This window comes from Pistacia vera, unplaced genomic scaffold (assembly GCF_008641045.1).
Source record: "Pistacia vera cultivar Batoury unplaced genomic scaffold, PisVer_v2 Contig602, whole genome shotgun sequence".
Classification (NCBI taxonomy): domain Eukaryota; kingdom Viridiplantae; phylum Streptophyta; class Magnoliopsida; order Sapindales; family Anacardiaceae; genus Pistacia; species Pistacia vera.
The window spans coordinates 41909-160156 of record NW_022196449.1 but is presented as its reverse complement, the minus strand read 5'-3'; the positions used below and the strand labels follow the sequence as shown (position 1 = coordinate 160156).

Here is a 118248-nt window from a genome sequence, read left to right as displayed (position 1 = left end):
AGTAGTTAGAAGTGATAATATTAGAGCTGTTTAGTTCCGGGTACCTTGCATTTTTTAAAGAAACCAAAACTGACGGTTCCTTGAAATTTAGAACCAAAATTGGAACTGATGGTTTCGATTCCTAGGTACCCAGAACCGGAACCTGTAACAATGGTTCCGGTTCTGGATACCCTGTAAAATTTATGACCCCCTAAAAGTTTTTAAAATGGCAAAAAAAACCCATAAAAACGTACAAATACCCCCACCTGGAACTTGTTAACAAAAATAAAATTACAAATTATAAATTCAAAATTACAAACTCCATTACTTTGTGAAAATAGATTCTCAAAAGTCAAACCAATTTACTTTAAATTTTATGAAATATAAATATAAATGTATTCACATTACTTTTTCTACAAAAGTTTTTATTAATTCCCTACTCTTTAATTTTATTTTATATTAATCTCGATTCACGACCCGTTGATGGTAGGTTCTGGGTAAGAATGAGAACCAAATCCCGCATACCCATCGGTTCTTTTGAACACCCCTAGATAATATGTTATTTTGGCCATTCATCAACCAGTCAATAAGGCCATAGTTGTTCAAGTTTAATAATATTATTCAAATGTTAGTGGGCTGTTTTTGCGATGGGAATATGTTTAGGTACAAATATCAAGAGAAAGGAAAAGTAACCCTAGATTCCTGAAATATCAGGCGAAAACATCGGTGATGCCCACCTACTTTCTACATTTTAGTCTTGAATGTTTGACTTCATTTCCTTCACTTTTGGGAGACTTTAGATTCTCCTGTCCTCACAACTACCAACTCTTATCATTGTTTCAAACATTAGTTGTATGTACAATATAATGGTATTAATATGATTTCTTATAATTATAATTAAACGATGTGTTCTCTAATAGCGTTTGATGTTTGTTTCAAAAAGGTTTAAAGAGGTTAAACCCCTCGTCAAGCGCTTATATGATCAAAGGTCATTGATTTTTGCTTCGCTTTGTGATTGAAGTCTAATGTGCTGTAATAACCCAATGACTGAATTGTAATGCTTAGTTGTTATAGTAAAGGGATTCTCATTTTTTTTTTTTTTTTTGGGTTATCAAGGGTGTTTAAGTCAGCTTACGAGCATCTTGACTAGTCTCTCAACCTCGAACAAAGCTTTCGAAACAAGGCAAGTACTGCGGTCCGTGACCAATAATATTAATAACCATTATTGTGATTCGAACCTGAGATCACAGGAGGAGCAAACCTCTTGACCCCAAGTCTTTACTACTCGACCAACCTAGGGGTGTTAAAAAAAACGCAAAAACTGAACCGAAAAACGGTTCGGTTGCGTTTTGAAAAATTCAAAAAACCAGATTTCCGATTCGGAAAAAAAATGAAAAACGTTAACCTAAACTGGTTCGGTTTAAAAAACCGTTTTTAAACACCCCTAGACCAACCTATTGTTGGTTGGATTCTTATGTAGAAACTCCTTGAAAACTTGGAAGATGTGCAATTTACATTATTTTGACAACCCAATGGCTGAATTGTAGGGCTCTTTGCGTGAAGTGAATTGGTCTTGGCAATGTAGTTCGCATCATTTTGCAGCCACAATTCCTGGCTTTTTGTATGGATTTGAAACAATGAATGGTCAGACAGAATGATCTTTCCCTCATTATAACACTTGATGCTAATTTAGTGGTAAAAGCGCTCCCAACTTTTTGGCTTTTTGAGAAAGTTCCTAGAAGCTAACAAATGACCTTGCACGCCACGGGATCCACATCTCCTCCTGCTTTTTCCTTTTTGCACCCATCTTTGATATTGAAATTTCAAAGGAATGAGCCTGCTCAGTAACTATTCATTTACACCATGAAATGACAAGAGAAACTACAGGTTACGAAAGTGATTAATCATATCAACAATCAAGTTTTCCCATTAGGTAATAGTTTTCATCCAATCCATGTCCCCAGTCCAGATGGGTGTGCTGCAAAAAGATTTCAACTTGCATGAATAAGCTTAATTTGCAGTGGACAGTACACAGAATTGGGCAATCCTGGATTTTTTTAATTAATAATGATAGTGTCACATCTTATATCCCAATGATGAAAAGTCTAATAAGTTAGTGCAACAAAAGCAAGGTTATGCCGGAGGGCCAAAACAAACCATATTTGTTTGGTTGGCAGGATTGTTACTGTTACTACAAGATTATATGCTGGAGTTGGAGTTTGGACCCAAGATTGGGCTTGGATTCAGCTTCTGAACTGTGCACTAGCTACTTTACTGTATCAAAGAGCTCAGTTGACTTTCTGCAGATGTTAAAAAGTGAAAGAAAGTTTCTGAGAAATTAAACCAGTGCCATCGTTGTCTTAGAACAGTGTGATAATTCTGATTTCTCAATAGTTCTTTCTCTATTTCATGAAACAAGTTTGATATGAATAATAGAAATTACAATTCAACAAACAGCTTTCGAGAGATCATTACACAAGAATTTTTACATAGTATTGAAGAATGAAAATAATCTTTTGCAGGCTAAGGACATTCAAGACAAACATCCAAAATCGGCACAAAAGGCCATCTTGATCTCATCAGTAAAAGAAACCTCCATCCAGTTACTTACACTTGTTAACGAAGACAGCAACCAAGAAACGAGACCGTCAAGCTTAGGAGCTGCCTGGCTACAAGGGACATCAGCCCTGCAAAGAGGACATGTTGAACTTAACTTGAGCCAAGCATCAATGCAGTGAACATGGAAACCATGGTGACATGTTGGTAGAACCCTGAGTGGTTCACCTTTTAACACCTTGTTGAGGCACACCGTACAATCAATTTCAACATGAGATTGGCTGCGGCCATGGTTGTCACCTCCTGACAGTGACTGTCCAAACCATCTCTTATATAAATGGAATGAGCAAACTATAAGCATGGCCATGAACATCACTGCTGCAATAATACTGATCATCATTGTCTCAGTTGCTTTGATAATCTCTTGATGATATAATACTGAGAGATAATGTGAATAAATTATCTGCTGCTCTCCCTCAATACATGCTCTATATATATTCTGCAGGTTTTGACTCGTAAAGCCAAGGTTAGCATACAGATCATTGACTCCTAGATGAGTATGGAGCAGACTGGGTTTAAACTTTAAACGTTTATGAAGAATCTATGACAGCAGGCCTAGTTGATAAGAAAATTCAATACACAAAAGATCAGTCAGTCATGGCTGCAAACTTCTTGATCAAAGAAGGCTCGGCTGCGGGCAAATGTTCTGACAAGGTAGCTAACTGTCCCTTCTTAATTTCTCACATTTGTCTCTTCAGGCCTATATTCATATAATTTTCTTCTCTCATATTAACTCCATTTGACCAAAAAGAAATATACATTTATTGCATAACATCTAAATGCCTTATTCAAAGGTGGACTACTGCCTTCCAAAAATACTTTCTTCATACAATCATTTTAAACAATTTCACTGGTTTTAAGTTTTAAGCTCGCCCAAAATCTAAATGGTTAATAATTAATAAATAAATAAGAGAGATCGGCTGCAAGCAAGTAGCTGATTTGTCTCTTTCGAAGAGATTATGAAGCTCAGCCCACCAACAATTAGGGAATAGTTGGGCCAGGCTTTAGAAAATGGAGTGAAGAGGTACATGGGCTTTGATTCATTATCCATGTTCTGCAGATATTACAGAGAGTATCGGTTTGTGGTTTATGTGGCTCTCTCCCTCTCAGAATTTTTCTGACTCTGAATTCCTCTCTTCTCTACTACCACACTACTACGCTTCAGTTACTCACTTTCTCCTCCTCTTAGTACACTTATCCATATTATTCATGTTGTTTCAGTGAAACTCAGTGACCCTTTTGCTTTGGATTCTGAATGAGCTCCTATCCATGCCTTTATTAGGTACTCTCTTCATTCTTCATTCTTCTTTATTTCTTTCTTCATACTTGTTCTAATCTTTGCGTTCAATTTTCATTTCAATTAACAAGATAAATTTACAACCTCATTCCTTGTGAGTTTTAAGCATAATATTCAGTAAATTTAAGAACTTGCAGCTTACAGTTCCTTTTTTAATTTTTTTTTTTCTTGTTTCATTTATAGTGGAAAGTTATATGCCTGTTCTCCAGTATTCGCCAAATTTTTCATTTTGGTTCGTCTATGTAGCTTTGGTTCATGAGTTTATGTGTTTACGGTTGTGGGTTATTCGTTGCTTTGTACTTTCCTAGGAGTCATTACCAAAATAATTAGCTTGTTACTGTTAAGCCCTTGGCCTTAATTAGCTCCTCTGTAACTTGTTAACAGATATTGCTACTTGTCAGCCTTGTTTGCAAAATCATCTGGGTCCACCAAGGGCTCAAACCCTTACTCATGCTAAACTTTTGTCAAGTAAATTTATATCTGGAGATGAAAAGAGACTGTGCTTTGCATCGAAATCATTCCAATTCCCTAAAAAGACAAATTATAGCTTCGGACACCTTGAGACTCGAGGAGGTAAACTCCTGATCACTGCTGTTGCTACCCTTGAACCTGAGTGTTTGGTTCATAAAGAAGATGGACAAAAGAATACAATGCTGGGTGTGGATTCAAGTCCATCAACAACTCAGCTTCAGTCATCTAATGGAGACTCTACTGAATTGGATGAGAGAGAACGGTTGAGACGGATGAGAATTTCTAAAGCAAATAAAGGGAACACACCGTGGAACAAAGGAAGGAAACACAGTGCCGGTAATAACATACTCATGACATTTTATGTGCCAATTTGTCAACTTTCTCAATATTTTTGTGTAACATTCACTGTGTATCTTTGATTCATGTTCAGAAACCCTTCAACGGATCAGAGAGAGAACAAGGCTTGCAATGCAGGATCCAAAGGTGATGTCATGTAAGAATAATTTTATGTTATCATTTGGTATGCCCTTCAAATGCTTAGCAGGAAACCAATCACACCACTATTCAATGTTTGGACCATAATTTTGAGATGATCCCATTTGATTAATTATGAGAAACCTAGGTTATCACTTTGAGACAGTAGTGATGTATGGCCTGCCCCAAACACAATCCAAATTATTTGTAGTCCAGATGATCAGTACTTACACATTGCAATTACTGCTGCCAAATATCAGAAATTAAATGACTGTATTTTTTCCTATTAAAATATCATGTCCATTTAAATCATCGCAGCTTTGGAATGGGCAGTTTCAGATGTCCATAATCTGGCTGTAGAAACTAATTCTTGGAGTTGTTTCAAGGTCTCAACATATTGATTAATGTTGTAGCCGGGACTTTGTATCTAGTTATTTTTCTCGTGTCTTTGATGGACTGTTTAGACATGGTATCCTTTAGCATTTCAAAGAATAAAACAACAGTGTTATTTAATAATGGTGTAGCTGATGGATAATGTATATGATGAGGTAAAAGAAAGGTTTCCTTTTTGCATGATTAAGTGTAGTCACAATTTCAATTGTTTGCATGATTAAGTGAAATCACAATTTCAATTGCATTTACAATTGTTTGTTCTGACAACATAATTTCGCAACGCAGGTCAAAATGAAGTTAGCTAATCTTGGACATGCTCAGAGGTGGGTACCAAGCTATTTTACCTTGATAAGATTTCTGTTTACGATTAGCATTGGGAGTTCTATATTGTCCAATATTGACTTCTACTTGGGATTCCAAAGAATGCTATTGAAGCTGTGAGATTTTGAACTTTGATTTTCACTTTATCTTCATACCTCTGAACAAATGCTTTTGCCCCCTTCCAAATCATTTGCAGTGCAGAGACTAGGAAAAAAATTGGGGTTGGTGTACGTATGGGGTGGGAAAAGCGCCGAGAGAAGTTGATGGTGCAGGAACATTGCTATTTTGAGTGGCAAAACTTGATTGCAGAAGCTTCTAGAAGGGGTCTTGCGGGTGAGGAAGAGTTGGAATGGAATTCTTATAAGATATTGGATGAACAGCTTAAGCAGGAGTGGTTGGAGAGTGTTGAACAAAGGAAATCTATGCCTAGGCCAAACGGTAGCAAGAGAGCTCCAAAGTCCCCCGATCAAAGAAAGAAAATCGCAGAAGCAATTGCTGCCAAATGGACTGATCCGGTAATTAACATTTTGCAGTGCTTGCATGACATATTTTCTTAATTGGCAAGGCAAATTAAAACAGTGTCTGTACTCATGTACCATAAGCACATCTTTTGAGTTCAAGGAACATAATAACAAAGTGTGAATACAGTTGAAGAAACCCTTAATAAAGGATTATATGCTGTTGAATAATTTTGAAAAAATGGGAAGGAACCTCACTCTAGTCAGACCTAGTCTTATCTGCAAAAACTGGCTTTGGGCACATATTCCTATTCAAATCGAAGTTGGCTCTGAACATGAATTCTTTTTTAAACTGCCAAAATGAAGCTAAAATTTTACTTGTCCAACATTGTCTAATCTGGAATAGATGGTGAAAACAATATATTCCCTTCCTTGCAAATCATTCTTCTTATATAACCGATTTTCTTGTTTCTTGCAAAATAAAATATATTTGGGTAGGTTTGAACATGGTAAGTATGATTTATACTCTTATAGTCTGCCTTGAACTTGACAAGGAATTTGCTTCCTTTGTCACGTCTACTTTGTTAGCTCACACTGATACAAATCAGCTGAGTATGTTAACTGAAGGCTGGTAACATGTGTTTTTAGTTTTTATCTCTTCTGATAATTTACTTTCTTTCTCCCCTAGACGTACCGGGAACGGGTTTGCTCTGGGATAGCGAAATATCATGGCATCCCAACTGGAGCTGAAAGAAAACCTAGGAGAAAGCCAAGTGGCGATGGGCAATCTAGAAGACGAAACTCCACAAAGAAAAAAGATATTGATATAGATATTTCTCTCATGATGGAGCCTCCAAGCCGAATTGAGAGGTTGAGAGTGAAGAGAGGTAATACATCCTTGTATAAGGATCCTTCTGCGAGTTCCAAGCTGGAGATGATAAAGAACATCAGAGCACAAAGAGCAGCTGCAGAATCGAAGAAAATTGAAGCCGTTGAACAAGCAAGGTTAGTTTATTCATGCAGTTCTCTGTGGTTTTGGATTATATGGGACGCAGATTATGAAGAGAAATTGAAAATGAACTTACTTGATGGTCTGATGTTGCTTCACAAAGTTTAAACTAACTTAATTTGGCAGGTGTTCCTGACTTGCATAATGCAGTGTCACCACCCTAGAAATCTATGCTAATGTTATATGAAATTTTGCAGATTATTAATTGCTGAAGCAGAGAAGGCTGCAAAAGCCCTTGAGGTTGCTGCCATGAAGAGCCCTATTGCTAAAGCTTCCCTCATGGAAACCAGAAAGCTAATAGCTGAAGCAGTTCAATCAATTGAATCCATAGAAATGGGGCAGGTCACATCCAACAATGAAAATGGTGGATATTCTTCTGTTGATTCAGCTGAAGTGGTTAGCGAAGTCAAAGAGGAAATAGAGACACAAAAGGGAGTGTTGAGCCAAGCAGAACATATAAAAGTAAATGGAACTCAACCGCTACCAAGTAAAGATGAGGCTTTTGACTTTGGTAGCTTCACAATGCCAGATAAACTGAACGGGGAGGAACTTCTTCCTAGAAACTCCAACGGATATAGTTTGCAGACACTGAATTTGGAGAGCCTAATAAGAAAGCCAGATTCAGCAAAGCAACTTGGCCATTTGGAACCAAACGGAAACGCCAAATTTGAAAAGAATCCTCAACCAAATGGAGCAAGGGTTCACAGTATGGAAGAGGAAACCGCTAGTAAACCAGAGAGTGTAACTAAAAAATGGGTTCGTGGGAGGCTTGTTGAAGTGACAGAAGGAGCATAATCTCAATCTCTGAAGATAGTTGTTGATTGCAGATGTTTTAACTCAACAATCTTGCCTTTTTTGTTAATGTAATATTTATAGAGCTTTTGGTGAATAATACTATTATACATGCACCATTATTAGTGCTTGTAAGCCTATGTAGTATGTGTTACTTCATTTCACCATTCAATATTAGCTTAGTTTTAAGGTCGTACGAGACGATTGTCAATTGCCTGAAAGATTAATTTATTAAATGATGTTGCTTTACAAACTCTTATAAACTTAATATCGGATATCTGTGGTAACATTTCTTACATCCCGCATGTTAATGGCCATTCTTGATTGTTGATCACATAACATTATTATTGGTTGAATATTAGAGTTTGACCTTGTTATGGGGCGATAATCCAGTAAACACTGTTGAATAGAGATCTATATGGTTTATTTGGTCCAGGTGGGTGATAAACAGTAGAATCGGGTTGGGCCGAATGGGTTGGGCTGGACGGTAACGGGTCGTTTTCTCCTCACCGACTGATATTCTTTACTCACTAACAACTTCTCCCTCCTTCAGATCTCTCTTCTTCCTCTTAACCACCGCATAGAGACTGAGCAACTAAAACTAAACCGTTACAAATACCGTTCCTTCTCTTCACAAACAATCATAGCGCAATCCAAAATGGACCGGGATTCATCTGACGAAGACGAGGATCGCGAGAGTTTGATTCATCAAAACGACACCAAGCACAACCATCAACAACAACTCCACACCATTGTCCATGATGAGTTTGACCACCCACATTCTACATTGCACATTGACGACTCAGCCCCCTCTAGCCGACGTCGTGCCGGTTTTAATTTCAGCAATGTTAATAAAAGGTACCTCTTTGCTATTTTCCTCCCTCTCCTCATCCTCATCCTTTACTTCTCCGTCGATCTCCGGAGTCTCTTCCCCGCGAGTATCGCTAAATTCAGACTCGATTCCATCACCGACTCCATGCGCGAGTCTGAGCTACGCGCCTTGTCTTTACTTAAACAGCAACAATCTCAGCTCGTCTCGATATGGAACCAATCATTTTTTAATATTAATAATTCTAATAGTAATAATAATTCTAATCCATTCTTTCAAGACGCTAAATCGATTGTTCTCGATCAGATTTCGTTGAACAAACAGATCCAGCAAGTTCTTTTATCTCCTCATAAAGTTTCAAACTTTTCTCAAAACGATGATGCTTGGAACCCGCTTTTTGGTTTCAATAGCTGTAGAAAGAACGATTCGTGGGTTGCGAATAAAAGAACCATTGAATGGAAGCCAAAGTCGGATAAGTACTTGTTCGCGATTTGTTTGTCGGGCCAAATGTCGAACCATTTGATTTGCTTAGAAAAGCATATGTTTTTTGCGGCTGTGTTAGGTCGTATTTTGGTGATGCCCAGTTTTAGGGTTGATTATCAGTACAGTAGAGTTTTAGATATCGAGCATATAAATAATTGTGTGGGTAGAAAAGTAGTGGCGTCATTTGAAGAGTTTGAGGAATCGAGAACAAATCATCTCCACATTGAGAAATTTATTTGTTATTTCTCTTCACCACGGCCTTGTTATATTGATGATGAGCATATGAAGAAGTTGAAACAGTTAGAACTTACTATAGGCAAGATTGAGACTCCTTGGAAGGAGGATACCAAGAAGCCGAGTAAAAAGACAATTCAGGATATTAAGGCAAAGTTTAAGGCTGATGATGATGTGATTGCCATTGGGGATGTGTTTTATGCGGATGTTGAGAGAGATTGGGTTATGCAACCAGGTGGCCCCATTGCTCACAAGTGTAAGACCTTGGTTGAACCCAGTAGGCTTATTTTGCTTACTGCCCAGCGCTTTGTTCAGACCTTCTTGGGGAGTAATTTCATCGCTCTTCATTTTCGTCGTCATGGATTTTTGAAGTTCTGGTATGCTTTTCTACTTTCTCGCCAAAACTGATTTGCAAGTATAAGTCTCTGATTATTGTATTAGAATCATGTAAATTTAATCTATCAAATCGTGTGAACTATTAATTACATTGTTTATGCACAAATAGAGGTTGGATGACCTGGTGTGACCTAAAACTTGATGTTTTTTATATGAGACATGTAATTGTTTGTAATTGCATGGATAGAATGTGTGGAAGAAAAGGTTTATATAATTTATCCAAATCTAATGCTCCTGAATGTGTTCATTCTCAGTTGCACTCATGGTATTAAAGATAAGTCCTTTTCTTAAATAGATGATGCTATTACCAGTTTGTTGTAGATGGAATTGTTGTGTGTATGTCTTTCTTTCAATGGAAACATTTTCAATAATGTGTTTCTATGAAATTATCGAATGAGTTGTTATTTAAGGTGGTAAATTTTCTTTTTTCCGATTCCAGTTAATGTGCATTTTATTAATTGGGTACTTGCTTTGTGGCCCACGAACAAATGCATCTTTGTTTAGCACTTCTGTATTTTCTTGTGAGTTCTTATTTAAGGTGGTAAATTTTCCTTTTTCCTAGTCCAGTTAATGTGCATTTTATTAATTGGGTAATTGCTTTTTGGCTCACGAGCAAATGCATCTTTGTTTAGCACTTTTGTATTTTCTTGTATTTGTCTGCCCATGCTGAGAAGTCTTTGAAGTTGTTGTTTCTCTAACTAGAGTTACTTATTTTGACAGCAATGCTAAAAAGCCAAGTTGCTTTTACTCCATTCCTCAAGCTGCAGATTGTATCACTCGGATTGTTGAAAGGGCCAATGCACCGGTTATATACCTTTCAACAGATGCGGCAGAAAGTGAAACTAGTTTGCTGCAGTCACTAGTTGTGGTGAATGGGAAGACTATACCACTTGTTAAGCGGCCTGCACGTAATTCAGCTGAAAAATGGGATTCTTTGCTGTATAGACATCATCTTGAGGGTGACGCACAGGTGAAATTATACTACCACTCTTTTTCTCTATATATGAGGGTTTGTCCGAGAGGATTCTTTCTGGTCTGAATTTTTCTTCATGAGTTTGCCCTCTTAATTTTTATGTATATGTGCACATTCTTTGGAAAGGGTTGTTCTTGATGTGAGAATGAGCTTTGCAGTGATGCCCTTCCCCAATCGTCCTTAATTTCAATGACATCTGGGTCTTTTAGGTTTCTGATCAAACCTCTTGGAGAGTTAATTATCAAGCTAGGGTACTGCTTTTCCCAGTTTTGGTTTGAGCGATCTTCAATATGGGGGCAGTACTCAATGAAAAATTTACCAATACATTCAAAATAATATGCTTTTTTTTTTTTTTTTTTTTTTTTAATGTTTAATCATATAAATAATTGATATTATAATTTGTTTACATATCTTTATTGGATTTTTGTATTGAAGGTGGAAGCTATGTTGGATAAGACAATCTGTGGTTTATCTAGTGTCTTTATTGGAGCTCCTGGGTCTACCTTCACTGAGGATATCTTGCGGCTGCGGAAGGGTTGGGGATCAGCATCAGTGTGTGATGAATACCTCTGCCAAGGAGAAGATCCAAACTTCATTGCTGAAGATGAATAATGAAGATTGAAGAAGATACAGACATTGACACATTGTTATATTCTGGGAATCAAGATCTTTGTTCGTTTGGCGCAGAAATTTGTCGAAAAATATTGTAGTGATGTAGTAGTGTATAATAATAGCATTTTGTAATCTGAAATTTTGTTCAATCTTTCATGCCTTCATTGTATCATAATATCGTTTACAATGCCTGTTCTGTTTTTCATTTGTAAAGAGTTCATATTAATAATCTTTAAACCTCCAATTAAACGCTACAGACTATTTTGCTGGTTTCCATTTTAGATTCCTAAAATAATTTCATCAATAAGCAATCTTCTGTAAATCAAAGAATCGTTCAAGTTGCAGAGTTGTAGTAGTGGATGATAGTATAAACATTAACATCATAAATGCGTATACAATCAGCAGATTCTGATTCAGAAATTGGTAGCTTAATATAACCTTTCATGCCTTAATTATACAAACGACTTGTCCCAGGCAGGTTCGTGACATAAAAGACACGTCGTATGAGGGAAGGTGGGTTGTGCAGAGGCGGCAAATGGTCAGTGAAAATCCACATAACTCGCCACTAATATAAAGAGGCTAAACAGTGCTGTTGTAGTAGTAGTGGACTAGTAGTAGCAGCCCGACGTTTCAGCCTCTGAATTGACTTGGTTGGTTGGTTTATATAAAGAAGGGAGTTTTCTTTTGTATTTGTTGAAGTTAGAATATACGGAGTGATGAGAGCGAGATTGGTTGTGTTCCCAGTAAAAGGCAGGAACTGGTGCTTTAGCAGATCCATTGACCCTCTCGTATCTGAACCCGCTTCCTCTCTCACTCCCTCCACTTTCAAACAACTATGGCACCGCGTCTCTTCTTCCAAAAACTCCAACCATCTTGAACTCCTCACCGATTTCATTTCTCTCAAGGTTTCCATCTACCATTCTTCTTTTCTTTCTTTTATTCAAATGCTCATCTCATCTCATCTGTGTTTCTTTTTTTATAGATGAATAGAGCGTGGGTGGGTCTGGAGACGGCTCCTCAAGGGTCTTTAAAGAACAAGATTCATGGGTATATTTCACAGTTTTATTCTTATCTTTTTTATTGGATGGTGGTTTATATCTGATTTTTTGTTGGTGTAGGTTGGGATTGAAGCTGTTGGCACGGGTTAAGCCGTCTGAGATATTCTTGAAATCCATATCCAAGGAGGTTTCTAATCTTGAAGTTAATTACCCTTCAAGGTTCTTTCTCCTCTCTTTAACTCACCTTAATATGTATAACTGTTTATTTTCTTTAGCTGCAGTAATCAAACGAAATAGCAGTTTGATAGTTTATAAAATATATGTATACAGAAAAGAATTGAATTTGTTATTCGACTATGGAACTTACAATATTTTCACATTCAACCTACATTTGTTGTATTCAAGTTTTTTATGCCCAATACATGTTCTTTATTTCTCTATTCAGTCATTTGAGAAAGTGTTCAGCTGATGCATGTGATAGACTCTTTCTAGCTTTAGGAAAGATTTCTATTCTAGTGATAATGGCATATCTTGCACATGGCACTTCACTCTAAGAAGGGATACATGCATAGAACGATTTATAATCAGCATTCCAATTGCTTCTAAGTTTATTTTGGTGTCGTTATATTAAATTTCCACAACATTGCAGCTTAAATGCACGGCTGGTGCGTCGAAGGTTACGTCATATTGCCAGGAGGTAATGGTTTCTCTCATTGTTTATTTGGAATATTAATTGAAGTTGAGAAGGTGTTACAAATTTATCATCCTCTGAGGCATCAGATGCCTGAAATGTCTCAGTGGAATCTTTGTTTGTGAACCGTGTAAATGTACATCTATTTGGCTAATGGATCATTACTCAACTGTTGATCTTTTCCTATAAGTTGTTATATCTTTTGGAAGGAAATGACTTCAATTCATAGCCAGAGATTACTGATGTCTTTCTTGCTATTATTTTCCACGAACACCTTTGGCCATATGTGCAATGAATGATAATGATAGACATAGTAGTTTTTAAGCTATAGAAAAATTTAGCTAAGGTTTCTTTTAGCTGGAAACCTATAGACAGTAGCTGATTGATTCTTTATTGTTGTTAGTGTTATGATTGTCTTTTATTCTTACTTTTTTCTTTTCTTAAAGCTGAGCTTAAAGTTGCATTTAATATTTATTGAGATTGTATCAGATTTTTAAAAGTGTACTGTTTCTGTAATGTATCTGATTATCAGGGGAACCATCATTCACAAGAATTACTTGTATGGTTCAGTTTCTTTGCTTCCATTGACATTTGCATTTTCTGTAAGTATGTTAGTTTCAGAATTTTGTGCATTTTTGTAGTGTATATTCTTTGTCAAATGTGCTTTGTGACACTTTCTCACTTGTTCTCTCTCTTTATAGGTTTTGCCTCTGCCTAACATCCCATTCTTTTGGATCTTATTTCGCACCTACTCTCATTGGCGTGCTCTGCAGGTGTGCCTGACATTCATCATATAATGAATTTTGGATCATTTGCAAAAGTTTATAGTCAGACTGTGATATTTTTAAATGCTAACATGTAAAAAAAAAAAAAACTTACGTAAACCTCTAAGAGAACAGGTCATTCTTAGTAAAACTTTAACCCATAACAACACTTTTTATTTGGGTCCTGCATCACATTTTTCTTCAGCTACTAACACTAATTAGGGCAAGCCTTTATTGAAACGTTGGATGTGGTTTGTTCTCATGCTCTTTCCCATGTTTCCTAGTGTTTCTGTAACAGGTAATATAGTTGCATGTAGGCTACTCCAAGAGCCTTTTTTTTTTTTATTTCACACTGAAGTTAATTTTTGTCCTCCCTGTTTCTTATTACTCCTCATGAATCCCATTTTGTCATCTATTCTTCTCTCATACATAGTTACTTTGTTACTGTAGGGAAGTGAGAAGCTGCTCCTATTAGTCTCGGATCATTCAAAGTCTCAGAACTTGGTTGTTTCTAATACGAAGGCAAGTGAAGATGAGGGTAACAAATCTGAGAATGAAACAAACAAATTGCTTGCTTCTTCATGGGTAAGTTCTGCTGTGATCATCTGCCACTAATGGGTATCATTATCACATATTTTTAATTGTTATGTCATGACTCATGTTGATCTTAATAAGCACTCTGGTAAAGGTTGACTATTTATTGGGATTGTATGAGTTTTTAAGTTTTAAACTTAACTATGCATTTTGTCAAAAGATTTTTTTTTTCTTACTTGGAGCAGACTATGAGTTTTCTAGAGTCTTGAAATATTTTTGTTCAACAGGCTCATGGGCACAAATGAACTATACTAATGCTTATCTTCCTTTTATTGTTTTTTTGAATCTCTTCAGTCAAGCTGAGAATCATAGGGGGAATAGATTAGGCAAAAAGAAAATATGTGGTAGTTTTCTTCATTTAAATCTGTATTTTGGGAATCTATTTTTGGTAGAGTTATATCCCCTGTATAACCTTAAAACAAAAGATGTAGTATATTTTGCATACTCCATATGCTTATGCGGGACCATGTTCTATCCATTTCAAGGGATTGAGTTTAGAGTTTGTCAATTCTGCGTTTTTGAAATTGCCGACTTTGTTAAAACTTTTCGATATGTAGTGATCTCCATTCAGCTTCTTTCTTTGATAATTTGTTAGTTTGGAAGATGAAAATGGATATAGCATTGAAGTAGTTTATATTTTTGTGTGGCATATATTTCTCATTGAAGTAGATACTGAATGTGAAATGGCTTCTTTCTGCATTTCTAATCTATTTCCGTCTGTCTAAATAGGTGTTGAAGCCATCCTCAGAACTTGATGAGCTTGTTCGTTGCGCAGTCAAAGACGATGGCCTGAGTAAATGTGTGATTTCAGAAATCTGCAAGATCTATAAGTTGCAAACAATTGATGTTCTTAAGTACAGGGATTCAATGTAGTTGACAATGTTTTGTTTTGCCATCCAAGTGTAACATAACTGGGTCAGATTTCCATGAAACTAATACCAATTCATTCTCTCTGGCTTTCGCCAATTTATGCATCATTGGAGATTGGTTGCATAAGATAGTGTCATTTTGGGATATTTTGGAAGAATTTTTTTTTTTATTTTTCTTTTCTTCTCCTTATATTATATAGACACTTCTGTAGCTGAAGTCATTACTTCTCAGTTCTCCCTTGCGGCAATGAAATTAATTATTCAATCTATAGACCAAGTTAATGGAGGTTTATGTGAATAAATATAAATTAACAAAAGAAAGAGAGGGATCAATACTAAAACTAGGCAAATAGATATTCAACGTGACCCGTCCTTGGATAGTCTAAATGATTAGAGCGAATTGAGGATTAGGCATGGCAATGGGCCCCAAAATTTTGGGGCTCCGTCCTGACTTGTCCTGTATGGGGTGGGGATTCTTCGATTTTTTCGGGGATAGGGGCGGGGACGGGAGGAGTTTTAATCCCTAGCCCCAGGGATTGGGAGGGGGTAGAGGTTGCCCTTCCACCACCCCGCCTCGCCCCGTTAATATATATATACTTTTCATTAATACTCCTATATATTTTACCTAATTACACAATTATTCTTCTTATATAAACCCCATATTTTTCCAATTTCTCACAACCTAAACAATTGAACAAAAATAAACCCTAACCCTTAAGTCTTAAACTTGTTGCCAATGCCATTCGCCCTTAGCTGACTTCATATTGCCATTCGCTGACATTGATTTGATCTCTCCGATTCGGCCAAACTTTAACCAAAGGTAAAATTAACGGGCGAGGACGGACCTCCAACATTCCCCATGGGGCGAGGATGCAAAATTCTTGTCATCCTTGCAATGGGGACAGGGTGGGGGTGCGAAGTGATTTTGAGGGTGGGTATGGGGACGGTGAATGAAATCCCTGCCCCACCTTGCCCCATTGCCATGCCTGTTGAGGATAGTGTAAATATGTATAACTTTGCTTTAATGGAATAAAACAACAATAATTTAAACATAAGTAATTAGGATATTAATTAGAATTAGTAGTTTCCTTTAATTGCCAAGCCCAAGACTAAGACTAAGCCCAAGCCCAAATCAAAGTCCAAGCCCAAGCTCGAAAGTCGGTCCACGTAGTCTCTTTCTTCTTTCTGCTTATTAAATGGAAAATTTAAGAAGCAGGACTTAAATTTCTCTTCTCGCTAAAAGGAAGCTTTGGTGACTCAACTCCCAAGCAATCTGAAAAATCATGGCACCGGAACCCGAAGATGAGATCAAGGACGAGAAGAACCCTAGACCTCTTGATGAGGACGACATCGCTCTTCTCAAAACCTATGTATGCACTCCTTCTTTCTATAACCCTAATTTTCTTTTAACTCATTTGGTGGATCTGGTTGTCTTGCTTTATTTCGTTAGGTAGTAGACCGTATCGGTCTTAATATGTTGATATCTCGAGTAGTGATAGCACAGGATAGTTGAGAAATTTGGGAAATTTTATATGAATTTTGTTTTGCGTTTTGCGTTTTGTTGTTTAATGTAGGGTTTAGGACCTTACTCGAATAGCATTAAGAAAGTTGAGAAAGAAATCAAGGATATGGCTAAGAAGGTGAACGACTTATGTGGTATCAAGGAGTCTGACACTGGCTTAGCTGCACCCAGCCAGTGGGATCTTGTTTCTGATAAGCAGATGATGCAGGAGGAGCAACCTCTTCAGGTTGTTAATTTGTATATTATATTTCACTAATTTCATTTCCCTCTTTCTTGTGTTTCTGAAGTCTTAAAGCTCCTTCTTTTTGCCATCTTTTTGACTAGGTGGCAAGGTGCACCAAGATAATCAATCCTAACTCTGAGGATGCCAAATATGTTATTAATGTTAAGCAAATTGCTAAGGTATATTTTAGCTTTTGCGGATTCTTTTTCTGTCTTGTTATACTGAATACCATATGTGTTTGTCCAGATTGTGTAGTTTTTGTTCTATGTTTACTTTTGTTTTTACCTTTTTCCGTTGAAGAATGTAACTTTGCTGAATTCAGTAACTCTTTTNGCTCTTCTCAAAACCTATGTATGCACTCTTTCTTTCTATAACCCTAATTTTCTTTTAACTCATTTGGTGGATCTGGTTGTCTTGCTTTATTTCGTTAGGTAGTAGACCGTATCGGTCTTAATATGTTGATATCTCGAGTAGTGATAGCACAGGATAGTTGAGAAATTTGGGAAATTTTATATGAATTTTGTTTTGCGTTTTGCGTTTTGTTGTTTAATGTAGGGTTTAGGACCTTACTCGAATAGCATTAAGAAAGTTGAGAAAGAAATCAAGGATATGGCTAAGAAGGTGAACGACTTATGTGGTATCAAGGAGTCTGACACTGGCTTAGCTGCACCCAGCCAGTGGGATCTTGTTTCTGATAAGCAGATGATGCAGGAGGAGCAACCTCTTCAGGTTGTTAATTTGTATATTATATTTCACTAATTTCATTTCCCTCTTTCTTGTGTTTCTGAAGTCTTAAAGCTCCTTCTTTTTGCCATCTTTTTGACTAGGTGGCAAGGTGCACCAAGATAATCAATCCTAACTCTGAGGATGCCAAATATGTTATTAATGTTAAGCAAATTGCTAAGGTATATTTTAGCTTTTGCGGATTCTTTTTCTGTCTTGTTATACTGAATACCATATGTGTTTGTCCAGATTGTGTAGTTTTTGTTCTATGTTTACTTTTGTTTTTACCTTTTTCCGTTGAAGAATGTAACTTTGCTGAATTCAGTAACTCTTTTCTTTTTTTTTTTTTTTAAATGAATTTTTACATAGTGTAAGTATATTTTGGTGCTGTTTCATCTTGAATCAAATTTGAGTATGAATTTATTTGATTTTTATTTGTCATAATGTCATATATGTGCATGTTGGGCCTAATAACTTTTACTAATTTGGCTGCAGTTTGTTGTTGGGCTTGGCGACAAAGTTTCTCCTACTGATATCGAAGAAGGCATGCGTGTGGGGTAAGTTTCCAACTTATCAATGAATAGCTCTAGACTTCCTTCTTACTCTACTTTATGTTGATGCACATTTCGAGGTACTTGTACTCTTTTACTCATTGACTATATATCTCTTGTTAATTTGACCAGTATTCTGTCATTGCAGGGTTGATCGGAATAAATATCAGATTCAAATTCCCTTGCCTCCAAAAATTGATCCAAGTGTGACCATGATGACAGTGGAGGAGAAGCCGGATGTGACATATAATGATGTCGGGGGTTGCAAGGAGCAAATTGAAAAGATGCGAGAAGTTAGTTTTGTGTTTTTTAATCTTGTTTATTACCTTTATCCTTTTTTTTTTTTTGGTTAGAACATTGAATGAATATAAATTATATGGCCAACATTAAAAATATAGAATGAATTTGGAGTTGTATTCAGAGATAAGTTAGATATAACTGTTGCACATGGTGCTTATAACAGTGAGTTTGGTTTTGTCTAGGTTGTTGAGCTACCCATGCTTCATCCTGAGAAATTTGTGAAACTTGGTATTGATCCCCCAAAGGGTGTTCTCTGCTATGGCCCTCCTGGTACAGGTAAAACACTTCTAGCCAGAGCTGTGGCTAATAGAACTGATGCATGTTTCATCCGTGTTATTGGAAGTGAGCTTGTTCAGAAATATGTTGGTGAGGGAGCTCGAATGGTTCGTGAGTTGTTTCAGGTTAGAAGCTGCTCCATTACATTTAAATAGTGTCTGAAGGCCTTGAAGTTATCTATGATTCCTTTTGCTTGTTACCTGACTACTATGTTGTCCCTTGCAGATGGCACGTTCAAAAAAGGCTTGTATTGTGTTTTTCGATGAAGTTGATGCTATAGGAGGTGCACGTTTTGATGATGGTGTTGGCGGTGATAATGAGGTCCAGCGTACAATGCTTGAAATTGTGAATCAACTTGATGGGTTTGATGCTCGTGGAAATATCAAAGTCCTAATGGCGACAAACAGGTTAATTTTGCTAAACTTGCATATGATACTTGTTTTGTGAGTAGTTTCAGAGCGCCTATATATCCTTATCAGCCTTGTTTTAACCCCCTCCATGAATGTGCATACCTTTGTTGTATACGTGGAGTCATATACTTTCTTTTGCTTTCCTTTATTTGTGTGTACATGCATGTATTCTTTAGTGGGGTTTTGCAGTTTGGAGGGCAGCAGATGGGTTGCTCCTCCTTCAAGTCTGCATAATTAGTGAAGAATTTTAAATTGAGCATCATAAATTTGTTATTTTAACTAGCACCAGTATCTGTTGCTTTCCATAATGCTTTGCTTACAATGGGCTTGATGTTCTCTTTTTCAGGCCTGACACTCTTGATCCTGCATTGTTACGACCAGGACGGTTAGATCGTAAGGTTGAGTTTGGCCTTCCTGACTTGGAGAGCCGAGCACAGATATTTAAGATCCATACACGAACAATGAACTGTGAAAGAGATATCCGATTTGAACTCTTGGCTCGGCTTTGCCCAAATTCAACTGGTAAGTAATCTGTCTTTGGGGAATTTTCTCACTTTTCTAATAGTATAGTTATGTTGCGAAAGGGATTTATGTTATGTGCGTTTTATTGATGTCATTGAGATATAATATATTCCACACGGCTCCTGTTGATGTATGTTTGTGTTTCTCATTTGGTCAATTGGTATTCTTTCTTAGGAGCTGATATAAGGAGTGTATGCACAGAAGCTGGTATGTACGCCATCAGGGCGAGAAGGAAAACAGTGACAGAGAAAGACTTCCTTGATGCAGTGAATAAGGTTATTAAGGGATACCAAAAGTTCAGTGCAACCCCGAAATACATGGTCTACAATTGATTCTGCGGCTCACATTCTAGACCGTCTGCTTCCTGTTTCATCCATTTCAATATCTGTTGTCTAAACTTGTGCTTGTGCTACATCCTTTCTGCTTAAGGAACATTTTGTATTTTTCTCATAATTGTCCGGATTTACAATTTATTGGAACTGTATTTAGTTACTTTTACCTTGACTCTTTTCCATTGGAGTTTACTTATATGAGCATTTATGATTTCTAGGTCTGTAAACGAGATAAGCCGAGTTTTTGGCTAATTGAGCCTGACTCATGTTGTACAGGACCGAGTTTGAGGTCAAGCTTGGTAGCTTGAGGAAGCAGGCTCGAGCTGAGGCTTGAAAACTTTTATATATGTTCGAGCTCGAGCCGGCTCAACAGAGAACAAAAGTGAAAGGCAAATTTCATTTACCCAACAACATAGTAACCCAAGCAAAAATTCATTACACCACCAAATTTCATTAAAAATACACATCAACGGAGAAAGGCAAAAGAGAGCGAAAACAATATCCAACAACACAATAACCCAAACAACAATTAATCAAAACAAAAACAAATTTTAACCAATCAGAGAGAGATCGGAGATTTAGAAAATATATCTTTAAAGAAGTCATAGGCTAAAGCCACAAAAGCGCAAATAGATTACACCCGTACTCGTGGCCTCGTGGTGACTCTAGAATCATGAATTGTCAAGATTGGAGAGAAAGTCGTCGTCTTCAGCGAAGGGGACGACGAGATGAAGCGGTCAGCGTTGAGATTTGCTATGTGTCAGAGAGAGATGGGAGATTGGGGATTTAGGGATTCCATGTTCTAAGGTTCTTACTTCTCACGTCCTCTCGTTATTTAACTTCAATTTAGGGGTTTCAATTTGAAATCGTATTTATTTATTACGTTATGTGTTATATTTTAGGGATTAAAAAGTCATGATAACGAACATATACCCCGGTACTTTCTAAAATGGCCTATACACCCTCAAGAGCCGCTCAAAGCTCGCGAGCCTCTCGAGCCAAGTCGGCTGCAACTCGAACTCAACTCAAGTTGTTAAGTGAGCAGCTCGTGAATAGACTTGACTCGGCTAAAGCCAAGTCGAGCATGAGCTTTCGCTGAGCCTAAGCTGTGGCTCGACTCGTTTGACAGCCCTTTTATCCCTTGATCTTTTTGGTTCCCCCCCTGAAGATAAGTGGCTCATGTTGCAACTTACAATTAGAGAGAACCGGCCCAATAAATCTCTGTTTTAAAAACCGGACCGAATCGACCGGTCGGACCGGTTGGATCAGGAACCAGTAGCTTCTCCGGTCCGGTTTAGGTCTCACGGCGGTTTTTGAAATATTTTAAAATTATGAGGGTTATTTTGTAATTTTATAGGGGTTATTTGAAGATATATCAAAGTTTAAAGATTAATTGGTAATTTTATTGGGGCATTTTTAGAATAAATAAAAATTTTAGGGACCAATTAAACTTTTTAGGAGAATTTTTGTAATATATTGAAATTTAAGGGGTTAATATATAATTTTTTAAAAATAAAATATTGCTGACGTCATCGGTCCAACCGGTTGGACCGATTGAACCGTGACCCGAACAGCAAAACGGTTTGCCCTCTGGTCCGGGTTTTAAAACAATGCAATAAATATCATCACAAGCAATTACAGGGAAGTAAGGATTATTTTCTTTACGTGATCATTAAATATTAAACATATCTATAATTATTAAAGAATATTATATATTTCTTAAAATTAAAAAAAAAAAAATCTCTAAATTATTAAAAACACTCGGTAGGATTATTAGAAAGTCTCAAAAGAAACACTACCAAAGGGTAAAAAATTGTAACAGAAATAAAGAAGCACCATCAAATGGTATTTATTATTATTGTTTTTTTATATAGGGAGTGTGCTCAATCTTAATTAATTGATAAATCCATCCTATATTCGAGTGATTCAAGCTATTTCAAATATAATAATAATGAGAGGCAAAAGTAAACATAGCAAGGGGAAAGAATGAATGAAGGTGCAATTATTGAGTATTGAGCAGAGTCAGAAGTAGAAGTTGTTCAATCATGTAACATATTATTAACACATGGAAACAACTGGGTATCATATGGCACAGCAGCAAAAGGACTAACTAAGAGAAGTAGGATTATGTTCCACAGTAAATGTAAATAAGAACCATAGCATAACAGAGCAAAATTATCTAAGACATGTAATCCTGTGTATCTTGATTGTCGCCTCGCTGGGATCCTCCTTGCTCATTTCCAATTGTTCTTCTGCTCATGTTAGCTCGCTGAACTAACCGAACCAATGCTTGTACCACTTCTGACATTGGGGGTCTAAATTCTGGCTCCGGCTGTTGCACATGAGTGTATCAAAGGATCAGAACCTTGTTTCAATAAGTAGCTGATGCAGTAATAAACCTAAATACTTATGCATTACCTGGACACAAAGAGCAATGACATCTGCAAACCGGGAGAGAGATTTGACTGGATAGAGCCCTTTGAGAGCTGGATCGACCATTTTAGCAAGTGCATCAATGTCATGCAGCTGAGGTGTTGCCCATCGAACCAAAGATTGCTCAGATCTTGGCCTTGAACTGCCAAATTTAGTACACGTAATAACTATTAGCTAAAAAGATGGAAAAATTGTACTAAATAAGGCGACTGCCACATCTTTTGCATGTAATTACTTTACCTGTCAAATGGTTTACGTCCAGTAAGAAGCTCCAACATGACAACCCCAAAACTATAGACATCACTTTTTATGGTATATTGACCAGACATGGCAACCTCAGGTGCACCGTATCCAGCACCTGCATTATTGTTCAACAACTGCATACAAACAAAGGAACCAAAAGTTTTGGCATCAGCAGAGTTGAAATTAAAGACACAATACAAAATTCAAAATTACGGTCAACTCAATTATATAGCCGGTGAGATTAGCTATTTTCTATTAAGTAGTGAAAAAGTAGCATAATGCAAAGACCAACTAGCATACAAGCACATGATGAAGGGGGAAAATTCACCTGATCTGCATTAGGCATAAAGCTGCCCATGCCAGAGTCTGAAAGGTGAGGATTGAGCTCGGTGTCCAGTAATATATTGGCTGACTTAATATTTTTGTGGACAATTGATGGGGAGCAAACTTCATGCAGGTACCTGAAAAATCCCTTCTTGAGTTCGAGGCGGTTCAATCACAAACAGCAGAGACAAAAACAATATTTGTGAAGATCTGATTGATCTGGGAGATGGACTATCAATCTAAATCCCACAGAGCAGTTTCTAACTTCCAGCAACTAATTCTAGTAAAAGATATGGAATAGACTTTGGGGAGTCACAAGCTATAAATATAACAGTTTCTTGCAATATACTGATCTACCCTCAGCAGTTATTAGGTCTACAATGAACTAATTGATAAGACTTTTATCAGGGAAATTATTAAAATAGAAGGGACTAAATTGGAATCCTATGGTAAAAGATAAGAAATAGTTCTCTTCCAGTTTCAGCTTTTTCAAAAGGAAAAACAATTATTGTTCAACTTACTCCAATGCACGTGCAGTCCCAAGAGCAATCTTAACACGGGTGTTCCATATCAGAGGTTTGCTGTCTTCATCTGATAGATGCAGGAAGTCATGCAGGGACCCATTTTTAAGGAACTCATAGATTAGCAGGTGCTGTCCATACTCTGAACAGTAACCCACCAGCTCCATTACATTTGGATGATGCAACTCAGAGATGTTTGAGACAATCTCTGGAAAATCTTCGGACATTTCACTGGGAAAAGCAGATGAATCTATTTTCTTCACAGCAAGAACCTAAACATTGTTAAAAGGATGTAACAAGTTAAAACATTTTCAATACACTTGAGCCATCAACTGAGACAAGACAAATAAAAATAGAAAGTCAACTTATTGATTCATGCAGCATATTGTGGCAAAACATTCAGCAAAGTTAGTATTCCATCTTTAAAATGACATGGGAAACTGATAAAATGCCCTCACCAAACTGATAAGTAAGAAAAGTATACCTTCCCATCATCAAATTGTGCTCGATAAACACGTCCAAAAGTGCCCTCACCAAGAAGGTTTTCGACATTGAAGCTTCCAGTAGTCATCTGCAAGTCAGCTATTGAATATGCTGTCACATTTGTGGGAGTTGTAATAGCTTTCTTGACAACAATGGGCTTCTTTGAAAAATCATCTTCATCAAATGATTTATGACGATCAATTGGAGGGGGTCGCAGATTTATCGAGGCAGAAGTTTCAAAGGTTTTCGTGTTGATTGCAGAGGAAGTTTGTATAGACTTCATTTCTGCATTACAATGGAACAAATATTAAAAGCCAAACAAGGACCTGGAGGCAAAAAAATTAGCTACAATAGACATGAACATGGCAAGATCAGAGAAGAAAATATATACATGATAACCTAGAATATTAAGTTAGACTAAATCTGAATGCACTGCTATCACTACCATCCCAAACTCCATTAAGTTGAGGTGTAATTCATTTATGAATGTCTTGGAAATATTTTGTTACTAATTATATTAAAAATAAAGATCCAAAGTGAAACACTCCTTGTAAATGGAAATCAAAGAGAAGAAAAAAGAAAAAGGAACTATGTTTCCTGAAATATAAACATCTCAAATCTCCCAAAACCATGGATAACTTGGATTTAAAGACATCAACAAATAAGCATTGAACCATGAAGCCAAGCATCAGTAAAAGATAGAATGTGTCTTCATTGGCTGTTCAATGCTTCCAGAAAGGATTGTCAGCTTCCCTGCGGTCAATTTGTAACAGATGGATGAATTATTTTAACCTCCTGGGAAACATGCAACATTGTCATTCTCATATTTTTTGTTAAGCTAATTCAATGACCGACTCCCTTGCTAATTTAGGGATATCATATAATTCTCTCTAAAGGTGAGAAGCCCTCCAATGAGTATTCAAAGAGAGCTTCTACAAAACTCTGGGGAATTTAACATTTTCGATTCCATTAATGATTTAATGGTGCCTACTTTATAATTTTTAATATTCTGTAGTGACTATGTCTAATACTCTCTTTGTATTCCTTCTTTGTTATCACTAAAAATATAACTCTTAAGAATTTGCTCAAGAAATAAATAATTTAAAGTCAACTCATCAAATGGTAGGAAACAATTCATCAGGGAGAAACTTGACTCAAGGTAAAATGTGGATCTTTTAAAAATAAAGCAAAACATAAAACAAGAGGATGTGCGTAAATATGGTTACCTTGTACTTCATTAGAAGCAAGGGGAGCAAAGGGCTGATTATCAAGCTTTTCTATATCCAAAGATGACTTCCTGGATCTTCTTTTCACCAAAAAGAATGCTATTATTGCCCCAACAACAATTATGGAAATCAGTATCCCTGCTATGCCACCACCCCCTATTCCTGATTTGCTGCTACCACCGCTATTTGATGAGCTGTTATCACCACTGTCTTTGTGTTTTGGGCTATTTTTGCTGGCTGGAGGTGTACCTGGTGGAGGTGGAGGGGCTGGTCCAGAGTTAAATGAGTTACCATCCTTCCTGTCAAGAAGATGATTTGGATGTAAGTAACTTCAATCTTAAAGGACAAACAACAATCATAACAAATGATAACACTGCCAAATGCTTACTGTAAATTAATGTTTTTCAACTGTTCAGGAATCCAGCCTGTGAAATGGTTATTTGCGATGTTCCTAAGAAACACAAACACAAATAATTCAAATGGCCATATTTCAGGACAAGTGGGAGGAAAGGATAAATATAACTTTTCTGCTATTCATTGATATACTGGATACCCACAGATTATCAAGCGGTAGATTGGCAAGAACATTAATAGGACCAGTAAACTGATTGTTCTGCAAATACCTACACAAGTATGAATAAGATAAATTAGAAGGGATCAAAACTATAAATATGCATTTACAACACAGAAAATAACCTCTTCTTCACTTACAGTGAGCTCAGACTTGAGAGGGAACTAAAACTTTCAGGCAGGTTACCTGTCAGAGAATTGGAAGAGAGATCCCTGAAGAATACAGGAAAAAAATATGGTCACAAGGTCATTCAGCACACCAATTTGAAGTATTTCAAACAATTTATTGTTCAGCTAACTGAGGAGGTAGTTAGCATTAAAAAAAAAAAAAAAAAAAAAAGATTTCAGGTCTGCTGAAAGTACTTTTTTTTACAGGAATATGGCAAAGCAGGACATGTACCCCAAATGTATGGTTAAAAGTAAATTCTTTGAAAGAAACAAAGAGAGAGAAAAAAAAGATCTCACAATGTAGAGAGAGAAGAAAGTTGTCCAAAAATGTCATTTAGTTGACCCTGAAGGTTATTGTGAGCTAGATTTCTGCAACCCAAAAGTTCAAAGATTAATGAATAAATAAATTGAAACAAAAGAGATTATGCTTTACCATGTAAGTTGTGGCAAAGCAATTATACTAAATAATCAAAAACTGCAAAGCCACTCACATGTACTTAAGGGAAGTCTTTTGGGAAAGGGAGTAAGGGAGACTTCCAGTAAATTGATTGTTTTCAAGATTTCTGCATACAAAAGAACATCTAATGTAAATAATTAAAAAAAAGAAAAAAGAAATCAGAAACAAGACCATCAAAACAGGGAAGAAAAAATATGCATGTAAGAAACATACAATCGCTGCAAGTTTTGGGGAATATTATAAGGAATGTCACCTCCAAGATTATTATTGCTCATATCTCTGCAGTATTTCATCAAAGCAAATTATCAGAGTAATCATATATTTACATCTACATATAAGAATCAATACAGACAACTAAAATGTTGAAGTTCTAGGTCCCTATGAGAATTCACCATGCATGTTAACCAAGAAAAAGGAGAGACTAGAAGAATATTAATCTTACAGGTTGGTTACCGAGGTCAAACTTGAGAGCTGCCAACCCCATTGTCCAGTGAGACCAAGATCTGATATTTTGCTGACAAAAAAAAAAAAAAAAAAAAACAGAATATATACCCAAATTCAGCACTGATTATGACATCTGAAATTCACAATCTTGAACAAAAAAAAAGGGGAAGAAAATCACATTTCTGTGACTCGCTGGCCTGAGCAAGTAACTCCTCTCCAAGACTGCCCACATGGATCATCGCCAGCCCACTGGTTGAGCTGACCAGGTGAATTTAAACTGCTGTACATGGTCTTTAAAGCAGAAGCTGTTTGCCAAATATGCAATAAATAGGATAAATATATAGTTTACCATTAGAAGCATTTTAATTAAATTAACAGACTAGTCCGAAAGTTTTCCACATGGCTGTTTTATTAAAAGCAGTAGACAATAGCTTCTAGTACAATAGCTTTCTAGGACTCTAAAGACGTCAAAGTATAAAAGCTAAGGATTCAAGTTGCCCTTCCCGGGATAAATATTCTATCGTGTGGGAGACTTACTCTAATAAGTGGAAGAAAAATTTTTAAGCAAAACATTTACGGTCATCACATTGAAAAGTTTAGTATTTCCTATCTACTTTCTTCTTTCATATGGATTACTGTAGTGCCTTCTTCTTTATTGTATAAAACTTATGTATGTGAAAAGGCCATAAAGGATGTCCCTATTTTCATAAGTCCAAAATCTCTCTCCTTATCCCTGTTTCTTCTAGAGTTGAATCAACATCATGTAATACAAATGTAGAAGATATAGCTTCATGGATCAAAGGAGTTTCTTTTCTACATCTACATGGTAGGGAATTCCTAATAAAATCTTTTAAGCGGAAGCCCTGGTGTCCTTTATCGTAGGCTTTGGGTCGTGGCTTTAGGCTCAATCTCTCTAAAACGTTCACAATATGCTTTCAAATCAAAATCCTCTAGGTGCCATATTTCATAATTAGCATCATTACTCAGAAAACCTGTGCAAATTCAATAAGCATTCAGAAGGGTGGGGGATGGAACTTACGCCTTCCCTATCTGATAGATAGCAGAATTGGGCAAACAAGGAGGCATTTTTCTTCGGAAAAAAAAGGTAAAAGCAACTCCAACAGAGAAATTTCCTTCCTAGAATTAATGTTGCACCTCAATCACTGCTTGCGGTTGTTTATCAAGTAAAATATAAGAGATTGGACACCTCCTTAATACTTACCGATTATCTATAGATATCTTCAATGAAAACCCCCATAGTGATCATCCTTACTCTCTCAAACACCCATCTCCCACAATAACGAAAAGGAAAGCTTAAATTTTTAACCCTTCAACAAACTAGTACAGTGGCTTACGTGATTCAAGGGGATTTAACAACCAGATGTAATAAGATAATTAACCGGAAAATTAACAATGTCAGAACCCAAAACTTACTGCATAACGTACAATACGAAACAAAATGAAGAGCTTCAGTTCCTTAAATCAGTTGCATCTAATAAAAGAGCCCACTTTCCTAAAATTGGAAGTTTTTAAAGCAGTTTGAACAAAAAGTAAAATGTACAAATGCCTAAAAAATGTGTGCATCAACTATAAGCCGTAAGCCAGACCATTCCAAACTCCCATCCCCCCAACCCAAAAAGAGAGAGAGAGAGAGAGAGAGATGTAAATCAGTAGCAGGTAAAAAGCTACACAGAAATGCAGATTTGTTTCAAATCTAAAGAGAAAAAAAGTAGGAAACGGGTGAAGAAAAACTAACTATCGTTGGGATTTGTAGCAGCATTGATGCAAGAGGGTTTCCATTCCAAAATGCACAGAATCAACCATACAAACACCAAAACTCTTCTCCATTTCTCCACCATTGTGACTGGGATTTGAACGGAAATGGTGATTCCAAGCTTTTTTGTCGTTAAAATGTTGATATTCGATATATTATTCTACTTATTTAGCCATACCCAAGTGAAAGCTGGCAGGCACGATTTGCCAGAAGAATCCAAAGCCACAGAATGCTTACGCTTTTATTTATATTTTATCAGATAAAGAAAAGGAAAAATACCATCTTGGTAGGTGTATCCACTGTATATACTGTAAAAAAATAAAAGTTTTCTTTTGTTCCTTAAAGAAGGTGGTATATAAACAGTACAAGTAGTTTTCAGTAGGATCAGACGTGTTTGGTGATTGAATATATTAAAGAGTGGTTAAGAGAAGAGTAGCTTTCATGATGTTGATGATGATTCCATGACTTTAAGATTCAATCATTCATTACTTCGAAGACTAAATGGTGAGATTAATTAAATTTTTTACCAGTCACCAGACTTACCGGAAAGAGTCACGGGACTTCGGCTTCCGTATATCTAGATGTTTACTTTTTCATCTACTCTTTGGACAGTTAGATCATTCTTGATTACTTTGGATCAATTTGTCATTTTTTCAAAACTTGTGGGTCGTCCAAATTTTTACCCCGATCAATGTCGGAAAACTTATCAGTATTTTTACTTTAATGATTTGGGTTTGGTTCGGCATATAACAGAAATTTAAGGGGTTGATAATTGTATAAATTAGAATACAAGGAAAGGAATCCTTATCTTGGGGCCTATTTAATTAATAAATCCTTTATTTTATTAAGTGGGGACATATCTAATTTTAGACCATTATTTAACATGTTGATTGATTACCTTCCAATAGATATATGGTCAATTACCAAAATTTTTACCAAACTCATTCTAAATCATTTTTCTAAGCCTATTTAATTAATCATATCGTGATTGTCAAATCGTATATCATATTATATATCAAAAACTTAATTTTTTGAATCGTACATCGCGTATCGTATCGTAAGATATGCTTTTTACAAAAAAAAAATAAATAAAAAATATAAAAAATTTCTAAAAATTAATATCATCTCCATGATTAATTAACAAATTTTATGGTATTATTGGTTTTAAATTATGATATTACATAATCAAAATTAATAACAAAATTAAGAATCTATATCATTTCCTCTCAACCATTCATATCATTTTTAAGATCAATGTCAATATTTATATCTCCATTTGTGTTATTATTATCATGTAAAATGAGTAACACATCTTCCTTTTCACTTTCTCTATTAAAAATAGGTAAATTTGGGCAGTTTTTAGTGAATTGGGTTGGGTGACCCAAATTCGACTTAAAATTTTTTTTAGAGCTTTGGCTCAAATTAATAAAGTTGTATCAATATTTTTAAGGATACAAACAGATACATATCGTATCTTAGGATACATATCAACGTATCGAAAGATTTATGATACACTATCTGATACGTATTGTTGGCAACCCGTATCGAATCGTATCATATCGTAGGATACTAACAACTATGAATAATATGGTCATATCTCCCAATAAATCCTTTGTTTTATTGAAGTGGTGACATACAAAACACAACCCATTTCTAATTTTAGACCATATTAGAAGCATAATAATAAAATAATTTAACATGTTGATTGATTACCTTCCAATAGATATATGGTCAATTGCCAAAACTTTTACCATAAACATTCTGAGTCATTTTTCTAAGCCTGTCATTGTTATTGTTGGTGTTGGGTATAATAGATGAAGTTGGCAATATTTGATTTGGTATAATTATAGATGTAATCAAATTCAACTATGTATATATAAATTAAATATGGGTTGAAAGGGGCTTTGGGAATTAAGAGGAGGTTCTTCATCTTTGAAGGAATGACAAAGACACCCCACCATCGATTTATAAAATAAACCATGGTTGACAATTAAGTGGAATAATTTATATCTCTCAACTATGACGTTTAGGGTAACACATCATTTTAGACCCACATATTTCTATAATAAGACAAAAGGCAATTATATAATCCTTTCATAATAAAAGTTATAGATTTGAAAATAGTTGGGTTTTAGTTTTTGTCTAAAACCTTGGGGGGGTGAGGATGTAATTATTCTACAAGTGATTATCAGTGAGTATTTAAGGAGAGATTGTTGGCGATGCCATGTGGCGTAAAATAAGAGACAGGTTGGCTGACACAAACTCCACGTAGGGCTTCTGTCGGTTGTCGGTGGCGCTTTGACTCTCTGTTTCTTTCCTCCTCCATAGTCCCAAACAATCAAATTATTAAAGATTGTATGTCTCATTTTCTTTGGTAAGAAATTGAATCATATTAAGTTAGGCCGGGTCTTTTATATATGAATGCCAGATTAAGCTTAGCTGTAGAGTTGAATGAAACATAAAGCCGCGTATTGTATTTGCTCAGTCAAAACTCTGAAGTTTCGTTTGTTTTAGTATATTAGATAGTATTTTTGAAACAGTAAGATTAATTTATTAAATATCCTTGTAATAAAAATATTAAAAATTATAAAAACACTCCCAATCATCCATTAAATACCAATAGTCGACCACCATTGAGGGTAGTTAGAGTCGTCGTATTGACGCACGATCAGCTAGATATAGTCGGTCGTGCATCGAGAGGACTTTTTTCAGTCAGATTCACTGTGGATCTGACCAAAAAATATTAGATCTACAGTTAGATCTAGCCATGTTTGGTCGTCAACAATAGTCATATGTTAGCCGTCATTGACGAACAGTTTTGGTTGTAAATCTGGCATTTTCTAGCTAGATCCACGGTGGATCTAGCCAGAAAATGATAGATCGGTGCACTACCGGCCAGATCCAGCCGATAGTGCGCCATTATACTAGATTCCATCAACCTTTTGATGGTGGTAGCCATAATTTGGAAAATGTGGGTGCATGGGGGTATTTTTGTTAATTTCTAAACTTTTTGGGGGGATATTTAGTTAAATTAACAACTTAGGGGGTTTAAAAAACTGAATAAAATAAAATAGGGCTTTCATAGAAACAAATGTGTATTTTGGGTAGGATAGGGATAGGATAGTGCAAAAATAGTTAAACAAATTTCACTCTCAGCTACCCACCTTTCTACTCTCACAAATCGATATATACATTCGTATATATGAACTTGTTTGATAAATAAACTGATGATCATGATTGTTCCTTTAACCATGGAGGCTGATCATGCATCTCATTAGTTACTGCTATAAATGATTTGCCGTTGGAGCGGCTAACTATGTGGAGAATATAAGAGCTATATATATTTATATCGTGTTACATGTTCTTAGATAATAAACAAGGATGCATAGTCACATTGGTATTATATATTAAGAACTCAGATAATTGGGAGGGATGAATATTTGACAAGGCCAGCTTCATATATATATATATATATATGGATCATGCAAGCATGTATATGTGGAGAGTCAGGGAGATACTACATATATTTTTTTGAATATAATATATATATATGTATGTATTTCTCTGCTTCCTTTTGATACCCCACAGCTTGATTAGCCAGAAACGTAGCTTCTGGGCAATGTAGAAGAAGGGGCCAAGGACAACGTGAACAAGCATCTATGCACTTGAGACTTGAGAGAGAAGAACGTCTCGATTTCCAAAATGCATGTCCACGCATTCCCATTCATTTTCAGAATCTACCAAACCATAATGATTCGTGTATATATACCATCTAATAAAATTTTAATTTATTGTCAGATATTTTTATCTTTTTAGTTTACTGAGTGTTGCTGAAGGGCAGGTTTTTATAACTGAATCGGCTACAACAATAGGATTTGTTATCCATATATATATTGGTAACGTACCACTGAACCTAAAACGTTTGTCTTGTTTTCTGCACGAGGTAGGTGTAGGAGAGGCGTTACAAACCAAGACATTGATATGTAATAGTCATTCAACATTAAGATGTAGTAAGTCACTGGAGGGTTAATTAATAATTAATATGGGACTCATAGGAATAGGATGAAGCAGTTCAAGCTAGTTTGGTCAAATCAAATGAGTATCTACTGTCATATGCATGATAATTGGTAAAGCCCTTGAAATATACTGGCTGTGCGTTAATAGTGGGATTCATTCTCAATTTACACAACCTCACTGCATGCATTAACTACTCCGCAATCTCTCTAAGCTTGCTTTGATTCCTACTCTCTTTTCATTTCTTTTTCCAAGCTTAAGCTTATTAATTGAAGATCCATTTAATATATCTGGGCAAATCAGATTATTGATACTATTGTTTGCAACCAAGGTGATAAACTGACTCACTAGCTATAGTATTTATTTTAGTTATTGAGCATGATTCTTGCTTTATATTCTTAAACAAACTAAAACCGAAATTTGATTGCGAGAAATTATGTCATGGAAATGGAAGAGATGTATAATTTGTCAAGCAGCTAGTAGATTGCTGCAGATAATTATCTACACAAGCTAGTATGAAGTTAAGGTTGTTTTATTGCTCTCTTTCATGATATAAAGGATTTAATTTGTCTCATTCAATTATACAAACAAGAATCTTGGTTATCCACAAAGGAAACTCCGACGCTTTTACAAGTACTATGTAGGATTTAGATGGTCGGATGGGCCTGTACAAGGGCAAAAAGTTGGTGGAAGAAATTGCCCATTCTACTTCTGAGGAGACAACAGTTGAATTTGGAATTCGGGCTCTCTTAGGACATCTGTATTATGATCTCTGAGTTGGCTACGAAAACGCGTAGTTATTAGATGAATTGTGGCTTGGAGGATCATTGGAGGGCAAGCTACGATCTTAATCTATGTACATTCATTAAAGATAATGGGAAAAATAAGAGATAGACATAGCTCATGCCAAATTTAGCAATCTGATTTGTGTTTGCAATTGAAGAATATTATAAGTTGATGACATCACTCCTACATGACAAAGCAGGGCATAAAGAAAATGCTTAGAAAGGAAACGATTATATTAAATTGGAGATTTATTTTGCTGTGTTCGGCTGGGTGTGTTTTATGATGTGTGTTAGAGTTGAAATAGTGTGTGTATGAACTGCATTTTTGGGTTAGTTTTATGATTGTAAGGTGGCTGGAATGTTGGTGTTTTGGGGGTGAAATTGTGCGTGTATGGAGTGCATATTTGGCCAAATTATGCAGGTAAAGGTGGCTGTGATTTTATATATATTTAAATGTGGGTTTAAGATTTGTTAGAAATTTTAATACCAATAAGCAACAAAACAGCAGCAGCAAAACAGTGGAAGAACAGCAGGAAAACAGCACCAATACAGCAGTGAGAACAGCAGGAAAAACAGCAGTGAGAATAGCAGGAAAACAGCAGAAGATACAGCAGTGAAACAGCAACGAACACTACAGCGAAACAGCAGCAGAACAACAACAATGCAGCAGCGTCAAGGCGTGCAAAGCACTGTCCTTAAGATCAGAATTCCGCCCCTACTGGAAGAATCTTCGTGGTGTAAAACGGCTCAATAGCGGACTGACCTCTAGGATACAATGACGAATCTCTTTTTAGAGTACACTCTCTAAGAGAGATTTAGAACAGTATAAGGAAAAGTAGCAGTGGTGAAGGAGAGCTGGAAAGTTAAAAAACACAAAGGAAACAATGATTTTTCAAGTGAAAATTGTGTTATTCAAATCAGAAAACCACCTCTTTTTATACTTGAAAATCTGCCCGTTTTGCGTTAACTCATTCTTTCTGTAATTGAAGTCAATCAATTGCTTTTAAAACCATAACAACCCCAGAATGATTTGAATTGCAATAATTGCAACAATTCAATTGCTTTTCATACATAACAGTCCAAAAAACAATTAAAATATTCAATTGCTTTTAACACATAACAGTCCAAAAGCAATTAAAACTTGGTATTTTGAAATACCATAACAGCAACTATTATCATAATCCCCCAGATATTTCAAAATAACTTTTCACCACTGATTATAGAATTTAATATTTGTGAGTTGGTGTCTTTCGGACTATGAACCAATCATCGAGTAACTAAATGTGAGTTACAGAAATTTGGTAAAACTAAGTTTCTATGAACCAAATTTTTTTTTTTATGTAATTCAGAGAATTGGTTCCTCACACTAAATTCTCTACATTGTATATTGTTCTACGGTTTAGCACTTTATGACCCTATGCTAGCCTGGATTTCATGAGTGCTCTAGAGACGTCTACCTAAGCTCTCATAGGAATCGACCCAATTCCACACTCACATAGATGAACCTCCATAAGGTGTGAATTGTAGTTTTTCACGCCACCATCTATATTTGCTATGGATTTCATTAAGATTAATTCTACTCAACCTTATTCACTGCAATTAATATTATCTCGCCATAGGGAGGGCTTTCTATATAAAATTCGATAATACTTATCAAGACAACAAGTGACTGTTATTACCCTTATGAACCTACTTCCTGGGATCTCCAATCACATAGGAAGGGTTACCATCACTCTTGCCTAATGCTTTAGGCATAAATCCCATCCCCCTCGACGTGTATTCTACTGACCTCCTACTTGGTGGTTTAGTCAGAGGATTGGCTAAATTTAACTCTGACTTCACAAAATCTAGGCTCATTACCCCAGATTCTACCAGCTGCTTTATAATGGTATGTCTTATTCAGATATGTCTGCTTTTCCCATTATAAATTTTGCTCTTTGCTCTTGCTATTACGGCCTAACAATCACAATGGATTGATATTGAAACAGGAGGGTAAGTTTCAATTGGAAGATCTGCTAAGAAATTCCTTAACCATTCAGCCTTAGAGCATGCCTTTTCTAAGGCAATAAGCTTAGATTCCATGGTAGATCGAGCTATGCAAGTTTGTTTGGAAGACTTCCATGACACAGCACCTCCACCAAGTATAGAGATATAACCACTTGTAGATTTTATTTCATCTGACTCTAATATCCAATTGGCATTGGAATATCCTTCTAATACAGGTGGTATACTTCCAAATGTTAGCTCATAACCAATGGTGCCCTTCAAATATCTAGCAACTCTGTCTAATGCTATCCAATGACTTTTATCAGGATTATGAGTATACCTACTCAATCTAGTGACAGCATAAGCAATATCAGGCCTTGTACTATTCATTAAGTACATAAGGCTACCAATGATTTGGGCACATCTATTTTGACTCACACAGTGTTGTGTATTTTTCTTAAGTTGAGTACTTCCATCATAAGGAGTTGAGATGGGTTTATTGTCTAAATACTCAAATTTTCTTAAGAAATTTTCAACATAGTGTTGCTGTGATAACTTAAGACCATCATTTATCTTAATGATTTTAATTCCAAGAATAACATTTGCCTCTCCCATATCTTTCATATCAAAATTTGAGGCAAGAAACTCTTTAGCCTTAATTATCACATTCGTATTAGCACTAAATATTAACATGTCATCAACATAGAGACATACTATCAGATAAGTATTGTCTTCAAATGATTTAGAATATACACATTTATCTGAATCATTAATTGTATAATCATTTGAGACTAATACTTGGTCAAACTTCTCATGCCATTGTTTTGGTGCCTATTTAAGTCCATAAAGAGAATTAACCAGTTTGCACACTTTATGCTCATTACCTAGGATAACATAACCCTCTGGTTGTTTCATATAAATTTCTTCATCCAAGTCTTCAGTAAGAAAAGCTGTCTTTACATCCATTTGATGTATATGTAATTTGTAAATTGCAGCTAAAGTAATTACCACTCTAATTGATGCTATTCGTGTTACAGGAGCATAAGTGTCAAAATAATCTATATCTTTCTTTTGTGTATAACATTTGGCAACCAATCTTGCCTTGTATTTATCAATTGAACCATCATTCTTTAATTTCTTTTTAAATATCCATTTGCACCCTATTGGTCTAGTTCCTGGAGGCAAATTAACTACTTCCCATGTGATTACTCATAATGGACTCAATTTCATTATTTACTGCCTCTTTCCAAGGGGATGCATCACAAGAAGTCATTGATTCTTCATAAGTCTGAGGATCATTCTTTGTAAGAAAGACATAGTAATCATTACCAAAACTTTTGGCTTTTCTTACTCTCTTAGTTCTCCTTATTTCTAACTATAAACTTTCTGAAGAATTTAGAAGAGTTTCATTTTGAGGAGAACTCTCCAAAGTTTTATTTTGAGGTAAAGCCTTTTCACAATTAATTTTCTTAGGAAAAACATTCTCAAAGAAATCTGCGTTTTTAGATTCAATGATTGTGTTTACATCATAGAAACCAACCTTTTGCTTTATTACCATGAATCTATAAGCAGCATTGTTCTGAGCATAACCCATAAACATACAATCAACAGTCCAGGGTCCTAACCATTTCCTTTTAGGTTAAGGAATTAGGACTTTAAACACCCCCACACTTTAAAATATTTCAAGTTAGGTACATAACCTTTCCAGTGTTCATATGGTGATTTGCCTGTTTTCTTAAAAGGAATTCTATTTTGTATGTAACAAGCTGAAAGCATTGCTTCCCCCCACAAATTAAAAGGTGCGCCAGAACTAATCAACATAGCATTCATCATTTCTTTTAAAGTTCTGTTTTTCTCTCAGCAACTCCATTAGACTGTGGAGAATAAGGAGGTGTAGTCTCATGTATAATACCATGATCTCTACAAAAAGAATCAATGTTATTTGACTCATATTCACCTCCTCTATCTGTTCTTAACCTTTTAATTTTCTTATTGAGTTGATTTTCAACTTCATTTTTATATGTTAAGAACATTTTAATTGCTTCATCTTTACTTCTCAATAAGTATACTTTAGTATATCTAGAGTGATCATCAATAAAAGTTATATAAAACTTTTTTCCTCCTCTGGTCATGGTTTATTTTAAATCTCTAAGATCATTGTGAATTAAATCGAGAAGCTCATTTTCTCGTTCTAGAACTGGTTTACAAGTCTTTTTAGTGGATTTAGATTCCACACACACATCACATTTATCAATATTTGAAATATTGACATTTGATAAGAAACCAAGTTCTTTCATCTTTTTCAGATAACTATAATTCACATGATCTAATCTGCCATGCCATAAATCTATTGAATCAATAACACAAGCAGAAGAAGATACATTTTCATTGATAATAACATTAAGTACACTGAGTTTAAATAACTAACCAGAACAATACCCCTTCCCAACAAAAGCCCTATTCTTGGACATTACAATTTTTTCACCCTCAAAGGAGACTTTCACTCCAGCCTTTTCCAATACATAAACAGATACAAGATTATATCGAATGTTTGGAACATGTAAAACATTACTTAGTGAGAGGATTTTCCCATAAGTCAGTTTGAGAAGAATTTTCCCCTTTCCCAAAACAGGAGTAGAGCGGGAATCACCAAGGTAAACACATTCTTCTCCATCCCTCACTGGTATGTATTCATAGAAAGAATTTTTATCACCACAAATATGTTTTGATGCCCCATAATCAATTATCCATTCTTTCTTTTCAGCAATCATGTTCACTTGTGAGACAACCACAGGAGCAATAACATCATCTCCTTTAGCTAGGTTGGCTTAGGAGGATGTTTGTTGTCTCCAGTTTTTCTATATCTGCATTGGCTAGCAAAATGTCCAGTTTTCCCACACACAAAACAGTGTCCTTTTTTTTTTTTTTTTTTGAAAGTGTTGGGGTTTTTGTTGTTAAATAGTGTCTTGTTATTGTTCTTAAAACTCTACGGTTTCTTGTTCTTAGGTTGAGAAGGAGCCACTTGGTCTTCAACAACATTAGCCTTGGATGTCAATTCCTTGGCCTTATCGGCTTTATCTCTAAACCTATTCGTCTCCTCAATCCTAATATGTACTATCACATCTTCTAAGCTCATTTACCTCCGCTTATGTTTCATACTATTCTTATAATCTCTCCATGAATCTGGAAGTTTCTCAATTAAACAACCAGCCATAAAAGTTTCAAGAAGAATTATTTCTTCATTTTTCAAATCATTTATCAATAAATGATAGTCATGGACTTGCATAGATAACTCTTTTTCTTCTACCATTTTAAAATCTAGGAAGTTTCCTATAGCATATTTTTGTGATCCAACATCCTCAACAACATATTTCTTTTTCAAGATTGTCCATATCTCATGTGCAGTCTTATAAGCGCAATAAACATCATAAAACTCATTTGATAATGTATTGAGAATAGTATGGCGACATACCTTATTTCCTTCCCTGAAATCCCTACGGGATGGATTTGGGGATTCCCGAAATCCCCAATTTGGGGATGGGCATAATTCGGGAATTCCCCTTGGACTTTCGAGCTGGGCCATGAGACAAGGGTCCCCGACCTCGACCCGGCCCTTAAATGCATGTCTGGCCATAGCTTTTATGAACTATGTCTATCCGATTATTATTTTTCTAAGCATTGATGACTTGAAAACGCTCAAAACGTATCCGTGATCTCATAAAAGACAATTATGAAATAACTAAATCGAATCAAACCAATTAAACCTGATTTTCCACAAATAATACTAATAAACTACTAGGTATTAATGCATTTTCCAACACTTATAAAAAATGGTTATGTTTGCAAAAATAATTGGGGTTTTAATAATATTTTTTTTAAATATTTAGGGTTTTAATAGTAGTTTTTTAACAAAATTTTAGGGTTTCAATAATAGCTTTTTAACAAAATTTTAGGGTTTCAATAATAGTTTTTAATCAAACTTTTAGGTTTTCAATGATAGTTTTCTAACAAAACTTTAGGGTTTCAATAGTAGTTTTTTAAACAAATTATTTTGGGTTTCAATAATATGCAAGCCTAACTCACAAGACACACGTGTCATTTTGTTTTAAAGATTATTTGATAAAAATTTCTTCATGTTAGAGTTTTTATATGGTCATGTCATTTTGTTGTCAATTTCAATTACATACACTCTATAAATTATAAATTTATATCATATAAAAAGCACAAGGTATAAGAGATCCTATAAACATAAAAATGTTTTCAATGACCTAGAAATTCTTACCGAGTGATTTTGAATGATGGATAAGTCTTACTAAACATATGCATACAGGTTTTATTGTGATACAAAATTGAAGATATTATGCCTTATAATAATAAAAAANATATACTCCAGGCATACCTCTCTCCATAAGTTAGAATCTGTCTGCCTATATCTTCTGAAACAATCATCTGCATAATAGAGCCATTCAATAATTATAACATGCTATAACAAATAGAAATGAAAACACAAAGCGCGTATTAGAAACAAGGATAAAAGAAACACACAAAAGAACAAGAAGAGGAACACCCTAGAGAGAGAGAGAGAGAGAGAGAGAGAGAGAGAGAGAACATACTCTAGATTCCAGATTCATCAGTACTGCAGATTTTGTCGCTTCTTTGGCACGATTTAGCTGTGCTTCAGTTACTGTCACCAACACAAAATATTAGCAAAAATTTAGAATTTAATGGCAGGACTTGCTGCAGATTCCATGAAACACACAATTGTGGTAGTTATAGAACAAACCTTGTGCAGGCGTTGCAATTGCAATTAATTCTCTTACTGACAAATCAACTGCTTTTGAAACAAAATCAGAATCCTGTGACCATAAATGGAACATACTTGAACTTAAGTTTGTTACGACAGGAGACAAACAAGAATTACTTGCAAAGCGAAAGAGATGTGATCAAGATAAGGATTGCAAAATCATTGCATCTGATTATAATCATCCAGGGATCTCAATATTAAGATGATCATAAAAGGAAAATTATTTAGATGCATACTTAGCTTGAGGTTTCTCATTTAAATCAAGATCATTTAATATTTAATCCATAAAAGTGAAGGAATTGATCTTAACAATCAGCCCATTAACGTTTGGAGAATATTTAATCCACCAACACAATAGAGAGCAATAGGTGCCTTACAGTGCTAGCATAAATGCCAAACAATCCAGTATTATTGAAGATACTGTTGAATGCAGAGAAAGAGTGAATCTGCTGATACTCATTCAAGACGCGGAGATCTGCATTCAAAATGCATGAAATAAACAATTTTAAAACTCGAGAAGAACTTTGCACCGAATAGAAAGAATATTAGCACATTTTAAGGAGTAAAAAGAAGAATGGACAAGCAAAGTGAACAGTGCAGCAATAAGTACAACTTACAGAGACGTGAGTGCATCCCTTTTCCGGGGCCTCCAGCTGAAAATGAACCACCTCCTCCCATAAGCATCTGCAGAACTATCAAAATTGTTAATTTAATACACCATAATTGGATATCAGATCAAGACGGAGATATAGTAGCAGGTTAAATTTTGAAATGATTGAACTAGTGTGAAAACGATCATGAGAAGAAAAGAAAAGTAGAAAATGCATTAAATATCTCGAAGAAGCAAAGTTGAAAATGCAGCACCTGAAGAACAGTCAAAATGACAGCTTCTTTCTCTTTCAGCCAGCCACCTGGCAATCCAAAGGCAAGAGCAACATGTGTGCTCTGAAAAAAACAACACAGTTAACGGACCTCTATAAAATTAAGAGCTGATGAGGAAGAAAAAATCTTTTCTTCCTCGCTTTGACTGGGGCAAGACAAACTCATTAACTTAAGGGCAATTAGTGATTCATACCTGTGAATCAGCTTGCTGGCGATAATCCCCTCCAACATAAACAGATTTTGGCTCTACTGGACGGGATACTTTTGGAAGGTCTGAAAGAAGCGGCTCTGCAATTGGTAAAAGCTCATCAAAATCAATGCTAGATGCCGCCAGGCCTACACGAGGAGCCGTGTAGTTCTCCTGAAATTCTCACATCAATCATCATTAAACAAAATAAACACGTATAAAAGAACAAAATAAAGATCTAACTAAAAATATGGAATTCAAATATATATATATTAACTGTTTAATAAGATTCTAATATTTTCATGCATGACTTACCAGAATGCATTATTAAGGTGAGTGTAATAAGGAAGATTTGAGAGGGCATAAAACATAGTCCAGAGAGAGTAGATTGTACAAAACAAAAGTGACCTAGCTTACAACCATTCACAACAGTAATAATAGATTATGACCATTTCTTGGTATGCATTGAAATAGTTTATGGCAGTTAGGCTGAGTGTCACTTAATCCATCTGGGTTTCAATCATGAATTAGAGGGATTAATTAGGAAGCCAAACCCAAGTACTAATCCTGATTTGTTACCAAAAAATTGCTCTACCCGGGCAAGGCATCTCAGGTACCAGCAGTGACATGATGATATTGCCATGCCCGAACCCAACATGTAATTGGATTCTACCTGCGAACTCTGACTTTCCTGTGAGAACCACTCTACAATTGATCAAGCACTGCATATGTGATTGAATCAGGTTTCAACCCCTGTTGCTTGAGTTTTGCATAAAGATCCACTGCTTCAGCAGTTCTCCCACTTCTCTCAAGACAGTCGAGTAAGATGTTATATGTGACAATGTTTGGACAGCAGCCTTCAGCTAGCATCTCATCAAACAATCTGCAAGCCATATCAACTTTGTTCGTCTTGCCAAAGCACTCGATGAGTGTACTGTATGTAACAACATCGGGATTCAACTAGGACTGTAAACGAGCCGAGCTTTTGGCTTATCAAGCTCGACTCGTTTACAATAGTACTGAGCTCGAGCCTGGCGAGCCTCAGAATTGAGACTTGAACGCGAGCTCGGTTGAGCTCGAGTCGCTCGATAAGGGCTTGCGAGCTCGATAAGGGCTTGCCAGCTCGATAAGGCTCGATCAAACCACCATTTCTCCGTGTTTGATCGAGCCAAGTTCCCCTTTTTTACAGCAATCTTCTTGCGTACAACATTTCATATTTACATCCAATGTTGAATTAACCATGACAGTTTCAAACATTACAAAATGCCTATTACTTTACAAAATCAAAAAACAGTTCTGAATATATATAAATGACATTCCAAGGTATGAAAATATAGTCCATCAATCAAAATCACTATCCACCAGTAGTCTGTAGTAGGCTTGTCTTCGACGAAAACCACAATTTCCCCCTGCCTATAGAAAATGTTCAATTTAGTAAGTATTTTTAAGGTAACTATGACAAGAGAAAAACATGTATAATCATGAAACAAAAGCAAAAGGAATAAAAGTTTTACCTATGTATGCCTCCTACCATAGCCAAACCATACACTAAATCCCAGGAACTTACGGGATAGGAAGGTTGATCTCCAACGGCTGCTACTCTTCCTGAAAATGACAAAGGAGGAGTAATTGAAGTTTAGTTAGTATGAATATAAAGTAATAACTAGATTTAATAAAAAACAATATTCAATATAAGTATATAACCTACTTTACATCGTTTCTTCACCCCATTCAATGTCCTGCTCCAATCACATCCATATAAGAGCATCTCCACTGTGTTGGGAGCATTGTTTTAAAAACTGGACAGTTCGTTGACCCGGTCAAGGGGCCGGTTCGCGGGTTGACTGGTCCAACCGATTGGACCGGTCGGTCTGACTGGTATGTAACAATCCCATCTTTAAACAATTCCATTAATTGTTATAAGTTTGAAAACTGGCAAATACATCCCTAAAAGTTACCTATAAACCCCTGTGAGTTTAAAACAAAGTAAATACACCCTCAAGTTTTATTATTAATTATTTTTTCTCTCTCCCCATCACTTCCATCTTTCACTTTTCTTTTTCTCTCTCCATCAGGCCATCACTCTCCATCAATTTCTTTCTTTTTCCTTTTTTCTCTCTCTCTCCCCATCACTCCCCGTCACTTTCTTCTTCCTTTTTCTTTTCTCTCTCTTTCTTCGTCTCTTTCTTCTTCCTCCACTGTAATTTTTCTTCACTTTCTTCTTCCCTCTCTTTCTCTTCATCTCCTCTTTTCTTTCTTTTAATCTTCTTCCTTACTCTTTCTCGTGTCTCATCTTCTCTTTCTTCTTCCTTCCTTTCCCCTCCCCTTACTTCTTTTTCTTTACAATTGAAGATGAAAATGGAAGATAATGAAATGGTGCTGAAATTAGTTTAGGAATATGAATTTTTTTGAATTAAACGAACCGTTTTAAGCCCCGAGCCGATCGGTTCAACGGTTTTGTACTGTTCGTTGGTCCAAAACGGGTTTATTGACATTTCTGATTTATGTAAACTCGGACTGGAGTAAAAGACGGCTCTTGGTTGAACCGGTTGAACCGATTGGTTCGGGTTTTAAAACAAAGGTTGGGAGTCAACGACGATCGATACGTGTCAATAACCCTACTGCCGACGCTAAAAACAGACTCAGAAGCAACCGTAGTAATAGGGATGGCTAATATGTCACGAGCCATGGTAGACAAGATAGGGAACTTTGTTGAATTAGACTTCTACCAGGTCAAAGCATCAAACGCCATAGGGTCCCCAACATATTTATGGCATCCCTTTCCCAGGTAACAGTCTAACTCTGACTTTGTTGGCTTAACCATCTCAACCACATCCAGAAACTCACTAAAATCATCCCAATCATCCGCCCTCTCTGTCGTTGCCCCTGACCCCTCACCAACCTACTGAACTCCACCCCCTGTAGATGCAGAAGAGCAGGCAGTCGTCAATGCTTTACTGAACATCAACATACTCCCTAGATACCTCATACAAGGCATCTCGAACAACATCCATATTTGCCCGCGCTTCAGGCTCAGGAAACATCTTAGGGAATGCCCATTGAATTACCCTCATCTTCAGTTTAGGGTCCAAAATAGCAGCCACACCCATCAATAGATTATATTCTCCCCAATATTTGTCAAACTTTTCTTTCATTTTCCAAATCATGGTCTGTATAAACTAATCTCCATCCTGACTCTTACTATCCAACATAATTTTTATTGTACAAACTTGTTTTAGAAATAAGTTTGATGTCAGATAATCACTCCCTGATATCAGATTCGAAGCACCACTAAACACCTTCAAAATTGAACAAATTTCTCAACTTTGTCTCAATCCTTCTCCTTGGGACAATAATGATAACTCAAATCCCTCTCCTTCAAACAAGGGGAAACACACCTAAATTTCATGGTCGTTGTCAACATATCATATGTTGAATTCCATCGCGTTTTGCAATTAAGAATAAGTTTGCGAAATGGCAATTGGCGCTGCTGAACAATCTCTGTAAATACCTTTAGTCTACTCTCCGATGAATTGATATACATCACGGTATCACGGATGTCCTCAATAATGTGTCTAATCTGATAAAGACCATTTTGAACAATCAGGTTCAAGATGTGTGCACAACACCTCACATGAAACATCTTGCCCCCACATATGAGCTTCCTCGTAGCTTGGAAATTATCTTTCAACACTTTGACTGCAACATCATTGCTTGAAGCATTAACCACCGATATCGTGTGGACTTTAGCTTCAATTCCCTAATCCATCAAACACTTGAAAATTGCATCAGCAATGACAACACTAGAACGGGGAGGAGGAAAATGAATAAGGTTTAACACCCGTCTATTAAACTTCCAATTATCATCAATCCAATGCCCAGTCAAGACCATGTATTCCATCATTTGATTGCCTAAATGCCATAGATCTGTGGTCAGACTTATCTTCCTAAAACCCTTCAATAAGGTCAACATCTTCTCCCTCTCACCTTCAAACACTCTCATACAATCATTTTTACAAGTATTACGGGATATCGGAGTCCATTCAGGAATCCCGTACTTCATCATGTTATTCAACCCCTCTTCCTCCACAATAGAAAATGGATGCTCATGCATCAGCACCCAATGTGCAATAAACTCTCTCATCTTCAGCATACTGAATTGGCCTCGTAGAGCAGGCAGGACATTAGAGCCACCCTGAGAACTGAAAGGGAGGAAATTTATTTGTTGTTGCCTCAAGTGAGCTGTTCTCTTCGCACATCTTTTCAAATGTCTATTGAATTGTGTTGTGCTTCCACTAGCAGTCATTTTCAACTTTGTTTTACAATAAATGCACTCTCCCTTCCTTATACCACCAGGGAGAACCACCTCTGTAAATTCTGACCACACAACTGATGTCTTCGCTCTCTTCTTCCTCTCTAGTGGATTGTCCTCAACATTTTCAAGGCTACTCACGCTTTGCTCGGTATCACCTGTGCTTCCATAAATGTTACGCCGATCAACTGCTCTTATCGTAACACAATCGTCGACGACATCCAATGTAGGGGTGCTTGAGGAACTGTCTCCCGATGCCATACCTACAATTGAAAAATGAATTAACCACTATCGTTAGACAATATCATACAGTTAAAATAATATATAATTGACATAATATATATTCATTTTACCAAAAAAAAAAAAAAAATCTGTTATATTTTTAATGGGTTAGAATTATACTTTGGAGTCCAAACACTTGCTTCTCTATTTATATTCTTAATACATACCATAAGGCCTGAGTGAAACAGAAACTGTCTAGTTTGCAAGAACTTATTTTAGTCACCACAGATAATAAACAGAAATAATGCCTAAATTTTGTGTTCTAATTTTGAAATCTCAATTTAAATATGCATCTTCCATAATATGATGGGAATCCAATGGTCTTGACACATCAAACTTGTCCTCATAAGAGTCGTTAACCCAATTGTTGTCTTTTAAAGATTCACAAAATGTCTTTGAAAGACGCAATATGAAAACTGAACGTGAATTCAAAATTTTACATTTTAATATCTAAAAACTCTACTCAAAGAACATGATCGACGTGACTCAAAATGCAAACTTTCTCATCACAAATTCCACTATTCTATGTCTTATTCCATCTCTAATCATAAATATGTTACAGAATTTTGATATCAATAGTAAATGATTGCACATTGAACTTGATTTGCATACTTCATTTAAAAAGACATGCAAAAGGAAACTTATTAATGGTGTGTAATAACATGAAGGGCAGCACTAAAAGATGTTTTACTTAAGCAAGAAACTTTGAACTATCTACTTTCAAGGAAAAAACCTGAGAACACATTAAAGTTTGAAATCCATGATAGGTTCCTTCACGGTTGAGAGTAAGAAAAACAAAATCCAAAAGTCAACAGCACAAAAATAATAAACAATATCCTTGTAGTGATCGCATCTGATAAGTTGAACATCAATATCTCCTTCCTAATCCAATCTTTCCTACACCTTAATGGCATAAAAACGCATTTGTTGGTTTTGCATGGAAACAAGGCAGAAAAACAGATGAAATAAAGAGAACTTTTTGAGAAAAGAAATGCTCTGTTTTTTATTCAAAAAACAAGGGCAAATATATACCCAGCTTACGGCACTGTTCCAATAAGAAATTACAATATTCAAATTTAAACTTACTACACGGTGTACACGTACAAGCATGGAGGGAGTTACACTTAATCAACCTAATACACCTAAACAAATTATGATAGGATTGGACTGAAATGGCAAAACAAAACCCAAATCAAACATGAGCCGAATCCAAAGCTTCAACTTAGCTAAAACAATCTACTCATCACCCAACTCCAACTCTAACAGTTAGACGATCCACTCATCTCATGCTTGCTTTTTTCATATAATTATTTGTCACAAACAAACAACTAACTATCACATACAGGCATAGCAAACTAACCTGGAAGTTTCAGAGTGTCTGTGATTTGGGGCCTCCTTTTCCAGTTGCCGAGATCGGAGATGGCGATGGAGATTATCGATTTCAGAGTGTCTGGCTTGCGATTTGGGATTTGGGGATCTTTGTTTACGATTTGGGATTTAGGGCAAGTGGGATTGTGAACTGAAATTGATTTGGTATTTTGGTGTATCGTGTTATAAGAATTTGCACTTTGGGGGGGAAACTATCAATTTTTAAACTTTTTCACTGGAAAATATCAGTTTAATACCAAATGGTTTAAAAAATCACCAAAGCACCCTACGTAAGTGCACAGTGCTTACGCGACCAGGCTTGCGAGCCCACGAGCCAAGCCTCATTGTGTTTGAACTTGACTCGGTTAACAAATCGAGTTCGAGTCGAGCCTTATCGAGCCGAGCTCTAACCGAGCTTTTACCGCGCGAGCTGGCTCGGCTCGTTTACAGTCCTAGATTCAACCCTTTCTCTTTCATCTCCTTAAATCTCAAGTGTGCTTCATTGAGATTACCATTCTTCCCAAGGCAATTGATCAAAGAATTGTAAGAGATGATATCTGGTTTATAGTTGTCATTCTCAAGTTCTTCAAAAACTTTAACAGCCTCGTCAATGTTTCCAGCCCTACCAAAGCTTGCGATCAGAATATTGTATGTAAATATATCTGGGGAAGGGCCATCTCTTTTCATTTTCTCATAAAGATCATAGAAGTGAGATATTTGCTTCAACCTGCCAAGAGATGATAATACTGTGTTATACATCATTGTATCAGGACCTATTCCCTTCTCATGAATCTTACTCAGCAGGTCCATAGCCTCTGTTCTTTTGCCTGTACTGCACAGGCTTTCTAACATGGACATGTAAGCATCCCGATCTCCCCTATCATCTAAGCTCCACATGTTGCAAAACAATCAATGAGCTTCACTTGCGTGGCCCAATTTGCTCAGAGTCTTAACAAGATATGCATTGATTGACTTAGTCATGTATTTCTTTGACACTTCCACAACCTCATCTAGTTTAGCAAGCTGCCCTTCTGCGGCCAGAACATTTAAAATGATACTATAAGTAAATTCATTAGGTCGACATTCTCTTTCCACCATTTTAGAGAAGAGAAGAATAACTTTGTCAACCATCCGTCCGTTTGCAAGTGCCTGGATCATAGTGTTATAAGCAAATAAATTAGGAGTGCAGTACTTTGTTATCATTTGGTCAAAAAAGTGTCAGTGATTCATCAGGTCTACCCATCTTTCCAGTCATTCTGATCATGATTGTGTAGGTGTACTCATTAGGCTCACAATGCTTCTGTTCCATGTCTTCAAAAGAACTGTAGGCTTCATCAACCTGTCAAAATACTGCAGATCAGCTAATAAGGATCCATGGAACTAACGATGGACTGCAAAGCAACTACCAGGAAAATGCACTTGTATGAATGAACTACAACACACCAATCTTAAAGAAACATCTGGATGTAAATAAATAGAATGCTAAAACCAGGCTTGCACATTGTTTCTCATCATTTGATGGAATTCCTATATTACTTTCTGGTTTACTATAAAAGCTAATCGCCTGGCAGTATCCAAACACTTCCTTTCATAGCATGCCTCACGATTTAGAAACAAAATCAAAATATTCTTCCACTTTTGACAATCAATTTTAAATTCCTAGACATTCCCTACAGATCCACTTTCATGGCTACCTCAACTTCACAGAAGATTAATGCTTACAGGAAAAGCTATAAAACATGCTTTGAGCTCCATGCATTAATAATTATAAGGCAGAATAATTAAACAAACATATAAAAAAAAAAAAATGAGTTTGGAATTTCACAACAAGAACCTTTTCATTTTTGGCCAAAGCATCCAGTAGCATGTTGTAGGCAAAGATGTCCAACTAATATCCTTTCTTCCACATCTCATTGTAAACCCTGAACGCCTCGTGCATGTCATGTGACCTCAAGTAAGCTTGTAGTAAACACTTGTACGTGCAGCAGTTCATCTTCAAGTCCCATTTTTTAACCAACCCAATACAATTTTTCAAGTCATCAAAATTACCAAAGAAAGCCAATCAAAATGTTAACGGTCGAGATGTTTCCACGTATCTTGGATCTCTCCATGTCGCTCAGTAATGCACAGACGATATCAAACCGGTCGGGGGGAGTCGATTTAGATAGAATTAAAATGAGTCGCGAGTAAGTAAAGGCGTCGTGGTAAAAATTAGGGGAAAGTGATGGACAAAACTGGAAAAAATTATATGCAAGACGAGGATAGTTTAGGGATTTGAGAATTTCGGAGGCTTCGGGTGAAGTGAGGGGGAGACAGAGAGGAGAAGTAATTCGACAGCGATGACGTGGCGGTACGGTATTGGATGAGGCGAGTGGCCTTGCAGATGATAAGGTGGCGCGGGATTGGGTAGCCGCGAGAGTCAGAAGGGATGGGCTGAGGTGTCGTGACTTTGGGCATGAGGGAATGGCTGGTCGGGGAGGTTGAGCTGATTTTGGCTATGATTTTGTGGCATAGTGACGCCATGTGATAGTGGCAGCGGCAGCGGCGCATGGTTGTTGTAGTGGCTTGGAGTTTGGATTTTCTACAAGTGAACTCATTGTGTCTCCTATCCATGACTATTATTACTATTCTAAGATATGGGATATGAGTAGCGGACGGTAGGTATTACTATTCTAAGATATGCCATACGAGTAGCGGATGGTGGGTATCCGAGAGTGTATTTTAAACCTTTTTTATATATAGATATGTATGTTGGTATTCTTAAAAATATCGATACAAATTGATACGATTTTATTAATTTTTGGCCTAAAATTTTTTTCAAGTTGGATCCGAATCACACAATCTGGTTCACTAAAATCTGCCCAAATTTATCAATTTTGTGTGGAAAAAGCAAAATAGAAGAAGTGTTGTTCATTTTACATGAGAATAATAACACAAGATATTAACATTGATGTTAAAAATAATATAAATTCTTAATTTCGTAATTAATTTTGATTATCTAATATCATAATTTATTAACTTAATTAATTTTGGTATTATAATATCATAATTTAAAGTTAACAGGACCATTTTTAAATTTTTTATTATTTTATTAATTTTTTTTTGAAAAAGGCATATATATATGATAAGTTACGCAATACGAGAATGATATGTAGCTACGCAATACACGATTTTCGATACTCATTGATACGCGGTTTGACAACATACTTCCATTTATCTACGTCCTTTGGGTTTTGTTTGTAATTTGTGTGTCATGGATGGACCTCATGGTGCAGGAACGAAGAATCCATAATTAATAATTTATTAATTTAATTATAAAATAGTAATTAAATTTTATTTTAAAAGTAAAATAAGAGTGTAATTTTTAAGTAAAATTGGATTTACCAGTTCCAGATACCGATACTGTTTGCAAAACTTAATACACCCCTATTGTTCATAAAATGACAAAAAAGTCCTGTGAAAAAATACACCCCAAATATTTACATAAATTACAAATAGACCCAAAAATCTGTTTACAAAAATGACAAATGTAACCTCGATTCCGAGTCCCGTTCCCAGTTCATTACATTACATATTATAGTTAAGACTACATATGAATAATTTGATTTGAAAATCATCCAATATTTGTGAGGTAACGCCGTAACGGGTATGATGCAAGGCTATACAACAGTTCAGTTATAATGGAATGTTTTATTGGTGTGAGTAGTTAAATTTAGATAACTTGATTGAGGAAGATAACTTGATTGAGTAGTATGTGACATTTACAAAGTAAGAAGAGGCTGATGATTACACAAACAAGGAGTGGCGTGACTTTATTTAGGATCAACATTGTAACAAACCCTGTTGATAAGTATCCCATTGATCTCATCTGCACCACTTTTTAGTCCCACAATTTGAACTACCAAAGCCAAAGGTGGGCCTAAACTAAGCTTGTTCATTAGATTGTCCATGGTGTACCTGAATATGATGATGAAAAGAAAAGAAATAATGAAAGCATGTAGTTTGAGTACTACAAAGTGCAGTCTGTTTATGTGGATAACTCCGTGAGCGGGTAATGATAAAAAAAAAAAAAAAAAAAAGCAAAACCAGTATTCTAGAAATGACAAAGATGTTCAAAATTGGTTATCAGTTGTACCGTCATATGTGACTTTACCTTTAACCTTAGCTGCCTTTAACCTTGGCTTCATATAAAGGTATAAAATGTACAGTACAACCCTTCTCATTTATTATGCTTACACATCAAAAGAAATTTGACTCAGAACTCCTCATATTTTCACTATAATGGCTAGTGGTTCAACGTACCTGATAGTGAGGCCAGAGCAAGGTGGAATTCTGGACTTGGCCAAATACTTGGTGTTGGGGGACATAAGGAGCGGTGTCAAGTTTTTGGAATTTGAGAATCCCAGTGGAGCAGAACAGCTACCGGTTGGTGATCATAGATGGGTTATTGTTGTCTCTATTATCGCGCGTAAGATTATTGGGTTTTTTGGTAAGCCCTTGGAGTACACTGGCTATGTTGTGGATTTCTTTCTTAATCTTCTCTCTCAGAATGGGAACCTTCTTGGCTTACTATACAACCTCCTCCATGGTAAACTTCCTCAAATAAACTCTCTTTCTGTATATTTATGTTTTATTTTCTCTTTTCATAACTTGCTTGATCATTTGTGTTCCAACATCAACCACTTCATTTATGGTTTTGTAACGGTTGCAATTATCTTACTTGTTGGGCATTTATGACCTTACTAGATACTAAAATATCAAAAAGTTTCACAATCCTTGTTGCATGGTTGATGTTATGGGGATGTAGGCAAGGTCGTAATTCCACGGAGAGGCACGCAGACTTTTCTTAGTACTATTGGGCATTTGGATGACCGAATAGACCTTTACAAGGGCCAAGACTTGGTGGAGCAATTGATCTGTGATTCTGATTCAGGGGAGAGTGGCGTAAATTTGAAAATGGGGAACCGAGCTCTCATGGACCTCTGTATGATGGCATCCAAGTTAGCATATGAGAATGCTGAAGTTGTTAAAGATGTAGTTCATCACTGGAAGGCAAGCTATTCTATTTCTGTTTCATCCCCTCTATACAATAATTCATTGATCTTTTGGTATTGATTGATTCATTAATGTTTTCTATGAACTTCCCATATAAATAATATGATTTATGATTTAGACATTTTGTGAAAGCAGATGCATTTTGTGGACTTTTACAACTGCTGGAATGGTAAGGATTTTGATTAGTGGTTGCATTCATTTAAGGCCATGACTGTCCTATCTCTTTCCTTGAGAAAAACTCCATATATTCAGTTGTTTTGATCAAATTTTCTGTCTTTTATCTTTTCATATTCTTCTTCTTTCTTTTGGGGTTTCATTTTATAGATTTCCAAAAGGAGATGTCCACTCAAGTTTTCATATTATGTGACAAGCCCAAAGATGCAAGTTTGATATTGATCAGCTTTAGGGGCACAGAACCTTTTGATGCTGATGATTGGAGTACTGACTTTGACTACTCTTGGTATGAGATACCGAAATTGGGAAAAGTCCATATGGGATTCTTAGAAGCCTTAGGGTTGGGCAACAGAACCAATGCTGAAACCTTCCAATATCACCTTCAGTCGAAGGCAGCAAATTTCAACCTGTCAAAAAGTGATGATGTGACTGGAAATTCTTCAAAAGGTCGTGAATCAATACCATCAAGAACTAAGTTTGGCTTAGAAAAAAATGGTAGTGATCACTCTTTTGACTCTGAGGAACTAGCTAGTACTGTAATGCCACCAGAAGCACTGGAGGTGACTGCATATTATGCTGTGAAAAGTAAGCTGAAGAGCTTACTCAAGGATCACAAGAATGCAAAATTTGTGGTCACTGGGCATAGCTTAGGTGGAGCCCTTGCTACATTGTTCCCAGCGGTGCTGTTGCTACATGAGGAGATGGAGATAATGCAAAAATTGTTGGGTTTATATACATTTGGACAACCAAGGGTTGGGAATCGGCAGCTGGTGAGTTTCATGGAAGCTCATTTGGATTCTCCAGTACCAAAGTACTTCAGGGTGGTTTACTGCAATGATTTGGTGCCCAGGTTGCCGTATGATGACAAAACTTTCTTGTACAAGCATTTTGGTGTGTGCCTATACTATGACAGCTTCTACGTTGAACAAGTACGTATATACTGACTTTCTGTTCAAAGTTTCTCTTACCTTTCACTTACAATACTTTTCATTTCGTATTTCATGAACTACTTTTCAACTTTTCATGGTGAACCTACATGATAAGCCAGTTGTCTGTATGCTATTAATATCTATATCTGAAATGGTTGATTAGAGAAAATCCTTGTTTCTTTCAGGATTTCTTTTGGCAAACTTTTTCATTTTCTTTGTTGGTAGAATTTCAGATGAATTATTTAGAAAATATATCCTTGGGGAGCATTGTATATATGATAAAAGTTTTTCTGTGGAAGATGTTATGGACAAGAATCCTCATACATTTGTGTTCAAAGTCATGTTGTGACAGCCAGAGTCTTCCATTAACAGTTTTTGTTGTTCATAGTAATGACTTGTATCTTCTCCACTGCATGCATATTAAAGAAAGTGGACGAAGAGCCAAACAAAAATTTCTTTGGGTTAAGGTACCTGATTCCAGAACATCTAAATGCTGTTTGGGAGTTAATCCGAAGCTTAACAATGGGTTACACCTATGGACCAGAGTATAAGGAGGGGTGGTTTTCCATCTTGCTCAGGATACTGGGACTGGCACTCCCGGGCATTTCTGCACATTGCCCGACAAATTATGTCAACTCTGTGAGGCTTGGAAAGGAGCGTGTTGTTCAGATGTCATCTCTTGAGAGAGCTTCTTTTCTGAATGATGGATGATTGCACTTGGATTCTCATGGAACCAAGAGATCATTGATCTAATGAACTCATCATTGGATAAAATTATAAGGTACCATTGCATTACTTTTTTATATGCTTTAGGACGAATGTCTGTTTTTGTATTCGTTTCTATTTCTGTTCAAAATCTTCTTTATCAACAACAGGATTATAAAGTCTTTGCAATATACCACCGCTGTGTCCATGGAATGTTTTTCTTGAATTCTAGTTAAATTTTTTGCCTTGCTATAATTTATTGCCGACATTCTGGTCATGTTGTGTCATACTGAATGATCATCCAATGGTTTCAGTTAAGTAAAAATTGAAGATAAAGAACATGGCAGTGAAACTTTAATGCAGCAGATAAGAGTGTTTACTTGGTTACAAAGCAAAAACCACGTGAGATTAGTAAATTCCAAAGAGAAAATTCAACTGTTTCAAAGAGCTTTATTACTTTTTGATTGCATAAATTATACATAAAGATTCTACCAACAAAAATAAGAATTCGCATACCCAAAGACATAGTCCTCTTCTGTATCAAAAAATTGAGAAACAAACTAAGAAATAGCAAGAATTATTAACCGAAGCCACCTAAAGTTATGCATTCCTGACCTTTTAGACCCTAAAGAATTGAGAACTTTCTTGCATAAATTACAAATGCCACTTTTGAATGACTCTTGGATAGAAAATTTTAACAAATTTGGCAGATCATACTCTGAACATCATTCTTGTAAAGGTAAAATACCGAGGTCAGGATTGCTTTCATTAAAAAATTGAACAATAAACATATGCATACCATGGCTTCAGACTGTATGAGCTGATTGAATCACATTCAAGTCTAGATTTTTAAGCCTCACCACTGATTCTACATGTCCTTTCAAAGTGTGAATCTCTCCCAGTCTGTCAAATTCAACAGTCATTTTAACAATTAGAATTCAGAGTATATTCATTTCATAAAAATATTTCTCAAAACATTCCTGAGGCATTTTTAGCAAAGTATGTATACATAATTTAGCTAGAAAAATAACATATTCAAACCTTAGAGAACAATAGAAGTCAGAATTACCTGGCTATTTCAGCACGCCGCCTGGCTTGCTCAGCAATCAAAGAGGATCGAGACCGCCTGCCATTGAACTCCTCTGAAGCCATTAAACCTTGAAGACTTCTCTGAGAAAGAACCCACTGAGCTGCTCTATCTTCCTTCCCGTAATCTTTCTTTGAAGTAAAAGCAGTCTGTTGAAACACAGAATTAGATAGGAAAAGCATGAAATTTTTTTTCAAGCTTATGCTTAATCCTTGATGAGATGAATGATCAAACCTAGACAAATATGAAACACTGCACTGACCTTTCTATCAAATAACAGATTCCAGGCCTCTCCACTCAAGGCGTACCGAACTGTGAACTTGATGATGTCCAGTGGAATGTAGAATATCAAGCTGTATAACCATATAATTCCAGCCCATCCCCATCCAATGCCACTGATATAAGCAAAGCTAATATGTGCGTAGACAGCAATTATGGTAGCAACCTAGATGTTAAAGAAAATAATTAACAAGGGATTTTAAACGCAGCCTGGTGTCAAGTAGAGTGTATAGATATGCACAAGAAGTGGATATCAAATATAGTGAGCTTCTCTTATTAAAAGCATACCAGTTGAGCCACCACAAATGCACACATCAAGAGAGCTCCAGGCCTTTCTACAAATGACCAACTCTGACTTCGTGTAACAAATATGAGAGCCTGGCTGATGATGCTCACTTGTAGATATACAGCAGATGACACTTGCTCACTATCGCTAGAGATGGACCTTACATGAAAGTGGGTCTGCAGCAACATATACGGTTAATATCAGAATATAGCTGAAGATAACTCAACAAGTATATTTTTCAACATCTACAGAACCAAAATCTTCACATGAGGATTAAATAAACTTGATACCTCAAAGAAAGTGGTGTCAACTATAACCCAGTAAAATAGGACTGTAACCAATGCGAGATAGGTGCCAATGACAATTCCAGTTGCAAATATCTCATTGAGTTTCCAACTGTCAGGCCTCGGAGATGGCTTCACCCGATCTTTAGAAATAGTCATGATGGTTCCTATTTGCAAATATACAATAAATTTATGAGATGGGAAAAGTGATAGAAGATAAGATAACACATAAACCATAAGAACCCTGTATTTTACTCTGGATAACTGAAGCTAACTTCAAATTTGGGTTTGTAGATTTTTTTTATTTTACATTCTTATCTGCGGTCTAACTTAAGAGATCACTAAGAAAAATGGAAAAGGCATTACATATTGAAACATTACCGTCGTTCAATATTGCAATGATCAAAACCATGAATGGTGGAAAGTCATATTCCCATATCAAAGCTAGAAGCACGAAACCAAGCTGCAACAGAATCGGATACAAAAACCATTCAAAACTTAAAATAAAATAAATCTTAATGGCCATAAATAAAAAAAAAAATAAAAAATAATCAAACATGTAAACCCCTGCTTACCACAATACGAATAGTTATGGAGACAGCATATATCTGCATATTCAGGAGGGATAATCAGTTTTTCAATTTGGTCAGCTTCAAAGCAAAATATACGCAGAGATATGATAAATTATAAAACAAAACTGAAGTATGACATGTTTAATACTAGAAATAATCTTATGTACCCTGTACCCCGACTGATATTGGACATCTGAGTGCTCCTAGAATGTCTCCTACTCCCAAATTTAGCTTGCAATGATATTTACTTTAACATGGTTTACTATTGGACTAAGAAATTTGACATATCAAAAGAGGGTAACGCATTTACAGAAGTTGGATCATTCAATCAAGTGATTCTTTATGAACTAGTAATCTGGTAGCATAAATTACATGTGGTGAGAATTTCATTGCTATCTAACATGCATGCCATAGAGACCTAAGTTTGCTATAGATTTAATGTTGAAATTGTGTTTTGAAAAAGATCAAAAATGTACCGTATAATTCTTCATTCTTTGGAATATAGCCCTGCTAGTCAACACAGCACTGACAATCACACTTAAGCCAGGCTCAGTTAAGACTATGTCAGCTGCACTCCTTGCAGCATCAGTAGAATCTGCCACCGCTATTCCAATATCAGCTTTCTTTAAAGCAGGTGCATCATTCACACCATCTCCAGTCATTCCAACCACATGCTTCTTCTCTTGTAGAATCTTTACGATTTCATATTTATGTTCTAAAAGTAGCATAGCAAGGATTACCAGTATCAGGAGATGAGCAGAAAAAAACTATAAACATGAAATATTCATATTTTGAGAAATGTTCAGTAACTTGACAAATATTAGCTCTTCCCTTATAATATGCTTTTATCTTTATATTCTATTTGTAGCTCAAAACTAGATAAATTTTAAAAGCATCCCTAATCAAATTATAACAACTGTTTCATATACCAGGAAATACGCCGGCAAAACCATCTGCCTTTTCAATGAGCTCATCCACAGGAAGAGCTTCATGAGCTTCATTTTCATGTTTGTCACGGCCCAACAGTGACGAAGAGGGGTACATGTTTGTTCCCATTCCAAGTCTTCTGCCTGTCTCCTTTGCAATTGCCAACTGATCACCTGTAGTAGCACATAGAATAACGTATTTCAATTGGACAGAATACAGAGGACGTTAAGAGTCTCATTCTCACAGTTCATTTATATACCATTGGCAGGATCAATTTTAAATTATTAACTTACACAGTCCTGATTTTTGTAGTATGATTTTGTTGGCAAGGAGTAACAGGCATAGAGGATATATGATGTCTACTATGGTCTGTAATATCATCAAAAATTCATGTACCTGTGATCATCTTAACACAGACTCCAAGGTTAAGTGCTCTACGGATGGTCTCAGCGCTATCATGTCTAGGAGGATCAAACAAAGGCAGCAACCCACAAAAAGTCCATGGACCTCCAGGACTCTCCTTAGTCTTTTCAGGAACTTCCTGTAAATGAAGATAATGAGTTAATGAAGATGCATGATTAATGAAGTTCAAAAGCATTCCTATTTGCTTGATACAATCAACACCAAGGAATAAAGGACACTGAATAAGTTATACCTGTAAAGCAACTCCGAGAGATCGTAAGCCCCTTTCAGCAAATTTGTCTATGATAGCATGCACTTTTCCAGCAATCTCGTCTCTCTCTGGGCATAGATTTAGGATCTGATATTTATGAAAAGAATACATGTTAAGAAAAAATTCTATACCTTTTGCAAATTACTTATAGGTAAATAGTTTTTGATATATCAAAATCATAAATACCTGTTCAGGAGCTCCTTTGCTGGCCCGATACCATTTACCATCAGAATCAATGTATGTGATTGCAGTACGCTTATCCACTGGATTGAATGGCAGAAAATGGACTTCTTTAATGTTTGCACGTGCCTGCATTGAAAAGGTCTTGCATAAGCATCTAGGAAAAGAAAAGAATAGACCCAGGAAACTTCAGTGCTGAGGTAGATTATTTTCCAGATTTACCTCTTTTGGATCAGCAAGCATATTAACAATGGCAGCGTCAATAGCATCCTGGTTCTCCACTCTTGCAGCTCTGGCTGCAAGCAAAACAATCATGTCTTTGTCCATATTCTTATTGAAAACCTGCAGGACATTTGTTTGATCTTAGGCTCATCTGGACATATGATGCAGTGAAAGGAAGTAACAACATCTCAGAGTTTAGAAGCTTTTCAGTAAAACTAGAAAGGACGAAACAGATTACAACAATCTTAGTTTTTGATGTCTAAAAGATTTATTTGTTATTAGAAAGTTTTTAATTGACAAATGAAATGAAGATTAAAGTAAACTAGGTGAAGAATTGCTTCTCTCATAGATATTTCGACAAGAAGTCAGTAGCCATACCTCTATAAGGTTCCGATCAACAGTGAGGCGATTCAAAGTAAGAGTTCCAGTTTTATCACTGCAGAGAACATCCATACCAGCCATTTCTTCAATTGCAGTCATCCTTTTTGTAATGGCACCCTTAAAAGTTTGAAAACAAAAAGAAGAAAGAAGATTTTGAAAGTCAAGACACAATTTGAATTGAGTTTCATGCTTATTTAAAAAAATGGAAAGGACAGAACTTAAGTTTCTTTCTGTTGCTAAATAATTCAGCTTATTATATCAAAAGCAGAAGCTTTTGGTTTATAGTCTTGGCAAGTTTGAGCATGGATTTGCCTTTGGTTTCAACTTCAGAACACTTGAAAGTTGATGACAACAGAAACCATGCTAGTATGAGATGCAGGGTAAGTTCAACATATTTTAGGCTTGTAGATGTTAAGAGTTGCACCTGTTGCGAAAGGCGATGAGAGCCAATTGCAAGCGTAACAGATAACACAGTTGGCATAGCTATTGGTATTCCTCCGATTAAGAGAACAAGAAGGTTGTTGATTCCATCCCTGTATGAGCGCTTCTGTATAGGGAACATGACAATGATTTCAAGAACCATTCCCACAGCTATAGAGCAAATGCAGAAGTTCCCAATGGATGTAAGGACCTGCAGACAAGTATATCCATAAACTCATATTATTCTCTAACCAGGTCTTCAGGTTTAATAATAATTGAAGAAATTTCAGAAATTATTTTTGATAGCCACGAATATTTGTAAATGCATCTGACCGATATTGAAGTTTGTAAAAATTAAAGAGACATAAGTTGGGGCTATTTGGGGTAACCTGCTGGAAATGCCCAACAACTTCTGTGGAGTCAACTAGATGTGCTGCTTTTCCAAAGAAAGAGTGAACACCGGTTGCAATCACCACAGCTTCAATTTCACCATGCTTACATGTTGAACCAGAATAAACCTCATCACCAGTTCTCTTGGTGACAGGGAGTGATTCTCCAGTTAGTGCTGACTGCACCCAAATTTTTACATTTTTTATCAGTATATGAATTGTATGGAGTTGCTTTAGAAATAATGCAAAAAAATTTAGTACTTTTTCACTGAATAGTACAGAACCAAGAAAGAACATTTAACATAATGTGATTAATAAAAGTGCAGGGAGTATATTATATCACAAAAAAAAAAAAAAAAATAAAAATCAATTTTTTTTTCTATATGCAAGAGGCACTAGCCTGGTCAATCTTAAGAGGGTCTCCTTCGAGAAGACGAGCATCTGCAGGGATAATATCCCCAAGCTTTATGCTAATTATATCACCTGGCACCAAAATAGATGCATCTTGCTCTTGCCAATGCCCATCACGGAGAACCTGCATAAAGACATTGTCAGTGGATATAAAATTGCATATGCAGAAGATGATTTTTTGTTTTTTTTGATAAGGGAAATGAGCAACACATTTATAGTAGAAAACTAATATGGTTTTGATTGCTTTTTACAAATGTTTTTGTTCTGATAGTTGAAGGCATCAATGAGAGGGACAAACCTTCGTTTTTGGAGCTAAACGCGCCATAAGGGCTGATGCTGCATTTCCAGCATTATTTTCTTCTATAAAACTAATTGTTGAGTTGATTATCAATAGACAAATAATCCCGACAAAGTCTTGCCAATCAGGACCCTCCCCCTGAAAAAATATCATTCCCAATAATTGATTCAGTTATGAATCATTCAGATGAAAGCAAGATGGCTATTTAAATAGAAAAGGAACCAGAAAAAAAAAAAAAAAAAAAATCTACTCACTCCACCATTGGCAAGGACTATTGCCATCACTGCTGCAGCTTCCATAACCCATGACAAAGGATTCCACATAAAACTGAGAAATTTCAGAAACTTGTTCTCCTGCATCAAAAAAATTGAGGATGTGTAATGGACTTAGAAGACAATTCAATTTCATGAACCTTGTCATTAATGAAGTTAGATAGAAACAGAAAGGGATGCTGTGGTATGATTAAGCCATATGGTCTGACGCTCCTAACCTCAAACTCCACATCAACTTCCATTACCCCGAATATTTTGCAAGAAAATATTTTCCAGAAACAAATATGTTATTTTGGCGAGGAAGGGAATGAATCATTTTAGCTCTGCAATTTCCTAGGCGCATTCTTTTGGTTCTGAAATTCAGCCTACGCAAGTAATTTTATCTCCTCCCCAAGATAAATATAAGTGAACATTCCGAACATAACTTTTCCTCACATCTTGCCAGTTTAGAATTTGTTATTTAACTTGTCATGCACATGCATATAAATATAAATTCCAGTGCAGAGAGCTCTGACTCAAGTTCCAATTGTCTACTTGCTTAAGAAACTTACAATGAATTCACACAAATTTTAAAACTGTGATTACCGTCTTCTCCTCAAGCTTGTTTGGACCAAAAATCTTCAATCGCACTTCAGCATCTTCAGAAGAAAGTCCTTGCGCAGACGTTTTAAGTTGTTCAAATACTTCATTCAATGGTAAATGTTCCTGTTAAAATAGCATTAAAAAAAAAAAAAAAATGGTTAGTACTAGAAAATGTGAAATGCAAAATGCAAAATGTAGCAACAGTAATGAATTTATAGCAGAGCTTACCAAATCAATGTTGTCACGGTTGAAGTTTTCAGGATCCAACAATGGTTTATCCAGATCCTCAGCCATGATTTAAGCTTGAAAATCTGGAGCTGGCATACAAAATCAAATGCTTCTGGTGAGTACTTAACCCAGAGAATATAAATCAACTAGTTGATATTAAAAAGACATTTATATGTTTGCAACATTCTCTTCCCTAACACCAATGCCCTTCAGATGCAGGGACAAAATAGAGTACCAAAGAATTGCATTGAAATATTTTAACTACATTTGCAAGAAATTGCATCAGTACAGATCAAATTGCATAGTTATGTATTATTTTCTTGTCACATGTTCGGATCACTAATGCTCATTATAAACTCTACTTTTAAAACATCGTAATGATCTACCAATATCATATACTTAGCAACTCTAAAAGCAGCAAAGCATCAGCGAATTTGATATGGTAAACTCAGGGCCTTCAAGTGCAACATCAAGAATCCAGAAATAAATAACTGATCAGATTGCAAATTCAAAAACCCATTTCCAGTTATGTTCATAGTTAAAGAAAGTCAGATCATGCATGCATAAAGATAGAAAAAACAAACAAAAGGATGAATAATTGACTTACTTGAGAGAGAGAGATGGAGGGAAGAGTAGAGGTCCAAGTGTAGTGGTGAATAATAGTAGGAGGATAAAGAAAGTATAGTGAAGTGAGACATGTATAAAAAGATTCATGATGATGATGATGATGATTTGGTGGCTGACTGGTGGTTGGAAGTTCACGACGAACAGCTGAAGCTGAAGCTGATCCTACTACTACTACACGTAAAAAAACAACAGGTGGCGCCATTTTCATTTCAACAAAACAGGAAAGACCGTTGCTAATTAACTACCATTCATAACTTACTCTTCCATACCTAACTGTCTTTCCCTCCAGCTTTTCATATCTATTTAAGCGTAATTACAAAAAAAATCCAGAATATATTTTGGTCTTTATAATAAACCACTCTGGTTTTGGAAATGAAATTCTACCCCTCATTCTAACAGTGAAAAGGGATTAGGCCTCTAACATTGACATGGTTTTGAAAGGAAAGGAAATGGTAATTTCCCAATTGGGCAGAATTTTATCAATGGATTTGGATGGAGTAAGGGTTAAGGTCCAATGTGAGGAACCAGCAGGGGTTATCTGTAAATTTGGAAGATTAAGGGGTTAAAATGAAATATAAATAGGTAGAGAGAAAGTCAAGAGATGGAGAGTTAGAATACATGGTCATGGATGGATGAAACTAAATAAGTGGGTAGCTAATTTTTGAATTTGGTGTGCTGGGAAATGATCAATTATGATTTTCTTGTAGTTCTGTTCATATAAAAAAAATTAAATTAAATTCGGATTTTAGGAGCAGACAGAACATGTGCTAACAAGTGTCGCTTGATCTGGTCAATTGTTTGGTTTATTAATTAATTAATTAATTTCTGATGATTATTTTATGTCTGTCCATTTCCTATAAGTGAATATTTATGTGTGTGTGAGAGAGAGACATGAAATGAGAAAAAAAAAAAAAAAAAAACATATATATATATATATAGTCAGAATTGACATGTGGAATTGTGGATACGTAGCTGCATATCCATCCCAGTATACATTAAATAAACAAATATTCAACTCTTATGAATTTTATTGAAGGAAATGGCAGAATATACAGTTTTGAGTAATGACATAATAGAAAATCAGATAGAACGACTCTTGAGAGCCCTATCTGAGATTGCATGGCCCAAAACTTGCACAAAGGAGCCCAGGACTTCATCTTTGGGCCCAACCAGCTGATCCACCACAATAGTGGACAATCCAATTTTGGATCTATTCTTTTCCTCTACAAATCCAATGTATGTGGAAGTGGAACCCTTCTTGCTCTTCTCTACCCTAGCTTGTCTCTTAGATATCTCTTAGATTATCACTCAATTTTCATTAAAAAAAGATTGTTCATGAGAGAAGATCTTAGCTAGATCTAGAGAGTTATAGATTAAGAGAGTATATAAAAGTGTAATGCTACACCCACAACTTCTTTTCATAAATTTTCTTTCACAATCTTGATGTGACAACTCGTAATTAATCAATTACAATTTATTAGGTGAGACTCAAATGTGACCTATTGTCAATTGACCAATTGAGAATTGTTATGTCAGGGTTGTTAAAAGAAGTTTGTGAGAAGAGGTTGTGAATGTAATATTTTCAGTATATAAAATCAGTTATACTCAAAGGTTTAACTTAATGAATCAATTTTCTAACTATCATCTATCTTAACTCTCCAATAAGGTGTAGTTAACATAATATAATTATATTAATTAGTACCACATATATATGTACTTATTGTCCTAGTACAAACTAGATTTTGTATGTGGTGTCTTCTACTTCACTCCTGAACACATACACTGCATGACTTATAAAAGAAGCTACTCAATAGATAAGGCATGTTCCTGGAAGGAACAGTTGGATCTTCCTACTTCTCCACGTTATTTGTTTTAAAATTGCTACTCCCTTGTTTATGCTTGATTTTAACACCAACGACTCACACGTGCAAAATATTAAGTGAGCTTAAAAATTACACGTGATATAAAAATATACAGTGAGAACATAAATAAGAGGTGGTTTTTAAAGTGGGTTGGATGCTCAAAAGCGAATCCTACGTCTATTGTAGTTATATTAATAAATGATTACAGTCAGGTCACATGCAGCGACCTGAATTACAATCTAGAGAGAATATAGAGAGAGAAAGAGAGAATGTATGCTTTTTAGGATTAAAGATAAGTCAATCCCGTAAATGAGAGATGAGCCATTTATTTATAGTTGGAAGATTCAAGGTAGTAATCATGAGTCTACAATCCAGTAGGTCTGATACAATTCCTAATCTGCTTCTCATTGGTTGTCTGCACGGGAGACAGCCTTAAATTGCGTAAGGCTTGAGCAGGTGGACAATTCTTAGCCACTCAAAAGCTTGGCGTTTACCTGTCGTATTGACGATAGTCATACCTCTTTTGTCATTGCACGACGTGGTAGCGTCTAGACGGTACAAGACCTCTCTGAACTTTGATTGGCCTTTGCTGATGAGATCCCACGCTAGCCTTGACTTTTTAGGCATAACATCCCTAAACCCTAAACCTCAATGCTGTCATGAATGGTCTTGTTATTCAAATGCCAACTTTATTCTAAGGCTACTGCTCAAAGTGTAACGTATAAGGCCTCTCTCTGTGTAGCAAAATTATATATAAACGGAACCATATAATCGCGTTGATGAGGAGTTAAATTAATCAAGTGAACAACCATATCTATGGAGATTGAAGTTGTCTGCATTGACTGTTCTCAAACGTGATACTTAGAAAGTATGAAGATTCAGTATCCACCCACCTGCTGAACTTTGATTTGTCAAGATGATTATCAAACATATCTGCTTCAATATATATATATATATATATATATATATTATCTTGTTGGTTGCAATGCACTTGTTGATTCAAGCACAAAACATCAAGTTATAATTAATATCCTCATAACATCTATTGGAGAAGACACTAAACTAATTGCTACTAATGTATGCATGTAATATTAATGTTATCTTTCTTTGGCACGCACTTACTAGATTGACTTACTTTATTGATGTGACGAGACTCCATTACTAGACAGTCCATTATCACATGCATAGTTTCTTCTTTCATCCAACTACACATACATATATTCTATTTTATGCAAGTCTTTTTCAATGCCATAGAATGAGTTAATAATATATTGTAGCACGCTCGTGTGAGTGTGGGAGAAAGATGGGAGTGCGAGCCACGGCACTTGGATATAGAATGAATCCAACCAAACCAACGTCCGTCCTCAAAATTGAGATAAGCTTGCCGGGATCCTGTTCCCATAACTCTAATCCTTGCCTTGTCTTCATTCAACACACTTCCTCTTTTCATGCTCACCTTTGCCACTTCTCTAATCTATCTTAAACAATTAATAAATCTCCTTTGGTTATCCTCCAACTTACACTAAAATATTGTATTATATTCATTAAGATCCCTTATTTTTAACAGTGGTAGCACAAAGTAGAGTTTTATGTTTTCGCAATATATGTAATTAATGCTTCAAGCCCACGTTCACTCCTTTATAGAAAACTCTGCCGTATTTTCCCATGCAAATTCCCCCGGTTTCGAACCTGACCATGTTCAGCCCCCTCACTTCCTTCATATTCCAGTCAACTTTTCTCGGCTTTTGAGCTTGTAATTTTGCGTGTGTATATATATATGTGCTTTACCCCTCATACCACACGGCTTCAAGCTCTTCAGTGAGCTTTTTTTTCCTTCTCTAATTTGTTTCCAATTCACTACGACATGGTTGAGCATAAGTTACAGCAATACAAGAGTGGAGCCAAGGCTTCTACAAAGAGAAAGGGGCATGGCTTCTCCAGTAAATGTGCTTCCCTAGTTAAAGAGCAACGTGCGCGTATCTACATATTGCGCCGTTGTGCCACTATGCTCCTTTGCTGGTATATTCATGGTGATGACTAGCTAATAATCACTATAATTAATCCCTTTTCTCTAAATTATTCACTTTCTTTTTGTTTCTCCCGTTCTTCATTTCTCCTCCTTTGAATTTGAGTTGGCCTTCTCCATAATGTGTATCCGGTTGGGTTTCATGAGCTACGGTGTAGTTGTTTTATCTACTATTTTCTTCTCTGGTGCAATTCCCTTTTTTTGACCCGATTGAGGCGATGGAATCAGTCAGGTTTTTGGGGACACAGGGTAATTTATGGCTGCACTCGAGCTTTTTCACCAACCGGTCATGAAAATTGATGGAGAAGATGACACTAATTCATTATAAGGAGCGGGACATCTTTTAGTCATATCAAATATCGTTTGTTTGTGGCTGTTGCTGTTGCTGTTGATTGTAATTAACTTGGTGTACATCCATTATCGCTTGTTTTTATTGTTTCTTTTTTTCAGAGTAACATGAGAGGTGTTATAAACTGAAAATGTTAATGGAGTGAATCACTTCAATATTGTATTACTATTAATGGCTGTTGCAATAATACGGGCTCTATTTATTTATATGTATGGACTGTTACTTATATTGAGAAAGCACAATCACAATTTTGTTTGCCGACTAATCTATGGAAATATTAGATGAAATTTCACAATTAAAGATGCAATTACAGGAAGACGTGCATATATTATAGCAGTGATAATGCATGATCTGACTCACACGATTGATGTACTAATACTGGACACAGTTTAGATCTATACCATTACCATTACGCGTATCCCGGTGCATGTTATCTGGCAGATCAACACAGACTTTAATATTTTCTATCACATTACATTATGATAATGCCTCTGCAACCAAGCAAAAAACAAGAGATTGTCAAATTAGAAGGCAACGTGGGCAAACTTCAAAGATATTTTATATATTTCAACTTAACCACAGCTTGGTGCTTTTGTCTTGTTATGTATGTCAAGATTTTAGGCTTATCTTATGCTTATAAATTTAAAGATATCTGTCTGTCATTCGCTTTAGGTTCGACGAACCTTAAAGAGTTATATACGAAGGCAATTTGTCTTCCTATGTGAAGATACAATGTTACTTTATCACATTATCGCACCATATAAAAGACATATATCTCGGGATTATGACTTAGGAATTATATATTACCAAATACACTGAAAATAGTAAGAAAAATATTATATCTATAACCTCTTCAAACAAACTTCCTCTCACAATCCCGACATGATAACTCACAATTAATCATTTCGTAATAGATCTTATTTGGCTCCCGCCTAATAAATTACGATTGACCAATTGCGAACTGTCAAAATTGTGAAAGAAAATTTGTGAGAAGAGATCATGGATGTAGCATTACTCAAATAGTAAATGTCAATTAATTAATACAAACTCTTAACGTATAAGGCCTCTCTCTGTGTAGCAAAATTATATATAAACGGAACCATATAATCGCGTTGATGAGGAGTTAAATTAATCAAGTGAACAACCATATCTATGGAGATTGAAGTTGTCTGCATTGACTGTTCTCAAACGTGATACTTAGAAAGTATGAAGATTCAGTATCCACCCACCTGCTGAACTTTGATTTGTCAAGATGATTATCAAACATATCTGCTTCAATATATATATATATATATATATATATATTATCTTGTTGGTTGCAATGCACTTGTTGATTCAAGCACAAAACATCAAGTTATAATTAATATCCTCATAACATCTATTGGAGAAGACACTAAACTAATTGCTACTAATGTATGCATGTAATATTAATGTTATCTTTCTTTGGCACGCACTTACTAGATTGACTTACTTTATTGATGTGACGAGACTCCATTACTAGACAGTCCATTATCACATGCATAGTTTCTTCTTTCATCCAACTACACATACATATATTCTATTTTATGCAAGTCTTTTTCAATGCCATAGAATGAGTTAATAATATATTGTAGCACGCTCGTGTGAGTGTGGGAGAAAGATGGGAGTGCGAGCCACGGCACTTGGATATAGAATGAATCCAACCAAACCAACGTCCGTCCTCAAAATTGAGATAAGCTTGCCGGGATCCTGTTCCCATAACTCTAATCCTTGCCTTGTCTTCATTCAACACACTTCCTCTTTTCATGCTCACCTTTGCCACTTCTCTAATCTATCTTAAACAATTAATAAATCTCCTTTGGTTATCCTCCAACTTACACTAAAATATTGTATTATATTCATTAAGATCCCTTATTTTTAACAGTGGTAGCACAAAGTAGAGTTTTATGTTTTCGCAATATATGTAATTAATGCTTCAAGCCCACGTTCACTCCTTTATAGAAAACTCTGCCGTATTTTCCCATGCAAATTCCCCCGGTTTCGAACCTGACCATGTTCAGCCCCCTCACTTCCTTCATATTCCAGTCAACTTTTCTCGGCTTTTGAGCTTGTAATTTTGCGTGTGTATATATATATGTGCTTTACCCCTCATACCACACGGCTTCAAGCTCTTCAGTGAGCTTTTTTTTCCTTCTCTAATTTGTTTCCAATTCACTACGACATGGTTGAGCATAAGTTACAGCAATACAAGAGTGGAGCCAAGGCTTCTACAAAGAGAAAGGGGCATGGCTTCTCCAGTAAATGTGCTTCCCTAGTTAAAGAGCAACGTGCGCGTATCTACATATTGCGCCGTTGTGCCACTATGCTCCTTTGCTGGTATATTCATGGTGATGACTAGCTAATAATCACTATAATTAATCCCTTTTCTCTAAATTATTCACTTTCTTTTTGTTTCTCCCGTTCTTCATTTCTCCTCCTTTGAATTTGAGTTGGCCTTCTCCATAATGTGTATCCGGTTGGGTTTCATGAGCTACGGTGTAGTTGTTTTATCTACTATTTTCTTCTCTGGTGCAATTCCCTTTTTTTGACCCGATTGAGGCGATGGAATCAGTCAGGTTTTTGGGGACACAGGGTAATTTATGGCTGCACTCGAGCTTTTTCACCAACCGGTCATGAAAATTGATGGAGAAGATGACACTAATTCATTATAAGGAGCGGGACATCTTTTAGTCATATCAAATATCGTTTGTTTGTGGCTGTTGCTGTTGCTGTTGATTGTAATTAACTTGGTGTACATCCATTATCGCTTGTTTTTATTGTTTCTTTTTTTCAGAGTAACATGAGAGGTGTTATAAACTGAAAATGTTAATGGAGTGAATCACTTCAATATTGTATTACTATTAATGGCTGTTGCAATAATACGGGCTCTATTTATTTATATGTATGGACTGTTACTTATATTGAGAAAGCACAATCACAATTTTGTTTGCCGACTAATCTATGGAAATATTAGATGAAATTTCACAATTAAAGATGAAATTACAGGAAGACATGCATATGTTATAGCAGTGATAATGCATGATCTGACTCATACGATTGATGTACTAATACTGGACACATTTTAGATCTATACCATTACCATTACCATTACCATTACGCGTATCTTGGTGCATGTTATGTGGCAGATCAACACAGACTTTAATATTTTCTATCACATTACATTATGATAATGCCTCTGCAACCAAGCAAAAAACAAGAGATTGTCAAATTAGATGGCAACTCGGGCAAACTTCAAAGATATTTTATATATTTCAACTTAACCACAGCTTGGTGCTTTTGTCTTGTTGAATATGCCAAGATTTTAGGCTTATCTTATGCGTATAAGTTTAAAGATATATATAGTTCTTGTTACACATAAATCTTAACATTATAAAGATATGATTATAATAACATAATGATAAAGATATCTATCTATCATTGGCTTTTGGTTCAACGAACCTTAAAGAGTTATATACGAAGGTAATTTGTCTTTCTATGTGAAGATACAATGTTACTTATCACATAATCTCACCATATAAAAGACATATATCTCGAGATTATGACTTGAGAATTATATATTACCCAATACACTGAAAATTGTAAGAAAAATGTTACATCCATAACCTCTTCTTACAAACTTTCTCACACAATCCCGACATGATAACTCACAATTAGTCATTTAGTAATAAATCTTACTTGAGTCACATCTAATAAATTACGATTAACCAATTGCGAACTGCATGTCAAAATTGTGAGAAGAGATTATGAATGTAACACTACTCAAATAGTAAATGTCAATTAATTAATACAAACTCTTTGGATGGTTCAGCTGTGTTCAGAAAATATTCCGACTTATAAATGGTACAAAGATTGTCTACATCACATCAGTAAGCTTAGAAAGATCTTCAGCTGTCAAGCTGTTTCCAAAATACATATATGATCATATTGGTCAAAAATCAACATTACACCACTGTAATAAGATTTACCATCTTCAATTTCAACATAGGCAGCTAATGTTGGGATGATTTCAATTTATGTTGAATCTGGAAACCACTTGGGCATGATCAATTTCGGATCTTCATTTCTGACATCATATATCAATCCAATCCTTGAACAGCAACATCATGTAGAGAGAAATATTAACTGCAGCAATGAATGTAAGCATTCGGAATGTACGGACTAATCTGGTGATTATGAAATTCGTCTTTGATTTACTTGTTTTAGGAGGTAATTTTGTCGTAGGATCATCCACACTCATGTCCATGTTCTTACATACCTCTATCTCTTGAGAAACATTTTTGCGGGCTGTAGATCGCATTACAGCATTACCCCTGCCACAATTAATTATATAACTAATAAGAAATTGAAAAAAAAAAAAAATGATAATGGAAAAGTAATAGACGAGCATATACAAGATCATACCTACATCCGTGCAATAATTCATAATATATATGCATTTACTTAATTATCATTACGTCTAATGAATTTTAAAATGAATGCATATGTGAAAAAACTTGATCAATCTGTAATACTGTATATAGATGATATAGTATATCAGTCTACAACCAGTAATCTGTGAAAACACTTGTCATAACTAATGGTAGTATATACGAGATTGTGGCGTTGAAGCACCTTTCTATTGTCCCTCTGTCACTTGAATGCGAAATTGCTGTACTTATGGGTTTCTTAATAAGATGCATTGATCCTTCTACATCCCAAATCATTTCGTACTCACAAAGCTCATCTTCATTTTTCTCTTTAGTCCCACCTTTAAAAATGTTGCAACTCATCAGTTTTTGGCTATACTCCACTAAATCACTATAGCGGAGCCAAAAACCCAGACCACTAGTTGGCCAAACAAGGAGAGCAAAAAGGGTCAGAATAAATAGCGAAAGATACCTGACATAATCAGCAAATGGAGATTAGAACATGACCTAGATTGTTTTAATATTAATAATGAACATTTTTAATCATGAAATTGGAAAGGTACCATATATAAATGTGTGTTTGCTTTGGAAGAAAACAGAGATGAGTAGACACCGCTTCTTCCGGACTGCTTGTGCCTAAAAGAGCTGCCTTGCTAACAGATAATAGCATAAAAGATGGATACAAATTTCCCTGCTGCCAACTTATGGTCCCTACAGTGTGCTGAACACTACTATGAATTAAATTTCATTCCTCAGTAAAATTTATATAATTCAAAACATCAGGTGCTTACCTCCTTTATCGGCCCAAATTTTGATTTATGGATCACTGTACACTGATCATGATCATGACCAGATAAAACGAGCACCTGCAAAACTCAAATTATTTCTGGGCAGATCACTACATAGATTAATCACTGATACATCTTGGATGGTCCCCGGCTCACAGGATGTATAAAATAGAGGTAAAGAGAACTTACAGGTTTGATCAAGTCCAGTAAGTGGTTTGATGATTCCTCTGTGATGTAATTTTGGTACCTGTATCATCAGATTGTTGCATTGAACACTCTAGCCACCAGTACATATAATGTAACTCTGGAGTGCCCGTTACACAAAAAGAAGGAAGAAGCTTACAGTATTTGTTGACCAGGACCAGTCCGCAAGATCCGCTGAACATGAAAGAAGCCGACTCATGTATTTAAGTTCAAATACTGACAGCAGCATAACTATTCATAGAGAAATTCCTTACACTACTGTGGATTACAACAATGCACTTTAAGCATGCATAAAGAGCATATTTTTCCTAAACACCCTTACTAAATAAAAAATGAAAAAGAAAATACCTGATTGATGACAGGGGAATTACGATGAGGGCCACAAGGAGTCCAATCCCTCCGGTACAATGGAATATGCATCAATAAAACCCTTGGAAGCGATTGAACATCTAGAGAAATGTGAAATATATATATATATATGAACTACAGTTTTGTTAAGGACAACAGCTTAACAATACACAGATGCAAGAGTCAATGTTGTATACCTACAGATACATTTTTTATAAAATCCCATGTTTCAGAAGTCAGCTGTCCTTCTGGATGTCCTGCAACCACATACCTCTTGCCTTATTTCTTAAGATTCATTATTTTAAATCATTTTCTACAGAAATCAACTTAGACCCATTAAAAAGCCATTAGTTAAAGTAACTCACTCTGAATGCTATATAAAACAACGTGGACTGATTGATATATCTAAAGACAAAAAATCATCATCATATTGGACATATTTACTTTTTATGCTTTGAGCACAATTAACAATGATAAAAGAAGAAAATACAATATAGTCTACCAACAAATATAGTATTCTTCTAATTCTAAAGCTTCATGAATGGCATATGCCCCAAACAACAAAAACCAATCTTATTCAACAGTTCACATAAGATTTAAAGAATAAATGTAAATTTTTTGATTTGGCACCCCAGGCCTTACAAATTTTAAAAATTCATACAAGAAAATAGCAATTTCATCCTACAGTTATTTTTCTATTTTTGGCGCCCCCTATTTGTTAAACTTTACACTGTCCTATTAAATAATACACTTTGGCTCTCTCAAACATAATATCCTGGTTCTGCCACTGCCTGCAATTGGTAATTTTGATCAAATTACCCAGAAGCATGCACATCCACCTTAATTGAAGTGTGGTAGAAAAACAAATTTTTTTACCTCAATGCAATTCGCTCTTTCAAATGTAACTAAATTTATCTTTTACATTTCTCTAAATGGTATTGTCATTTCCAACATTAAAGTATAAAATGATATTTTGAAGAGCAAAATTAAACCGTAAATAGCTTTTTTGTTCTTCATATCCTAGGCAAACAGAATCACATAAAATCAATGTTAGGTAGGAGACAACACAAGAGGTTTGAAGCCAACACCACGAATGCTCATACATTAAATGTTTGTGTTGTTCCAAAACGATTTACAATGTTTGGTTTCAACAGAGTTAGCTACATAAAAGTACAACTTCGCCCAACCATTGATACATTTGTCTAATAAAGAAACAGAAAATAATAAAAGAAATCCAAAAAAGACAACAGATCAAGACAATATGAAGATTAGTTGACTAGTCTATTAATATTTAAAGGAATTGTCTTGGCAATCATATGCAGTGCCATGTTCAAGATTTTAAACATAATTTCCCGACTGCTTCCAGATTTTAAAGGAATTATCTTAGCAATCATAAGAACAATAGTTACTGTTTCCAGAAACATTAGAAAAACACATACGACTTCAGGGAATTTCACAAATTGTTATTGTAAAAGATCCACACAAAACATAAGAAAGAATAAACCAAATCAAAATTTTCAACTAGAACTTTTGTTGTTATTCTAGTGTCATGTTAATGTATCTATAGTTGAGCAGACAAAAAGGTGGAGATATAACACATAAAGAAGATTCAGCAGCTTCTTAATTTACCATCTAAAGTTTGAGCATCGACAGAAATGAACTCGACTTTTCCAACTGTAAATCGGAAGTTTCTCTTCCCAAATATGTTTTCATAGCGTCTTATAACCTGTAAACATGTAAAACTACAACTTGATGAACAATTAAAAAGTCAAGCTTAGAAACTAATGAAGTTATGTAAAAGTGCATCTACTTTTATCTCACATGAGGCAAAATTAATTGCACACACACACACACACACACATAACAAAACTTAACTCAACTCAATACATTTCTTAAACCAGCAACTTCCAACAAATTCTGGAAAAATGTATGGTAATGCATGCAGATAACCCTATAAAAATGTTCCAAAACCTTCCATATTCATAATTTTGTATCATATCGGCATTGTGGAAATCAACTGTGCTCTGTTTTATGGAGTTTCAATTACCTCTGGTTTGTGAGAGTGAAGACTTGAATAACCAATATCATGATTTCCTGGAAGGTAGTAAACTGGGATGTCCTTATATCTTGCTTGATTTTTGAAACCGAAGATATGGTTAAAGCGGCTCAAAGATTCCTGCCATCTAATCAAGGTATTAAATGGATCATAATAAAAATAATAATAATAATAATAAAAACAAAGTGAATTTTCAAGCACAAGTTGAAAAGTCCAGGTCACTTACTCTACATCTGACAAATAAGGACCCCCATCAAAGTAATCGCCCAAAAACAAAATGACATCAGGCTTGAAAGGTAGGACAGAGGCTAAGAAGGCCCTGCGCATAAACAGATCAGTGTAGAACTGTGCCAACCCGAGAGCAAGTGATTTTGGTGGTAGATTATGGGAGGTTTTATCCATGAGCTGTTAAAAATATCAAATTTTAGAGAGAGTCCAAAAATGAATAAATAAAGTAGCAATAGGAGGCAAATTGACCTGTGGATCTGCAAGAACAGCGACTTTAACAAAATCACCAGATGCATTTATCCGAAGCTGCAAATAGAAGAAGCATTAGTAATCATATGAAGGGTATCTAAGAGGTAAAACAAAGGGTATGGAATGATTACCGATGAATTAGTAGAAGAAGAGGATGAATCTGGTTGTGACCAAGAACAAGAGTAGAGAAACGGAAGCCAAAATGCAAACATCTCGCCATAGAGAAGCGTGAGCACCCAGGTCAAGCATAGCACTACCGTCACCTTCTGATGCTGCTTCATCACTATCTTTCTTTCTTTCTCTCTTTGCTCTAACTTCGCATCCATCATTCCATCTTTTATCTATATAAGTTTGGTCGACGGTAAACTTCACTTTCAAGTGTTCTACTCTATATAAACGTTGTCACCTTTTACCCTGAAACGGGCCGGTGGGGTTGAAGTTGAAAAAATCAACTTGAGAGAATTAGAGAAATTTTCGGGAGTCGGTTGGGAACTGTGCAAAATTCAAGGGAGCTTATCTGTGCCTTTAGAGTATGTTAAATTTACTTCTTTTAAAAACATTACTACTTCATTCCGGTCAGTGCCTATTACATGTTTGTTAATATACCTAAACTGCTAAGCTCTACTGTATGCTCCAAACGTAATTAAATTTGTTAGTTTTGCTTTTTTTAACTCTCTATATCTCTGTACACTCATCATTAAAATTGTTTGCCACTTCCATTTCCTTCTGTTATAATTTGTGTATTGTATTTAAACTCCTTATAAACTCGATGTTAGCACAAAAAGCATCAGAAGTGATGATTTCAGGAATGGATATCAGCCATTTATTGGTAGAAACCAGATATTTTAAGTACTCAACCTTATCACCTCATAATTTGGCGTGCTAAAACAAGACTTCATGTCCCTGAAGAGACTTGGAACATAATTGATTCCAGCATGAGCAGGTTTACCTTGCTGTCTATCTGGCGATCTTTATGTGATAACCTGATTAGCCTTTTAAAATGAGGTTGAGATATTTATTGCCAATATTTTGGATTCTCTTGTAGGAGGTAGCTGTTGGTGATAATTGACAATAGCTTGAGCAAAAAGAAATATGGCTATGCCTTGGTTGTAGACATAGATAGAAAAGATGGTAAATTGTAGTTTTCACATACAACGAGTTGACAAGTGTTTAACCATTCAGTCATAAATGGTATGACCACCAAGTCCATGTAAAATATAGGGATAGGAGGAAAAGCTCAAAAGCTTCCTTGAACTCAAGTTCTTCCTTTGTACATCACTAAAGCAAAATTATATGATTAATTACATTTACATTGGTGGAATGAAGAGAAAATTTGCTTTAATAAATCCATATATCCTGTGCAAGAGTATATCACATATCTGTGCCGAGGGGCATTATCTAACAGCCTTTGTTTTCATTTCTGTGGGTTACTCCTACATTCTTTAGCCACTCAACAACTTCCTTGATCGTTGGTCTCTTGGAAGGGTTTTGGCTTACGCACATGCAGGCAACGTCTAGCACCTGCAACATCTCTTCATCAAAGCCCTTTCCTCTGATGATAGGATCGAAGACCTGATCTTGTTTGCCCTCGCTTCTCATTTGCTGCACCCACCCAACCAATTCTCTCGACAGCTTTGGCTTGAATACCTCCACAGGCCTCTTCCCGGTGAGCAGCTCAAGCATGACAACACCAAAACTGTACATGTCTCCTCTCAAAGTGGCTACCCATGCTTGCCCATATTCTGGAGGAATGTAGCCCAAGGTACCAACAAGCTCAGTTGTAACTTGTGTGTGATAAGGAAGAATCAATCTTGACAATCCAAAATCTGCTAGGTGTGCTTCAAACTTGTCATCAAGAAGGATGTTGCTAGACTTGATGTCACGATGCACTATGTGTGGCTCACATATCTGGTGCAGGTAAGCGAGCCCACAACTTGTTCCCCTTGCAATTTTCAGCCGAGTTGGCCAGTCTAACTGAGATGCACCATCAGGTTTCTCATGCAGCCAGTAATCCAAACTTCCGTTCTCCATGTAGGAATATATTAGAAGCCGATAACCTTCATGCACACAATAGCCTTGCAGAGAAACCAGGTTCTTGTGTTGTGCAGTGGACAGAGCCTCCACCTCTGCTCTGAATTCCCTTTCCATCAGACCCAAGTCTCCAGAGAGTTTCTTAACAGCTAGCTTGGTCCCATTTGCCAGTGTTGCTTTATAAACCAAACCAAAACCCCCACAGCCAACGATGTTGGCTTGACTGAAATTATCAGTGGCTTTCAAGAGTTCGGATATTGTAAGATCTTTGACTTCATTAGTATTGTTTTGGAACAATATGACTAAGCTAGTATCCTTGTCAACCTCAGGAGAAACCCCAAAATTAGAATTGCTAGAAATAGCATCCCATTCAACCTTGTCAGGGTCCCCTCTTGGAATGATCCTTCTCTTGGAGAGTATCAACAATGCTAACATAGTAATTATTAAACCAGTGCCAAAGCAGATACCAATGACTAGTCCAACAAGAAGTTTTATGTTTGTGCTTTTATGAGATGCAGTAGGAGGGGTGGGACCTGGTGGATTAGGGCAAGAGCGTTGCACAATTGAACCACACAATGATGGGTTCCCATCAAAGCTCGAGGATAGGAAGGTATCAAACTGACCTCCAGAAGGAATCGGTCCTTGAAGATTATTTGCTGCCACATTGAATGAAGACAAGAAGTGAAGACTCCTCAGTGATGTAGGGATCTCTCCAGATAGACGGTTTACAGAAAGGTCCAATATCTCCAAGTTAGTGAGATTTGATAGTCCATCGGGAATGTTGCCAGAGAGCTTGTTTTGACTAAGGTCCAATACATGAAGAACTTTCAATTGGCCGATCTCAACTGGTATACTTCCAGTGAGGCTGTTGTTTCTCAGGTATATAGCTGGTGGCAGGTTTGATAGCTGATTGTACTGCTGATTGGTTGCATTGTTGGGCATAACAAATACAGGCAACTCTAGATAACTTCGGTCCACTTTATCATTAGCCTCTTGAGATGCTAGCGCAGTCAATCTTGTAAGATCCTTGGGGAATTCTCCTGACAGGAAGTTCTGAGAGAAATCTATGTAGAAAAGGTTTGTTAAATTACCCAACCAACCAGGAATCGAACCTGAAATTCGATTTACAGACAGGTCCAAGACCTCAAGTTTCTTGAGTTTAGCTAGCCAGTTGGGCACTTGACCAGTAAATTGGCAACCACCCAGTCCCAAAACCTGAAGATTTTGGAATCCATCAGAGGCCACTAAATTTTCATCATGCGGTATTGGTTCATTAAAGAAGTTCTTTGACATGATGAAAGTAGTGAGATTCTTGCAGCCCATTGGATTCCTTATTGCCCCAGTTATATTGGTTAAGCGGTTGTTAGAAACAGAGAGGAAAGAAAGAGATTGCAGTGCAAGTATATCAGGCAAAATCTGTCCCTCTAGCTGGTTACTTGCCAGTCTAACAGCAGTCAGAGACTTGCATGAATAAAGACTTGGTGGCAAGATACCTGTAAACTGATTATTACCAAGGTCAAGGGTGTTAAGATAGATGAGTGAGGAGAAATTAAAGGCAGAAAGATTTCCTTCCAAATTGTTGACCCGCAAATTTAATGTTGTGAGTTTGATGCAGTTCATGAGAGATGGAGGCAGAGAACCAGTGAGGTTATTAATGTGAAGGAGAAGTTTTTCCAAGTTGGAGAGCTTACCAATATCCTTGGGGATCAAGCCAGTGAATTCATTAGAATAGAGCTCAAGGACTCTGAGGTTGGAGAGATTGACGATGGAATCATGAATGGGTCCAGAAAGGTGATTGATTGCTAAGGAAAGTTGTTGCAGTGAGGCAATACTGTAAATGTGTCGAGGAACTGCTCCTGAGAGATTGTTGAAACCTGCTCGAAGGATCTCCAACTGGGAACACTGGCCTAGTCCAGAGGGAATTTGATTACTGAAATCATTGTAAGAGAAATCCAACTGTCTGAGGGAGCGTGAAAAATCAGAGCATAAATAAGAAGGGATTGGGCCTGTGAAACTATTGTTGCTGATATTAAAAGTGGTGAGACTCCAAGCTGTCTGGAGGAATGAAATAGATGGGATTGACCCCTCAAAATAATTGCTGGACAAATCCAAATTTTGGATGTCAATAGCAGTGATATTATTGTCCAAGTGGTTGGTTGGTAATTGACCAGAAAGAAGATTGAAACTGAGATCAAGAACGAGGAGGTGATTGAGGGAGAAGAAGAAAGAGGTGGGGATTCGACCAAAGAGGCGATTATGTGAGAGATCAAGGTGAGAAAGGCGGGTGAGGTTTGCAAGAGAAGGGGAGAGAGTGGCAGTGAGGCCTCTAAAGGGTAGACGGAGATGGGTGACACGACCATCTTCAGCATCACAATCAACTCCATCCCATAGACAGCAGTCAATAGAAGAAGACCAATTCAACGAGGATGATGATGATGATATGTTTGAAAAGAAAGACAAGAGAGAGTCACGATCATTTTGGTTGCAGGCCACAGCAGCGTAGCAAGGACAGAATAATTGTAATTGTATAACTAGAAGTAGAAGAAACAATAAGACCCTGTTTTGAGGCATGGAGGAGGAGGAGGAGGAGGAAGCTCTCGGTCTTGTTATTGGTAGATTTAGAGCAGCAGCACCGCCGCAGGCTTCTTTATCAAGTATCATCATCTTGTAAAAACAAGTGGAGCAATAAGACATCAAAGAGTTGAAAAAAGAAGGTGAGTGCATGGTTCATTATCGGGTGTGGGCAACCTTGTACAAGATTAGAAATTGCAGTAAACCCCTCATTGACTCTTCAGAGAGAAAGAGACAGAGAGAGAGAGTGCGTGCGTGCGTGTGTGACGTTGAGTAGTTGATATTATAATGGGCAATATTAAAAAACAAAAAAATAGGAAGGTGGTATAGTTATTATTATTATTATCACCATTATCATTGAAAAATAAGAATTTTTATGAGCGTTTACTTTTGAGGGTGGCTGGTAGTGGTAGTGGTATTTGTAGTGGTGGTGGACTTTTTCTGGGATGATGATTGATGGATTGATGACCAAAGGGAGAAGGCGTGTTGATAGTTACTGTGATAAACATCCCATACCAATTTTCTATTCTTTTATTTACGCCTGTGCTGTTGGTGGCAACTCCAACTACTGCCCCATATTCTTTAATTAAACTCTTGGAGAACACAACACCATCCATCCTTGGTGTAATTTGATATTTAAACATAACAAAATTCAACTGACCTGGATGACACTTCCTCAGTTTCATATATTAACCGTTACCCAAGAGTGGTGATCAAATATATGTTGGCTTGGTGTTGGTTGGGTGGTCTGAGAAACAAAAATTAATAAAGAAGTCGGCATTTACAAAAAGAAATGTCTACAGCTGGAAGAGAGATTATTAGTTTATAATAACCAAGAAAAGAAGGGCTGGATCATGGGTGCATTACAGTATCCCAGGGGTCAGGACCTTTGTTGGATCATTGTTTCTTCCTGGAAGGCCACAAAACCTGCTAAGCCTGCAGCTCCAATGATGAAGAAACCAAAATGACAAGTTCATGAACCAGACAAAAATCATAAAATGCTAATTGCTCCAGTACTTGATGCGGGAATAATTGCCTCAAGATTTGAACTCAAGAGATCTAACTTACCAGGTCTATTGCTAAATCAGCAGAACATATGTTGGTTGTTGCTTGAGGTAAAGTAAACAGGTGTACTTTGTTATATGAAATCCTCTATTTGCCTTCATGATAAATCAGTTCAAAAGCTAGAATGCCATCAGTAAATAGGAGTACAAATCATCCATTCAATCACATTTTCTCATTTACTTTCATGCCTCCCAATGCAGAGCCAATAAGAACCACACATTCAATTTTATCGAACTCTTCATTGACTTATTCTGTAATTCCACCATCCGCAAAGGCTTTCTTGCCAGCAGCGAGAATATAAAGCATGAATTTGTTTGCCCTCTTAGCATCTTTTGGTGATAAGCAATCAACCATCTACTGAGAGAGACTTGATCTTTCCAACGACTCTCTATTAGAGTAAGAACAATGTTGTAAACAAGGTAAAATGAAATTGGAAAAACTAAAAGGCATACAGTGGGAAACATTGAACAATCAAAGCCCTCTATCTCACTTAAGTCACTGACACTTTAGAAATTTTATAATCTGACTTCTAGTAATTTAATTAAGGTTAAATCTATCAAAACAGAAAATAAATTTGAAAGTGAGAGAGGAAAATCAATTAGGTAGGGGCTAGAAATGACTTCCTTGTAATAAATAGTAAATAGCCAATACCCGCCAAGCGGTGGTTGTATCCCAATGGCAAACAGATACAATTGGGTCATGCCTATTTGTTGGGCTTTGTTGGACTGCTACAACTAGAAATGGGCACCGGTCGGGTTGGGTCGGGGCTGGGGAATGGGGTCCCCGTCCCCATCCCCATCTTCGAGTTAGGGGTGTCGGGGAATCTCCTTCCCCGACCCACGGAGATGGGATGGGATGATCCCCCGTACCCTATCCGGGAAGAAATTCCCCGCGGGAAACTTTCCCCCGTGAATGGGTACTAATCCCCGTCGGTCAATTTCTAATTTTCGCTAACATCTTAATTCTTAAAAAGTCACGATGAGGAATTTGCAACTATCATGAGTCCAACAATTATTCAAATACCCAAAATAAATAAAATAAAAACTAGAAAATGGCTATTAGTCTTCCATAAGACATAACCTACATTTAGAACCTTTTGTTATAAAAATCCCAAAATATCATTACACTTTACAAGCCATATTTATATACCCATAAGAATATATAAAAAATATATATATAATAACATTTGTGGAAACTTTCTTTCAAATTAGTGCAAAGTCCAGAGAGTAAAAGTATCAAACTACAAGCGAAAGCCAATGTCATAACCCAACTACAACCTGTAGATTGCAGAACATCACAAGTTCACAAAAGTACAAAATTTTAATTGCACATTTCGCATACACCCAAAATCCCAACTAAATAGCCATCGCAAAATGGCAATTTACACACACCCAAAATCCCAACAAAATAACACAACTAGTTATACAATTACAAAGTCCCAAAACCCAGACACCGCACCAAGAAGCTTCACTTTCATCATAAATCTGTCTTTTTAATTTCCTGTTAAACAATAAAAATTTATAGTTAAGTTAATATGTTATATAGAGTAGTATTATATTTTATTGAAATGACTAAAGAAAAAAGAAAGAAAATCCTTCCTCAACTCTACCGCACCTCATTGTCTGCATCATTGTCACATAAATTTTGGAACAAGTATTTTCACCTGACATAAGAATAAATAAACATTAATGATTAAAAAATCGTAATCAGTTTTTTTTTAATCTTTATTCCATTGAAGAAATCAAAATTTTATTTGATTATCTTCTATATCAACCCATAACCATTCTTGGGAACACATCAATGCTTGTAATGTATCAGAATGTATTCTGTTGCGATGCGAACTCACTACTTTGCCTGTAGTGCTAAATGCTGACTCAGAAATAACAGTGGACAAAGGAATTCCAAGGATATCTTGAGCAATCCTTTGTCGAGTAGGATATTTAAACCCATTTGACTTCCATCAACACAATATATCGAAGTTAGGAGTTCTAGGCACAAGGTTCTCCTCTAAGTAACATTCCAACTTTGACTTTCCATGGCCATGGGAACAAGTGAATTTTTTCTTCGTAATCACAACTAAAGTATCCAACATCCTCTGACGACCACTAGAATTAGGAACATCGGACTGAGAAGAAGTTGTAGATGACGAGGGTTGAGGTTCACAACTTCTGTGTTTAGATTGGTACTCAAAAACCAAATCACTAAATAATTCTAGAACCCTCCTAATCTCATGTGGACCATCATCTTCTCCATAGATAATGGGAAAGACTACATCTATCAACTTCAGTTTATATCTAAGATCAAGACAATTGCAACCGCCATAACACCATGAATCACATTCCAATATTTGGAAAACTTTTTGTCCATTCGTGCTGCCATATTCATTATCACGACATTTTCACATGTAAGCCATCTAGACAACTCCATTCTAATTTCACAATTCTCGGGAAAATAAATGTTGGCGGTGGGATATTTAGTTCCAAAGAATAAGAGTGTGGTGTTGTAAAATATTTTTAACTTTTCAATAATGTTCTCTGCCAACTCCCATTCTTCCTCACTTGGCAAACATCTATACTATGGCTCCTGATGCTTTAAACGAGGAAATACTTCTTTATAAATAAAAGTTGTTTCAAGCATCAAATATGTTGAGTTCCAACGCGTCTTGCAATCTAGAGCCAACTTCTTGGTACTTCCGATCCTTGTTTGACATGCCACTCCATCAAATTTTTGCTCCCTTTTAGGCGATGTTGTCCAATAAGCAACACTCTCATAGATTTTTGCTATGGCTTCTCCAATAACTGATAAGCCATCTTGAACAATCAAATTTAGAATATGCGCACAACAACGCATATGAAACATATCACCATGCAACATAAGGGAGGAACGTGTAACTTCTCCCAATATATCTTGGACAACTGCATCTTAGTGGAGCAACTATCAACCAAAACAATCTATCAAAGCAGCTGTAAGCACATCTCTATTATGGGGACAACGCCTATGTACAAATCTACAATATAAATAATACATAATTCAGTCATTAATATAAATGAAAAAATCAATGAAGAAATAAGAATATAAAACTTAAAAATACAATACCTTAGAAGTCAACTTTGTACTATATCCTTTGTTTTGATTACTGGCAGTCTATAAATTAGAAGTTATAGCAATTCTACCCAAATTCTTGTTTAACAACTTCATTGTCTTCTCCTTTTCAACCTCATAAATCTCCATAATATCCTTCCTAATATTTCTCCTAGAGACAACCTTGAACAACAGTTGAATAGTGCTGCAAAATGTTCTAAACCCTGAATGGTCAACCATGCTAAGCAAATACTTATGTAGAATTATCATTCTCGCAAGCTCCTTTCTCCTTGCGTCTTGATCAAATTGGTAATTTTCTAATGTCTTATTTGATCCCTCTTTTTGGACTCGTACAAGCATTTTTTGTGATACATCTTAGTACCTTTGCTTGGGACAAATTCTATGATGACCATGCAAATGTTTTGTCCTGTTTTTAGAACCACCTACAAGTTGTTTACAACAATAGTTACACTCCGCCTTGCCCTTGCCTTCTACTTTTACTTTCATCAAATGTAACCATACAGTTGACTTAGTCTTTCCACTTCCGACAGGGATTGAAGAAGGAGTATTTGAACGCATGGTTCGGTTACTTCAGTACCTTCATCAACTGAGAATTGCAATTGGTCACTATCATCAACTAGAGTTGGCATTTGGGAACTCAGAATTGATATCTTTTTTGATGACTTGGAATTATGATTGACCTTCTCATATGGACTCTTTCTTTTGCTAGGTAAAGAGTATTGAATGGACATGGTGAAACCTAAAAGAGTACAACATAAAACACCAACAAAAACATCAAGAATAAGCATGCTTAGGCACCAAGTTTTATACAAACTACGCTGGACATAGTAGAAAGGGTAAATATTACAATGAAATATAAAAAGCTAGGTTTGAAATGAATAATGCCTGATGGAAATGACAAACCTATCTACCCTCATCCAAACTTTATCAATATAAAACCTAAAAAGTATTACTTCTAAGCCTTAGATTCTTTCCCCTAATATCATATAGTTGCTAGCATATTAAATCCATTAATCAGCCAAATTAATATTACTGTCCTGCAATTAATATTGTAAGGCATAGTACAAACAAAGTTGCTTTTGTAAATAAAAATTACTTGAAAAACAAAATTTTCTCATTATTGGCAAATCACCTGGTGGTGAGGAATTTACTAGTTTTATTAAGGCAGCAATGACATACATCAAATTTCATTCCATGTTCAGCTCATCATTGTCAATGGCCTTGGAGGAGGCAGATAGGTTTCAAAGGCGATAGAGAGGAAAATAAAAAATGTGTTTCAACGGCGGCAGAGGAAAAGGAAAATGACAAAATGTGTTTCAGCGGCGGTAGAAAAAAAAAGGAAAATGTGTTTCAGCAGTGACAGGGGAAAAGGAAATCAGTTTGGCTAAATGTTTAGGGCGTAGTCGCATAGAGATGGGCGTTGGGGCGGTAGAGGAAAAGGAAATCAATGAAAAAATCAATATCTCTTATGATTAACGTTCAGGGCCAAGAATAATTTAATATATTATTATTATATATTGTGTGTACATATCATTTGTTGATGTGTTTAATATTAATCAATCTCTTCCAAAATAAATAAATAATTTAATAAATTTTGACATTGAACAATTTGGAGTTTTGGACTTGTAATTTAATGCATTTAAGATTAAGAGTTCCAATTTCTTTGTAACACTAAACTTGGCCTTATATTTAAGATTAAGAGTTTCAACTTCTATTAGATTATGTTAATAATTTATATTTAATTTATCAATTATTAAATTAAAATGTATACTAACATTATATTTTATTTATGTTTGAGAATAAATTATATTTTATACTTAATTTAATTGACAAAGATTTTTCGGGGCGGGTGGGGTAATTGGTGGAGATTTTTCAAGTATGGGTAATTTTCGGGGGCGGGCAATATGCGGGGCATTTCCATGCAAGGTCGAGGCAGGGACCCGCAGGGACACACACACACCCCCAACCCTAACTCGCACCCGACGGGGAACAAAATGCTACTCATGCCCGCCCTTATACCTGAAAAAATCAGGGAATCCCCGATGGAGCGAGTAAAACGCCCATCTCTGGGGTGTAAGTTTGAAAGACAAAGAGTTCTTGACTTCAAGTTATATCAAGTAAGTGGCCAACCAATTACCTTACTAGAAAGGAAAATTAGGGTTTTGGGATACAAACGGATGGGCATAAAATATATGCAAAAGTGAATACGACGAGTTTAACTTTTTTGAAATCATTATTCCATTCACTTGAATTATCCCTTTTAAAATTTATTAGTAAATTAATTATAGACAAAATTACCCTTATTCAAATCATCACACAAACACAAATCAAAGATAATCAAAAGGCAAACAGACCAGTCATCACAAACATCAATCTGCCTCCAATTGAAGAGAAAAATAAAAATGACAGATTTCTTCTTCTCTTCCCGATCAACTTAACTTCAAACATTACTATCAAACTAACAAAAATAATAATAATAATAAACAGTTTATAGCCTGCAAAGTGCAAAGTCAACCTCAGTTCCTAATACTTTGCCAATGGAGATTTGGTTTGACAATTTTTTTTTTTTTTTTTTTTCAAAAAAGGAAAAGAATCCCTTCATTCTAAAATTAACAAGAATATATTAAGAATTGTCAAATCAGTATATTACTTACCAATAGCTTAAAGAATTTGATAATAATATAATAAATTTTAATTGTAAGTAATAAACATAATTGCTTTATTCAACGAAGCATTTCTATAAATATTTTCTTCAACATAATATTTATGCCTTAATTAATATGAAATTTGAATATCGGAAAGGATTTTTTATATCATTAATAAAATAGAATATATTATTATATGTAATAATTAAGATTCCTAATAGGAAGATATACAAGGATCCAAAGTTCATATGCTAGATTAATAAGATCAAATCAATTTCCAAATTTAGAGTTTTAACAAAGATGTCCATTACATATGCTAGATTACCATTATAATAAAAGTTTAATAAGGAACAAAACCTTTTAACTTAAATTTTTTATTTAAATCTATCAAAATATATGATTATTTTTTAATATTTTCATTCATTGTAATTCTACAATATATAGGCTACATACAAAAACATTTACAAGAAAGAATAAAAGAATTAATTATAGAATATTATAGAAAATATTAATGTCTTAATTATAGTTTATTCTAACAAATCCTATAATTTAAGAAAAAATTATATCTTAATTATAGGATATTCTACCAAAACTGAGGCACAAATTTTCAATCATAAATATCTTGTAATCCAATAAATGTGAGAATTAGTTTGGAGATAATCAATTACACCACTCCTTGAAGAAGAACAATGGATTGAATGTCCCAAGGTCCTTCAGAATGGGAAGCTGAAACTGAAGCCCATTGTGTAGACAATCAATTGCTGCAATACATTGAAGTAGCCTTTGTTTCTAGCTTTCTCACAAAATTTGAGGCCAATCAAAGTGTTAAAAGCTTGAAAACAGGCATCCGTAAATTCCCTACACTAAAGAATCGTTATTTTCATCATCACCTATCATCGGACCTTTTAGCAAAGTCTAAGGATAATTGGAGAAAACTTGAAAATAGGCTTACCAAAAATTGACAAAAAAATGACATTTGATTTCAAAGAGATTATTCTACCAAGAAGTAGCCTTTATTTCTAGCTAGCACATCAAATTTAAGGGCCATCAGAGTATTGTGGGGTTGAAAATAAATGTTTCAGAAATACAAGCAAAAAACAAGCAGAAACAAAGAAATGAATATTCAACTACAATTATTTTCTAAAATACTCTTGTTCATGTTGTTTCTCACATATAACACATAAAACTACTGTTTGCAAAATAAATAAAGCCAACACAAATGACAAATGGTCCATACATAAGGGCTAAAAATTAGAACAAAAAACAGTTCACTAATTATAAATACGGGATGGAAACGAATTCAACTGTTGTTGTCTTTAAAGCATATGATTTCATGTCGTTTTGGCTAAGTTAAAAATGCCATCAATAAATTCGACATCACCATTTTTGTAAGCAACCCACCTAAATCGATCAAATCCACCATAAGCCTTGACGCCACCATCATAATAACCAACATTATTACCTCCATAACCACCATCATAATAACCAACATTAAGGGCTAAAATTGATAGTTGGGTCAGCTCTTAAGAATGATCTTGATATGGTAGAAGCACGTACAAGAACAAAACAATATTAGCTCTAGCAACAGAATGTTAGATCAACTTTTACAACAATAAAAATCCATATATAACCATTTGATATTTAAAAAATCTATTAGATTTAAACGGTCAAAGGTCCATCTCCTTGGTACTTAAAATACAGTTCGCACTCACACACACACAATTTTAGCCTTAACACACATCATAAAACACACCTAGCCGATTATAACATAGCAAAAATAAATCTCCAATTTAACAAGGGTTTAGGGTTTAGGCTTTTTATCGGTAAACCCATAATTGTATTAAAGGTTTAGGGTTTTTTGGATAAGAAGAATGCTACACTTACAAAGATGTATACAAAGAAGGGTATACAAAGATAAATCTAATCCTTGAAAGAAGGAAAAAAGAGAGAGAGAGAAAGACAATCATAAAGATTAAGGGTAAGATTTATCTTTGTATACCCTTCTTTGTATGCATCTTTGTAAGATTAACATTTCTCTTTGGCAAACCCAGTAACTATATTATAAAAAAGAATAAAAAGTACCTGGAGAAAGAGAGAAAGCTCTCTTTCAAGTTAACTCCTTGGGCATGCCCAACGAAAAGCTAACAAAAAAAGGCCCAGGAACCCATAAGCAAGCACAAAAACAAACTATCTATACAAAATACAAGGTCACATAACCAAAAAATCTGCACTGTACAGAGGGGCCCATGTACAGAAGAACGGGTGCCCCCAGCCCACACAACCTTCCCACGGACCCAGCCCAAAAACCTATCCAAGCAATAGCCACGCAACCAGCCCACTCAAATGAAGCTCACATATGGAAGCCCAGGCAAAAGAGAGCAAACGGCTGAACACGCAACCTAGCCCACAAAGCCTGCACACGTGACTGAACACGCACCTAGCCACGCATCCAACCCACCTAACAGCCCACACACAAACCCACTCACACTGCCCAAACAAACTACCCACATATACAGCAACAAAATCTATGGCCCAACATCAATAAGCCCATCAAAACCCTGATGCAACAGTCTAGTAAAAACATCCCGAACCATCTTCTTATAAACCCAACCCACCTCCATTAAATCCAAGTCCAAGGGGACTCCATGCCCAAAGCCCTATCCATCCTTTGTGTAATTTGATATCAAACATAAGAAAATTCAACTGACCTGGAGGACTCTTCCATAGTTCCATATATTAACCGTTACCCAAGAGTGGTGATAAGATATATGTTGGCTTGGTTGGGAGGTCTGAGAAACAAAAATTAATAAAGTATAGACAAAATAAACTGGACACCTATTAAAGAAGTCAGCATTTATAAAAAGAAATGTCTACAGCTAGAAAGATTAATAGTTTATAATAACTAAGAAAAGAAGGGCTGGATCATGGGTGCATTACAGTATCCCAGGGGTCAGGACCTTTGTTGGATCATTATTTCTTCCTGAAAGGCCACAAAACCTGCTAAGCCTGCATCTCCAATGATGAAGAAACTAAAATGACAACTTCATGCTCCAGACAAAAATCACAAAATGCTAATTGCTCCAGTACTTGATGCAGGAATAATTGCTGCAAGAATTGAACTCGTCTATTGCTAAAACAGCAGAACATATGTTGGTTGCTGCTTGGGGTAAAGTAAACAGATGTACTTTGTTATATGAAATCCTCTATTTGCCTTCATGATAAATCAGTTCAAAAGCAAGAATACCATCAGTCAAAAGAAGTACAAATCATCAATTCAATCAAATCTTGTCATTTACTTTCATGCCTCCCAATGCAGAGCCAATTAGAACCACACATTCAATTTTATCAAACTCTTCATTGACTTCTTCTGTTATTCCACCATCCGTAAAGGCTATCTTGCCAGCAGTGAGAATATAAAGCCCGAATTTGTTTGCCCTCTTAGCATGTTTTGGTGATAAGCAATCAACCATTTACTGAGAGAGACTTGATCTTTCCAGCGACTTTCACCGAGTTCCTTTTTGAAGTTGTTGGTAATCATACAGAGCTCAGCGTATGTAAATCGCCTGCTCTTTGCCATTGACCCATATGATTTCTTAGACGTTCCTCCTGACTCCTTTGCTGGTTTAAAAAGAAAATACTTGCATATTTACTTTGAACAAATACTTACATACAAAAAATCTCAATCTGAACATTCTTATTTTCTGAAAATTCAAATTCCTGTTTATTTTTAGAAATTTGAATTTTTTGTATAAGAAAGTTTGATGAAATTTTGTATTTTAATGTTTATGATCCACACAATAATCCGCAAGGAAAGACACCTGTGCATACACATTGCATTTAGTATATATGGTGTAATGGTAGTCTTGAATACCTTGTTTTGGACTTTTAAGTCTCCAGAAAAGAGCCAATGCAGCTAATAGTGTGAACAAGGAAGCAAATGATGCTACAACTGGAACAAGTAATTTCTTCTTCTTCCTTTTCTTGCCGCATGAAACTGATGCGCAAAGATTTGGATTGCCTTCCACACTTCAATCAAACACCAGTGAGAATAATGTGAGAGTTGGGAATTTAGATCAGGTATTACATAAATGCAATATTATACTTACAACCCAATCTTACAACCCCTAGGTGGTAGCTCCCAGTTTTTTGCTAATGAATTTCCCAAAATTCAAAACTCATTAGCAAAAAACTGGGAGCTACCATGTAGGGATTATGAGAAAGAGTTTGTGAGAGTAGATTGTAATACTTAAGCAAGCACTTGTGGAAAATGGAAGCTCACTCTATGACTTCTATAAAAAAAATATAACTCTGTTTCTAGGATTATTATAGGAAGCAAAAAATTCTAAGGGAATTTGTCCAATTTTGGTTCCAACCAATTAGATATAGTTCATTTTGGGTTCATATACTGGCAAATATTAAAATATTACATTTGGGTTTCATGCAAATGTCTTTCACTCAAAATACATCACTTAATTCCTTAGCTAGTTCACTTGACGAGGTGGGCCGTGACAGTATTGGACAAATTTATTGATATGGCATGAGAGTTTTGGACAAAATACCTTAATGATACGGAACCCTTTTGTGATCTTTTAGTAAGTTCAACTGGTACTGAACCTGTGAGCAATATTTCCACTTAAGTTTCTGCGAAAATCATACCAGAAATGTGAATTAGTCCTTAGCTTTAATATCAAGAAACATGCCATTTCAGTTTAAATATCCCAAGATATAAACTTACAAGGTCTTCAAGAATGGCAGTTGAGACAGAAACTCGGGCACTGATCCAGTCAAATTATTGTTTGATAAGTCCCTGACATAAGAATAGATAATTTTTTGGAGTGCGTCAAATTTAACTTCATCTTTGTTGGAAACAATGTGTATATATATAGTGTAAAGGGTAAAGGGTATATTTGTAATTATTGAGTGTGTGTATATATTTGAGTTTGGGTGTACTGTTGACATTAAGTGAAATAGAGAGAATAACATGGTATCAGAGCGTAAACCCTAAACACATTTGCGTGATTCAGTTTCCAACGAGTGCTGACCTCTTCCCTGGGTTTTTCGGCGACGTTTGACCCCTTCCTTGTGTTTTCCGGCGACGTTTGACCCCTTCCCTGTGTTTTCTGGCAGCGTCTGACCCTTCCCTCTATTTTTCGGCGACGTCTGACCTCTGTGTCTGTTTTCCGGCCACGTCTGACTCTGTTCTTCATTGTTTTCCTTTTTTTTTCGGCGAGTGCTGATTCTGAGTTTTGGTTTGGTGCAGTAAATCTCTCTTCTCTGATTGTTGGTTTGGTGCAGTAATTTTTTTTTTTGAAATTAGGCTCAGTGTTTGTGTTAAAATGGGAATGCTTTGTGTTGGCTTGGAGTTGAAAATGTGATACTAAAGTTGTTGTGAATCCTGGTGGTTTGAGTTGTTGTGTTTGCTTGGGTTGTTTGGTGTTGGGATTGTTGTGAATCGGTGGAGTTGTTGTGTTTGCTTGGGTTGTTTGGTGTTGGGATTGTTGTGAATCTGTGGAGTTACGAGTTCTTTGCTAGACAGTATGGCAGCGGACGATAAGAAGATGGTGACTGAAATTGTCACTTCCTCCAGCAAAATTACTTATCGAAAATTATTGGGAAAAAAGAATTATATTCAATGGAAGCGGATAATCCGACGATATGTGTCCAGCATTGATATGGGAGACCATTTAATCAAGGATCCACTTGAGGAAACAGAAGATGATAGTAAAACTCGAAAAAGATGGCTCATGGAAGATGATAAGCTCTTCAATTAGATTCAGAACACTCTTGATTCGTTAGTGGATGATGTGATTGGTCATTATGATACAGTCAAGGAGTTATGGGACTATCTAGAGTTCTTGTATGCTGGTAAACAAGACTTGTCTCATGCCCACGAATTGTTATTGAAGATCTATTGGGCAAATATGCAAGAGAAGACATTGCTCGAATATTATACAGAGATAAAACAAGCCTTTGAAGAAAAAAGGGCTATGTTTCCTGTCCCCACTGACGTGAAAATGATGCAAGCACAAGAAGAACAAGTGGTTGCGCAATGTTTTCTAGTTGGGTTGAGACTGGAATATGAGATAGCTCGTACACAACTTCTTACCGGTGAGACACTTCCCTCTCTTACGAATGTCTTTGCTCGCCTCCTCAGAGTTCGTAAGGGGGAAGATCGAGGAGTGCCTAAGGACAAAGAAACCCTTAAGGATCCTAATGTTGATCATGCGACCCTAGCTAGCATGAAGTCTGGTGATAGCAAAGGTAACAAAGGGACAAGTCGTGATCCTAGGAACAATCGTGGTAATAGCCCTCGTACTTGCTTTCACTGTGGTGCTGAGGGTCACATAAAGAAAAATTGTTGGAAGCTCCAAGCCCCTTACTATGCAAGACACTCAGAAGTTTGCTCATGTTGTAACTCAAGATGGTCTCTTACCCACCCCATCACAGGTTACTATCTCCGCAACAGAATATGCTCGTCTCACTTAGAATTCTTACTCCCAGTCATCCATCCTATCGACCACTACTACTTTAACCTAGTTAGGTAATCCTACAACTTGCTTGTCCACTTCTAGTAGTAACTGGGTCATTGATTCTGGTGCTACCCACCATATGACAGGCGATACAGGTATTCTCTCCTTATTTACACCTTCTCCCAATTTGTCTTCGGTTACCTTAGTTAACAGATCTACTTCACCTACTATTGGATGTGGTACTACCCATCTCAACAAATCTATGTCTCTTTCCTCTGTCCTGTGCCTTCCTTATTTTCCCTTTAATCTTTTATCAATTAGTCAAATTACTAATGCATTCAATTGTGGTGTTTACCTTTTTCCTACTCATTGTATATTTCAGGATCTTGGGACGAGGCGGATTATTGGTAGGGGCCGTGTATCAGGTGGCCTATATATGCTCGATGATGTCTCTACTCCTGTCTCTCAACCTGTTGCGTGTACCAGTGATTCATCTCTACCCATACTACATGGTCGCCTTGGTCATCCTCCCCTCCCATTTTGAAAAGGCTATGTCCTAATGTAGGGTCAGTGTCACACCTTGAGTGTGAGGCATGTCAGTTTGGAAAACACCATAGAGTGTCCTATAGCCCTAGGATAAACAAAAGAGCCATAACCCTTTTTAATGTTATACACTCTAATGTTTGGGGTCCTTGCCCTGTGTTGTCACAAGTCTGGATATCGATATTTTGTTATTTTTGTGGATGATTTTTCACGTGTAACTTGGTTGTATGAAAAATCGTTCTAAACTATTCTCCATATTTTGTACCTTTTATGCTGAAATACAAAATCAATTTACTTCATCTATTAATTTTCTCAAAAGTGATAATGCCAAATAATACTTTTCTACTCCTTTCTCTTCCTTTCTATCTACTAGAGGTATTATTCATTAGTCATCACGTGTTTATACACCTCAGCAAAATGAAGTTGTTGAACGCAAAAATCGTCATTTATTAGAAGTCGCTCGTACTCTCCTTTTTCACATGAAAGTCTCTACAGAATTTTGGGTAGATGCTATCTCCACAGCATGTCACTTGATCAATCGCATGCCTTCTTCTGTTTTGGGTGGTCAAATCCCGTTCTCCATCCTTTTTCCATCATAGCCTTTATTCTCTCTTCCTCCTAAAGTGTTTGGATGCACGTGCTTTGTTCAAGATGTTAGACCTCATGCATCCAAATTTGAACCTCAGTCCCTCAAGTGTATATTCATGGGTTATTCCCGATTTCAGAAGGGTTATCACTGTTTTTCTCCTGTCTTAGGTAAGTACCTTATCTCAGCTGATGTTTGCTTTTTTGAAACCACTCTATATGTTGAGTCCTCCACCTCATCTACTTCTTTTGAAGCACCCCTTGATGATCTTCTTGTTTACCACATTACCCATCATAGTCCTCTACCATCTCGTCCGCCTATCACCCAAGTATACTCTTGCAGGGTTCACCAGCACCATGAGACACCTGCAGCAACATCTGATCCACTGCCTTTATCGACTGCCTCGCCCTCTGATCCGGTTCCTCCATCCTCTAACCATGATCATAATTTTCCCATTGCTCTTCGTAAAGGTAAGTGCTCTTATACCTATCCTATCTCCTCATTTGTTTCTTATCACTCTCTGTCTTCATCTTCCAAGTCTTTTATTGCCTCTTTAGACTCTATGTCTGTTCCCAACTCTGTGTCTGAAGCAATTGCTCATGATGGGTGGCGACGGGCTATGGAAGAAGAGATGTTGGCTCTAGAACATAATGATACATGGGTTCTAATGGGGTTGCCTAAAAATAAAAAGGCTATTGGGTGCAAATGGGTTTTCACAGTGAAGGCTAATCCCGATGGGACTGTGGCTCGGTTGAAAGCTCGTTTGGTTGCTAAAGGTTATGCCTAGATGTATGGTATTAATTATTCTGAGACATTCTCCCTAGTTACTAAAATGACCTCTGTCCGACTATTCATCTCTCTTGCAGCTTCATATCATTGGCCTCTTCACCAACTTGATGTAAAAAATGCCTTTTTACATGGTGATCTTCTTGAAGAGGTTTACATGGAGCAACCTCCATGGGCGTGGTTTGTTGCTCAGGGGGAGTCAGGAAAGGTATGCAAATTGAGGAAATCTTTATATGGCTTAAAGCAATCTCCATGGGCGTGGTTTGGGAGGTTTAGCAAAGTGGTGATTCAGTCTGGTTTACATAGGAGTGCTTATGATCACTCTGTCTTTTATAAGCAATCTAGTTATGGCATCATTCTTTTGGTTGTTTATGTTGATGACATTGTAATCATTGGCAGTGATGATGTTGGCATTCAGAGTTTGAAAAATTGTTTGGCTTCCAAATTTCACACAAAAGACTTGGGTACTTTAAGGTATTTTCTCGGAGTTGAGGTTTCTCGGAGTAAGAAAGGGATCTTTCTCTCTCAACGCAAGTATGTGTTAGATGTGTTGACCGAAATGGGTCTAAGTGAGGCTAAGCCTTGTGACACTCCTATGGTTCCTAATGTGAGATTGAATGCTGAGGATGGAGAGATGTTTGGTGGTTCAGAGAGGTACAGACGGATAGTTGGAAAGTTAAACTACCTTACAGTAACCCGTCCAGATATTGCTTTTTCAGTGAGTGTGGTGAGTCAGTTTATGTCATCTCCTAGGACATCTCATTGGGATGCGGTCCTCCATATTTTGAAGTATCTAAAAGGAGCCCTTGGACGTGGGATTCTTTACAGTGACCATGGTCATAATAAGGTAGAAGGTTTTTCAGATTCTGATTGGGCAGGATCCTCTGTGAATAGACGGTCTGTGACTAGGTTTTGTGTTTTTGTTGGAGGAAATCTTATTTCTTAGAAAAGTAAGAAGCAACCGGTTGTAGCTAGGTCAAGTGCAGAGTCTGAGTATCGGGCTATGGCACAAGTTACGTGTGAGCTCATATGGACAAGACATCTTCTTAGAGAAATTGGGTTTGGTGACCCATGTACTATGGACTTGTGGTGTGACAACCAAGCAACCATACATATAGCAAACAATCTAGTCTTTCATGAGAGGACTAAGCATATAGAAGTGGATTGTCACTTTGTACGAGAGAAACTTGAACAAAAGTTAATTGCTACTAATCATGTTAGAACAGGGGAACAACTAGCTGACATCTTCACGAAGTCTCTAGTTGGTAAAAGGGCAACTTATATTTGTAACAAGCTGGGCATGATAGATATATAAGCTTCAGCTTGAGGGGGAGTGTTGGAAACTATGTGTATATATATAGTGTAAAGGGTAAAGGGTATATTTGTAATTATTGAGTGTGTGTATATATTTGAGTTAGGGTGTACTGTTGAGATTAAGTGAAATAGAGAGAATAACAATCTTTAAATATGTTGACAACACCGAAGCATAATGAGACTGAGATTATACTTACAGGTGTTGTATCATTGTAAGATTGGATATGTAAGGAGGTATCTCACCAGTCAGTCCGTTTGAAGATAAACTCCTAAATTGATGTCCATTAATTTGATTAACAAAAGAGTTAAAAGAAATAAAATAAACTAAAAAGTCATATAGAATATGTTCTTGAATACATGAACTTACAGGGAAATAATTCTTGGAGGACTGCTACCATTGAAGCTGCAATCAAGGCCATCCCACAAGTATTCTTGAGGGGCACACGGATCTCCTTGCCAATCTTTTATCTTAGACAATGACTTGATATTCTTGATAGCATCAGCTGATGTTTCCATATGTAAGTATTCAAAAATGTTTATACAGACAATGAAATGCATATATTTCTAATTCGGAAGAGCTTACCATCTACTTGGTTGGTTTCTGACTGTGCGAAATCTTTCACTAAATAAAATTTGACACCATTGATAATTGGAGGGAGGGTTGAATCTTCAGTTCTAGTGATTAAAATATCACATTGTCCTCCGATAAAGTCTGACGGATTGTAAAAAGTGGTCATGTACAAGTAAGATGGAGAAACAGGGTCAGACGAGAAATTTCCATTTAAATCTCGGTTCAAAGAACTATTGAATCTTCTTGACTGATTGGCTGGGAGAACTTCAAGTTCCGCAAAGTGCATGTACACATAAATCGTGGAATTCGAATCCTCAGGAGTGAAAGAGAGTTGTAATGGGTCACTTGCATTTCTTGGTGTCCCGGCACTCTTCATGACAATTTGTGGAGGCTGAAAATCATGTAGTTAATTGTTCCCAGTTGGGATGGTTATACGGTATCCATTTTCGATCAAAAGCATCATCCGGATACCTGCAGGATTATTAAATTTTTCTTTCTATATAATCAAAGAGTGAATGAATTGATCTTAACATTGTAGACAATTTTTTTTCACTTAGCTCACCTGAGTATTTCAGTTGTAATTGGTTGAACATTCATCCTTGCATAGATTACAAGCGACCCAAATTCAGTCACATAAGTGCTATTTTTCAGAGGATTGAATTCTAAAGATGAAATCAATGGTGTCCCGGAACCTGTATTCACTAAACAGACATCAATATAATTCGATGGTGAAACATGTATGATTTCCTTAAATAGGGTGGTGGAAACATGTCAAGAACAACAGAATCCCACAGACTGGCCCCCAGGTACAAATCAAATGACTGTGGTGGTCTAGCTTTGTCATCAAAATTTCCATGAAAGAAGGTTGCTAAGATCAAGTATCTACTTTGTTTGGAACTTTTACATGGTAACAGTTTTTGGAACCTTCAGGAAAGCTTCTGAGAGTCCATAACGGTTGTTCAAGGCTATCTGATTGATACGATAGTGCTACACTGCTACTTATCCCAGTTTCTATGAAGCCTGCATCGGAAACGTAATAAAGGCCAGTTTGTGAATCAGTGTAGTTTGAGTTTGCTCCGCAATCAATGCTGACGAATCCTGGAAAGAAGAGAAAAATTAATATCTAGTCTCACTTTCATTTTCTGTGAGAATCAAATATTACAAAAGATTCGGAAATGCAAGACCTGGTTCCTGAGCATAGACCTGCAGAAGTATAAGAGCAAAAGCAACTAGAAATGCAAATCATATACTCTCAGGACCATAAGAGACTTGATTAAACAATAAAATTGACACCTTTAAATTATATGGATGGAGTTTTTAAAACCTGATTGACTCTGGGCGCGAATCACGGCTACAAAAGATTCGGAAATGCAAGACATTCTGAGCATAGACCTGCAGAAGTATAAGAGCAAAAGCAGCTAGAAATGCAAATAATATACTCTCAGTGTTGGAGTTGTCGACTATTTCAGCATTAATGGGTAACGGAGACGCACTCGGGGGTCCCGCTGCCCGATCAGCGGGCGGGTGCCCCACTCCCCGGTGAGCGAGCGGGGGTCGCGGGGGCAGCGCCCCGGAGCCCGTAGGCGGTTTTGGGCTTTTCCATGTATAACCGCTGTAGGATTCCTTTTAAGTTATTAATTCCTTTTTGGGTTGGGCTTAGGAATAAGAATTCTTGTAAAACTAGGTTTAATCTCTTAAACCTAGTATATAAACATTCTTTTCTCTTGTTATGAGTGTGAGAGCAATTCATTCATTGTAAACGAGAGAGGTGAGGCATATTTCAATAATATTGACTCAGCTGGACGTAGCCTACATTGGGTGAACCAGGGTAAATCGCGCGTATAATTTCTTTGTTTACTGTTTGTTTTGTTTTACTATTATTATTTTGTTCCTGTTGCTTCTCTATTTCGTTCACTCAGGACCATAAGAGAAGCTATACTTATGAATGCACAGATGATCAACTTGTCTAACATCTCCATTTCCAATTTCGGTTTCTTCTTGCGTGTCTCATACAATTTAAAATGCTCTGAATAGTATATTATAGGATGCTCAAATTAATTTTTCTAGTAAGTACTCTAAGCAGGCCGTTAGTTTTATATATGGAATTTTCAGGAGGGGACACTTGAGGAATTTTCAAATCCAACTGTACTAGTTAATTCGTAATTAAAATAGGGACAATGCTAAGACAAGAACATCAGCCAATACGAAGTGGAAGTAATTAATTAATCGCCAAACCCATCCCTGACCCTGAGAAAGTACTCTTGACTTGAGAAAGACTTCTATGGCAAGTGTTGATTCATTGACTTTGTCTTCTTTAACACCTCCATTGCCAATTTGTTTTCATCCTGTGTATTAAACAATTTATAATACTATGGAACAGACGATGATGATGGATAATATAATATAGGAATATCAGTCAGTTTTTCGTGTAAGCATATTGCTAGTCATATATAATATTATGAGTAAACTGACTTTTTTCTATCCAAATTCCAAATGATAGCCTAATGACACTTTTCCACTTAGAGACTTTTAAATTCCATTTTACTATCCAAATTTATATTCTGTTTCTGATTCTGGCATCGTTGCGACCCTACCTCACAACCATTCTCTTTCCTGATCATCACTCACCAAAACTCCTCAAATCCTACACTTGCCGACCCTACAAATCACTGGAAATCGAGTGATTCGGCTTTGCACAACCGCCCTTCCTAAGTCAAATTTCGATCAATCTCAGTCACCAAAATCCAACTTTTCACCACCAAAAGACTCATCGACCTCCCCTCTTTAAAAGCCCCAACAGTTTAGACCGAGTTTACTTTATATTCACCATTAGAATATAAATTTGGATAGTAAAGTGGTATTTTAAAAATATATGGGTAGGAAAATGTCGTTAAACTATTATTTGAGTGGGAAAAAGTCGCTAACTCATAATATTATTCATCTTAGCTAAATTTTAGTACCATTTGAAATTAATATTCATGGGGCATTTGCAGAATATATAAATTCAATTGTATTATCTTGTGATATAAAAAGGTGAGAAGGTTGGGAACAACAAACGAGGACATTAGCCTATCAATGAGAAGGAAAATTAATCGCCAACCTGATCCTAGGCATTAAGTATCTAGAGAGAGACTTCTATGGTAAGGGTTGATTCATTGACTTTGGCCATAACATTAAGTATATCTTGAAAAGACTTACTCTATATCATAAGGCTGACTGATTTAATTATTTATATTTGACCTATTCTTCCTGATTCAGGATTTACAAAATATGACTAATTCTCTGAGGAATGTCTTAAAGGAGGTGATGTAGACAACATACACATACTTATATCAAGATGGAATTCGAACTAGGTCATACTACCAGTGAAAGGGACGGCACTTGTACAGTGTTGTGAATCATAAACTTAACTGAATGATGTGGGTTTTGTTCTGTCTCTTGTTTATTTATTTTCATCATATTAGCTTTTGAGCTTCACACGAGCATTATTTGAAGTGATAATAGCCCTTAAGCCTAATANGTCATTAAACTATTATTTGAGTGGGAAAAAGTCGTTAACTCATAATATTATTCATCTTAACTAAATTTTAGTACCATTTGAAATTAATATTCATGGGCATTTGCAGAATATATAAATTCAATTGTATTATCTTGTGATATAAAAAGGTGAGAAGGTTGGGAACAACAGACGAGGACATTAGCCTATCAATGAGAAGGAAAATTAATCGCCAACCTGATCCCCAGGCATTAAGTATCTAGAGAAAGACTTCTATGGTAAGGGTTGATTCATTGACTTTGGCTATAACATTAAGTATATCTTGAAAAGACTTCTATCATAAGGGTGACTCATTTAATTATTTATATTTGACCTATTCTTCCTGATTCAGGATTTACAAAATATGACTAATTCTCTGAGGAATGTCTTAAAGGAGGTGATGTAGACAACATACACATATTTATATCAAGATGGAATTTGAACTAGGTCATACTACCAATGAAAGGGACGGCACTTGTGGAGTGATGTGAATCATAAACTTATAAACTGAATGATGTGGGTTTTGTTCTGTCTCTTGTTAATTGATTTTCATCAGATTAGCTTTTGAGCTTCACACGAGCATTATTTGAAGTGATAATAGCCCTTAAGCCCAATACCCATGGCAGGAGGGTGGCTGTGGCAATATTAAAGTAATTTTTAGCCCCCATAAACTGGTTGATATATTCTACTTTTAAATGTATTTTATTTTGACAAATTGAACCTTAATGACATAATGATTTCTATACTGAGTCCTTATTTTATATATTTGTTTTGATTTTTAACCTTTAATCCTTTCATAAATCCTAAATCAAAAGCTTCTAAATTATTGAAACATAATTAAATTTGAAAATGAGAAAAAGTTGCGTAATTAAAAAACCTAATTAAAGAGGGCCATTTTCGGTACTAATTGGGATTCATAGAGAATTTTTATAATAAATATGTGCTTAGTAATGAGAGGTAAAGAAAAATTCGATAGGTATAAAAATCACTTCTCGTCGCAATAACCCTTGAGCCCAATATCCATAACCTTAGAGTCTAGATTGTAAACTTAGCCCAATTATAACACCCATTCGCCCAGCGAAAAATTGGACAAATTTTCGTTCAGGGGCCCATAAATAGAGAACGCTGATTGGAAGTAGAGAAAAGAGAACAGCTAAAACTTTGGGATGTTACAGTTGGTGATACTGTCTGTTTCTAACAATATTCTGATAGCAGAAGAGCCAAAACTTTGAGATGTGAACTGGACCTGAACATTGTGTGAAACACATATTTGCCATCTGCCTAGTATTCAATTTTCAGATTTAGCAGAATATTTGAAGTTGTCTAACTCTGAGACGATTGATTATTTAGTCTCCCAAAAGGTTATAACGAATTCTGACTACTTTCCAATAATTACCAGCTTAGAGTTTTTAATATCCAACACTACAAACTCCATACATTGATGATGAAATAATGATTTATTGACATACTTATGCAGGATCCATAGTATATTTGCGGTTATAATACAATCTAGGATTTGTACATTAACTGCAATAGAGGCATAGTTGCTTTCTCCTCAAAGCACGAAATATAAAACTGAAGTCAAAAGAAGGTCTAATGGGGCACACGATATATAAATAGTACTAAAGCAGGACATATATTGAGAAAGCATTACTACCTTGTTGTGAGATATGATTCAGCATGATGATCTGAATTGTACAATTCAATTGAATCTTTTGATTCAATGTCATTGTCCACCTTCTTACGAGCTATTTCCATTGCCAAACACTCATTCAATTCGATCACAACTTTAGTCATGGTTGGCCTTTTGGTGGCAGTTGGAGATATACAAGCCATTGCTATTTCTACAGCTTTCCGAACAGAGTTAATGTCGAAGTCACCCTGTAATCTTGGATCTACTATGTTTTTAATATCTGCCTTTGCAAGCATGAAACTCACCCATTGACTGATGTGAGTTCTCTCTTGGGATTTCTCAATCACAGGTTTGCATGTCATTAACTCTAAGAGAACCACTCCAAAGCTATACACATCACTTTTTTCAGTCAACCTATCCGAAATATNATAGGATTGTGTTCTGGAAAATTGCAGAATGGTTCATGCAGCAGTGACTTAACGTGCATGGGAGAGTTTTTTGTGTAATTGGTTATCTTGTTTTAAAGGGTATTTAAGTAAGTTCATTAGAAGTAAGTTTACTGTAATGTTGTGTTGAAATTTGAATTTGAAAGCTGTAACTTCTGCTGTAGTAGGTGTAATTAGCAGAGAGTGGATATGTGTTATATATTGTTTCTTTAATGAAATGTCTGTAGCTTTTTGCAAAATTGTTTTTGGTGCTCTGTTTTTATCTCTCTCTCTCTCTCTCAATGTTCTTCGGCTGAAAACCTACANACTTGTTAATTGATTTAGCACATGAAATCTATTTGTAACTTGTAAGCTTCACAGTGATAAAAAAGTTTGTATAAAGATCACCTTAGTATCAGACCATTCTTCTTCATTTCCATGAGTCCAACTGGAATTGAACCTTCAAGTCTGTTTCCTGTCAGGTTTCTGCAAAGGAATATTTAGTAATTGTAATCCACTGTTTTTAAGATAAGAGTTCTGTTTAATTGAATAGATACTAAGACCGTCCAAGACTTTTTAAAATAAATCTATGCTCTTCTATCAAAGTTATAACTTATTCATCATCATCCTGATCAAGGAACTTACAGGATTGTCAATTGTTGTAGCTCTGATAGAAAATCGGGCAGTCTCCCTGTCAAACTATTGTTTGATAGGTCCCTGAAATGGTGATTGAAAATATTAAGCTCACTTGGTTCCCGTCATCAATGGGATGAAAACTTACATTGGTTCATGTTAGGTTGTGTGATGCTTACAGAATTTGTATCGATGTGAGACTTGATATGTAATACGATATGTCTCCGGCTATTCCACTTGATGATAAATTCCTGCTTGGTTATTCAAAAATTTCATCAAAAGATTGTTGCGCTGGTCAAAGTTAAGAAGGTAGAATTTAGATGTTTGTTTAAAGTTCAATAGTGTAACTTACAGAGATATGATATTTGGGGCATCATAATCATCGTAGCTGCAATTAAGACCTTGCCACAAGTGACGTTTAGGTGCACATGGATCTTCTTGCCAATTTCTTTTCACTCCATATTTTGACTTTATATTCATGATGGCATCAACTAATTATTTTAAACATGAAGAAGAAAGAATATTATATTCATGATGTGATTGGCTCTACTTAATCCTCCATTAAGAACAAGAAAATAATACAAAAAGAAAAACAATCGTAAGGAGGAAAAACAGACCATCGTTTTGGTTTGTTAGCAGTTGCTGAAACTCTTGCACTCTATAAATCTCAAAGGCATTGAGAATGGGTGGTAGCGTCGAATTCCCAATATTGTTGAGTGAAAGCTCAATATTATCTTCACCTTTGGCTAATCGGCCGTAGTAGCCGCCTCCATCTAAGTATCTAGGTAATTGAGACTCCTCCGACCATTCCCTTCCATTAAAATATATGTCAATTTCCCTAGTCTGGTTGGATGGGAGCTTTTCAACCTCAGCGAAGAAGAAGAAGACATATTATTGGAAACTTGGATCGGTAGGCTTGAAACTGAACTGCAAAGAATTGCTATCATCTGCCGGAACAGCCGCAGTCTGCATGACGGTAGATGGTATATCAAAATCGTCGTCATAGAAGACGTTGCGCGAGTTATTTATTGATTTGCAGTTGTAGCAGTTGTAAGGAGACCATATGCGATCATAAACGTCATCTTTGTACCTTACATACAGACCAATTTTATTACTTACTAATTAGCAAAACCAAAATTCTGCTTTCCAAAAAATTGAGGTAGTATAATTAAATTGGCTCACCTGATTGGTTTATTGGTTGTTGAACCAAAATCCAACCGCCGAAAGAGTAGTAATGATCCGGTGTCAGCGTCATAAGTTGAATTTTTCAGACGCCTTAATTCTATAGCTGATATGAAAGGTGTCCCAGAGCCTGTGTTTTCAAGACAGATATATATATAGTTCTTCTGAGGAATATGGAGGATCTCCTTGGTGACAATAGTGGATGCATTTGTAAGTTCTACTGAATCCCAGAGATCAGCTTCAAGAAGGAGATTAAACCTTGGTACTTTGCCTTGGCCATCATAATTTCCGTACATGAATCTTGCTCTAATTAAAAACTTAGTATCGCTACGAGCAAGTTTCAACGTGTAACAATTTCTTTTTCCCTCGGGGAAGCTTCTCACGCTCATGAATTGTTGTTCAAGGCTGTTTCTGATGTATTCAGATGATATATTATTGCTTACACCGGTCTCTATTAAATTTGCATCTGAAGTNTCCATATTTTGACTTTATATTCATGATGGCATCAACTAATTGTTTTTAACATGAAAAAGAAAGAATATTATATTCATGGTGTGATTGGCTCTACTTATCCCTCCATTAAGAACAAGAAAATAATTCGAAAAGAAAAACAATCGTAAGGTGGAAAAACAGACCATCGTTTTGGTTTGTTAGCAGTTGCTGAAACTCTTGCACTCTATAAATCTCGAAGGCATTGAGGATGGGCGGTAGCGTCGAATTCCCAATTTTGTTGACTGAAAGCTCAATTTTATTTTCGCCTTTGGCTAATAGGCCGTGGTAGCCGTCTCCCTCTAAGTATCTAGGAAATTCAGACTCATCCGACCATTTCCTTCCATTAAAAAATATGTCAATTTCTCTAGTCTGGTTGGATGGGAGACTTTTAACCTCAGCAAAGTAGAAGTCGTCATAATATTGGAAGCTTGCATCAGTAGGCTTGATATTGAACTGCAAAGAATTGGTATCTGCCGGTACAGCCGCAGTCTGCATGACGGTAGACGGTATATCATAATCGTTCTCATAGAAGACTTTGAGCGAGTTATTTATTGATTTGCAGTTGTAGCAGTTGTAGGGAGACCATATGCGATCATAAACGTCATCTTTGTACCTTACATACAGAACAATTTTATACTTAGTAACTAGTAAACCAAGATTCATCAGCTTTCAAAAAAATTGCGGTAGTATAATTAAATTGGCTCACCTGATTGGTTTATTTGTTGTTGAACCAAAATCCCACCGCCGAAAGAGTAGTAATGATCCTGTGCCAGTTTGATAAGTTGAATTTTTCAGACGCCTTAATTCCAATGCTGATATGAAAGGTGTTCCAGAGCCTGTGTTTTCAAGACAGACATATATATTGTTCTTCTGGGGAATATGGAGGATCTCCTTGGTGACAATAGTGGATGCATTTGTAAGTTCTATTGAATCCCAGAGATCAGCTTCAAGAAGGAGATTAAACCTTGGTACTTTACCTTGGCCATCATAATTTCCGTACATGAATCTTGCTCTAATTAAAAACTTAGTATCGCCACGAGCAAGTTTCAAGGTGTAACAATTTCTTTTTCCCTCGGGGAAGCTTCTCACGCTCATGAATTGTTGTTCAAGGCTGTTTCGGATGTAGTCAGATGATATATTATTGCTTACACCGGTCTCTATGAAATTTGCATCTGAAGTGTAATTTATGCCTGTCATCTTGTCCGTATAGCTAGAATTTTCAGGTATCCCACAATCTATGCTAATAAAACCTGGAGATATAAGGATAAACAAAAAGAAAATCTAAGTAAAGAGTTATTGAATAAACAATAAAATTGAATCTTGATACTTAAATATGGATGGAGTTAGTAAAACCTGATTGACTCTGGGCGTGAATCAGGACTACAAGAGAAGCTGCACTTATGAATGCACAGAAGATCAACTTCTTTAAGATTTCCATTGCCAATTTGATTTCCTCTTGTGTGTCTCATACAATGTATAATGTTATGCAAACGATAATGCTTAGTACTAAGTACGTTGCTTGCATATAAAACTATACGAAAGACCATAACGATGAACAATATATAATAGCAATGTCAGTCAATTTTTCTAGTAACTAGTCAACTCATTTTATTATTCTACTTAAATTGAATTTTAGTACCGTGTGGAATTTCCAGGGGCACTTGCAGAATTTAAAAATTCAATTGTAATAGTTTGTAATTTATATAAAAGGACAATTAGGACAAGGACATTAGCCAATAAGAAGGGAAAGTAATCGCCAACCTGATCCATGAGAAAGCAGTCTTGAAAAAGGCCTCTATGGTAACGGTTGATTCATTGACTCTGGCTTTCAGTTGGTCTTCCTTGATTACAATTTAGAAAATATGAAGGATTAATTTTCCACAAGTTAAATGAATTTGTCTCCGGAAAAATAATTGGTCCTAAAGCTGAAAGGCATGACAATGGCCGACTGATGTGAAATACATGCAAAAACAGAATTTTGACGCTCAAGTCAATGAGAAAAAGCTAAAAACTTCTGCTTTCCGAATAATGTGTGGGCTTTGTTTTTTCTCTTGTTAATTGATTCTACATGCAACTATTATATTCATATGTGATATTACTTAATTATACTCAAGCTCCCCATTACAAATTTCTCAACGAATAGATATTTCCTAGTGTAAAGGTCTTTGACGTTCAAAAGTTTGTTTTAGGATCTCCACAAGTATCAATCATCTAAATTCCATCTATATATAACAGTGCAAACCAAAATCTGTAAGTTAGGCCCAGCACTTAAATCAATAGATGAAACTCAAACAAGAGTAATTTATGAGATGATTATACAAGCATTTTTTGTTCCTCGGATTCGGTTTTAGATTTCACTTTTCTCAAAAACGTTTTATTAATTTAAAATAACCCAAAACTCATAACTAAAGATGTGATATGTGTAACAATTTCTGGACCCTTCAGGGAAGCCTAAGGTTGTAGAATTGTTGTTCCAGGGTATCATTTTTGTATTCCGGTAACACACTATATGTTACACCAGTCTCAATGAAGGTTGCATCGGAAACATAATTGCTGCCTGTTTTCAAATCTGTATAGGGTGAATATTCCGGGATTTCACAATCAATGCTGATAAAACTTGAGAGGCATAAAGACACAGAAATTATCAGAGGAATTTGTTCAATATAGTTAAGAGGATACACACAATAAGAGAAGCTGTACATATGAATGAACAGATGATCAACTTCTTTAAAATCCCAACTGCCAATTCGGTTTCTGCTCATGTGTCTCATACAATTCAAAATGTTGTGAATAGTATATCGTATTATTAATAATATAATTTTCATGAGGGGCACTAGTGGAATTTTCAAATCAAATATTTCAGTTGAAACTAATAAAGTTGAGCATGTTAGAGACAAGGACATCAGCCTATTAGAAGAGGAACTTAATCGCCAATACCCGATCCCTGGGAGAGTCATTCAAGTAATTTTCTTATGTGTCTCATACAATTCAAATTGCTATGAATAGATAATCTATACGTACTCTAAGCATGTTTGTTAGTATCATTTATGGAAGAGTAAAGGACATTTACCCACCCAAGGTTTGGCGAATATGTAAATTTTCACCCGTGGTTACATAAATTGTAAATTCCCACCCAATTTTAAATTTCAATAAAGTAAATATTCCTTTGACCAGGTTTGACTAGTCAGATACTTTTTTACCCCTATTTTAATAATGAGTAAATTAATAAATTACTTTCTAACTCTCAAATTAATAGAATTAGTAAAATAAATCATCTTCCTTTCAAATTTGTTTCAATAACATCGTCTTCAACCTTCCTCTTCTTCGCAGTGGCCAAATCTCGACAGCCAAATCTGGGTTGTGAGAAAATTTTGAGATGTGGAGGGTTGTTTTAAAATTTTACTGATTTGGGGGATTGAGAGAAATTAGGGTTAACTATTTTAGGATAAAAAGACCTAAATACCATTTTAAATGCTGAAGTTAATGTTTGAAATTTAAAATTAGGTGAGAATTTGCAATTTATGAAACCACAGGTGAGAACTTGTAGATTCGCCAAACTTTGGGTGGGTAAATGTCTTTGCACTTGGAGAATTCTCGAACCAACTGTATTAGTTTGTAATTAAAACAGATGATTGAGCATCTTAAGAGAAGGATATCAACCTATAAGAAGGGGAGAAGTAATTAATTGCCAACCTGATCCCTAGAAGACTACTCTTGAAAAAGGCTTCTATGGCTAGTGTTTCATAGACTTTGTCTTCCTTGGTTGAAAATATGAATCATTGTAGTAATTCTACAAAAATTAAATAAAAAATAAAAAATTTCTCGCACAAACTAACTTAATATTAACACTTCTTCGTAATTTTAACATCATCTTTTTTCACTGTTCTAATATATTTTTAATTATGATTTTTACTTATCTAACCGTACTATACCATATCTTTTTTATAATACTGTTTTTAGTCTTAATCAATTTCTTATTTTAAAACTTTATCCTATTATTTATGTTTTTAGATACTACTGAATATAATCTAATTAAGTATGAAGATTAATAAGAAAATTTATTTATTGAATAGCTTTTTGTCAATCAACTAATATCATGAAGAGTGATTTTTTAGTAGGGATTTAGAACTTTAATTTCTAAAAATTAATTTAATTAATCATTTTAGTCAACAAAGGATGTGTATGCATATGTATTATATAATGGTGGCCGACACCAAGTCAGTACTATCAATATCACCAAATTTATGAAGTTAATTAATTTTCTACAGCCGCTTGTTCTTGGAAGAACTTGTAGATATTAGGATAAACAAAGAGAACATCTGAGTATTAATAAGTGAACGACAATTTGATTAAAATTTACTTGATTTTGGGCGTGAACCAGGACTTTATAGGAGTTGTAAGTATATATGCAAAGCACAATTTGATTAAAATTTACTTGATTTTGGGCGTGAACCAGGACTTTATAGGAGTTGTAAGTATATATGCAAAGCACAGATGGTCGACTTCTTTAACATCTCCACTGCCAATTCGGTTTCTTTTTGTGTATAGTACAATTTACAAAGGGGAATAATATGTTATAGGAATATTAGTCAATTTTTCCAGTTAGTAGTCTAAGCAAGTGGCTACTGGAAATCATAATTGTTGAAACCATAGCCAAAACACACAATAATAAAAGTAGAAAAATAACAAAAGATAATCGGTTTACCCTGGTTTGTTCCAATAAAGGAATTTTGTCCATCATTCAAATAGAGTATTTTATTGAGTTTCAGAAATCTGTAGAATATAATAATTAAAAGTATGGCTTTTCACTTTTTTTTTTTTTATTGTTATTTTTTTTTATGGTAAACCCGATAATTGCCTCTCCCGCAGCTACTAAAAGGCTTGTCATCTGGCCACAAAGGGAGAGGTGGTTTTTCACTAATACAAATAATCTCATTTGGGCTTACCCGATCTAATCCAACTCAGGCCTAAATATTTGCAAATTAATTTTAAACCCAATTATTGAATATACTTACCATCAAGGCCATGTGAAGTATGAACCATATCCAACAATAATAATATTATTCCACTTCATTAAATTTTTGTACGTATGTGGAATTTTCAGGAGGCAGTTGCAGAATTTATAAATTCGATTGTATTATACTGATATAAAAATATGAGCATACTGGAGATAAGGACATTAGCCTATTAGATGGAAAGTCAATCGCTAACCTAATCCCTGGGAATTATCTTGAAAAACACTTCTACGATAACCTTAATAATTTGACACTCCAGTTACACAAAAACCCCAAAATGTGATAACTTGTGTTTGTGTGATGGCTTGAAACGTTGACGTTTTATGGTTTAAATGAGACGACGTCGTTTTGAGTAGATCTGAAGAATTGATCCTGAGCGTTGATGGAGAGAAGATCCCAAGGCTGAAATTAACTCTTTGGTCAACCATATAAAGGTTGAACCTAGGGCAAATTCAGATACACAGTGTTTTTCGTGTGAACTCTCTCTTCTTCTTTGGGACAAAATCGAGTCTGTTAGGGTTTACGATTTTGGTGATTGAATCTTGTAACTTTGTCATTGAGTGGCTGGTTCAGGTCATTCTGGGTGTATTTGATTACGTGATCAGTAGGGATTCGAAGGGTAGAGTCTTTAGGGTGAGTTACAAATTGTAGAAGGGGTTTAAAGGGTTTCGTCACTGTGTGTAATCTGAACTCTAATCTTGACAGTTTTAGTGCAGTGAGCTTGATTGTTTCCCTAGCTTAACGTAGACGTAGCTTGCTCATATTGAGCAAGTGAACCACGGTAAATTCTTGGTGTTCTTGTGTGTGCGTGGTTTGTGATTCTTTATTGTGTTGGTTGTGGTTGGTTGATTTTGTGCATGTGGTTATAACAGTGGTATCAGAGCTTTAGGTCACAAGAAATTAGTGAAGAAATCAGATCTAAATTCCAATATGAGATTTCTAGGGTTTTTTCAGGTAGTCATTAAAATTGGGGCTTTCTCAATTTTAGGGTTTAGAAATCAAATTGGGAATTAGAATAGTGTTATTCTGAACGAATTAGCATAGATTTCATAAAGAGTAGAAATCTTGAGTATTCCCATTTCTTGAGGTTCAAGAACATAGTCTGAGTTCTTGATCTCGCTATCTCACAAATCAATCAAACACTTCACTATGTCAAATACCACCACCCGAATGGAAATCTCCCAATATGATGGGAAGATTGACTTCGGGAGTTGGAAGAAAAAGATGAAAGCGTTGCTCTCTCATAAGAAGGTGGCCATTGCACTAGAAGGAGACCCCAAGAAGTGGCCAAAGGAGAAGTTGAAGAAGAGGGAGGAGATCAATGAAGAGGCATACAACCTAATAGTCATGAATCTGTCGGACAGCATCCTCAAGAAGGTAGACAGAATCGAATCACCGCTTGAATTATGGGGCAAAATCAACTCTTTGTATGCTTTGCAATCTGCCCCTAACTTAGCCTTTTTAAAAGGGGCCTTATTTTCGTATAAGATGGACAGTTCTAGGAGTATAGACGAAAACCTAGAAGAATTTCTAAAATGACCCTGATTTTGAAAGGGACGGACCAAGCATTAAGAGAAACTAGCCTAGCAATGATCTTATTAAACTCTCTGACTAATGACTACCAAGTAGCCAAAAATGCTCTACAGTACTCTGGTACTGTACCAAATCTTGACCTAATAACAATAGGACTTAGGGCTAGAGAACTAGAACTTAAGGTCCAGAAACGAAATGGCACAAACTTGTTTGTTAAGAGTAGAGTAGAGTCTAGTCAAACTGGGAAGGGAAATCAGACACATCAGGGGACCAAAAATAAGAAAAAATGGAAGGGCAGTAACAAGAACAGAACAAAATCTAGAAAATGCTTCTTTTGCAATAAAACTGGCCACATTAAAAAGAACTTCTTTGAGTAGATCAAGAAACAAAAATAGGGGAATACAGAGAGTAACTTAGCCACCACTAAAAACCTGGTAAAGGAACCTGAAGTCCTCACTGTGTCAATGTCTAACACTGTGGATGAGTGGGTGCTGGACTCAGGGTGCTCATTTCACATGAGTCCTAATAGGGACTGGTTCCAGGAGTTTGAAAATACTGATAATGAAACTGTTTACATGGGAAATAACAATGCACGTAGGGTAAGAGGGATAGGCACAGTGACACTAAAGGTTAACATTGGGAAATTGGTAAAACTAATCAGGGCCAGGTATATCCCTGAACTTAAAAGAAACCTGATATCTCTAGGTACCTTAGATGAATCAGGATGCTGTTATAGAGTAGGAAATGGATGTTTGAACATTTACAGAAATAAAAACCTGATACTGAAAGGAGAGAAGAGAAATGGTCTTTATATACTCTGTGTGAACCATTCCCAAAATTGTTTTAATTCTATGCTTGTATCTACTAACCTGTCCAATCCAGAGAAATGGCACCTTAGATTAGGCCACATGAGTCAAAGAGGTATGGACATCCTGAAGCATAAAGGGCAGTTTGGTAAGGACAATGTTTCATCAATTGATTTCTGTGAGAACTGCATCTTAGGTAAACAACATAGGAACAGTTTCACTAAGGGAACACATCTAGCCACTAGCCAACTAGAATATATCCACTCTGACCTATGGGGACCTGGGAAAGTGAAATCTCATGGGGGAAATAGCTACTTTATGTCTTTGGTGGATGATTACAGCCGTAAGGTGTGGGTGTATCTATTAAAATCCAAAGATCAAGCCCTAGCTAGGTTTAGGGACAGGAAACTCCTAGTAGAGAACCAATAGAACAAAAAGGTGAAGGTTCTTAGAACCGACAATGTGTTGGAATTCTGCAACCAAGAATTTGACAAATTCTGTAGTGATCAAGGTGTTTTGAGACACAGGACAGTGAAATACACCCCACAACAGAATGGAGTGGCAGAACGAATGAATAGAACCTTCCTTGATAAGGTCAGGTGCCTATTAGTTACCTCCAAACTCCCCACCTCATTTTGGGGAGAAGCCCTTACCACTGCAGCATATTTGGTATACAAGAGCCCATCTACAGTAATAAACCTAAAGCGTCCAGAAGAAATGTGGACTGGAAGAAGACTTGACCTAAGCCACCTAAGAGTCTTTAGCTGTGCAGCCTATGCACACACCACTGGAGGAAAACTTGAACCTAGATCAACTAAATGCATCTTTTTAGGGAATCAAGATGGGACTAAGGGCTACAAACATTGGGATAGGGAATCTCCAGGGGTTAGAATTATTGTGAGTAGAGATGTGATATTCAATGAGGGAGTTTTTCCCTGTAAGGAAACTAACATTGATGTAGGTTCTACTTCAAGCTTAAAAGAGATACCTAGTCAGCCTAGGGTTACACCAATTGAGGTGGAGCTTCCTGCTCAACCCCAACACCCTCAAGAAACTGAAACCATCCAAGAAATTGAAGCTATTCCAGGACCAGGAGGAGAAACTGGACAATCTGATCCAGAATAAGAGGATGAGACAAAAATAGCAGAAGACACTGAAACTCAGCTTGAAAACTTGCATGACTATCAACTTGCAAGAGATAGAACCAGAAGACAGGTAAGGGTACCCATAAGGTATTCATACGCTGATCTAATTTACATTGCTTTTCTTGCAGGTACTGAATTGCAAAGAACAGAGCCTGAAACCTATGATGAAGCCATGAATTCAAGGGAAAGGAACAACTGGAAAGCTGCCATGGAAGCAGAAATGAAGTCCTTAGAGGTAAACAAAACTTGGGAACTCGTACCAAAGCCAAAGGATCAAAAGATAATACAATGCAAATGACTGTTCAAATTAAAGGAAGGTATCATTGCCAAGGAACCCCTCAGGTACAAGGCTAGATTAGTAGCCAAGGGTTTTACCCAAAGGGAGGGAATAGACTTCAATGAAGTCTTTTCCCCAGTAGTTAAGTACAAAACCATAAGATTAATGTTGTCCATAGTAGCCCACCAAGATTTAGAACTTGAACAGTTGGATGTCATAACTGCTTTCTTACATGGAGACCTTGAGGAAGAGATCTACATGAGTCAACCAGTAGGATTCATAGATCAAAAGGCTCCCAACAAGGTTTGTTTACTGCTTAAATCCTTATATGGCCTAAAGTAATCCCCTAGGCAATGATATAAGAGGTTTGACACCTTTATTGTAAGTATAGGGTTCATTAGGAGTAGGTACGACAACTGTTTCTACTTTTCTATTAGGAATAACATGCCTATTTACTTACTGTTGTACGTAGATGACATGCTACTGATAAGTAAATCAAAGCCTCTAATATATGAGTTAAAGAATAAACTCAATGCTGAATTTGAAATGAAAGACCTAGGGGATGCAAAGAAGATCTTAGGCATGCAAATTGATAGGAATAGGACAAATGTGAATTGAGAATCCACTAGTGTTCATACCTGCATAAGTTAGCGGAAAAGTTTGGAATGGCAGGGACTAAAACTGTTTCAATGCCTTTAGCTAGTCATTTCACATTGAGTAAAGTCCATTGCCCTAATACTGATGCAGAATTAATTAAAATGGAGTCCATACCCTATGCAAATGTAATTGGGTCCTTGATGTCTGCTATGATTAGTACTGTGCCAAATTTATCATTTGTGATATCTTTGCTAAGCAGGTACATGTCCAATCCTGGTATGGAACACTAGACGACCTTGAAATGGGTGCTTAAATATGTTAATGGTTCATTGAATGTTGGATTGGAGTATTTTAAAAGGACTACTTCACTTGAGTTGGCTGGTTTTGTAGATTCAGACTTTGCAGGTGACAAGGACAATATGAAGTCAACTACAGCATACTACTTCATCTTGGGTGGAAATTGCATCAGTTGGAAGTCACAGCTATAGCCTATAGTTGCACTGTCATCAACCGAAGGTGAATACGTGGCTTAGCTGATGTATTTAGAGAGGCCATCTAGCTTAAAGGGATCCTAAGTGAAGCAAATCTGACAGAACAGAAGCCAACAATATTCTCAGACAGTCAAAGTGCAATCCACCTGAGTAAAAATCTGGTGTATCATGAACGAACCAAACACATAGATGTACGCTACCATTTTGTGAGGGACCTAGTCACCAGAGAAGAAATAGCTCTAAACAAGGTTCCTACTGAACATAACCCAACTGACATAGGCACGCAGATTGTTACCCTTGCAAAGTTCAAGCATTGCTTGAACCTACAGTCCATTAAGTAAGCAATGGTAACAAAAGAGCAATGAAGGATTCATATTAGGCAAGCTGCACTGTTACAAGGGTTTAAATCCAACAAGGTGGAGATTGTTAGTGTGATGGCTTGAAACATTGATGTTTTATGGTTTAAATGAGACGACGTCGTTTTGAGCAGATCTGAAGAATTGATCCTGAGTGTTGATGGAGAGAAGATCCGAAGGCTGAAATTAACTCTTTGGTCAACCATATAAAAGCTGAACCTTGGGCAGATTCAGATACACAGTGTTTTTCGTGTGAACTCTCTCTTCTTCTTTGGAACAAAATCGAGTCTGTTAGGGTTTACGATTTTGGTGATTGAATCTTGTAACTTTGTCATTGAGTGGCTGGTTCAGGTCATTCTGGGTGTATTTGATTACGCGATCAGTAGGGATTCGAAGGGTAGAGTCTTTAGGGTGAGTTACAAATTGTAGAAGGGGTTTAAAGGGTTTTGTCACTGTGTGTAATCTGAACTCTAATCTTGACAGTTTTAGTGTAGCGAGCTTGATTGTTTCCCGAGCTTAACGTAGACGTAGCTTGCTCATATTGAGCAAGTGAACTACGGTAAATTCTTGGTGTTCTTGTGTGTGTGTGGTTTGTGATTCTTTATTGTGTTGGTTGTGGTTGGTTGATTTTGTGCGTGTGGTTATAACAACTTGCAATGGCATATATGATATACATGAGTATGAGTTAACGAAACATTCATTCTTTGGATTAGATCAGATGAATGCTTAGGTGTGTGTCTGCTTGTACTTTGCAATGATACTAGATAAGTAAATTACCACTAAGTTTATCTAGCATCCATCACGGAGATTGTTATATTATTTATGGAACAATCTTCAACACTTTCTCTAGGATTTTTTGTCTCTTCAGTTGTATCATTGATATAAAACGTTGGTTGTTTTGGTGCAGGTGGAAGCATAGTTTCATTTGTGAGCATGGATACGACTTCTAGCATTGTGGGTCTGTCAATTGCCTTGTCTTATATGCAAAAGAGACCCACATGAAGGCATCTCAGTACTTCATCAGGAGGGTAAGATTCATCCAGCGTTGGATCTCTGAGATCCAAGCCTTTACCTTCATTTCGCAACTACCATGCCTGAAACACGAGATATTTGAGGTTAGATACCTTTATGAAAATTACACTAGTTGATTAGAGAACTTACATATCCTACTAGATTGAGTGGACGCTCTGTGTGATAGCAGCCATTGTTTTTCTTGCCACTTACAATTTCTAGTACTAAAACTCCAAAACTATATACATCAATTTTTATTGAGACAATACCATTCATAGCATATTCAGGAGACATATGGCCACTGTACAAAATCAAACACCATAATTAGTTATTAAAAAGGGAATACAATCCATGTTTTTCGATGGTTAATGTAACATTTACTTACTATGTCCCAACAATTCTATTTGTATTTGCTATCGTGTCATCCACCCCAAAAATTATGGCCATACCAAAATCAAATATTTTTGGATTCATTTGCCCATCTAGTAAAATGTTGTTTGCTTTCAAATCTTGTGAATAACTTTTAGTCTTGAGTATTTGTGCAAATAAATAAGTTCTTGGGCAATTCCTTCAATAATGTTGATACGATTCTTCCAGTTTAATAGTTTCCTTTTATGAGAATCTGTCACAATGCAACAAATAAAAAATGAGTAGTTAATGAGAAACTCAAGTTGCAAAATCCTGAGTTTTGTAACATTTTATCAACGAAATGGTATTCTCTTAGTTTCATCTTTAAAAAAAAAAAAAAAAAAAAATGGTGCTTCACAAAATAGCCATTACAGTTGAAGGGCAGAAGTTGAAACAACTGTTGCTAGTACTAGAACAATAAAATCTCTTTTGCAAGAAGCCTCAGAACAAAGATTTGGATTTCCGTCCACACTGAATTAAAATCAAAAGTTGATTTTAACATAATTGCAAATTTTTTATGGCATTTAATTAATAGATCATCTCAGCTGGTTTCAGAACAATAAAATGGAGGCTTACTCTATTTTTTGGGCCTTCTGCAGGCCCATGCCCAAAGTGAACAGCCCAAGGATTCACCAAGTTTTTATTTACTTTTTTATATTTTTAAAACTTTTAGATTTATTATAATACAATAACACAAATAAATGATTGTATCTTATAAAATTAAGTAAATTCTTAGCATAGAAAATTAAGAAAAAAAATTCAAAAAATAACATAGTAGATAAATAAATAAAGTTAAGAACATTACTTGATAATGACAATTTAATCACTCTATGACTTTTATAAAAATATATATATATATATATATATATATTTGTTTCTAGGATTATTAGTGAAAGCAAAAAATTTCCAAGGGTATTTGTCAAATTTTGGATCCAACCAATTAGATATAGTCCATTTTTCGGTTTATATACCCACATAGATACAAGTTTATATTTGGGTTTCATGCAAATGTCTTTCACCCAAAATACATCACTTAATTCCTTAGTTCATTCACTTGACGAGGTGGGATGTGATAGTATTGGACAAATTTATATGCCTGGTCCTTGGGCATTAAGTATCTAGAGAAAGACTTCTATGGTAACGGTTGATTCATTGACTTTGGCTATGACATTAAATATATCGGGAAAAGACTTCTATCGTAAGGGTAACTGATTTAATGATTTACCTTTGACTTGTTCTACCTTTGTCAGGATTTACTAAATATGATCAATTCTCTGATGTTAGAGGAGGTGATGCAGACAACATACAAATATTCATGTCAAGATGGAGTTCGAACTAGGTCATACTAACGGTGAAAGGGACGGCACTGGTGGAAATAAATAAGAATTCTTTATTTTAATTAGTTTAATCAAATTCTTGCTTATTTTAATATAAAGACTTATCCATTTGCCGATTTACGTGTCTTTAGATGTAAGTCAACATAATCTCAAGTATGAAATAAATAAGAATTCTTTATTTTATACATGATTTTTTTTTTTCGGATTAAAGTGTTATTTAATCAACATAGAGTACTTTGTCGAGAATAATATAACACTTAAAAAAGAGGAAATATTAGTCGAAATTTGAGAATTTCTTTGTTCTAGAATTTTCTATCAAATTAATAAATCTTATTGGTGAATAATTGAAGTACCAGTTAATATTATTTTGAAATTGTCTCAGTACGTAATATCAATTCGTTATATATATATCAAGCCATTTATTCGTAACCAAGGTGAAAGGAACGACACTGGCCTAGTGATGTGAATCACAAACAAAATATGTAAGCGTAAACTGGACCTGTATATTTGTGCAAAACATATATTTGTCATCTGCCCAATATTCTATTTTTAGATTTTAGCAAATATTTGAAGTCGTCCAATTTTGACATGGTTGATTATTTAAGCTCCTGAAACTAAAAGGTTATAATGAATTATGACTGATTCCATCAGTGATCAGCTGAGAGCTTCTAATTTCCAACACTATATCCTCCAATTAATCTAAAATTGATGATGAAATGATGATTTCTTGACATACATATATAAGATTCAAGAGTATATTATTGGCTGTTATCTGAC

General features: G+C 36.0%; 12 protein-coding genes across 15 annotated transcripts; 6 read left to right on the top strand and 6 right to left on the bottom strand.

Annotated features, from left to right (window-relative positions):
• Positions 1 to 3673: 3673 nt before the first annotated feature.
• On the top strand, positions 3674 to 8045 carry LOC116110442. The gene is made up of 7 exons (XM_031396653.1): positions 3674 to 3877; positions 4277 to 4699; positions 4794 to 4846; positions 5516 to 5553; positions 5748 to 6066; positions 6698 to 7014; positions 7216 to 8045. The coding sequence occupies exons 1-7, from the start codon at positions 3865 to 3867 to the stop codon at positions 7811 to 7813; spliced, it is 1761 nt and encodes a 586-aa protein (XP_031252513.1). The 5' UTR covers positions 3674 to 3864; the 3' UTR covers positions 7814 to 8045.
• Positions 8046 to 8347: 302 nt separating this feature from the next.
• LOC116110465 (O-fucosyltransferase 36-like) lies at positions 8348 to 11581 on the top strand. Its single transcript, XM_031396682.1, has 3 exons — positions 8348 to 9733; positions 10473 to 10722; positions 11161 to 11581. The coding sequence occupies exons 1-3, from the start codon at positions 8469 to 8471 to the stop codon at positions 11335 to 11337; spliced, it is 1692 nt and encodes a 563-aa protein (XP_031252542.1). The 5' UTR covers positions 8348 to 8468; the 3' UTR covers positions 11338 to 11581.
• A 307-nt stretch (positions 11582 to 11888) lies between these two features.
• LOC116110460 lies at positions 11889 to 15455 on the top strand. Its single transcript, XM_031396675.1, has 8 exons — positions 11889 to 12242; positions 12320 to 12384; positions 12456 to 12554; positions 12985 to 13032; positions 13559 to 13628; positions 13728 to 13799; positions 14241 to 14375; positions 15114 to 15455. The coding sequence occupies exons 1-8, from the start codon at positions 12054 to 12056 to the stop codon at positions 15255 to 15257; spliced, it is 822 nt and encodes a 273-aa protein (XP_031252535.1). The 5' UTR covers positions 11889 to 12053; the 3' UTR covers positions 15258 to 15455.
• Positions 15456 to 16468: 1013 nt separating this feature from the next.
• Positions 16469 to 20292, top strand: LOC116110458 (26S proteasome regulatory subunit 7). Of its 2 annotated transcripts, none has more exons than XM_031396671.1 (9): positions 16469 to 16623; positions 16828 to 17001; positions 17826 to 17903; positions 18217 to 18278; positions 18421 to 18565; positions 18755 to 18973; positions 19074 to 19255; positions 19605 to 19780; positions 19955 to 20292. In XM_031396671.1, exons 1-9 carry the CDS (start codon positions 16537 to 16539, stop codon positions 20110 to 20112), a joined length of 1281 nt encoding a protein of 426 aa, XP_031252531.1. In that variant the 5' UTR covers positions 16469 to 16536; the 3' UTR covers positions 20113 to 20292. The 2 variants fall into 2 exon arrangements, with proteins under 2 accessions (XP_031252531.1, XP_031252532.1); XM_031396672.1 differs by lacking the exon at positions 17826 to 17903 and adding an exon at positions 17100 to 17177.
• A 1807-nt stretch (positions 20293 to 22099) lies between these two features.
• LOC116110457 (protein STRUBBELIG-RECEPTOR FAMILY 7-like) lies at positions 22100 to 28999 on the bottom strand. The gene is made up of 16 exons (XM_031396670.1): positions 28738 to 28999; positions 27160 to 27286; positions 26980 to 27051; positions 26751 to 26816; positions 26572 to 26643; positions 26378 to 26449; positions 26054 to 26125; positions 25900 to 25965; positions 25731 to 25793; positions 25343 to 25641; positions 24118 to 24401; positions 23634 to 23905; positions 23117 to 23249; positions 22786 to 22922; positions 22531 to 22687; positions 22100 to 22444 (listed from the first exon to the last, which is right to left on the bottom strand). The coding sequence occupies exons 1-16, from the start codon at positions 28838 to 28840 to the stop codon at positions 22292 to 22294; spliced, it is 2148 nt and encodes a 715-aa protein (XP_031252530.1). The 5' UTR covers positions 28841 to 28999; the 3' UTR covers positions 22100 to 22291.
• A 22579-nt stretch (positions 29000 to 51578) lies between these two features.
• LOC116110462 lies at positions 51579 to 54464 on the top strand. The gene is made up of 5 exons (XM_031396678.1): positions 51579 to 51963; positions 52183 to 52427; positions 52566 to 52599; positions 52755 to 53533; positions 53960 to 54464. Exons 1-5 carry the CDS (start codon positions 51657 to 51659, stop codon positions 54242 to 54244), a joined length of 1650 nt encoding a protein of 549 aa, XP_031252538.1. The 5' UTR covers positions 51579 to 51656; the 3' UTR covers positions 54245 to 54464.
• A 199-nt stretch (positions 54465 to 54663) lies between these two features.
• LOC116110461 (ATPase 10, plasma membrane-type-like) lies at positions 54664 to 62408 on the bottom strand. The gene is made up of 22 exons (XM_031396676.1): positions 62337 to 62408; positions 61730 to 61818; positions 61505 to 61624; positions 60902 to 61000; positions 60648 to 60785; positions 60339 to 60473; positions 59939 to 60118; positions 59554 to 59760; positions 59127 to 59246; positions 58749 to 58868; positions 58533 to 58655; positions 58329 to 58433; positions 58070 to 58214; positions 57676 to 57846; positions 57223 to 57461; positions 56750 to 56782; positions 56556 to 56637; positions 56181 to 56341; positions 55893 to 56066; positions 55588 to 55770; positions 55308 to 55474; positions 54664 to 55141 (listed from the first exon to the last, which is right to left on the bottom strand). The coding sequence occupies exons 2-22, from the start codon at positions 61793 to 61795 to the stop codon at positions 55045 to 55047; spliced, it is 2865 nt and encodes a 954-aa protein (XP_031252536.1). The 5' UTR covers positions 61796 to 61818; positions 62337 to 62408; the 3' UTR covers positions 54664 to 55044.
• Positions 62409 to 68412: 6004 nt separating this feature from the next.
• Positions 68413 to 69537, top strand: LOC116110466. The gene has a single exon (XM_031396683.1). The coding sequence runs from the start codon at positions 68794 to 68796 to the stop codon at positions 68968 to 68970; it is 177 nt and encodes a 58-aa protein (XP_031252543.1). The 5' UTR covers positions 68413 to 68793; the 3' UTR covers positions 68971 to 69537.
• Positions 69538 to 70441: 904 nt separating this feature from the next.
• Positions 70442 to 75548, bottom strand: LOC116110463 (uncharacterized protein C630.12). 3 transcript variants are annotated; one of them, XM_031396680.1, is made up of 13 exons: positions 75043 to 75548; positions 74912 to 74968; positions 74661 to 74839; positions 74426 to 74561; positions 74008 to 74104; positions 72576 to 72635; positions 72379 to 72479; positions 72170 to 72204; positions 72016 to 72073; positions 71830 to 71904; positions 71602 to 71759; positions 71244 to 71456; positions 70442 to 70942 (listed from the first exon to the last, which is right to left on the bottom strand). In XM_031396680.1, the coding sequence occupies exons 1-13, from the start codon at positions 75238 to 75240 to the stop codon at positions 70702 to 70704; spliced, it is 1608 nt and encodes a 535-aa protein (XP_031252540.1). In that variant the 5' UTR covers positions 75241 to 75548; the 3' UTR covers positions 70442 to 70701. The 3 variants fall into 3 exon arrangements, with proteins under 3 accessions (XP_031252540.1, XP_031252539.1, XP_031252541.1); XM_031396679.1 differs by having other exon boundaries at positions 71244 to 71510; positions 75043 to 75545; XM_031396681.1 differs by lacking the exon at positions 72576 to 72635 and having other exon boundaries at positions 71244 to 71510; positions 75043 to 75547.
• Positions 75549 to 76012: 464 nt separating this feature from the next.
• LOC116110441 (tyrosine-sulfated glycopeptide receptor 1-like) lies at positions 76013 to 79673 on the bottom strand. The gene has a single exon (XM_031396652.1). The coding sequence runs from the start codon at positions 79664 to 79666 to the stop codon at positions 76310 to 76312; it is 3357 nt and encodes a 1118-aa protein (XP_031252512.1). The 5' UTR covers positions 79667 to 79673; the 3' UTR covers positions 76013 to 76309.
• Positions 79674 to 83722: 4049 nt separating this feature from the next.
• Positions 83723 to 96971, bottom strand: LOC116110450 (probable LRR receptor-like serine/threonine-protein kinase At1g05700). The gene is made up of 9 exons (XM_031396665.1): positions 96608 to 96971; positions 96392 to 96527; positions 96222 to 96293; positions 91061 to 91132; positions 90940 to 90966; positions 90197 to 90351; positions 89800 to 89943; positions 84258 to 84419; positions 83723 to 83883 (listed from the first exon to the last, which is right to left on the bottom strand). The coding sequence occupies exons 1-9, from the start codon at positions 96969 to 96971 to the stop codon at positions 83723 to 83725; spliced, it is 1293 nt and encodes a 430-aa protein (XP_031252525.1).
• Positions 96972 to 96993: 22 nt separating this feature from the next.
• LOC116110449 (probable LRR receptor-like serine/threonine-protein kinase At1g05700) lies at positions 96994 to 105963 on the bottom strand. The gene is made up of 11 exons (XM_031396664.1): positions 105849 to 105963; positions 105202 to 105745; positions 104639 to 105108; positions 103174 to 103312; positions 102597 to 102674; positions 101788 to 102204; positions 97920 to 97987; positions 97780 to 97824; positions 97520 to 97693; positions 97158 to 97287; positions 96994 to 97066 (listed from the first exon to the last, which is right to left on the bottom strand). Exons 1-11 carry the CDS (start codon positions 105931 to 105933, stop codon positions 96994 to 96996), a joined length of 2223 nt encoding a protein of 740 aa, XP_031252524.1. The 5' UTR covers positions 105934 to 105963.
• Between the last annotated feature and the right edge of the window lie 12285 nt (positions 105964 to 118248).

Excerpts from the sequence above, each read along its gene's own strand:
- LOC116110462 (XM_031396678.1), top strand. The coding sequence starts at position 51,657 with ATGGCTAGTGGTTCAACGTACCTGATAGTGAGGCCAGAGCAAGGTGGA. Across the intron at positions 51,964-52,182 it reads ACTATACAACCTCCTCCATG|GCAAGGTCGTAATTCCACGG; the intron begins GTAAACTTCCTC and ends ATGGGGATGTAG. Across the intron at positions 52,600-52,754 it reads CTTTTACAACTGCTGGAATG|ATTTCCAAAAGGAGATGTCC; the intron begins GTAAGGATTTTG and ends TTCATTTTATAG.
- LOC116110461 (XM_031396676.1), bottom strand. The coding sequence starts at position 61,795 with ATGGCTGAGGATCTGGATAAACCATTGTTGGATCCTGAAAACTTCAAC. Across the intron at positions 60,119-60,338 it reads ACCCTCTTAAGATTGACCAG|TCAGCACTAACTGGAGAATC; the intron begins GCTAGTGCCTCT and ends ATTTGGGTGCAG. Across the intron at positions 57,462-57,675 it reads TTTTGCCGGCGTATTTCCTG|AACATAAATATGAAATCGTA; the intron begins GTATATGAAACA and ends TGCTACTTTTAG.
- LOC116110457 (XM_031396670.1), bottom strand. The coding sequence starts at position 28,840 with ATGGTGGAGAAATGGAGAAGAGTTTTGGTGTTTGTATGGTTGATTCTG. Across the intron at positions 26,644-26,750 it reads CCCCAAAACTTGCAGCGATT|AAATCTTGAAAACAATCAAT; the intron begins GTATGTTTCTTA and ends TTTTGTATGCAG. Across the intron at positions 22,923-23,116 it reads TTATGCCTAATGCAGATCAG|TTGTTGAACAATAATGCAGG; the intron begins GTGAATTTTCCC and ends GTTTGTATGCAG.
- LOC116110458 (XM_031396671.1), top strand. The coding sequence starts at position 16,537 with ATGGCACCGGAACCCGAAGATGAGATCAAGGACGAGAAGAACCCTAGA. Across the intron at positions 17,002-17,825 it reads AGGAGGAGCAACCTCTTCAG|GTGGCAAGGTGCACCAAGAT; the intron begins GTTGTTAATTTG and ends CTTTTTGACTAG. Across the intron at positions 18,974-19,073 it reads TGGTTCGTGAGTTGTTTCAG|ATGGCACGTTCAAAAAAGGC; the intron begins GTTAGAAGCTGC and ends TGTCCCTTGCAG.
- LOC116110465 (XM_031396682.1), top strand. The coding sequence starts at position 8,469 with ATGGACCGGGATTCATCTGACGAAGACGAGGATCGCGAGAGTTTGATT. Across the intron at positions 9,734-10,472 it reads CATGGATTTTTGAAGTTCTG|CAATGCTAAAAAGCCAAGTT; the intron begins GTATGCTTTTCT and ends TTATTTTGACAG. Across the intron at positions 10,723-11,160 it reads ATCTTGAGGGTGACGCACAG|GTGGAAGCTATGTTGGATAA; the intron begins GTGAAATTATAC and ends TTTGTATTGAAG.
- LOC116110441 (XM_031396652.1), bottom strand. The coding sequence starts at position 79,666 with ATGCACTCACCTTCTTTTTTCAACTCTTTGATGTCTTATTGCTCCACT.
- LOC116110450 (XM_031396665.1), bottom strand. The coding sequence starts at position 96,971 with ATGAAGAGTGCCGGGACACCAAGAAATGCAAGTGACCCATTACAACTC. Across the intron at positions 96,294-96,391 it reads CCTCCAAGAATTATTTCCCT|GAGTTTATCTTCAAACGGAC; the intron begins GTAAGTTCATGT and ends ACATCAATTTAG. Across the intron at positions 89,944-90,196 it reads ACTTAAAAGTCCAAAACAAG|CAAAGGAGTCAGGAGGAACG; the intron begins GTATTCAAGACT and ends TTTTTAAACCAG.
- LOC116110460 (XM_031396675.1), top strand. The coding sequence starts at position 12,054 with ATGAGAGCGAGATTGGTTGTGTTCCCAGTAAAAGGCAGGAACTGGTGC. Across the intron at positions 13,800-14,240 it reads CTCATTGGCGTGCTCTGCAG|GGAAGTGAGAAGCTGCTCCT; the intron begins GTGTGCCTGACA and ends TTGTTACTGTAG. Across the intron at positions 14,376-15,113 it reads AATTGCTTGCTTCTTCATGG|GTGTTGAAGCCATCCTCAGA; the intron begins GTAAGTTCTGCT and ends CTGTCTAAATAG.
- LOC116110442 (XM_031396653.1), top strand. Across the intron at positions 4,847-5,515 it reads TTGCAATGCAGGATCCAAAG|GTCAAAATGAAGTTAGCTAA; the intron begins GTGATGTCATGT and ends TTCGCAACGCAG. Across the intron at positions 5,554-5,747 it reads AATCTTGGACATGCTCAGAG|TGCAGAGACTAGGAAAAAAA; the intron begins GTGGGTACCAAG and ends AATCATTTGCAG.
- LOC116110466 (XM_031396683.1), top strand. The coding sequence starts at position 68,794 with ATGGTTGAGCATAAGTTACAGCAATACAAGAGTGGAGCCAAGGCTTCT.
- LOC116110463 (XM_031396679.1), bottom strand. The coding sequence starts at position 75,240 with ATGATGGATGCGAAGTTAGAGCAAAGAGAGAAAGAAAGAAAGATAGTG. Across the intron at positions 74,562-74,660 it reads CCTTATTTGTCAGATGTAGA|ATGGCAGGAATCTTTGAGCC; the intron begins GTAAGTGACCTG and ends TACCTTGATTAG. Across the intron at positions 72,636-74,007 it reads CGATGCTCAAACTTTAGATG|GACATCCAGAAGGACAGCTG; the intron begins GTAAATTAAGAA and ends ATGTGGTTGCAG.